At 40.3% G+C, this 144,179-nt stretch overlaps 2 protein-coding genes across 5 annotated transcripts; one reads left to right on the forward strand and one right to left on the reverse strand.

Moving 5' to 3' along the window:
• Positions 1-33,779: 33,779 nt before the first annotated feature.
• On the reverse strand, positions 33,780-38,254 carry LOC129736497 (uncharacterized). Of its 3 annotated transcripts, XM_055716378.1 has the most exons (3): positions 38,059-38,254; positions 36,746-37,008; positions 33,780-36,613 (listed from the first exon to the last, which is right to left on the reverse strand). In XM_055716378.1, the coding sequence occupies exons 1-3, from the start codon at positions 38,220-38,222 to the stop codon at positions 36,300-36,302; spliced, it is 741 nt and encodes a 246-aa protein (XP_055572353.1). In that variant the 5' UTR covers positions 38,223-38,254; the 3' UTR covers positions 33,780-36,299. The 3 variants fall into 3 exon arrangements, 1 of the variants encoding a protein (XP_055572353.1); XR_008733194.1 differs by lacking the exon at positions 36,746-37,008; XR_008733193.1 differs by having other exon boundaries at positions 33,780-37,177.
• FLRT2 (fibronectin leucine rich transmembrane protein 2) lies at positions 36,612-102,036 on the forward strand. Of its 2 annotated transcripts, XM_055716376.1 has the most exons (3): positions 36,612-36,759; positions 39,384-39,718; positions 91,728-102,036. In XM_055716376.1, exon 3 carries the CDS (start codon positions 92,160-92,162, stop codon positions 94,146-94,148), a length of 1,989 nt encoding a protein of 662 aa, XP_055572351.1. In that variant the 5' UTR covers positions 36,612-36,759; positions 39,384-39,718; positions 91,728-92,159; the 3' UTR covers positions 94,149-102,036. The 2 variants fall into 2 exon arrangements, with proteins under 2 accessions (XP_055572351.1, XP_005438801.1); XM_005438744.3 differs by lacking the exon at positions 39,384-39,718.
• The last annotated feature ends 42,143 nt before the right edge of the window (positions 102,037-144,179 follow it).

A 144,179-nucleotide genomic window follows, 5' to 3' on the forward strand; every position in this document is an offset into this window, starting at 1 on the left:
ATTCCAAGACTTGTCTTAAAGATGCTTTTCCCCTCCCAGGAAAGCTGAAATTCATGAGAATTTGTATGAGTCCAGAAGCTCAGCTTTTAGGACAAACAGCAAATGTCAGGGAGTTGTGTCATAAAATCCTGAGCATGTGTGACAGTGGAATTGAACCGACAGTTAGGAATTCATCTTGCTGGGAAGATCCTCTTCAGAGCTTTCCTAATTTTGTTTTACACGCTGTATACATACCACTTCTCTGACAATCACAGGAAGTGATAAACTTGTTTTATTGCTCTGCAGAGGTACTATTGTGTCCAATTAACTTGGTGCTACAGTTTTTTCTAATTAGCCAGGAAATACACATCATAGTTAATTATACTGTACACCATTCAGGAGGCTGGAAATAATTAAACATGTTTTCATTATTCAACCGGCCTGGAAAAAGTAAATACATTTCAAGCACTAGTTCTGAAATACTCTCTCTGATGCTGGCGGCCAGTTGCATCAAAACTTCAACCAAGCCTGAATATATTGTCAGAAATACACAACAACAGTCAAAACAGCGAGCTGTGTGCCTCCGTGAAATATATATTTGTTCCTTAAAGGAAGAAAGTATATACCTCTGTGGAAAACAAAACAAAACCAAAAACCAAAGTGACTATGTGAGCTATATAAATGTAGTAACAACGAAGAACATGCAATGTAAACTACAGTATATGAGCAGTGAAACTAACTGAAACTACAAATACACGCAATTTTGAAAATGGAGGCAGCAAAATATATTTTTTTCCTTAAGATTTGCCATGTAATTAAAATTCAGCAAATAATACCACTGAAAAATAGTGCACTGTGATATCTAGACAGGAGATGATCTTTGTTCAACAACTTCGTTTTCAATAACCCTGCCCTAAATGGCCTCAGCTGCAGCTGCAGCTTGATTTTTACAAAAGGCCAGAACCTACAAAGAACTGAGGTCTGACTAAAAAGAAAAAAATCTGGCACAGAAGCATCGGCGCTGAGCAGGCGGGCTCCCTGCAGATTGCATTGGGAAAGCCAGAGCCCTCAGGGCAGCACACCAGGGTGGCCGTGGGGGCTGGAGCTGCTGGCTGTCCCCCACCTCAGCAATCACTAGGTAAGGGCTACGAACAGGGACATGCGGTGGTCAGGAGCACATCAGAAATGTCACCCACTCCTCCTCAGGTTGGGGTCCCAGTGGAACAGGGGCACTTGGCTGCCCTTGATCTCCAGCCCTGAGCATCCTCCTGGACAGAGAACATCTCTTTGTTCCTTTCCTGACACAGAAGCAGGCAGACTTCATGTTCTCCATTAAAAACAACGCAGAGGCCCAGGCCATCACTGTGGAAGTGGCCTGAGCCGTGTGGCAGTGATGTCCTCCATTGATCTGCTCACCGCTACCTCAGGCGCACCGAGCACCGGGGCTTGGCAAGTGGGTCCGTGCGCAGTTATCGCCCTTTGACACCAAATCTGCACAGGACGGCAGAAAGGTTTTAGGAAACTTGTTTACACAGGAGGCAGCTCTCAGACCCATGCAGGAGCTAGAAGTTCTGTTTTGTTGAAGAATTTCCAACATGTAACAACCCACCCAGGCTCCAAAGCACCCGGGAAGGGAAGTTTTAGCAAGGGTGACACAGGGGAGGGAAAATTACTGTGGCTGATTGAAACTTAAAGTGGTGTGATTTACGGAGTGGGGTAAAACACAACAGAAAGTCAAATGCATGTGGTAAAATAAATAATAATAAAAAGATAAAAATAATTTAAACACCCTTATTATTAAAATGGTCAAATTAGATTTTTTTAACGTTGTGATGATTTTTCCCCCCATAAAATTAAACTTTGCAAATCATACATCATAAGAAATGCAGTTTTGACAAAATCATGCATTTTCACAGAATATGATCCCCTCAAGATTTCTTTGTCCTGAACTATTTCTTAACTTTTTCGAGAGATCCATTCTGAATATACACAAAATTTACACTGAAGCCTGCTCGTTGTCAAAGCATTTAGAAAGGTTATGGGATGAAACAGACAACTAGAAGAAAAACTCTTCCTTCATCGGGTATTTCAAATTAGCTTTTAGAACCTAATATCTGATGGTTTGTGAAATGTGAGGGTCTGTTTACTGAGAACATAAGCAGGAAATTGCTTGCTCCAGCCTGCCTTTACAAACGAAGCAAATCAGATACAAAACTGGTTGCTAGTGACTTCGCAAATTTGAAATAACCCATTCTTCTTTGAAGGTAAGACAAAAGAAATTTCACTGCCCTACAAAATATTTTTATGTTTAAAACTGCCATTTGTATGATCTGACCTTTTTTCATGACTTGACAGTTACATTAACACAAAAAGAAATTTAAACCTGAAACAAATATGCCTCCATGGTTGTAATTTGAACTTCAACCAGTCACAAAATCAAATGTCAAAATGTGTTCAACCTAAATCAATATCAAGATTAGAAGAGGCATTTTCCTCTGTTCATTCTGTTAATTTGAACTTCTAAACATGATTATCTCAAGTTATTGATTTATACAAATGAGACATATTTTTACTTAATTGAAACCATTCATGAACCACCAAACTCATTTGTAAAATTATGCAAGGAGGCTAAAAAAGCTTTAAATACATTTTATTTTTATCTTACTGCAATGAGAGTAAAGCAGTGTGAAAGCTTCCTGAACAAAACTGAGCAAGTTTTAGTTGGTAAGTGAAAGCAAAATAGTTATGCCTTAAGGATGATTTATTTTGCTGTAAAAACTTTTGCCTACTATTACAGTTGAAATATACGTCCCCGGTGACATAGGTACCTATCCCCAAACTCTAACTGAAAAGCCCATTGAAATCACAGACATTATTTTCATTGAGCTCAAAGGATCAAAGCAGTCTTACAGCTTCCCTGCTGATGTGCAACGGTGTTTGCTTTCATGTGCAAAGTCCACTGTCCATTTCCAGCTATAAGAACATGCAACAGGATGTACACAAGCAGCTTTATTTTTAAATGAAATGTAAAAACTCATCTATATCTTTTCTACATATATTGGTTAGTATTTCTCCATCCATTCATATATTGCAGAGACATTCTAGAATTAATTGAAAATATAGAGGACCATAATTTTTGTAGGGTTTTCTGTCTTACTAATGGTGTTGTAATTTACCATACTGAACCATAAATGTATTTGGTGGTTTCCTCTGAAAAATGTGACGTCACCTGACAGCATGATGCTAAATGAGCTTGATGTAATAAAACTCAGCCTGTCATATCTGTTGTTGTCATATTATATTTAAAACAAGCCTGCAAGTGACAAGAACAAATAAAATATTGTCAAGTTCTAATTGCTTCTGCAGGGAAAGCACCTCACCAAACTTCAGGCTGCCTAAGCTAGGCCAGTAACGCCAGTAATGCACAGCAGACTGGCAAATTTACTGAATGTCTATGTTTCCCTTAATGGAAGGAAAACCAAGGCAAACTGAACATCCCATTAATGCACTCTAGTTCGACAGCTGTCCACAAAGCCGAAAACTACAGGGAGAGGAACGTCAGACCTGGACCTCGGTGAGGGTTTGCGACACACTTGGGAGTCCCCAGAGCGCCCATGAAGCAAAAGGACTTTCTCATCCAAAGCCCTAGGTAACCGGAAACTACAGCAATTCCGCTTTAAAGGAGTATTTCTCAGCCCTAATTTTAGTCTTACAGGTAAGTAATGATCATGTGAGCTTCCATATCCTTCAGCCCTGTGTGGGGTCCAAGCTGACAGTTGCTGTGGGGGGGCTGAAGGCAGCGCTATTGATTGCAAGTAGCTTGGAGGATGAGGGGCTGCCGGACTGAGACCTCCACAACAGCAAAAAGCAGTGCCGGGGTGGTGACAAATAATACAGTAGCAGCAATTTAATGCAGCAGTTCTTCTGGTACATTAGTTAAAAATTAATGTAGAACCCAGGAGCCTGATCCTGATTTCAAGAAAATCAATGTTTAAACACCCACTGAATTGTACAAAAGAGAGATAAACTTCTAAATTATTGACCACCGCTGCTTATGTCATCTGTTTGCAGGCCAGGTGTCTGGTTTCTTAAGGGATTTTAGAAAGATTCAAAGTCTTTCCTTATCTCAAACACTGAGCAAACTCAGACAGACTCAGACATAATCTGTACCACAGGAGGAACAATCTGATGAACGGAGGTGATGCATCACTCCCATGGCAGCCTGGGTTTTTCTAACACGCAGAATTACACTAAAGAGCACATGCTTCACCTTTGCTCTCCCAGCTGTTCAGAGCAAGCAGATCCAGCCCTGGCCCTGCGAGATCATCACTGTCTGTCCTACCGGTAACAGAAGGATAGCTATCCCTAAACAAACTACGAGACTCCAACCTCTTCTTAGTCACCTTTCAGTCTGCTGGTCCTTCAGGATCTCTTTATCTCCACAGCATTGTCACAGACATGCTTGCCTAAGGCTAGGAGAAATTCAGATTTTGTAGGAAGAGGAAAAATTTGTCATCGAAATGAATGATAGCTGAAAAAAGTAGTCTGTTTTCTGAGACAGGAAAGGAAAAGGCTTCTTTTTCAGGGCAAAAGAACAATTTCTCTCTGAAAGCTTGTCTGCCTTTTCCAGCTAGTTTAGCTTCAGTTAGTTTAACAAAAATTCTTCCTATGCAACGTCAGGATTCTTTGAATTAAAAGTAGTAATAGCAGTATCAATCTGATAAATAGTAGCTAAGACTTTTAAGATATAATGATGTGAAACCAAATTTGCACAATTAGAACATACTGTTTAGGGGCAATAAAGTTAGTTTGGTTCCTCACATTTTGAAGATCTGTTCTTTTTCATTTTGTTTTCTTATTCAATTTCTTTTGGTACATGCCATTAGGATTAGGTGTGCCCTATTTTTATGAATCAGGGTAGTTCAGTATCAATCACCAGGAAAGGCAGATTTATGCTTACTGAGAATTTGGAGGAGGTTGTATAATTAGCTGCAAAGCAAGAGCAGAAGAGATCATTTCATTGCAGAGCAGAGCATAATAAAAATTCACTTATTTTGTTTTGTTAAAATATACATCTTCTAAATTGCCCTTTTCTGTGACTAGATTGTGAAAGTTAGGCCAACTGACTGAGGCAAGCAGGATAACAAAATAATCCCAAGGTAAAACACAAAAACAATAAGAAGGGAGTCTTTAATCTTTTCAATGGAGCTGGTCCAAAAATAATAACAAAATTTCATTTTAAGCATAGCCCAATATAAAATAAGCCTCACTTTTGTATTATCTGATTCTGCCTGTTTTGCTACTTTGCTAGCTGTATCTTTAATGTAATTATATGTTTAAGTTTCCTTACCAGCTATATCTTCTTACCTGTAATGACTGCAAGTAGATATGAATAGGTGTAGGAGGACAAAAAGATTTTCTGTCTTGTAAATAGACAGTTTGCCTTTTTACTATTTTCTTTTAACCGTAAGTCACAGCAATCTGGCAAACATTTTTCTGACAATTTAAATATTTAGTTCTCCTAAATTTTGGATGTTTGTTCAGATTTTTTTGTTCTCCGGAGAAAGAGTAACTTAGCTTGGTAGAACAAAATGTACACATAGTCCTGTTTCTTGTCTTTAGTGCTGACCAAGGAAGGTGCATGAAGAGCCAAGTCATCTACAGAACAGTATAGAAACATGGCAACTTTTATTAAAGAGGTGTTTTCTTAGTATAATCAAACAGCTTCCTCTGATCTGAAGTTCAAGGTCTTCCTGAGTAACAGGTTGTATCTTATGTTTATTAGCCTTTGATAGATTAATCTTCTCTGAGTCTGCTTAAAGAGTTTTTAAATTTATGTAAATTTTTGACATTGGCAACACACTGTAGCAACAAGTTGCACAGATTAATAACTTTTTGTGTAGGAAAAAAAGACCCACAAAACATTTTGTTCGGTTTGAACTTACTATATGAAAATTTAATTTGATTACCATTGCTTCCCGTATTCAGAGAAGCAGTGAATAGTCATTGCATATAAACATACCTTCCCCAGGCAAATAGTGTTGCTTTAGATCTCTGTAATTTCCTCCTTATTTGTGTCTTTTCTGTCTTGTGTAATCCTAATCTAGTAGTATGTCCTTAATATAGAAGACATTTGTTTCTTTAATCAGCCTTCTCTCCTTTCAAGACACCTTCTCTGGTTTTACTGTATCCCATTTTACAATAAGCAGATCAGGAATTAATTCAATGTTGAATCTCTGGGCACTCCACCAACATATATAGTAACACAATGACGTTTTCCATTTCATACTCAGTCCCTTGATTGCTTTTTTTTTTTTTTTTTTTTTTTTTTTGTTAATATCAGGACTTGACAAGATTAAATATAACATTTGTAAAGGCCTCCTTTGTTTTCTAGGGAGGAGTGAAGGAGGAATAGAGTTTGACATGAGATATTTCACATTTAAATCTGTAAGATCTTAACCTACAAAAAAAAAATAATTGTCAAATTGGAATCTTGCTATAGACAGAGTGATCTAAATGAATATGAACAACAAATGATGTAGGTAATATATTTAGTTACATTATTGAAAATTGCTGAAGAACAGCTGCGTAAAATGCCCTGTGCAGAATCCGTCCATCACACTGGCACTTTCAGTCTGGCATTTCCTATCAACTTTGTACTTGGATATATTTTTCAGCATCTGTGCTGTCTTTGATTTTGTGCCCAAACATAGAAAAGCCTTCAATTCTCAGAAGTTACTGTAAATAATAAATGGTAAAAAAGCCCCAACCCTCTCCTGTCACATGCTGAATGCCTTCTGTGCTCTTCAATCTCCCATTTTGGAGATTGGAGCTGGATGAATTATTAGCTTGTGCCAGCATTCCCATGTCCTTGCTGGGAACAAACTATCTGCTTTGCTATCTTGCTCTCTGAAGTGCTTGCTTGGCTCCTGCTCTGCCTTTCCCCACCGTGGAATCTGCACCATGAGCCCGTGCGCGGAGGAGCATCCCCCAGGCTGCCCAAGCTGGGTGCATCGCCCCCCTGCCTGGCCATCTGCCCCTCCAAACCCGAAAGCAAATAAGGAAGCACTGGCCTTGTGACTAATTGCAAATGTAATTAATATTTTTGAAATAGCTGATGCTTTTATTGGGATTTTTTCCTTCAGAGTCACATCCTGAACACTCAGACTTTGTGAAGCCTACTTGCATGAACAATATTTGAAAATAACCAGAAGTGACCTTTCCAATTTTATTTGAACCATGCATTTAGATGAAAAGAATAAAAAGATTTCTCGATTAAAAAGAAAAGGAAATCGGTTAGGTGACACTTAAAAGTTTTATCAGGTCTTCGATGATCTGTGGAAAGTTAAATATTTGTTTTGCAAAGCAAATTCCACAGCACATCCATCACCATTGTTGGGGTCTGTGAGATACCATTAGCAGGAGGAGCAGGAGGAGCAGGAGGAGCAGGAGGCATGGCTCCGGCACTCCAGGATTGCGCTCCATTAAAGATGCTGATTCTGACCTAGAAAATGTCACTTAACTTGGAGTCTTTCACCTACCAGATTTAAATAGGCTACAATTATTTTTGCCTGTATCAAAAGGAGCTGGTGAAAGTCATGTTTTACCTGGCTGTTCAGAGGGTGTGCGACAGGAGTGGAGCTGCGCTATCTTTTTCTCTCAGCCTCAGGATGTTTAGTCACGTTTGGTGACGTGATATAATGGGGATGACAAACACGGTAAATGCTCGCTCCACTCCACGCTGCTCATCTGCCAATGGTGATTATGATTATTACCTTTGCAGCTGGGAAAGCAGAGCACATTTTAATGCAAACTGAAATGGGACAGATTGTATTTTTGTTTTAACATATTAGCATAAATGAAATTGTTGGCAGATTCCTGCTGCTGAGGTGCTGACCTTGAGATGATAGCTGCTTCCTCCTGCCTGCCGCCACGCTACCGCCAGCAGCCACCCACCTTTTCTTCCAACGAATGGGCCAGATACACCTGCTTTACTAGCATCTCCTTGGAGTGGGTCTTTGTCAATGCCACCTAAGGGTACAGCAAGGAGGTAGGTGTACACACACACACACACACACACACACACACACGCACACACGGCTGCTGAAGAGAGGGGTGCTCGAGTCCTGGGGAGGCTGCTGTAGATATTTCCCTTGCACAGGCCGGGCTCCCTTGTAAAGCTGTTTTGCCTCCATGATCTCGTTTTGAAGGGTGGGAATGACTAAATTGGGCCAATGAAGGTCTTAATGGCACAAGCTGGCTTTTAATTCATATTTACACTGAAGCCTCAGCACACTGCTCCAGCAGCATAAAAGACTATAAAATTCAAATAAATTATATTTACAGCCACTGTAAGGCCTCTTTACAGTGTGAAAGTGACAGAAATGAGAAGCAGGCGTGTTTGCAAAGTGCTGTGAAGACAGCCCTGTTTTATAAATTGGAAAGCATTATAATCTTTCAACTTGCTATCTCGTGAAAGGTTTCTTCAGCCTTCCCTCCTTTTGTTGTGAGGGAAGGCTTGGCTGCAATCACTTTACACTTTTGGCTGACAAGAGTAGATGGCACTGCCATCCACGACGCTCCCTCTCCTAACCTGCCGAGCATGCCGGGGAGGCTTGCTCCCGCCAGAGCTTTCACCACCCCAGAGGCTGTCAAACCTGTTGTCACTCACATATGTTGGAGCGTGGTAGCTCCAGCATGGGGTGGGGGGTGGGGGGAAGCTGAAAAGGTGCGAGAAATGGGAATAAATCACAAAAAGAAGGGAGAAAAAAACCCACAATCCCACACATAAGGAGGTCTTTCCTAATGGGACCGTGCAATAAACCACAGAACAATAATCCACAGAGTGCTAAAACTCACTGGTAAAGGAATTGGAAATGCTGGTATAATGTTATGCTTCAAGCATATTTTCAACTTCCTTAGGCCAGATCTAAAATAATTTATTCAGTCGTTAGGGCAGGTCTTGAAAGCAATACGATTGAGTTTTTTCTTTACTCCAGATAAAGAATTGTAAATTTGGCCTTTTGTGTTTGCATGATTCATTCCCGCAGTGTTAAACTGAAGTCTTTAATGTTTGGATTTGATAACATACTGTATACAAGCAATTTATCAGAAGTGTTATTGAGTTAAAGGCTAGCTGATTACAACAGATTTTTCTATTTGATTTACCAAAAGTGACACGGTAACCAAACACACATACTCTGCTGTCTGCGATTCATCTATATGACACTCTTATCTCAAAAAACGGAACAAAAAAGTGATAAATAGGTCAGACACCGTGAGGTCTACTTTCCCATCAAAAAGTTAAACCACAGCCTTGCATATGGGATGAAGAGTCGTTCATGCAAATCTCCAGCACGACAGACCTGAATCTCTTCTCACCAAAATCACTTCAAATTAAAAGGTAGCACAGCAAAGCCAGCACCCCGGTATCAAAGAGCACAGAGGGAAGCCACCCCCAGAGTCCTAGTTATGTAAAAAACAATGTGATGCTCTTTAGAAACCTCACCCTGAAAGGAAATCTGAGGTGAATAATTTCATTTTTCTTAGGAAGAAAATACTTCTGTCAAGGAAGGCTGTAAATCTGGGTGTTGGAAAGGGGAAGCTGGGGTGGCTGGAGCACCAGGGTGTCGTGGTTCACGCTTTCTGTTTCACTGAACTTATTTCACATTGCTGCATGATGTGCAGCACCCAGAAGATTACATGCCCACAAATTGTTAGAAAGGCTATGCAAAAAAGAACTACAAAAAGGAAGCTGAGGTGCCTTAATTTACCAAGCTACTAACAGCCTAAAACTGTACTTACAGCTTTGATATTCAGGCTAAAAATCAGTCACGAATTCTCATTAGTCACCAGCAGAACTTCTTTCTGTTCCACGGGCCCAGGGTACTGAAGCCTCAGGCTGCCTGTGCCAGGGGCACACCTACAGAACACTGCAAGGGCTCTGCTCCCCCAGCCTTCATTTAAAAGGTCCTGATACATTATTTTTTTTTTTAAGCCTTGCAACAAAATTCAAGGATAAAAGAGCAAACCCAAGTTGAGATGAGTGAACAGACATTTCCTAAAAGTTCTGTTAAGATTATATGACCTAAGATAATTTTCCTTCAGAAGGTTTGAAAGCTCTGATCTTGCCCTTGCTGTCATCAAAGTCAACAATCCACTAGAATATAATAATGCTGCAGAGTGCCTGGAACCTTATCCTGCTGTCCCACCACTTTTCTGCTACAGTTTATTTCAGGCAAGTTAATCCTTTCTTCTCACCAAATTTAGCTGAGATCTCTGGCCACTGGTGTTGAAACTGAAGAGGTTCTGTCCACTAGTCCATTAATGATTTATCCCAAGGGAGAGAACTTTAAGGCAAATTAAAGGGAAGACAGACAACTGCACACAACCAGCTGCCTGGTAAAACAACTGACCTGAATTGTAAGTGGGTCAAAATTTCTTGGCTTAGAGAAGGGAGGATATTTGCAGCATGAGATTACATGATCCTCTCTCTGAGCAACAGGGATTTTCCTAGGAAGCCCATGTCCCTGTAGAGATTGAACACCAGTGAAAAAGCAGATAGCTTCCAGAAGTCATACTGTTAAATAACTGTAAAAACTCTCTCTGCTGTACTTTTTGTGAGCCATAATGCACTGCATCTTTGCAATCACAATTATTAAATTACAGTGTTATTGGTTGCTAAATATCTAAGCTAATGCTGAATGCATGCTAGCACAGTTCACGAGAATGATCCCTAGAAGACCCTTTCTGATAGATCAGAGTGACCAGAGCTATTTAACAGACAGAGAAACACAAGCAAGGTAGTGAAATTATTTATATGAATGTGTTGTATATAAGCATCTCTTTCTGCTGAAGTCCCTGATAAGTGGTATTTCCTACCTCACTTTATCTATGTCATTGTGCCAAAAGCAGCAACATTAGTGTCTAATAGCGGTATCCTCAAAGGCACTTAAGCAATTTTGTTCCCTTCAGGCCTTCAGGCCATAGCCAGAGATACGCAGATAAGAAGAGTGACTGATGCCTAAACTTTGTTTAAAAGTAATATTCAGACCCTGCCTGTTTACTCATGAGTATAAAATAAAAAGTTTTCTCTTGAGAAGAAGGCAGTGCAGGCATGAACCTCTTGATATTAGAGTTTAGGAGTTCAGCAGTACTAAGAGCATTATCTCTATGGGATCAGAAGTTCAGAGCAAAGATTGAGATACAGCTTTTGCTACGCTGAAATTCTGAGCTGATTTCATCCTTTCAGTACTTACTCATCATCACAAGAACTTGACGTGAGAGCAGAGCATTGTCTGTGAAGGGAACAGAGACTGGAATCACTATTTCCATCTGTCTGTCGTTGAGATATCTTGCAACTGATCCCCTTTTTATTTGTCCTTAAACTCAGAAACTGATGTTGCTCTGCTCGTAATTACCACATGGAGTGATGTTAAGCATTGCCCAAAGATTCACCAGCAACATAAAAATTTGGATTCATAGTCACAGTTTATTTAACCAGATTATAAAGCTAATGTGCTCAGAAGGGAGAAATAACATCAGAAATGTACTGGGCACAGAGATTAACCTTTCAGGAGTTTTACAAATCTGTCAAGTCTTCAACATTCACTTACAAGTTCTTTGTAGAATAATTCTAGTGAATGCATTTATAAATGAGGGACATGGACCTGTTGGAGTGAGTCCAGAGGAGGCCACAAAGATGCTTAGAGGGCTGAAGCACCTCTCCTGTGCAGCCAGGCTGGGAGAGCTGGGGTGGTTCTGCCTGGAGAAGAGAAGGCTCCGGGGAGACCTTATAGCAACCTACAGGGGGCTGATAAGAAAGCTGTAAAGAGACTTTTGAGTAGGGCCTGAAATGATAAGACAAGGGGTAACCATCTTAAAGTCAAAAAGGATAGATTTAGTTTAGATATTAGGAAGAAATTCTCTACTGTGAGGGTGGTGAGGCACTGGACCTAGATGATCTTTAAGGTCCCTTCCAACCCAAACCATTCTATGATTCTATGAAATGCATTTCTAACTTCTTCCTGGAACTCATACTTTATTTCTCCATTTTTCCCAGATGCAAACACTGATGAAATGACTAATGCAGTTTGGTCTTTAAAATAGAACTGGAAAAATCATTGCTGCAACCGTGTAATATCTCTTTAGGTTTTTTTTCTTCCCTCTCTGGGTTATGTCTTATTAGCTCCATCCCAAACAGAGACAGCATATGCCTTGTGCTAGCTGTCTTCTGCTTGTGTCCCTGGTAGGCGAGCTTTATGCTTATCCTGCCATCTTTCCGAGGCAGCTTATGACATACCAAGAGGTGATAATCAGAGTTCAGATCCAAGTCAAGCTACACTCTGCACTAATGATTATCCAAAGCAGACAAACAAGGAAAGATGTCACCACTGTCATTCACTCCACCCCATTTAGGTCTATCTGACCAGTCGAGGAGGGAATGAAAGAAGTCACCTGTCACTAGGATGTCCAGGATACACACTGAAAACAGTAAGAATATAGAACTCATGATTTCTGTGCAGTGGTGTCAGGGCAGAGCCTGCCTTCTGGGGTCCAGGCTACAGCAGCAGGCAGGCTGCACTCCGATTCCTGAGGCTATGAACAGTGCCTTGAGATCTGGTTTACTCAGCTAGCCCACTAACTGTCTTTAATAATTGTCTTTAAGCCAAATTCCAAGAATAAGGAGGTGAGTTTTAGTGGTGAAATATAATGTACCTTTTTTATGTTTTGAAGATTGGTGTCACCTACTCTTTTTACTGACTGACTCAGTTGTTCCTGAGGATGCAAGTTACTGTGTTAGCTTAAGGAAGTTCTTCTTTCTTTCCCACCCACCGCCCCCCTCCGCCCCGCCCCCCCCCCCCCCTCCCCGTAGTAAGAATTTTTCCTCTGTAGAAAGAGGTTAAAACTTCAGTCTTAAGCCCCACAACCTGGACCAAAGAAAACCAAAACACCATCTTGGAACTGTGCAGTAATGGGGGTATAAAGGACATCCAGAGGCCATTAGTCCAATACCCACTCAAAGCAGGGCAAGTATCTAAGTTAGAGTAAGCTCTCAAAGACTGAGCTGCTCAGGATCCTACCCAGCTTCATCCAGCAGAGGGTCCAGCCAAAGACCAGCTACTCCTCACTAGGAAAAGGTCCAACCGGTACTACCTTCTGCTTGTTGTGGAACCAGTGCCCCCACAAGGATCAGATGACTGACCTAAGTGGAGGGGTTTGCCTGTGGTTCCGTACACGCATGGATCTTTTGTGAAAAGTGCTTTGATGGAGCTCGATTGCTTCTTTTAGTTCTGTTTATTTGCAGATGGAGCACTCCAAACAAGGAGAAATTCCTCTTCTGCGTGCCCAAGTGAAAAATGCTTCATTGAGTTTTTAAGCTGTTTGCTAATGCATATAGAAAATGGATCTTTCCCGAGAACCATGTCACATCTTTCAAGCAGATATTACAGGCAAAAGGAACAAGAGCTGGAGAGCAGCCTGGGACTTTGGCTAGGAACTGTGCTTTTCTTAATAGTGCATGGTTTTCCTTTGTTGTTTGAGGTATCAGGTACAAAAATGAAGTTTCAGCAAGATCATAAGTGGTATAAGCCCAAGCCAGAAATATAACCATCAAAATCTTAACAAAGAGAAAAGACGGAGAGGAGGAAGCTCAGGATGTGATGGACCAAATGACTGTTTCACTTCATTTAAAACACGGGCTCTTCCTGCTTTCCATTACAGATCCTAATGAGTATTTCTACCCTACAAAATGTTCCCGAGCTCTCCCTCAGTGTGGGACAGTTGATCACTCCCAATCAACTAGATAAGACGTTAGAAAGACTTATCTTCCTTTCTTGCTGTGATGTTTCCTAATGATACCAATAGCTAACTTTGCAGCTGAAGCTGAAATACAGGTGGTGAGGTGTAACATTAATACTACTGCCATGGGTTGCTTTTTCTCATTCTATAACATTAAACGCAAATTTGTTTGAGGAACACAGTAGCAAAAACCTGACCCAACAGGGCCCTGTCAGTGATCAGGGAATGTGCTGTTTTCAATGCAGGTAGCATCATAAAATCAGGACTAACAGTGCTTAATATAAAGATTGGGAAGACATAAACTATTCATGAATCAATGAAAGAGGTCATAGCCCAAGTTCTTCACTGATTCATATGCCATTTGTATCTGATTTTGCTCTGCATAAGATACCTTTATCTGCTATTTTTAATTCTTCTTGGTTGAGAAAACTGCTCACTCAAATATCATATGCTTCCAAAGCCAAATATAGATATGAATTTCTTTGGATTTTAGACATATGTATGGTGTTAAAATTCACAGTGATGCATGTTAGGGAAAGATCCTGTTCTCATTTCACACTTCTGACAATCTGGAGCACCTCTTTCTACTTCACTGAGGATACAATCATTCAGTCACAGCAGAATGTGGGTCCTTGACTTTAGCGTGGCTTTGTGAACTATTGAAACTACGTTTTTCTTCATCCCCAAAATATGCATCTCATGAATAAAAATTTTGCACACCAGGCTGCCCTTCAAAACAGAAGGGCACAGGTGAAAGTTTGGTATTATGTCAATGTATAAGCCCTGTGGATCAGATTTTGTGAAATATTTCAACTCCTAAATGTGCAGGACTACCCTGGAGAGGTTTGAAAACCCCACCAGCACACTACCGGTGTCTTAAGGCAATACAGCTTTTAAAAACTGTTCCCAGGTCAGTCAGGATCACAGTCAACAAGCAGCTACACAATAAACAGCTACAAATAGCGATGTATTCCCTTTGTAAAAAAGAATCCTGGCTTGAACAAGCAGACAAATTTGGCTAATGTTGCATGTTTTACACCTATATGCAACTGCTTGGATATGAGCAGGAACTGCTTAGATATAAAGGTAATGTTTGAAGAAAATGCCTCATTTACTCGCGCAAAGGCTATTAAGGCTTCTACAAAGCAGAAAATTAATTAATACACTCAAAACCTTGTTGTCTTTAAATTAGGTAGCACTGGTAGCTGCTCAAAGGCAGTTATGCAGGTTTACATTTCTTCCCATGCCTGATATAAATGGTGACGAGTTTGGTGGAAAAAAAGTTGATGATGTTTAGTGAAAGTGTAGGGGGGTGGAGGTGATGGCAAATAACTTTTAATTTTGTATGATGAATTCTGGTATCCTCAAATTTAACTGCTCAAAGTCTGCCAAAGAGAAAAGAGAAAAAAAATCCCTATAATTCAGACGTAATTTCAGCCCAGAATTTCCCAAGAAAATTGATTAAATGAAACGGGAGAAAGAAAAAGAAGACTGACTGAATTTAGCTGCTAAATTATTTATGAAGTATCTTTTGGGCTTCATCTTACGAGAGTTCACAGTCTGAATCCACTTTCTGAACTCCTATCTCAGTCTGTGCCAAGGTGAATTTATATCTCCAATGACTGTATTCAAAAACTCCATCATCCTGATTTATTTGCTGTCTTTTGCCATGTTAATCATGCATCTTAGGGGCACAATGTGGTGTCCCTAAGTATCCTATAAAAAGCAAAAATGCAGAAAGACAAGGAAATATAAAAGCTTCTCCTTGTACACTCAGCAGAACCACGGCAAACAAAGTATCTCCTTGGGCCAGTGCCATTTTTCTAGCGTTACAGCTGACACCAAAATAGTACAGTAACTGGAGACACATAAATATCATAGATAATTATATTCCCTTTAGTTAATTCCAAAACATCTGTGCATGAGACCGCAGCCATAGTCAGACTTTTCAAATGTCAGGGCGATGCTGGTAAATCAACACTTCCACGCATGTGACTGTGCTATAAGGAGCTCCCAGGTCAGCCAGGGCTACCCGGCGGTGTCCCCGGTGTCCCCTGTCCCCAGCGCTCCTGCTGCTCACAGCAGGGCAAAGAGGTCCTGTGGGCACCATGTGCTGCTTCCTAAGCGGCATTTAGACGTGCAAACTCGTCCTAATGATGCCTTGTTGGTTCACAGAAAATTGTCTCACTGACATTTGCTGCAACTTTTTGCTTTGCTGAGTCAATTTCCCTTGAAATAAAGATTTGCTCACATGAACATCAGGTTCCTCCAAGTGGCCTCATGTCTGTTATCCTCTTTAGGGATATTCTGTGTAAGCTAGCAGGCAAATTTTCTCTTCCTTCTAAATTTAGCTCCTCATACTTTCATCTTTCTTTTTTAACAGAGAGCAACATGATAAATACCTATTCTCAGTGAATTTACAAGATCTCCCAAACTCTCTATTTTTCATCTCAGAAATAGCGCTGTATTTTGTCTGGATTTTAGGTTTGCTTTGAAAACAGTTGTTTTAAAATACAACGTTTACTATTTTGAAGTACAAACAGGTAGCATGAAGTATTAATTTTCCTGAGTTACAGCTTAACAATGAGCTGAAAACAGATGGTGTGACCACCAATTAGGCAAAAATCTTTGATGGTTTCATGTCTTTGTTATTGAAAGAAGGACTTCATAGGTGAGGTGGGTGACATTAATATACATAATTTTAGAATCAAAATTATGATCTGGGAGAAACGTATGCCTAAATTCAAGGGTGATTAAGAGTTCAGTCAGAGAAGTAGTAAAAAAATAGAAAGGTGAACATGTTTTATTTTATTTGCTTAGAAGAACTAAACAGCACCCTCAAAAACTCTAATCAGGACAAAGCTAGTGGTATAGAAAGTGGGTTGAATTGATATTGGGACGTAGGATCACTCTGATACATAAGAAAAAGTGACTCGCCTGGTTTTGACTGCAGTTCCAGAAAGCATTAGGTGGATTCAGTCCTAAACAGAAAAAGCTTTTGGCTGCACTGGAAAATCTTCTCAGTAGAAATCAAGATTTGAGTGGAAACTGAAATACCAATTTAATTCCAGAGTAGGGTTTGGTTGTTGTGATTTAGCTACCTGGTTACGGTTTACTGTGGGAAAAATTTAAAAAATAAAAATAAAAAAAAACTGCCCAGGAAAATTAGAGATCATATGAAGGCTTAACTCTTCCTGTACATAGGTTAACTGTACCTGTATATCCAATAATACACTTAGCAGAAAAATGATATATAAACCATACCTATATGAATGCCTTTGTCATCTTGCATACTAAAACAGATAACTAGATCACTGCAATGAGCTGGTAAAAGCTTTCTATAAAAATGTATCATTAAAAAAAAAAAAAAAAGAGCAAGAAAAGAAATAAAGAGAAGCCAGTGTTAGTTCTTTAGCAAAATGAACTCCACTTGCTGAAACATTTTTTGGCCAGAACAATTGTGCCTGGTTTTGCCAGCAGAGCAGAAGCTGGATAGATTTTCCTGTTTTGTTTTTCACACTTTATCTGACATATGCTGCAAAACTTTCTGGAGAAGTCCAGGCCAAAGTCTTCCCAGAGTCTTAACTAGGATAGTTGAGATAGTCTTCCTTCTCTTTTCTCCTCACATATGTTCATTATGTTTCAGCATCACTCTAAACTTGTGGTGCTCGTGTATAACCATGATGTTAGGGTAAGCGTTTGGGTCAGGATAATTTTTTTTTTTACCTGTTAAATTGGTGTATTATTAGCAGAGTTTTTTAAGGCAGTAGAAGTTGGGATTAATAGATTTATGGCCTTTTATCCTGCAGGAATTGCCTCTGTACTGGTAGTGCTTCAACAGACACGCTTCAAGTGGTGCAGTTCCGGGAGCTGACAAGGCTTTACATAGCTCACTTGGCAAATGAGCAACGTACCGCAGGGTAAGAGTGTGAAATTACAGCAATGTGGTAGCTGCCAGGTGCATGTTCTTATTCCACAGAAAACATGACGGAGCCTACCTCTTACCTGCCAGCTTGTCAAGCCAGGCACCAGGGCACAACATGCAGCATGCACTGGATGTAAAAATCTTCCTGATAGGAGGCAGAGCAAGCGCCTTGGAGGAGAAAAATCTTCAGTCATTGCAAGCAGCTACAAAACTGCTGGGTTTGCAGCTAAATGTGCAAAAAACCCACGCATAAAGTGCAATGTGAACCAGAGCCTTTACTTGGTTATGAACCTCATGCTCACTGCTGGGCGCACAACTTCTATCACCCTTTTTACATATCATCAGTGACTTTGGCCCAGAAAGTCGAAAGTCTCACTGAATGCACAGGAGCCGAAGCAGGCAAATGCAAACGTGTTTACTCAGGGGTGCAGAGGTGTAGCAAGAAAACCAGCCAAGTATTAGAAAGTGCTCATAAAGAGTCTGTTCCCTCCTATAGGTAATACCTTCTCCCTCTTCCAGGTCCTCCACATGTAAATCACATCAATTTACACTCCATTTCACTGACTTACACTCTAGTAAGTGAGTGTAAGTAGGTCTTAAGGTGTCTAACTGAGCATAAAGGACTCTAAATTACACATTTTATGCACCACCTCTGAACCCAGCTCATAGGTTTTAAACAAAAGAGGAGTAATAAATCGATAGTTTGGAAGAGGGAGGACATTAAATGTATGTCCATTTTGGTTTCTCGAGGTTATCACTGTATTTCATCAGAAGTAAGTAAAAGCTCCTGCCTCTATAGTTGAAACATTATTCAACTCAAATTGAGGTATGTACAAAATTCTTTAGACAATTATTTCAGCAGGTCAAAAAAATAGGAAAACATGAAGATAATAAATCAGGGTTTGGGTTGTTTTTCTGGGTGGGTTTTTTAATCTCAGTTTTGATCTGTCCCTGGGGGGAAAAAAAATGTTTCAGAGAAATAGATGTTATTTTCTGTTTTGGATCATGGGCTGAAATCTCTGATGTTAAACTTCATTCTGATTCACTGTCATTTTTACAATGGAATATGCATTTCAGTAAATTGCTGATGAGGTTTGTGGCAAAGCTACCACACTATGAACAGTGTCTCAGAGTCAGTAAAAAAACTATTTAGAAACAGTGGAATCTATTTATTACCAGATTACTTACTCCTGAGGTCAATTATTGCTACAAACATTTAATTAAATGGTGATGTAAATTTGATGAGCCTACTTAGTAAAAGCAAAGCCTGTTCTACACTTTGAAAAGGTGAATAACAGAAATGTCCCTCCATCATTCCAGTTAAAATTAATTGGTCTCTTGGAAGTCTAGTTACAGAAAATATGCAAACTCTTGGTTCATCTTCCCCATTAACTTAAAAATGTACCAAGAACAAGATTTCCCAAAGCAGAATAAAACAATCTGATTTACTTTAACAATTGAAAAAATCCTGAGGGTTACATTGTATTAAGGAGGGTTTTGGGGGGTTTTGTGTTTTGGTGGGGTTTTTTTTCTGAGCTTGGGGGAGGGTTTCTTTAAGGTATGATGTGGAGCTGGAAGGGAAATAGTATTTAAGCTGAGAAACCTGTTATTATTAGTGCTCTGCCTCCACAGTTTTAAAAACAGATTCTGGTACTTATGAGAACGGGGAATTGTATCACTCCGTGACTTCCTCCGTGATAACAAATTAATTAGATGCCAAGTGCTAAATGCTGGATTCGATGCATTCAAAGGGACACTTATGAAAACAAAAGAATTTGGCATCTGAATAGCCCATGTTTGTTTCTGGAAACATTTATTTATTTTAAGGCTTCAAAATAATGACAATCCATAGAATGCAGCACTCACATTTTAAAGCCCATATTTCCTCACAAAGACCTTTTTTTTCCCAATTTTAATAGAATCTGTTCTTAGAAATTATAATTATACACCAACTCACTCTGCCAGCACCACACTGTACAGCTATGAAAATCAAAAGACTTGCTTTTATGCATTTGCTGAACCAGAGATTTTCTTGAAATCCCTTTGTTGAAAGCCTGCCCAATATTATGAACCACACAATCTCTCAGTCTTCATTCAGACAACATTTTGAGTGAAATAAAGACTTTCTCTGGTGTTATAATACAATTTACCCTTAGCTCAAATCTCTTCAGCTGGTCAGTTGAGAACAGTTAGGAGGGAGACTTTGTGAGTCTCAGAAGCAGAAAGACCTGATGAACTACTTGAATTTCTGGAAACACAAACATTGCATACATATCCGTCCTGTTTAGCATCTCTAACAATAACCTGAAGGAGGTGATGAGGCGCTCTTTCTTCAAGTTTGCAGGTGACACCAAGAAGGAGGGGGAACAGTCAATACAGTTGAGGGTGGAGGGACACAGACCTGCTGAAAGAATGGGGCCAACAGGAGCCTTAAGGAACGCAGCGAAGACAAACGTGAAGTCCTGCCGGTGGGAAGCAGAGCTTGGTGCAGCGTCACTGGCTGGGAGCGGGTGGGCTGGGTGCAGCCCTGCTGTAAAGGTCCTGGGGATCTTAGTGGGCACCAAGCTGAGGGTGAGCCACCAGCGTCACCTGCCACAGCAAGGGCCAGCTGCATCCTGAGCTGCAGGGGCAGGAGGGAAGCGCCGCTGGGAAATCAGGAGAGGTGTTTATTCTCATTTACACACCACTCATCAGTCCACTACAAGACTGTCCAGTTTTGTCCCACTCTGTCTAGTAAAGGCATTGGTAAAGAGGAGTGAGTTCTGCAGGGCGCACCAACAGGACTGGGGGGTGGATGCCTTGCCCTGAAGAGAGGTTGAGGAACCAGGGCTTGTTCAGCCTGGAGGCAAAGGTAGCCTCAGGGTAACCTAGCACCTACATGGAGGGTGTTGAGATGACACAGCCAGCCTCTTCACAGTGATGTGTGGTGGGAGGATGAGGGACAAGAAGCATAAACCAAAGGAAGAGCGTTTCACATAGTGAAACATTCTCCCCATGAAAGCAGTAAAGATGAACTAGGTTGCCCAGATAGGTTGTACAGTCTCCATCCTTGGAAGTTTTCAAGATCTGATAAGATAAAGCCCTGAGCAACTTCAACTGGCAGTGAGTTGACCCTACTGTCAGCAATGTGCTAAAGCAGTGCTGTAGGAACAGCAGGAAGGAAGCCCCTGGAAGAGATGTCCTGGTTGTCAAGTTGTCTCGCAAAGATTTTGTCCTGAATGCCCATATACCTCTCTAGCACTTGTACAAGGTACTACTGGAGTTATTACACATCATTCTGTATAAATTCTGCATTTCCTCTTCAGGTTCATGCCAATTTCCCACCAAGGAAAACAAAGTATTCGAGTCACAGCACATTTTGGAATGACTATATCAAAGGCATTTGTGCCAGCCGAGCTGCACGTACTGGTCATGTACTTCTTCCTACCTCTGTCCATCAGAAACATATTTCACCAATCTTTGTGATCTCTGGTCTCAGATCCCTGGCCCTGGCTCACTGAATTTCCATTAAATGTACCTCTTTAGGTTTGTTGCAATTTGCTTTTTAAAGTGTGAACTATCTTGAAATTTTGTTTAGCTTTAGTTAAACAAGCAAATTAAATTAAAGCCTTGCTTATGGCTTTCCAGCCTATTTCTTTTCCATTAGAATTAAAGGGGACATTATTTAGGAGATTAGACAAAAATTGCTGAAAACTCCTATCAAGCAGCAGGAGTCTCCCAGGTAAATATACACGGGAAACTCATTTAAATGGCCTTAGTAGTAATTAGCCAATTTTCCCCATAATACTATGAACATACTATTGGAATTCTGTAAGAAATGCATCTTATTCACCCAACAGGCTAGAAAACTTTCTCTGGAACAATGCATTATTCTACACTGTGTAAAGACATATCCAGTCACATAATGATATTCTTCTCTTTGCCCGTATTATATATTTTACAGTTTTGCAAATTCTATTTACTCTTCAGCTGCAAGTCAAGCATACCTATGAAAAACAATACCAAACCTATATATTGCTACAAACCTCCAGAAATGTGCACAAACTTCCGTAGGAACACAATTAATTACTGGATCTGCTGAGATTCCAGCGGTAACTTGTTCATAATTCAAGGTTTCTCTTACCTGTGCCAAAAATATTGGCATGCTGCCGTCACCCGCATGAGATGGCTTTTTATGAGATCTAAAGACTAATACAGTTTCTATCAATGTAAGCTGTTTTCTGAGAGGTGGAGGATGCAGAACACCTGTCATCGACTTTGTAACAGGTATACCTCAAACTGGGGATTAAAACAGTGAGAGCAACTCCTTCCTCCTTTACAGAAACCCAGAACGGGGGGCAACAGCACAGGCTTGGCCATCCCTGAGAGAATATCGAACCTTTGCGACATCATTTATGAGGTTTTCCAGCTTTTAAGAGATGATATCGTCAACTGCTGTGAAAATAACTACTGCTCTTAAGTTAGGAACAAAACACAGAGGAAAAGCAATCAGGCAATCAGGCTGACGTCATTTTTATGACTCAAAAGTTTAAAGCCCGCAAGAAAATGCAAATTTTTTGAGATTTCAACATAGCAAGGCATTTACTGCTAGCCGTGGTGACTTGTATGGGTTCTTTTGGAAGACTGGAGTCCAGGAGGGTTTACCTTTGGCTAATCATTGCCTCCTGAGAAGATAGGAGAGGGGGATTTTCCATCCCAGCAATGCCAAGACTCCTTCCCCACCCAGCATTCAGCGATTCACCACTAAGCAAGGCATCCAGAGTGGATGCTCTGTGATTCGCACCGGCTCCAAAAGGGCGTTGCTCTTCCATCGCTCTTCGGCTGGAGTCAGGACTGGTAACGGGCTGACATGGAACCAGACAGTTCCCACTGACTGGAGCAGGAGACAGTCCCATGGGGAGGGGATGGCTTCACAGAGCTCAAACACCAGGTAAGCAATGGGAAAGGGCATGCCGCCGCATCCAGCTGAAGTAGGACACACGCTAGGAAGTGATCTCTCCTCTTCTTAGGGCTCCAAAAGCATCTCCCACGTGAACAGGCTGCGCAGGGCGGAAAGGGAGAGGGTCTGGTCTTTTATTAGTGTGCTGGTTTTGCTTGGTTGCCAGCTGGGGTTCAATCATGACAATTAGAAAGCTGAGGCTTACTTCATCTAAACACGCCGGGGAAATATGGAGAGACAAGTTGTATAAATGTTGAATTTAGCTTAAAGATTATTCCAGTATAGGCAGATCCCTGGCTATACAAATATATTTCTTTGTGTATATATGCATTTGTACACTATACATTCGTATGGATGAAGATCACTGCCTATGCTAGAAAGAACAAAAAAATAATTTTCAGAAAATATTGTGTTAATTTGCATTTAACTCTGAAAAGCGACTGGTTTGTCCTGTTGTTTCATGGTTTGAGAAGTACAACCCCCTCCCCACACCCAAAAACCACCCCAAACAAAAGGCAGGCTGCTGATAATGATACACCAAATCTACATGATATGAAACAGCTTTCAGATATTCATTGCCTCCAAACTTTCCTCCACCCCACCTCATGCTTTTTATCTTTCATATCTTTGATTTTCCCTTCAGCCTTCCTCTCACACTTCCATTGAAGGTTGCACAAACAGTGTAAGTTATAGATTGTTCCCTGCATCTTTTTCTTTAGGGGATTCATTTTGCTAACAGCTTTCAAATCAAGCGTGGTGCCACCAGCCACCTTGCCACTCTTTCACCCCAGAGGGAGGAACTGATGAGGAGACAGGTCACAGATGTGCAGAAAATTCAATATAAATTGGATGAACTATTTGGACCAAGACAGCAAGGGCTGTCTCATTGCAGAAGCCACACACACACACACACCCCTTAATCCTCCCTCAACATATGGCCACTGAGTTCCCAAAATGCAAAACGGGTCACATCCTTCCTTTTCCTAAAATGCTTTCATGCCCTGGCGGGTGGCCAGAAGGTATCTATTCAGTTTCAGTCACACCACAGAGCTTTTGTTATTGGAAGGTGGGGAAGGACTTGGGATATGTGGCCTAAAACATGTTCCAGTCAGAAATTCTCTCTCTTCAGTTTGGTTCAGGAAGAAAACTAGGTGGCAACTCCACAGGGCAGGAGACTCTCGATCAGAAATTGTGCCACAAGGTCCCGAATATAGCCAGATTCTGCCTCTCACTCAATATCTCTTTACTTTACAGTGGTCTCAGGCTGGTTCCTTCCATAAACTCCCCTGGCAGTAGTGCGGCAGGTGTAGGAGAGCCAAAATACACTGAATTTGAGCACTTGTTGTTAGGTGGAGAGGCTGTAGCAATAACCAGCTGAGCAGACAGTAGCTCTAAATGATGTTGTCAGCTGTACCCGCTGGCACAGAGGTTTTGCTTTCAGCCGCCATTGCTAAGGAGAACTGCAGATGAAGGCTATGGTGGTCTCCGGTGTGCCCTGTACTGTGTTTTGATACCAGAAAGCACTGGTGGTAAAACAGGGGGAGAAAATTTTAGGAGAAGATATAGTTTGTTGGGAGGAAAAAGAAAAAAGAAAAAGTAATTTCCAGAAGAGATGCATGTCTATGGGCTGTGGCCATTTCATCTTCCACTTCATATTGCCTTTGACTGAGGGCAAGCTGGGGCAAAGTTGGAAGTTGCGAGCATTTGGTGGTACCTGTCCTGCGGGGGCAAAAATGGCTGTATAAAATACAGCAGCAGAGATTAACTGTGGCATTTTCCCTGACTCTTTTTCATTTTCTTTTGTAAGTTATAACAGCACAGTCACTCGTGCTTATTACGTTATGCATAGTGATTTAGGGCTTGAGATTCTGTGGTAAGAAAAAGGGAAGATAAGAAATGAAAGGGAGGGGGGAGAAGGAGTACAAGAAGAGAAAAGCAGCAGGAGAAGTTATGTCATTTGCAGCAATAAATGAGTCAAAGTTAAGAACTAATAGTAAGAAACAGTTAATCCACAGCATACCTCAGCACAGATGAATGAAATAGCAACCTCAATTAGCAAGTGGCAGCAGTGGAGGAGCTAATCCATTGGCAGAAAGGAGGTGAAAGCTAGCAAAGGTGATTAAATGGCAGCAGAGTCGGTCGAAAGGCTTGAATGTGCTATAGTACTTAGCAAGGCAAATTAAACGGCAGGAACAAGCAAGCTGTGAAATGGCTGGACAAAAAACTGACAGGTTTTGCAACAGGGCAGCAGAGAAGCAGAGGGCATGGGAAGTCAAACATGGCCCTGCCTGTGCCCTGAGGGCCAGAATGGAGATCCTTCTGGCTGCTGCAGCTGGAAATGTGTTTTCCACCGGCTGCCTAGGCAATACCACAGACCTGTTCCATCCCCATTGTGTGACCAGCTGTTCCCAGCGGAGGTTCAGAAGTTTCTGCAGAGCCATGTCATGCTTTATGCTGATGAAGATCAGGAAATAGGCTAGAAACAGAATTCCTCCATCTTTCAAACATGGAGAGCTGCCAGGAGTCTTGGACAAGTACCTAGTTCTTGATTGTTTCTTGTGGGTGAATGGCAGTATTGGTAACAGGTGATGCGTTCGGATGTTTTGGACAGAAAATGAGACAAAAGTCAGCTGGGAGGTGTGGGTGGGGGATGCTGCAGATGACAAGGAACTGGTAACCAACCAGTAAGACCCAGCAAAACAGCGAAAAGAAAAAAAGAAATATTTCATCACTTAAGAGGGTTAAGGAGAAAAATCCATTTTCCTTTCAAAGAGAAGGTTCCTGTGTCATTTGATCATTTTTAATTAGTTGCATGAAGAAAATGATGCATAATCTGTAGCAGCAACCAATGGCTGAAAATTCAAGGCAGACAAACTCAAATGTGTAATTAGCATTGAAGATAATTAACCATCATGACAGATTATCGAGAGCTTGGTTATCTTTGTAAGCAGTATGTTCTTTCTCAGTTGAAACCTACTAGCTTAATACAAACATTTTTAGGTAAAATTAGGCACACTTTAGCAATGCTTCATAGACCCCTTAGATGATTACATTGCTACTTTAAAAATTTGACACCTCTTAAAGACTTTTTTGCTTAATTTCATTACAGAATATATAAAAGATATAAAGTATTTCTGGTGTTTACAAAATTAATTGAAATTAAACCAGTATATGAAAAGTTCAGAAGGCTGGTGATGTACTTTTCACTTTTGTGATGACTTCTGCTCTTTTTAACACTCTGTAACACTTTGCACAGGCTGTCAGAAATTTTTGTTTCGGTGAAAGTATTTGAAAAATTGATTAGAGAGAGATATGAAAGTAAACTGAGCCTCGGCAGATTTCTTGTGGCCTGTTACTATTTCTAGTCTAAAGAATTACTAAGCACTATATACACTTTGGTCACCTGAATTCAAATAAAGTCCCTAGGCCTTTGAAACCAGCATGCATGATGTAACGATACTACAGCTAGAGCTGCCTGAATCTCTGTTGAAAGCAAAAACAAAGAAACAAACCCATGCACATTCACGTTTTCCTTCTATACAAACCACCTTAGTTTCATTGGATCCACTGAAGTTATAACAATGCACAGCAGCTAAGGATCTGAGCTGTAGCATATCCACCATTTTATCCTGCTACAGGAATCTTCTACCCGATAACCTTCACCTACTTATGAGAAGGATTTCCCTGTGAAGGAAACAAAGCTCATTTATCCATTTTACAGGTCAGGAATAAAATACCTGTACAGCCCATAATTTATGGTTTTGAAATTTATTTCTTTAAAAGCAGGCCTTTGGGTTCTTCATCCAAGTTGTAAATCACCTTTTGGGACTTTGCGAGGTATTGCATGCAAGTGAAAAGGCAGATTTGCTGATAGCATGTGCTCTTTTAAAATAAGATGTCATGAAGGATGAAACAGGTACACAGGAGGAAAAAGATCTCAAAGGCAAGCATAGGCAGTTACGTGAGAAGAAAAAATGAAGGCAGTATTTTAATTAAATAAAAAGAAAACATGATGCATTATAAAAGGAAGAAGGAATACAAGCCATCAGTAAGAGTCCTTACCCCCTGCTGGCCACCAATCTAGTCATTACCAGCAGGCAATTTTACATCACAAAAGAAATTACTTACAACAAAGAATCCGGAGTGCTTATGAGTTTTAGGCTATGTCAAGGACGGTGTCCAGAGCATAAAAGATAGGCTAGGAAAAAGTGTGTAGACAGCTGTGGGGTATAACAGATCCCCAGTCCCAAGATTTATCCTGCCTTGCTCTGGCACGTTGGTCTTGTAGATAAACATTAGGTTTAAGAGTATAAACACTTGCTAAATGTGGAAAAAAGCATTACCAATATTTCTGGGTTGAAACTGCTAGAAGGTTGCAAACACAGCTGGTAATTAAAGAAATTAAATGCAGAAAGCAGAAAGCAGTTAGCAATCAGTAATGGATGGTCGAGGAGGAGTAAATAATGAGGAAGAATGCAGACAAGTGCAGAAAGACATATAGAGCATTCAAAATGCTAACAGGTGACAGACAGTTCAATGCAGATGAATGAAATGTAATTACAACTTTGATGAGCCTTCATGGCACAAGACTACTCTTTGTTCAAGATAAAATATGAGGAATATAGATGAAAACAGATGAAAAAAATGGAGACAAGTCATTGTACATCATTAATGACTGATAAGAAACAGAAAGAAGAAAGACAAATCAATGCATTTAATGAGTCTTAATAGTCCAGTCCTGTACGCCCGTGAATTAGTATGTGCAAGCTTCATAAAATATGAGCATTTAGAAAAATAGCGAGAAACAAAAGGCAGCTTCTTCATGTGCTGTTAAAAATACAAGGTGTCTGTGTGAGCACTCAGCTAGAAAAAAATAATCAGTTTCTCTGACTTCTGCTTCTTCATCCATAACTTTTATAATCAAGACATGTAACTTGAACAATCGGCCAGGTGGTTTATGGAAATTTTTTGCACATTTCTCCGAAGTGTCAAACACAGGCATGGCCAGAAGTAGCAGGGCGTTGGCGTGGCTGTACCAATTATTTGATTCAGGGCATCTGATGTTGCGCAGTCAGTGTGATCTGAGCCGGCCGACTCAATAGAGTTTGCCCTGCAAAAGCAGGAGACGCCTTTTGTCCGTTTATCTCTCAGAATTATAGAACTTCAGATCTGTAATAGTAACCAAGTCCATAGGAAGTGATTCCATGCCCTCTCTTTCAGTACAACTACAGGAAGGGTATTCCCAAAGGACCTACTCCTATGTCTCCAAAGACAGGTTTGCTAGGAGATAGTAAGTTTTGTAATATTATCCCCTACCAATCTGGAATAAACCCAGCTAAGTCAAATCAGTTCTATGAGAGCATAAGGTAAGTGACAGTGGACCAGGTCCTGAGGACACGGGCAATGAAGAGTGCGCAGGGACTGCAACGCGCTCCTTAGCTCAGCTATCACACGGCATGAGCATCACTCAGCTCTCTGGCCAGTTTAGAATATGGAAGGGAAAAAAAAAAAAGAAAACCAAACAAAACCAACAACAACATAAAGGCAAAACAAACAACCCAAAACAAGTAAATGCAACCTTAGCAGTAACAAGAAGGGAGAGAAAACCAGCACTGCTCACTCAAATCCTTTCTCAGTCACATAATTGAAAATCCTGAGATTCAAAACCTGTGTTTCCAGTGCCAGTCACGATGGCAAGCTACAACATGACGTGGAAGTCTAAATCAGTATTGATGAAGATTTTCTTTTTTTCCAGTAATTACCTTATTCACTTACTTTGTGTTGGTTGGCTGATGGGTTTGTTAGCTTTTTGACTTTTTTCCAGTTTGAGGACTTGCATTCTTGAAAGTTAGAGACTTCTCCCCACCCCCACCCCTACCCTCCCTTTAAATTAGAGTTTGCAGTGGGGCAAGGCTGGTTACAGTTGTTACCTCCCCCAGCTGTCCACCCAGCTCTTTCCTCATTTTCCCTCCACAGGAAGAGCTTCTTTAGGTTGGCAGCAACTCCTGATAGCTACCACTTTACAGCTTAGCATAAAAAAAGAAGCGGAAAATCGACACGGGTCAGCACTAGTACATCTTTTGCTGTCAACTGCAGAGGTTCAAGAATACACCTCAGTAATAACTGATGTGCCAGAGTACCTGCTGGAGCTCAGCAAAGAGCTCTGAGCAGTAACTGCTTAAAGCACCTTAGTTTAGGTGACTGCAAAAGCCTGAGTGTCTCAAGCAATCGCCCAACTCTAGAAGTTAGCTCTGTCAAATGATCATCAATTATAAGGAAAATCATAACACAATTATTGAAAATTGTAATAGTGCCTCTGCTCGGTGAGCCTGTCCAGTCTCACGTACAGCAACAAGACTAAGAAAAGCGAAGCACTGACACTATTATCAATGAGCTTAAAAGCTTTCTCACAACTAGATGAAATATCACATCTTTCAAATATTTAATGTAATAGACTATCTACTATGGATTGGTAAAATCATCTATTCTCTGAGAAAAGAGCTGAAGTTGATTTCTAAGCTTATGAAAAGGCCCTTCAGAGAGTTGATGTTACGTATTGATGAACTATTATGTGGTTTCAGTAAGTCATGTATGCAGTTGCTGGTGGTGAAGATCATAAAAGTCAGAGCCCTGGGGGCACCCCCAGGCCATGACGGGGTACACCCCCAGCTGGGATGCTCCACACACCCTCTGCTGCGGTGCAGGGGCTCCGTGGCAGCGTGGGGCTGGCAGCCAGTGCTGCTCTGGTGGCTGCTGCAGGCGTGCAGTCCTCTGGTCCTGCCTTCTGTGTGGATCCTGGGCATACATGTCAGCCTTCTTTCCAGTCCTGTCTCTGGTCCTGGGTGAACCCTGAGCCTGACTCTCCACCCTGCTGTGTGTGGGATTATTAAGGCACCCTGCCCCCATCACCCTGCTCTGCCCACCCACCTCCCTGCTACAGGGCTGGCTGGGGGCACTGCCTCTGCCTGGGGCCACCCTCCGCTTCCAGCCCGTCCTCCCTTGGGCAGCAGCCTTGCTCATGCAATAAACAGTATAAATTGTATTTTTTAAATTATTTTTACTGATTAAATTTAATATAATTTAATATTTTAATATTTAAATATTTTTTTTCAAGACAAACTCCAGTAATAAACCAGTAATCATGAGAATGTCAAGACTGGCCATAACAATATTTAATAGCCAGCAACGAGTCAGAAACCAGAGAAACCCAAGGATGGTGACAATGGAAGTATCAAATTAGCCTATTTTTTTTAGTGGTGGTTGAAACAAATTGTGTTCAGCAAATACATGAAACAAGCTCCAGAGATGTTCCCATAGCAAAAACCCAGCTTGTCTCTGAGCTTGCAGAAATCTGTCCCTCTGCTCAACGCATGCTGACAGCCATGCACAGGCTTCAAAAATACAATGAATAAGTCAAATGCTGAAAACTCTCCTCTCCCCTAACTCATTTTATTTGCACTCACTAAAAGTCACCAATAAACCAATACACACCCAAGCTGCTTCATTCTCTTCAGGGAGGATTTCACCGCCTTCTCGAACCCTACGAAAAGAACAGCTTAACTTCTTCCCGTTCTTTTTGCCTGAGGCACTGAAAGGAAGATCATTTTATGATGCAAGTAAAAAGTTCAATCTGTCCTGGGGGTATATTCCTGACTCTTCTTTGTAACTGCTCCACCTAGGCCATTGTATGTGTGGTGTGTTTAGCGAAATAAGCCCATGGTTTGTCTCAAGTGAAATTTATCACCACCAAGTAAGCAGAATTAATCAACGAGAAAACTCGGTGTGAATTGAGGCAGGGTCTGTTTGAGTCAAAAGCAAAGGAGAAGCACACCACAATTACTTAATTATTAATTCTTCAAGATAATTAAATTATATATATATATATATGATCCAGAAAAACTTCCCATGTACTATTACTTTTACATACAGCTCTTTTCTTTATAAAAAATGGTCAGCTCTCTCTCCCAGGCTGAATATCGTACGTGCAAAGCCGATGTAGGTCATTCCCCAGGGACTGTTTGAGATCTTGAGAACTGCGAAGACTGCAAAGGGGAAAACGAAGAGGAATGGAATTTCCTAACAAGGACCCTTTAGCTGAATTAAACTCACCCTATATTTGCAATCCTGGTGCAATTCCGTAGATGGGTTTTCTCACCTGCAGGTTCCTTCAGTATCCCTTTGGGGAAAGAAATTCAGGGTCTTTCCCAGTTCTGTTGTAGCGTGGAAATGAACTTAAGAAAAAAATCTGCTGGTACTAGCGACTAAATATTCTTCATAGCATCGGTGTAGTAAGTAGCCTCATACCTTTTGAGCAGCCCATCTCTGCTTCCACATAGCACACACCCCTCATTAAAGCACATCCCTTCTGTCCCCCTGCCAGCAGGCCATGGTTACCTGGATGGGTGCTGAACTTTTCCCTGCTTCAGTGGTTCTCATTAGAGATCCTTGTTCCTTCTAACAACATCTTCCCTACGTCTAAAAGGCAATGCCTTCCTGTTCATAAAGAGGTTACTGAAAAGAGCTCCCTGTTACTAGATATTAAGAAAAAGTTTAGCGCTGCAAAGAATTAAGCTGGTGCCCTGCGTTCCGAAACTGATGAAGAGTTGTTGACTGCTGTGACAACCTTCTTATCCCCCTCAGTCCACAAATCTGTGACGTGGGTGCTTTACACTGCTGAAAACCAAGACAAATGGTTTCACAAGATATTTTCACTGCCTCAGAATCCTCTCAAAGACCTGAAAGCTTACTGCCAATTTATCAGGATTCAAAACAGATACCATCTGCCGAGTCATTCTGCCTGGGCCTTTTTTTTCCCCCCCTTTCCTTTCAGGTAATCAGTCTGTACCACGGTGACATGCTTTTCTGCCCTCTAGTAATAGCCCCTGGATAGGAACCTTCTGGCACAGCAGCATGCAAAGACTATTGCTCATTTATTTCTGAGTTTGGAGGTGCAATCACGTAGCCTCTAATTCTTGACCTTGATGGTCAGTGTAATGGCTTTATACCTCCTCCTTTAGGTAATTGAAACCAATTTTCCTTTTCACCTATCCATTTTACGACAATATTTTCTAAAATATATAAGCAGGAAGGATTAGGAAAGGCTTTGCAAAATGTCATTACCTCTTTATCATAATCAAGGGATTAATCCAGAAAAAGAAAAAATCAATAAATTTCAATAGAAAATCTACATTCTCCTTTGTATCTTATTACACGTAATTAGTTTATACCGGAATTGAAAAAGAGTTAACAACGATTGTCAGCCAGAGCTCAGGGTTCTTTAAAACATTGTAGAATGAAGTTTGCTAGCCTTGCCTAAAGTGCTGCATGAAAATCAGGCAGCTATAAAGCCATAAGACCCGTGCTGTGAGCCCTGGGGGCTACATGGTAAGCTGTAGCAATTTTTTTTAGGCTCTCTTTCTTTACATAATATTAAGACACTTTGACCAGGCTAATTGTTTTAAAACAGTTTTCTCCTGTACAACTTTTATAAAGCTCAAAACTCTAAAATCTGTCCATTCCTGTTTATTGAGCTGAAAGAAAACTGGTTCTGCTTAGAACATCCAGAGGTGCTCTTCCGTAATTGCAACAATCCCCTTGAAAATACAAGAAGTTACAGAAAGGGACTCGACAGAGACAAAAGTGGAAGAATGATTTTAGCTTGCTGAACCTGTGGATAAGAAAGTACAAATGAATCTGGTTTTTTTAATCAGTAGAAAATTAGAATGAGTGAGCTCTTGAAGTCCCTTGGGAGATAGGGCAGATGGCCTTGTGATCAGAAAGTGATGCTTTTTCTAGAGTAGATTGATAGTCTGCCTTCTAGCCTTCTCCACTTGGAATAAAAGAAGAGCGATGAATGCAAAAGGGGCAACTTAATGAATGCTGCACAGCTTGCACTGGGCTGGTGTTTTGGTTCTACATGGTGCAGCTAGAGTATGTCTGGTAGAAGCATGTGGAGTTGTTTTCCAGAAACATAAATTTCCAGTAACAGAACCAGAGATGGAAAACTTTCCTTTATTTTAAAAGCTGCCTATGGCAATGAAAAAGACCTTAATGATTTTGCTTAGAACATGTTAAAGAGAAAACTCACGTGGGCCATTTGTATGCTATTCACAAGGTTTTCCTTATGCCTTCTACTCACACCTTGGTAAGTAGTTAGGTCAATCATAAATGAACTTTTTTTACCCCCCCCGTGTGTGTTGATTTCAGCCAGTTGCTTTTCTGGTTATTCTATTTTTCCCTTGCATTTTGCATACATTAAAAAAACAAAGAACCAATGTATAACCATGTTTAATGATCCTGGTTGCTTATGTCCATGATGATTTAGCCATTTCAATTACCTAAATTTCATCAGATGCAAATAATTAGCTGGATTAATCTATATTTGTGCAGCTGTTTTCAGTGTGAAAATTAAGGTGAGCAACCAGCAATTTATACATAGAATTTTGTCCTCCCTATAGACTTTTTGCTTAAAATAAGATGGCGTGATATGTGATGCAATTTGTCATAGTTTACTTTGGTCACAAAATGTGGTCAGAAAAATAGACTACTTATTGTTTCAGATATAATAAAATGTTACAGTCCAGTCCTCCTGTCTTACCTATTTATCTGTTTCCAACATGTCTATCGGATGGCGTCTGGGTAGATCTATTTTGATTTATACAAAATTTGACAGGAGTCTCTCCGGTTTTCAGAAGGGAAGGGAGGAAAAAAAAATTTCAACAGATTTCGACCAGCTTATTTCCTGATTTTATTGGAAATCAACTTGACAAACAGGCTGCAAACAGAAAAACTTGGAACATCCTCCTCAGTCTTAAAGACAAAAAAACCAACCCAAAATTCTATAAGGCTCCGGGATTCCTGTGTCTCCTGGGATAAGGCGGTGAAGGATGGCCAAAGGCAATCCATAGAAGCAGTTTATCATGACACTGTCAAAAGATAAATGCAGAAATCCTTGCAGTAAGGAGGGGAGAGCCTCGGCCAGGTCAAGGCTATGAAGTGCAGCAGCCCAAGGCACTGTGGTACTGTCACAGGCTGACACCCAACACAGACAGGTCAAAGCCCAGCAGGCAACAGTGGGTGAAGGGAAAGGGGGAGACAAGAAAGCACCGATGAGAAACACCACAAATAAGAACAGTCTAATGGCATACTTAAGTTTTATTATTAATTCTATTTGAAAATCAAATCCAATCCCTACTTTCCAAAATAGTAGAAATTTACCATTTGAGTCATATCACAAACTCTGCCAAAGGCTGTTTCAGAACCAGTATGGTAATTTGCTTTTCAGCTTGCCACAGAAGTGAGAGCCCAGAGAAGAGAGACATGGGGTGTTGGTGTTCCCTGGTCTAATGTAGTTCTAGCTCAAGTGCTTCACTTGTTTGATTGCAGTGAAGAGAAACACATTCATAACTTCATCTTGTCTAGAATTCAGTACAATATAACAATATCTTCATAACTCATTTGTCTGCTATTCTAAATGCCCCTTTCCCTTCCTTTTTTCCTTCCCTCCCCTTCCTCAAAGCCTTTTTTTTAAAGCAGCTGATTTTCCCAAATTTGATGAAGAATTCACCTTGTCATTGCCGCCCCCCCCCCCCCCCCCCTTCCATCAGCTGCACGAATTTAAGGCCTGACCCCCAATTTGACATGATTGACAAGACCTGGGCATCACTCAGTACGTTTCAGACCAACCAGCCCCCCCCCCCCCCCCCATTACAGAATCACTTCCAGTGCCTTTTCCCGGCTCCCCTGCAGCTGCAGAAATCACTTTAACGATACAGCTGGGGGTAAAAAAAAAAAAAAAAAAAAAATTATGGAAAAGACTCTGATTTTTATAATCTTCCTTAATGTTACCCCATTTCACATTCTGTTTCAAATAAGTGAGGTGGCGTTGCGGCTCGGAGGACCACCACCGCGGGCTGGCCACCCTGCGTGCCCCCAGCCCGTGCGGGAGCGCCCTCGCTGTACCGCCTTTTCGGCTGCCTTTCCCCACGCCGGGCGGTTTGCTAACACACACACACACTTATATCGGGGGTGGGGGGGAAGCTGTTGTGTGCAGCCCGAGCCATCGGGGGTGGGGTGGGGGGGGGGGGTGTCCCGGTCGCCCAGCGCTGGGCTCTGCTGCCCCCTGCGCCGCGCCGCCGGCGCTGCAGCCCGCCCCGCTCCGCGCCCGCGGAGCCCCGCTGCGCGCCCGCCTGCCCGCCGGCCTCAGCCCGGCGGCTGCGCCCACCTCCCCGCTTCTGCCCCCCAACGTTACAAACGGGATGAGGCTATATGCAATATCTAAAGGGGTTCTTTTTGTTTGGCTTTTTTTCCTTTTTTTTGGGGGGGGGGGAGGGGGGTATTCTTTCAAATAGGTCTATTTGCCTCTTCTTAAATTCCAAACCTAAAAATGTGGGTGGGAGGAGGTTTGGTTTGGGTTTTTTTGTTTGTTTTTTTTTTTTTTTTCCCTGCTCGTTGGCTTATTGTAGGGTTCTTCTCCTTCCTCGGCCAGCCTTACCTTACCCAGCTCAGGAGGCCAGAGTCCCCTTGGCCCGCAGGGGCCATTGCCTCCGTGTCCTCCCCGCGGGGTGACCCCCGGGGCGCTGGAAGGAGGTCCCGGCAGCCCAGCCCACCTCCAGGCTCTCAGTGTTCAGCTGCACTTAGAGGTGGTCGTACGTGTTTGTCCCCCTTATTTTGTTTTTATTCGGGGTGTGTGTGGGGGGTGTGCAGGGAAGGGTGGCAAACATCATAATTTCCTGAAAATATATAAAAAAGAATATTAAAAAAAAAAAAAACCAACCACAAAAAACAATGGAGTTTGCTAGTTTCCTTCTTTCCCCTTCCACATCTTTGTGTTGCAGCGCTCCAGCGTTGTCTTGACATCAGGCTCCAGGCTGGTGGTGCTGAGTTTGGAAAGCTTTCATGCACTTCATTTCATCTTTGAATTGCACATGCTTTTTCTCTCATTTTTAAGCTCTCTTCTGCTTCGAAGGAAACATGTTCTGACATGCTGGAGTTTGCTGGTGGTAAATATTTCCTTTGACTACAAAGTGCATGTGTGAAAAAGGCTTTCTGGTTGGTTTGTTGTTGGTTTTTTTTTTTTTCTATTTTTTTTTTCCATGGAAATATGTTTCTTTCTCGCTTGCTCCTTTCTCTGCTGTTATTAATAACCTGTAAACGTGCTGAATCCGGAGGTCTGAGTGAAATAGCTCATGCGGAGCTGTACTTTCAGCCACACCACGCTGAGGAAGGTGTAGAAGCTCTGTGTATGTGTGTGCGAGGGATCCGTGCCATGAGTGTGACAGTTTCCATACCAGACTCGGTGACAAAGTAGGGACCACAGGTGAGTCCCCAAGAAAGCTGCTTTGCCGAGAGGACTTTTTTTTTTTCTTCTTTTTTTTTTTTTTTTTTCCTCCGGCCCCTAACCAGAGAGCAGTGTTCAGCTCTCCAACTGCTCCCCAGTTGGCGGTTGTGATTTATTTCAACTGAAAAATAAAATAATAATGAAATGAAATCAAGACTAGCGAATGGCACGTAACTGAAAGCCGCCGGGCGAGCAGCCGGCTGCGCTGCCCCTCGCACCAGCGCATCCCCAGGCCTGCGGGCTCGGCGGCCGGGCGAGAGCAAGGGCTGCAAAGGGTTAAGCCGCTGACTCGCTCGCTAGGCAAAGTTTAAGGAAGACTATGCCCGAGGCTGGGCGCGCCGCAGCCCCGCGGCTGGGACCGGTCCCCCTCGCTGCGCAGCGGAGCCGCTCGGGCGGCCGGCGGGGAGCGGGGCCGGCGCGGCCGTGAGGGCGCTCCGCCGCGCTGCGCCCCAGCCGCCGCTGGGAGAGGAAGGCAAGGGAATTCCGAGGCGTTTAACCGCTTTCCCGGGGTGTTCCTCCGTGTCATCGGTGGGGGACGGGGTCAAGTGACCGGCTGGACGAGCAGCTTGGCAAGACAATTTCCTTCCTCCTTTCCTTGAGAGAAACCTTGCGTGATGGTGTCCGTTGGCAGCTATGGAAAGCAGAGACCTTGGCAGTGATCCCTAAAATCATACCATGCCGGAGCCCAGCGCTTCGGTCACTTTAGTCCCTTTCAACCTGCCGGACCCGGTGGGCTTTGGGTGACCAAGCGAGGAGGACCCACCTCCGCAGGAGCAGGTAACGGCTGGTCGAGTCATCTCCTTGGCTTGACACCCTCTTGATTTGACCGAAGTGTGTCTCGAGTGTCTCTGATGTGAAGCGTGGGCTGGGTGAGGGGCCAAGGGCAGGAGGGGGCCGGGCGTGAGCCCCCCTAGCCCCTCTGGGGCAAGGCAGCAGGAGTTTGTAGTATCCCCCGTGATTTGGGGGCACAGGGAGCAGAAATGCCTGGCTGGGATCGACAAAGCTCTGTGTGTCGGCGACAGGTTGCTAATATCGGGGAACGTGGAGAAAGAAGGGACGGATGGACAGAGGACGAGAAAGATTTATAAGGGGGGCTGTTTTTTTTTTTCCACGAAAAAATGCACCGCTCGTCTATCAGCTTCGGGAAAGGGATATAAATCATCCTCAAATAAGAGCTTTGAAAAGTATGCAGAGCCTTAAAAAAAAAATAAATAAAGACAGGTCCTAAAAAGTCAAAAAAGACCCAGAACAGCCTTTGATCAACGTCGTTCATTTGCCTCTAGACCCTGCGGGGCTCCTGATGCTTTCATCCCTGGGAGCAGCGAGCAGCCCTCCCTCCAAGCCGGGGGTACAGGCTCTCCCCGCGGGCTGACCCGTGCCAGACCCGCTCCTTCCCGGCCGGCTGAGCCCCGCCGGGGGGTTAGGACCCCCCCACCTCCATCCCGGGGGCGTACCCCGGACCCCGAGGCAGAGGTGTCGGGAGGGGAGCGGGCTCGTCCTCAACTCCTTCCCCCTCGCCGAGTCCCCTGAGAAATGCCGGGGTACCTGCGCTCCCCGTTCCGCGCATCCCCAGCACTCAGCGCACCCGCGTAGGTGAGGGCGCAGCCTCTTCTCCGGGCAGGGCGGCTCGGGGCTGGCTGTTAAGGAGCGGGGTGAGGTGGGGGGGTCATAAGCCCCCTTGGACGGCAGGGTGCGGGGGGGGCCAGGAGCCGGGCTGGGCTGACCCTCGCCGGGCTGGTCGGTACGGCTTGTTAAACCTTTGAAGTCGTGAATAATTTAGCCCCCCACCCCACCCCCCAGCGAAGGAGGTGCGGAGACAATGGCGAGTGATTCAGCTTTTGAGCTGAAAATGCAAGCTAGCGAGCAGCCGGGGGTGAGGGAGAAGCAACCCCCGAGGCATTTCGGTTGCTTTTTCTGTTTCCTCGACACATGGCATTGATCAGCTCTTCTCTCCTCTCCCCACCCCTCCCCAGCCCCTCTCTTAAAGTAACTCGCAGCAAACGCCGCATTGTGCGTTTTCTGTACTAATGGAGGAGTTTCGAGGCAAATTCTCCTCGCGCACAACCCCCGTCCTACCTTGGAGGGCTGTATCCTATCGCCCGGGTGCTTCTCGGTGTTAAAATAGTCCTGCCTTTGCGTGGGCTTGGCAGGGCAGGGCAGCGGCTTAGCGGGGAACGGGGCGGCAGAGGAAGGGTTACCCCGAAAAAAGCGCAGGCAGCCCGGGATGCGCGCACACACATGAACGCGCACACATGAACGCGCACACGCACTGGCTGAGCACCGGAGGGGGGGCGGGGGGTGTGGGGGGGTGGGTGTTAGCGCTTTAGGGCAAGAGGCGGTTTCTCCAGCGGTTTATAAAGTCTTTCTGCCTGATGATGGAAATCAGACGGAATACTAAAGGAGGTCCGTCTCTTCCCTGAGGGTTGGACTTTCTTTTATTCTGTGTTATATGTATTGAGTACTGCTATTGCCTACCTAAAAGTTCGCGGAGGGCGGGGGGAGGGGGTGAGGCGGGCTTGGCGGCGGCTGCACATGAAATATCGCCATGTTGGTGGAGAACACGGCTGTAATTACTGCCGGCGAGGGCATCTCCCTGCTAGGACCGCAGCTCGGGGAGTTTTCCAGCTCCCTCCTCGGATCCTCCCCGCCAGAGCCCGGGAGCGCGCCGGGCAGCCGCGGGGAGGCGGGGGGGGGGGGGGTCCGCGGGCTGCGTAACCCCCGCGCAGCACCGCCCGCTTGCTTCCCCTCGCTGCGAGGAGGAGAAGGAGGGGAGGGCGAGTCCAAAGGGAGGGAGGGAGGGAGGGAGCTAAGCTGCCTTCAGCAAGCAACGGGTTAAAAGCGGGAAAGAAAAAAAAAAAAAAAAAGGAAAGAGAAAAAGAGAAAACCTAGCCTGACTTTGCCTCTTGGAAAGCTTTAGGTTGCAGCCCTGCCTTCCAAGCATTCTTTAAACTAGAAATGTGGGAGGGACTCCAGGAGAGAGAGAGAGATGGCTATCAACTGAATTCATTACTGTAAACATCTCCCTGGGGTGTCAGGCAGGGAGGAAAAAAAGGCACGACTTACATTAGCAGGGAATAGTCAGATCTGAGGCATCATTACTGCTAAGACCAGCCTGCAATCCCGGCTGGAGGCAGGCTCAGGACTTGGAGAGAGCCAGACACAGACTCACACGCATACTCACAGATACGTGTCCGATGCCTTCTCCGACTTCCAGGGGTCCTGGGTCTTCGCGCCTGCTCCTCATGTGATCCTTTCATCATTTCCAGAGGACAGAAAGAGAGAAAAAAAGAAAGCAAGAACCCCCAAGACCAGGCGTACCCGCGGTCCCTTCCCGTTTTTGTTTTGTTTTGGTTTTTTTTTTTAACTTTTTTTTTTTTTTTTTTTTTTTTTTAATACGGGAGAAGGAGGACCGGCGGGGGGAAGAGCGAGCGAACCGAGGAGAGAAAGTGCGTTGGGGATGCCAGAGCCGCGGGCTGCGCGCCGGCGGCGGCGGTGGCGGAGCCGGGGGGAGGACGATGCCGCTGCCTCCTAAGGGCGGAGGAAGGCGCGGGAGGCGCGGGGGTCGCTCCGCAGCGGCGGCCGGCGGGGAGCGGGGCCGGCCGGGAGCGGCGCTGCGCGGCGCGGAGGGCGGCGGCCACCCCCGAGGAGCGGCGGCGGAAAAGTTTTGGTGCGGGGGGCCAGAGGCGCGGAGGGGGATTATGATCGGTGCCGGCGAGGGATTCCCAGACACCGCCAGGTACAGTTGGGATTTCATTTTTCTATTTTTTTAAATTATTTTTTATTATTATTTTACTTTCCTCCTTCCTGCTAATTCCAGCCCCGGGCGATTTAAAGCCGCGGAGCTCTTTGCCTGCCCCGGGAAGGCGAAGTTAAGGAGCCGTGGGTCAGGTGGGGTGTCAGGAATCTCGCCGCCGCATCGTTAGAGCCCCGTGGCTGCGAGTGCGCGGCGCCGGGCACGGGCACACGCACACACACACAGACCCGCACACACACGCACACACACACACACATTTATGAATGGCCGGCAGCAAGCGCTCGCAGGGTCCCCGGGTGCGGGGGTCAGCAGCGGGACCCCCGGCTGGCAGCGTGGTCCCGGATCCCTTGTCACATCCCGGGAAGGTGCCGAGCCCGGCCCCCAGCCCTCCCCCCCCCCCGCCGCCGAAGCGCTCCGGCAGCTGCCCCTGCTGCAGGGACCGGCAGGGAGCCGGTGTCAGCACCGCTCGGCCCCGGGCGGGAGGTGGGTTGGAGAAATGGGACCTGGAAAGGTGAGACTCGCTGGGGGAGAGGCAGCCGCCTTAGCTGGGAGCTCAGGGATCCACCCGGAGAGCGGGGAGCTGCGCCCGGCGGCAGGATCCATCAAATCCCCAGCGGCAGCCACCGGAGCGGGGCTGGGGCGGGGGGGGGGGGGGCGGCCGAGGTTAAGGGAGCTGAATCAGGGCTTCGGCTAAGGAGACCCTTAGAGACCTGGTGAATTGGTCGGTGTGGGCTGGCAGGATGATAACAGATCCTGCGGGGTGCTGGGGGTGGTGGTGGTGCAGTGGTGGTGGTGGTGACGACAAAAAAATACCAGATAGCGAAAAGAAGTCAAACAGCTGAAAAGCCCTCTGTGGAGCATGTGGTGGAACCCCAAAACATACACAGAAATCTGCTGCAAAGTGAGAGAGTAAGGCTCTCCACCTTCTTTTTGGAGTGGGAATCAGTCAGCAGGAGCTTTTAATTAATTTTAATGGAGGAAATCTGTTGTAAGGATTACAATAAGCTAATAAATCCAAGGCACAAATCCGTGTAAATTCCCGTTCTGTGTGTGGAAGGTACTGATTAGGTTTGTTCAGATGCTGCCTCTTGTGATGCAGAGCTCGGCTAGATAGAAAGGGAGAGGTTCCTTGTATGAGGAGCAGGAAAAGATACTAGAGCAAGTCAGAGCTCTCTCTCTCGCGCACACACACACACACACACACACACACACAGAGAAAGGCAGGGGGTGGGTTAAAGAGAGGTGTATTTAATGCATCTAACTTTATGGTGCTTGCAAGGAAATTAAACCAGTTTAGAGACTGAGACCGGTTGCTGCTCGGGTTTAAAAACCCCAACCAACCAGAGAAAAAAAAACAACCCACAAACCACCACCAAAAAAACCTAACCACAAACTTCCATGGGCTTAATTCCTTGCTTCGTTCACCAGCGTGGCCTTTCTCCAAGAGCACCTTTATATATTTGTAGTTTTAGAGGAAGTTAATGAATTGGTTTTAGCTATATGTATTTTTGGAAGGAGAAAAATCCATCCTGGCATTTTTTCAGAACACTTGATAGCCACCGTACCTATACCTCTATCCACCTTTCTTTCCTTTCTTCATTTCAGGAGTCAATGTATGCAGTGTTATCACTGAGACAGGATCTTTGCATAATGAAAAAGATACAACAGATATTATTTGAAAGTCACCACTCCTAAGTGACAAAAGTGATATTAAAATGTTAGTGTCGATCTTCCTGAAAATTGCATGACAGGAGAGATTGCAAGCAGCATTACTGCTTGTCGGAGGTTTGCTATTTGCATGGTTGTTTTCTACCCTGATACGGTAGTGAGGCAGTTAAAAGTAAGAGAGTGCAGGCCTGGAGTACTGTAGGTGAAGCAAGTCGGAGCACTGTGTAAATACAGTGTCTGTAAAACTACCTGTGACCGGACCAGTGCTTTCCAAAGTCCAAGGCTGCAGCAAGAAGCGGTGCTGGAAGACACCCAGCAGTCTTAAAAGAGTCGCTCCTCGCATACACATACACCCGGTATTTTGTATAAGGTGATGTTATCTGTGCTTGGCTTTGAGAGTCTGGATCTAATTTGAGCCACTGTCACAAGTCACATTTATATCCTGGCCTGCTGGATAGTTTGATTTAGGATGTAGACGTATCTCCTTTGCGCAACCCTACACCCTCCCAGTTGGAATCTGCATTACATAGGCTATGGTTTCCTTCGAGAATCAAGAATGTACTTGCCTTTCACAGCTTAAAATAGCAGTATCTAAAATGTAGGATGTTATTAGGGCTGACTTCCCTACCCTTCCCGCAGAACAGAAGGAGACACAGTTTTACCAAGTCAGGAAAGCAAAAAGGAGTTCAAACAAGCATCACTATCAGGCTTTACCTGTACTGCACTTTCTATTTAAAGGACTAGAAAGGCGGCACACTTAAGATAATATTGTTTCCAGGAAGGTGAGAGCTTTATTTCTTAGTCATTTCTGCTACCTCTTTAATCTCAAAATGAGTTCATTTTTCACTAGATTACTTTCAATGTAACTTCCAGCCTTTTAGCAGGCAGATTCAAATCCAGTCCATTAGTGACCTCTATCTGTGAGAAGTGTATAGTCAATGGTGGGCGCTTTTTTTCTCCTTTTTCTTCACCGTAGTCGATTGGAAACACAGGCTTTAAATTGTTTTGGTCTTTTATACCTGTGAATCACCTAGCTTGTCAGGTTATCAACGTCACATCCATTACGGGCAATGAGATTTCCTAGTGTTTTAAACAGGAAAACAAGAAAACCAAACTCCAGTTCCAAACACGAATCCAGAACCTGAAAAGAACTCTAAATCCATCCCAGCCAGTCCAGTGACAATGCGATGAACATTTGCAAAAATCCGAAAATTAACAAGTGTCCAGTGGTATTAGACACCAGTAATAAAGGAATCACATTTATGTTCGTCTGGTGGTTTAATACTCACTCTGAAGCAGGCTGACCCGATGTGAAATTTTATTGCCCCTGAGTGCTTACATAATAACTGAAACTTGAGACAAACACTCAGACCAGATATACCATAAGTAGACTTTATAGTAGCAGGGTGTTTAAAAAAATGTAAAAAAAACCCCCAACCCAACCCCAAATCCAGCTGTGTCTATATTAGGAATACATGTCAGAGATCAAGGAAAAGGGGGGTCTTTATAGACAGATGGTCTCTTTTAGGGGATTATTAAACCCAGCTTCCCAATACTAATTTGTCTCCTGTTTATATCCACAGCTATATTCCGTGTTTTAGTTAGTGATTGTAAATGGCAGCTGAGGTCTTGATCAGCAATATCTTTGGGTAGGTGACTAGCATTGTTTGACATTTCCCAGATTGTAGTTGATTACCTCAGCGCCTGGTAATATGATGGTTTTAGGTGTTTCCTTCCTTCCCCCTTGGGCAGTCTTTTTAGGAGACTTTCTGCCAACGCTTTTTATTTATTTCCTCAAGAAACCAAAAGTGCTGGAACTTGCCCCAGAGGTATAAAAATTGCTTTTTCTTTTCTTTTGGTAAAACAAATATTTGTATATTTTTTGTTTTATATGTATAAAAAAGAATAATACATAGTTATTATTGTAAAGAAGGCTAATTTAACATACACTGAAGATAGGAGCTTTAGTTCCCCTACAGCTATGTGTAACCTACACCTTTCAAATAATTGACTACTTTTAAAGACAAACAACCACAGAAAATCATAATTAAAATATGTTTCTTGAGAGGCATGTTTTATTCATTTAAAACAAACCTAAACCTTAATCCATAGGTAATACTCAGGAAAGAAACGTCTAAAATAAAAAACTCTTCTCTGTTTAACAGATTATATTCTAGTCACATCAAACAATATGTCCCAGGAATAGTGCAATTTAATCTGGTATTTTCAGCCACTGGTGAAAGGTGTTGGGACCTTCTTACGCCTTCCTTTTTTTTTTTTTTGTTTTTTGTTTTGTTATTTTTATTGGTGATTTACCCAGCTAACACGCTTTTTTCACCTCTTCCATTCCTTCTTCTGACATGGCCCTTTGAACTGAATCAAAATTAAATACTGGCAACAACCTAGAACAAATCCATCATGCCCTATTCAGCATTCCTGAAAACTTAATGATGCATAAAAAGGCCTGTAAAATATCCTTTCTAAAAAGAACTCTTGTGCTAGCTATCAGGTCTACCTAGAAGCCATCTCCTGTATATTTTACTTCAATCTGTAATGGCTTTATTTATTAATTTGTTATAAAAGAAACCTTTTCTAGCCTAATGCGGGGATGTATTTAGAAAAGCATATGGCACGGTGAAGTGTTGCTCGGTCAGAGGTGCACTGTCATTGAAACCCGTCCTTCAGTCCCTGCAGGCAACGCTGGGGAAGCTGCTGGTGTGCGGGATGCGCTCCTGGCTGGGCATGGACCTGCCAAGGGATGGTTTTGCTCCGGCCCCAGGTGAGGGGTGACTTGCTTCCACCAGGCCAGTATTTTGTAGGATCTGCCCCTCGCAAAGCGGAATATTAAAGGTCACGGATAATATTCTGCCTTGGCCTTCAAGTCAATAGGCCACTTTCATAACACTTAATCACCAGCTACCTATTCACAGAGTAAATTATCAGTGTAATTTCCTGCAACAGTTACGGATTAAAGGCTGCAGTCAAATAATTCTGAAGAAAAAGAATCATTTTGAAAGGTAGTTTGGGAAATAATCTGCAGATTACTGTAATGGTCTGCAGTCTGGTTTGACAAATCCCAGCCCTGGCAGGGATGTACCTCGACACACCGAATACAGAGAAGTTATTTAGTTCTTCTTATCATCATTTGTTGGTGAATATATCCCAGTGAAGATGCTAGGAGGAAGGGGCACAAGTTCTGCTCTTTGGTCAGAGTTCTTTATCATGGCCAAGTTGTCATGACTAATCTAATTATCTTAAAAATACAAATTCCTATATACATCAAACCAGTTCCTTTGTGAAAACATGCTAGCTATGAGTGAATTAATCCAAAACTACTCCACAATCTTTATTCAGACAAAATTGTCAACATTTGCCTAATATCAGGCATCTTGAGGGAGAATTGCAGGCAAAATATTTTGGCATTCCATCCCTCTGATTCCTTGGCTGTTCACTGTCATGCATTTCTGTCTTCAGCAAGGTTTGGCCAGCTGATGCTGGGCACTTGTCTCCTAGTAGGTACTGTAAACTGTGCCAAAGTACTACCTGAGCCACTGAGAGCAGAAAAGGTCAGAACTCTGAATGAAAAGCCTCATCAGCACCTTCTAAGAACTGAGATCAGTGTGTGGCAGTGTCAGTCCCAGTTCATGCTGGCAGCTTTTGTCATTCCTTCATCAAACCCAACAGGGAAAATTATCTGAAGAGCAGAGTACTTCCCAGTCCTGCACCACGTAGCTGCACGGGTGGCTCACACCTTGCTGAGCTATTCCATACAGGGTAGCCAAGAGGCATCCTGTGGGGAAGGGTTAGGAGCCAGTGCTCCCACAGTGTGCCCTGGCACTGCTGGGAGCCCTCGGTGATGCTCAGGCACAGTCCTCGAGCTTCACACGGGTTGTAGAGGAGCAAACCACGGTCAAACTGCAGCCACGGCATCAGCGACCACAGGCTTGTAGGTTCAGAGTCACAAATATTCCTTTCTCTTGAGATTTCCTGCATTCTTTTCCTGCAGAGAAAAAAATTGCAGTATTAGGACTGCTTTAAAATGGGTATGACATTCGCAATATCACTGGAAATGCATGTAACAAAAAAGACGTATTATTTTATGTCAGTATCTTACTGACAAAACAAGATATAATATACAGCTCTGAAGAAGAAATGCAGGTTTTATATGCATACATATATATAATTTGTGTATGTGTTACATGTATAAGTGACCGTGACTTCATCTAAAATCATAGAGGTCCCCCTCAGACCCTTCAAAGCATACATCGTTAATTGTCATTCAAAATTAGTGTTGGTGAACAGCAAATGAAATTAAACAAGGAGAAAAACTTCTATTTCTTCCTGCAGTGTGTTGGAAGTTTCTATACTGGGTAAGAACCACGACGTGCTCCCAAGAGGTATTTTTCCCAAGGCTGCTGGAAGGAGTCTGAAGCAAACTTAACCTGTGCTTATGAAATAGAACTTCATAGCCGAAAACCTGCTTTTTAAATGAGTGCATTTGATTCCAGACTCGATCCTTCTCTCTTGCACTGGCAAATTAATTTCACAGACACTCTTCTTGTGATTAGAGATTACTCATCTGAGTAATAATTTGAGTACCCCAAAGTGATGTCATTTAGCTGTAATTGAAGATGATACAACCCCAGCAGTGTGTCCCTGGTTATCCTAATGTATATGTGCTTTCATTAGTAGTTCCTTCATGTGTGTATGGGCAAACAAGCTATGTAGGTATGAGCCATTTAAATTGCTAGAATTGCACCTATATTAGGATTGTAGTAGTCGATGTGTTTGTCACAGACACAGCCTACGTAGGTATATGTCTATAAACTCTGTGGACTAGGCATTGGGTGCGCAGATCATGTGATGGATTATGATGTTGGTAAGTGGGGTGGTTGTGGGAGCCTGTTGCGTGCCTGAAATGCTAGCTGAAACCGTGTGAGGTGTCTCCACATGAAGGGATATTTGTTAGCAGTACCTTATAATTTCATGTGTGATCTAGGAAGTTTTTCCTAGGTGGTGCTTCTTGTGTCGTTGAGAGATTTGCATCCAGCTAAAAGGTACCCCATTTCGCAACCTTGCTGGGCTGGTTTCACAGGCCACTTCCTTGGTGGATCTAGGTTTAACCTTACTCTTATCTTTAACCACTTAGCTTTGGAGTTTGTTGCAAATGCTCCTAGATGAAACATTAATCCTTGAGCTGTATCAGTTGAAAACTTGCTGTTTATGTCATCATTTGTTATAAATATGTATAAAAAAGAAATCACTTTGATACCTGCATTGGTATGAACCTGGATCAGGTGGTTGGAGGACTCCAGTTTGGTATGTTAATGCTCTATATACATATTGCATCATGTTGTACTGATCCATTATGGGAAGCCTCCATATTATTCATTGGACAAAAGAATCTGGAGGTGTAAAATACATAAGGCCAACCAAGAGCTCACAGTTAACTCTCTAGTACGCTCATAAAATTTTCGTTCGTGATTTAAATGTTTTCAAAGATTTTGTCCGAGACATTTTAGCCTTTGAGCTGTCTGCAGAAAATTATTTTCCAGCACAAAATAAGTAAACTAAAAAGTGTTATTGTCCAGGCTGTTAAATTTCTCCTTTAAAACAAATTCAGCGCTCTAACAACAAATTTCCTCAAACTGAAGATGAGTGTACAGTTTGAGACTGCTGAAGTTTAGCAGGACACAAACACAAACACAGGGACACACAGAGTCATTCCCCACCGTATTGCTAAATCCCATGTAGCAAATTGGTATATGCCCAACGGTGATTTTTGAAATAGCTCATCCTGGCCCTGTGCCATGCTGCTCAGGGAAGAGCTGCTTCTTGCAGCCGTTCAGCAGTAAATTGTAAAATGCATTTTGCCAGTAGAAATCTCTTTTTTCTTTTTAAATTTGAGAAATTACTTTCGCTCTTTGACAAAATTAATTTCAGCACGTTATTCTTTAGCAGTTGTGCAACAGAATAACAGTCTTTACTCGGAGAGAGAAGTGCCTATCGTTATAGCTTTGGAAATACTTAGGCAAGAAAGAAGCATAATGGACACCTCTCGTTTTTTTAAAATGTGTGCTTTGAACGCCACAGATAGAGCCAAGTCCCCTGTGATTGCCCAGAGGTGCCTAAGCCTCTGTGGCAGAGCATCTGACAGTAAGGTTACTCTAATTGCTTTATCCATGTTGTGTCCTATCAAAATCTTTTTTTATTCATGTGGTAGTGTGTCTTTGTAATGATAAGCATCCCCATACATGCCTTAGTTTTTAGTTATGTGTAATTCTGGTGAAATGCAGTGATTTATAATTAAATAAAGGGGGCCGGGGTGGGGGGAGCCAACAAACCAAATGAAAACAAACCCCAAAGCAAAACGGAGGGAAACCCAAACCCACAGCCCAGGAACTGTGATAATCTCAATGCTAACAAGGTGGTTGTTTTCTGTCCCACACTGGATAATCTTACCAGTATCTATTTAACTTAATATTTGGTACCAAATACAGGTTTCAGCTAGATAGTCTATTATCACAGAAGTCAAACACTCAGATCTGTCATCAGATCAGCACAGTGGATCTTTATAAATCTGGAACAAATGAGTTGCTGCCAGCAGCTCTGGCAACAGAACTGTTGATCTGCCCAGATTCTCTTTCCTGCAAAAATTTCTTATCAGCAGATCCACACATCCTACATGGTGTGACTGTGGATTTACAGATAAGAGGACAGAATGACTGAAAGTGGATGGATGGCATGAGCATAAATAGGTCATGAGTTACCAACCGTGGAGCTTGATCCTGAGCACCGGGAGAGGCGATTATAAATTTCAGAACCCCTCTAAGGCTAAGGAGCTCTCTGGGTAGAAGGGTTTGGCTTTAATTCTTTGCCCTTCATTTGTCCAAAGTTGAAAGTGCATAAATCTGTCTGTATGAGCAGAGATGACTTGGAAATCCATAACCACTCATCTCTGTGACATTGATGGAAGCTCTATTGGATCAAATGCATAGGTATTCTAATTATGAACCTCTGATATTCAGAACTTCCCTTAGGCCATCAATATCTCCTAGGCAATCATATTTTACAGGCTGCCGACTGATTGTCTGGTTATGCATGTGCTGACCGAGAGAAGACATCACACACTTTAGCCGACCAGCTGCAGAAAGATGAGCCTCTTTAAGCGCTCCAAGAATAAACACCTTTACATTTCAGATAACACTGGTATCAGTCCACAATCTACTTAGGTCTTGTGAAGAAATATTTGGTGATCTTGGGAAAGGCTGTTTCAGTATAGCCCAGATATTGTCTTGTGTTGAATGATAACCCTGTTTGACAGAAAGGCATCCTTTTTAACTCCTTCAGCGCTATGCTAAAAGAATATCTCCTTATCACGAGTGGAAATACTGCAAAGACCTGTAGCCTTGCCATGAAATCTGCGCTCCCTTCCACCATCTGGGGGTACTTTTACTGACATGTATTTATATTTTGGTAGCAGCATACTTCTCTCCTGCTTCTCTCTCTCTCTTTTTTTAAAATACGTGCATCAGCACAGACTGAATCAGAATTTTTAGTTAGCTCGTTTGCTAAGAAAGATCCCTTTTTGAGCTGGAGTTCATTCTGTTAGGTCTGTCAGGTGCATTGAGGACACAGAGTATCCTAAAGATGCTATCAAAACTGAGATAAGCAATAATGCTGATGGAAGCTTTTATTTTCATTTCAATATTTCCCATGTTATTTTTGCAGGTCAAGTATTGCAGTATTGTGCAGAGGGAAGATAAAAGCAGGAAAGGGAAAGTGACTAGGAAATAACTGGGGGGGGGGGGGGGGGGGGGCGGGAAACAGGACGAAAGTGAGTAATCCAAATTGTCCAGACTAAATGAAGTGCAGAGATAAACAACTTTCTGTGCAGCAGGAAATCAGAGTTTCCTAACGATCAGGGTTTTAACCACCTAAGCTGTTATTCATCTGAGACTGCCGGCTGCCCTGAGCAGGAGAGGGGGGGCAACGCGTAATCTAGGAGGAGCTGGGAGGGGAGGGAAGGACCCGTCAGGTTTCCCCGGTTCTTTCTGTGGTGGGCATAGCACAGGGGAACTGTCGGACAGAGTTCATGCTGTCTGAGTGTGTTAGCTCTGGAACAGAACCCTGACTGGTTTGGTGAGTCCGGTTCGGTGTATTCCCTCTTGATGTTATTCCATGTCCTCATTTTTGGTGCCTTAGAAACTGCATGTTAACGGTAAGAAAAAACGGATACAGAGTAAAGATGGGATGGATAAAGCAATTAGTGAGTAACGAGTCTTAAATTTTCCTCTCAGGCACGGGTATATGCACAGAAAGTCTGCTTTACATAGATAAATCAAAGGGGAATCATGAATGTTATTTGTTATTTAAAATACATAAAATAGATCCTGGCAGCTTTTATGTCATTTAGTTTTCTCTTGCCTTTATACCTCTTATCTGAAAGAGATTAGAGATGCATTATGTGACAAAAAAAGACTGAATTAGGGGAAGACTTGGGGGCAAGTGGCACTGAAGTGGGTCTTTATTGTTCTTGCTTATGAGAAACACACTGAAGGAAATGATCGTCGTGCACTGCAACATACAGAATTGTGATGTTGCTTCTGCGTCATCAGCACATTCATGCTGTCCAGTTGATTAAATCACTGCTTAGGTCAAACATCGATCAAGCTCTGCATTGTGGTCTGGGCTTGCAGCATGCTCTTTCCCCTAGCAGTTGAAGCCAAGGCAGAATTCAACACTGGATCCTAAAAACAGCCAGGGGACAGAGCTGGTGCACGCTGGGGGCTGAACCGGCAGCAGCTGCAGAAAATCCCTGGGGTGTGTATGTGTGGGGGGGCTGGCATCACTCCCCCAGGCAAACCAAATGCCCACAGTCATTGGTGGTTCATAACTAATAACATAGTAACATAATTACACCCCAGGTCTGGGTGCTTATTATGAAAGAAGGAGATAGTTTATGGAGAAGGTTATACTATACTATGTGCAGTTTTGGGGGGATTTCAAGAATCTTCACAAGTGTTCTGGTAGTAGTAATATTTGAGACAACGTGTAACTACTTACTTGTAATCTTGCAGAAAATCTAGTAAAGGATTGGACTAGAATTCGGTTACTGTAACTGTAAAAGAGAAGAAAAACCTCAGCGGAAAGATGGCACTGTACGAGTTAACATGTTGGCCCCTCATTCTTTCAGATCAAGCTTCCTGTGAGTAATAAAACACAAGTCAGATGAATTTGGCTGGTCTCAGTCAAGTCTCTCATGGATAGTTGCCCACACGGGAATAACTACTGCATAGATTAGCTCTGTGAATGGTTCCAGGACAGGTGTGGAACTGAACTGCATTGGCAGAACTGCTCGGGGGAACTCGCGTGCGATGCTTCGCTCAGTGGTATCTGTCTTCCCTTTCCACGAGCACTAAAATGCAGCCAAACATGTTTTTTAAGTATGTGTTTTTAGGGAGATGGAGAAAACTCGTGTTTTGTCAGATTTGCAAGTCTTTTATTAGACTTTTCAAAGAAACGAAGCACAAGTGAAAAATAAAATACCCTGCATTATTTCTCACTAGCCAGCATTTCTTTCTTGAGAGCAGGAACAATGTTACAGCTTCTGACCCATCTGTCCTAACAGTCTAAGACAAATAATAAAATAGTGCAACAGTTTTAAATAATAAAATAGTGCGACATTTTTAAAGCTTGAGAGAGGACAGAATGACAGAAGGTTTCTCCTGCTGACTGCAAAATCTTTCTGTTTCTATTTGAAATCCAGACACAGGCTATAGTGATCTACATAAAATGAAAGGTGGAGTCTGGTAAACCCACCACTATTAAGAGCGCCTCATTTTTCCAGTCCCTGTCAGGAGTGAAAAGATTTCTTAGGTAAGGAGGATGAACCTTTCTTTCACCTCCACATGCTCTTCTTCCACTGCTCTCACAAAGCAGAACTGAGCCTAAGTCACTGTAAAAAGCACATTATCAGAAACATACTCTGCACTATTTTTGCTAACATAAAAAGAGGCAATGCAAACAAAAGACAGAAGGAAGAGTTAACAGCAGGGTATGATCAAAGGAGCGCTGATGCAGAAGCAGATTCAGAAAGCTGCTTGGTATTAGATGTGTAGCGCTCGCGTAAATCAGGGCTGGACCAGTTTACAGCAGCTGAATATCCACAATGTAAAACAGAAAACTTCTCTGTTGAGCTCCTTGTCAGAGCCCTGACTGTAGGCCAGCCTTCCTTCCCCGGCAATAAGGGGAAGGGATTGTGGTCCGGGAGCTGACACTCTGCTGTTTGTGCCCTAGCTGCCTCTGCATCAATAGGGGACCCAGCTCTTCAAATCTCTTACCCAAAGTAAATATTCTTTATTTTTTCCTTGATTTAACTGGTTTTTTAAGGAAATGCCTGGGCATATGACTTTCTAAGGTCAGGTTTACAGTGCTGCTCTACTTACTTGCCTCAGAGTTTGGAGTTTCAGATTCATATGTTGACATGCTTATGTAATTTACTGAGGCATCTATTTATACTGCGGTTGTGGTTCTTATATCCATCTCACTGCAAATGCTACACCCCTTGCGACTGACATATTTTCCATGACATTTTTCATGCATTCCACCAGTGCTATATCTAAAGAAGCTTGATTTTCACATACATGTGACCGTCGTGGGCACATAGTATGGCTCTAAAAAACTGACCCGCCTGATCTTCACCTCCTTTTGCTGGAGGACTACAGACGTAATTGTTTTGTCAATGCAACTGTAGACTTTTGGCACTTGCATTACATTTCAAACTGATTGGTTTTGGTGAATTAAAGAATTTCTCTTGCTACGGGCACTCTCTGCTCAGGAATGAGGGGAGTAGTGACAGGCGGCTTTTTATCAATTTGCTGGTTTTTTTATTTCAGTTAAGTCTATAGTTGGGCATATTCTGTTGTTGGATGCCTAGGGAAGATAAGAACAGTATGAAGAAAATACTTCAACGTTACTGGAAGTGATCAAGTACTGCTGCTTTGTGGGTGAATACCTCCAGAATCTACTCTGAGACTCTACACTGTTGTGTCTAAACAGAAATGGGCAGCAAAGCATGTGGAGCTTTGCTAGCTGGTAGTTGGTGATGCCTTTTAACACATGGTTTAGCGACCTTATTCTAGTACAAATTTCAGTAGCACCCCAGAGGCAGTTAATGTCTAAGAATAAATGTATCCATTTTGTTAGGTGTTGTTTCCTTTATAGAAACTACTATAGTGTTTTGCTACTAGATATAAAACAATCTGAATAATAATGAGCCACATTCTAGTCTGTTCTATTTTATCTATATTCTGCTCATGGCTGAAGTAGCCTAACACCAATCTGTAAAACTTTAGTGAAGGTTGTAGTTACAAAAAAATGCTGCGGTGTTTGATAAAGCCAAATGACTTTATTTCATGCAAAGAATTATTAATATGTGACATGAGACCTGGTCAATCAGAATTGCAAAGCTTTAAATTCCCTTCTGAACACGAAATTCAGCCAGTGGTTTGTACCCACAATTATTGATGAGTGCACTGATCATATTTATAACTCCACTGACTTGATACATATAAACGATCTAGATCAGCAATTAGCAAAACGGCATCAATTGTGCTGCATGTTCCAGCTGCAAATAACAGTTGCAAAAGTGACTCCCAAAGGATTGTTCTTTTAGAAATGTAATATACAGCATCTCTCTCCCACCCTTGCTCTCTCTCTCTGACTACTGTCTTAACCTCCAGTGCTTAATACCCTAGATATATTGAAACCTAGGTCTTCCCGCCAAGATTAAAGGGTTGTACTTTCATGGTCCTATGATTCTATCTACTTTAACATCTCTTATCTGAGAGAGCTACTTTGGGAATGAGTCTACAGGCTCACTAATAGATATAGGTACAAAGCTCTCATTTTAGACTGTGTGGAAATGAGACTAGAACTGATCTGACAAGAAAATCTCCCCTTCCTTCACTCTAGTTCCTTTCTCCCAGGTAATTATAGATGTTGAATTCATCAGGCCAGTGTATTGCTTGCTTTTCAGACAATTTCCAGTAGGAAGATTCTCCTCATTATAAATATGTACATGTGCTCTATAATTGCTGACAGTCACACGGGGATCCTTATTTCTTTCCTTTATATGCATTGCAATGCTTTAGATAAAATCATAACTTCACATCTCGTATTATTGGCCTGAAATAGAGGACGATCTTTCTGACAATTTTTCATGATTTAAATCTCATGACACACCACTACCAATAAGGGAAAAGGAATTATAAGACCTGAAATGGCAAGAACTAGCGTGTGGCTGGTCACACTTTCGCCACAGATTTTCTCCAGTGTAAATCCAGGTTTATTTTTCTGAAATCTGGAATTATATTACATGTACATAACTGCAAATGAATAGACTTACTCCTTGTTTCAAATCTTCATCCATAGGATAAAGCAGAAAGAAGATGAGCATCCTTACATCAGCCCAGCTGACAGTCTCACTGCCACACATATTACAGGGCTGCAAATAATCAGAAATGTCGTGCATGTGCAGAATTGTGTGAAATGCTAAAGTAAAGTAGAGGGTGCTGATGGCTTGTGAATCAATGCATAGATACCAGTGCACTGACAAATCCAATGGGTAACTACAAAGAGCTGGCTATTTGTACACCACCCATAGCCATAGCAGGGTTTAAAAAGGAAGTGCAAAAATCCGCAACGCTTTTGAAAACAGAATCTAAAGGGGAACATGTAGTCCAAAGGGAATGTCTAAGAATTCCTGTTTTTAAAGTGTGTTAGTTTTTCATTAAAAATACAAAGTAATAAGGAAATGAAAAATAATCCGTGGCTTTTTAATATAAACTGTGAAAAAAATTGCCATTCCATAAACAGCAAAATTATGACACTGTTTGAGCCAAGGTTCGTGATTTATTTTGATGATTAGCATGCCATCCTGTAGAGGAAACTCATACATGTGCCTAGTATGTGGCCATTCTGCCTTTTGAGCATGTGGGGCCTGGGAGAGTAATAAAAATAAATCCAGAAAAACAATTGTCTACTTCCAGCTCAAGTGCTGGCATTAAAAATGTTACTATACTCAGATAATTCCTAATGAAGCTGTAACTTCAATATATCTGATTTTTTCATATGCAAACTGAACTTGGAGTAAACAGGGGAAGGACACTATAAGGTTGTCCAGAAAATACAGAAAAAATCAGAAGAATACTTTAACAAAATGACTATTACTGCTACAGCTTATGTATATCTCACTTTTTATAGTGAGCTATAGACAGCCATAGTTGGTTTCTAAGGGTTTTGCTCTCCGTTGTAGCAATGTACGTCAGGAATATTTTCTCATGAGTATTTCAATGCATGTAGAGTATTGTTCTTAAGAACTGACTCCACATTACTCAAATTTAACAATATATGACTGGTCCCCCCACCCCACCCCAGCCCCAGCTTAAGACTGATGCAGTTGTACTCATTTTGCAGTCTTTCCATGTAAAAACAAAAGAAGTTTCTTTGATTTCTCCCCTGCCTTCCCCCCCAGCCCCAAATGCGACTAAGGTATTATTCCTGTGAAATGCAGGTCTCTATTTCATGCTAAATATGCCATTGGCTCCTTCTGTTTCTAGCTTGATCAGAAAAAAAAAAAAATATTTGGGAAGAAGTCCTCTTTCCACAGCTGAGGCCAAGTTCTGCAAAATTATGCACACTTTTAATTCCAGTTAAAATCAATAGGTTTTGAATGCATTAACCATTTTGCAGGGTATCTGCATATATGTAAATGCACAGAAATGGCTTGCAGCTACCTCCATTTGATATCAAGAAGCGTCACCCATTATATTTTTAGGTTTTTGAGTAAGGAAGATTTAATTTTAAGATACAGTATGACCTAAAATATAAATCTGAGACAGTTGGAAATAAAAGCCCTTTCTGCAGATGAGATTTTCTCATGATGAGGTTTTTTGTTTAATTGTAGCAGTACCCCCTGCAAAGTCCACAAAACAACAGCAATAAGTCATAAGAACAGGTAGCAAGTTGGCTGGCATACAACGAGATTTAAAGCAAAGACCAATCTCCCTTGGTAAATGTTGATATGAATTATTAAATGAAATAGTGGCAAAATATAGTCTGTCAAAAGCAGTTTCCTTCTAGAGACATGGGAGGAATTAAAATTTATTTCAAAGGAAATCTTTTGTGCATGTTTCCAACATCTTGGTTTGCCTGTGTTGCACCACTTCTCTGTTTGCTAAAATTTCCTGAAATAGTTTCCGAAATAAATAATGTTTATTGGAATAATTTTCACAATATGATGCTTATCCTAGAATTTTCTCATATACATCTGAAGTTTTCCTTCTCAAGTGTTGCCTGGAGAGAAAATACTCTAGTATTGTAGTGGGTGTGATTTCAGTGGGCTGGAAGTATGGCATCCAGTTACTGATTTGATATTTAGTGTATCTGACAATGCTAGAATATATACTCTGTAATCTGAACATACAGGTCTGCCCCTCAATTCGTCTGTACTGATGTGATTTTTTTGGCTTAAATTATCTCATCATTAGATGAGTTATGCTAGTTTAGGATTTGAACCAAGGAGCAAACTGTCAGCTAGAGGATTTGATCTCTAGATTAGCTTTCCAGAGTAGCAAAGAATTAAGGAGAATGTCAGATGTTAATGATGAAACTATTCCTCTTAAATTTAACATGAAGTTATGAATTTTTTCTTTGATATGCTTAGAATTGGCTGAAAATTTTAGAAATATTTAAATAGATTTCACATAAAACATTTTGATTTGGTGAAACAGGCTATCTAAAGTGATGTAGGTTTACTTATTCATGGCTCTAAATACTATTTTGATCTGCGTAAACCCCTGACAATTAATACCAGCCCCTTGTTGTATGGAATTGATTCATTTGGATATAGTCCATTTTTAGGTATTTGTGGGGCTAATAGCACCGAAATAGCTGAAAGTCTGTGTTTGATGTAAGTGACTGAAGTTCCTGGAGTCAAAGACCTAGATGGTGTTTTGGTCTTCAGCAAAATCAATAGAAATAACTTGTACAGACATCAAAGGAGTGGGGTAACTTCTGACCACCCTTTCCGTGTCCCATATGGCTAATGAGGGCTTCATTCAAGCACATCATTGGGTAGTTGCTAAAACTTTTAATTCATCCAACGAAAGGCCACATCTAAATGATTAACCTGTGATCTGATCGATAGTTTTAACTCTGCTGTAAAGTCCTACAAGCCTCCAGGAAAGGGATAGATTACTTTTCTTCCTGTTCAGTGCACCGATGGAATAGGCGTACTGAGACAACCATGCACCCCAAAGCCAGGCAAAAATTTATTGTACAGACACCTGGAATCTAAGCTAATACAGACAAGTTCTGGGTATAATTCAGACCAGAGTACTGCACGTTAGTGTCTTTCAGCAAAGCCATGTAAAAATAACTTTGAACTTAAATGATCTAAAGGAAGTTTGTAAAACCAGGTGCCAATACTTGTATGTGTATTTTGCCGTATAGACCTGTAACGTTCAGGCTTGAATTCTTCACAGACCCTAATAAATCGCCTTTCTTAAACGTATCTCCAGATAATCAGCTAAAACCCAGTGAGAGACACTGAGTATTCCTTGAGAAACTGAAAATCATGATACTTGTCTCACTAGCTGGAACGCCTTCTTTAGCCTCTTTGCCTTTGTCTCAAATAAGCAGCTCATCAGGTCATTTTTCTAAGAGCAAAAAATATTACACAGTCTCCAAGAAGTTATGGAAGCCTCATTTCTAGGTACAAATAAAATTAGCTTTGACAAGCACTGATGTATTGGTGTTGAAAAGATGCCTGCGAGGTGATGGGACTGGTACAGCTGGCATAAGGAAACTTTCTCGTCGCTTAAGATAAATTAATTGAAGGAGTTTGGTCATTTGGAACAGCAGAAGGGAATGACCAGGGTTGAAGTTGAATTTTACCGTAGGAGTCATATCTTTTCCTTTGACAAAGAATGAACTGACTACGACACTGTTGCCTTCAATCAAAAAAAAAAAAAAAAAAAAAAAAAAAAAGAGCTGTGGGTGAGTTACTGAGAAGATACTGGGAACACATGGCGCCGAGATAACAGCAAGTCTCTTGAACACTGGCTGAGTTTTTGTCCAGACGCCTATTCATGAGATCTGTAATGTATATATTCCAGATCTTCTATCCATAGGCCCAATTTGCTAAACCCTTACAAATGTCTGAATTCAAGTTCATTTCAGGAAAGCACATTCACATAAGGGAAGTACATGTTGCAGCCAACAGCTGAAATCATGTAGAAACCTCTGGAAAGATACTATGATCATTTATGTTATTGAACTCTGCATGCATCCGGTTCTCCTTCCTTTTCCCGGACCTCTCTTACTCCCGTTGTGCATCTCCTCAAGCTCCTTTTCCTTCCTGATGGATTTCAGTGCAATAAATCATTTTAAAAGAAAACTTATGGCAACAGAAGTAATGCCTTGCTGACATAAACTGCTATGTTGCACACAAGATAGGAGGTATATTTCTTACTTGGATACTTTAGGTGGCATTAATAACATCAATATTTATATTGCCATGAGCTTAGTTTGCACTAGAGTGTCGTTTATGTAGTGTTACGTTTCCTGCAAGTATTCTTCCCGTCACATTCATTTCTGTCTTTTTGAAGGTAAACACACAGCAGAACAAAGCCATGTGCATGGAGTTTCCAGTATTTTTAATGTTATAGCTATAAAAATAATGACCTTTATGCAGCCATCTGCAACTATGTGCAATGCCTTCAAACTCAGAGGTTCTTTGGGATTATTAATAGCAATAACATTATCTCAGTAATGTGAGAACTGTAGCTGTCCAGATTGAATGTCACTGGTAAAACTGCACTGGAAAATATGGCCATCTGTATCGGTTAAAAATATAAGTATTAATTCGAAGAATCATTTCTTCCATTTCAAATACTTCTCAAGCATTTTCAGCAAAATTCTGGAGAGTTGTGGTCATCAGAAAATTATTAGGATTATTAAGGAAGTATTGAAGATATCTGAGCTAAGCTTCCACTAATTTTTAATGCAAAGCCATTAAAAGCAATTTGGTTCTTGCAAATTTTTGTGACGAGCTTATCAAGTAGAGTAATAATAAACAAGAAAGAAAGAAAAATTGTTATTTTAACCAAAGACTTGACCATCTTTGTTGCTATCAAAAGAAGGAAGATTTAAATCTGCTGGACTATTTGAGTTTCTCCAGACTGATCAAAAGTACAATAGCTTTATTTAATTTACTTTGTTTCAGAGTTTCCAAAGATTTAGGGCAGAATCAGTTATCACTGTTTATTAGTACGAGTTGCATACAAATAAACAAAAATTGTTAAAGCTTTTCTAGATCAAGTACACAAATGTTGTACATTATCATCATGTTCTTTGGTGCAAATAGCCTGAAATGAGATCTGCCTTTCTACAGAAATTTTATTTATAGTTTACTTGATTCAATTTTGGTATTACACTGTCATTTTCATTCCCTATAATAAGTTAATGCTATGCTGGAACTATTTAAAGGGATTATAGTGTCAGTAAATTTTAAATCATGCTACTTGCCTAAGCTTATATTACTGAAATAATGCATGATGAGCACTTTTGTGAAATCATGTGAAATCAAGTACATGAGTGGGCAAAAACTATCACCAGCACCACCGACAAAATGGCCTTTGAAAGTTTAGGAACTGAAGAGCCACTTAGTGCAATTGTGTTTTAATGATTGGAGGAGGGAGAAGCATACTACAGAAACTGAAGTGAAATCCTGGCTCTGCAGAAAATGTTGGGAAATCTATGCTGCCTTCAAAAAGATGAAATTTCACTCCTGGGTCTTATTCCTTCTGGCTCTGCTACTGCCTCACTGACCTTCCTTAGTCAAGTCATTTAACCTTTGGTCCTATCTGGTTAAAAATTCTGACTGATCTCAGAAAGTTTGGTCACAGCTGTATTGGTGAATCATCTACTGTCTGTAAAAACCTTAAAGATGATGCAGGGAAAGATGATCTTGGTATGAAATGGCACACAAAAGTCTAGACATCTCGATATCTTCAAAATTGAAGTCAACAGCAAGAGAAAGTTTCCTGTGTTTGGTGTGGGGTTTTTTTGTTTTTTGTTTTTTGTTTTTTTTTTCCAAAGGAAACATGCATTTTTTCACAGCAAAATTTGTTAATATTGTGAGGAGATGCTACACAAAATGTAAGTGTTTAGCTCAGAAGGGAGATGCCCAAAAGGAGCTGGTATTGTAATACAAAAGCTATTAGGTAGACAGGGAGAAATACAATATTCCAAATTGTCTATCATTACATCAGATCAAGGGTCTGTATAAAGAATACTATAAAGATAGACAAATGCTTGCTAAAGTGATTATATTCTCTATATTTAGGAGCTGTCCTGCTGAACTCAGTGCCACAGGGTATCCATAAAGTCCAAAAGTTATGGTCAGGACAACTGTCAGCTAGTTATATGGATAATGAGACATTCTTAGTTACAAAAAAAGAGTATTTTATGGATGTGAGGATATGTGCCCTTGCAAGGGAGTGAACAAGACAGCTGTTAATCACTTAGGAGCTAGGTAGAAGCTTAGGAATTTGCTAACAAATATATGAACAATTAGAATTTAGGATGTCTTTAGTGTTTTAGTCTTCAGGACTTTCTGAAGCATCTGGTAATGGCCACTGCTTTTGACTGGTCTGGCTTGCCCTTCTTCTCTCTTTTGTGATGTATAGCATATATTTTCCAGACGAAACAATTCTTTTTTCTAGTCAGGATCTTGCCATTTACCACATTGTTTTAAGAGTTATTCTGTCTTCTTTTTCATATATTTTTAGCACTAATCCTCTCATTCTGACTAATACTGTGTAGCCTTTTCGGCATCTACTTACCAGGTTTAGTAACGATTAAAGTGCATTTATCTAAGCTACTAGTCTACATTACTGAGCTATATTTTATAAAGATTTTTTGTGCATATATTTATACACTCACCTGCACATAAATATTATCTACACTGCATACATGACTTACTAGAATTTTCAGCTTATGTAGCATTTTCTGTTCTGCTTTCACAAATGATGAAGCTATTGTAATAAAACTAGTAGCAATTTTTGCCACTGTAGGATTAGTCTATAACAATAGTAACAGTATAATAACTTACTATCATAGCACAACAGCAAAAAGATAGGCTATGATTTAATCCAGGTGCACTCCTAGAAAACCTAATGAGAGTTGCTCCAGCAGAACTTGTGAGAGACCCAAGGCGGTCAGCGTTCGGACACAGGGTTTTGACTGGGGATACGATGATGCCATAAATAGTGCTTTTTGTTTCTAAAGCAGCACATAAATATAAGAAAATTGAACCTCTTAATCCTGCTTTGAGTGACACATATTTTTTTATCCTTATGTAGGGAAAGAGAGGAAGAGAGTTTTTATAACTCCTTCCAAGGAAGTTCAAGTAGTCTCAGTATCAGGGTTAGAACTCTCACTGAGTTTTCAGTGAAGGTGACACTGAGAAATGCAAAGGCAGAAAGGCTAATAGAAACTTGTACTTGAAAACTGATGTTGCTTCACCTGAGGATGCAACAAGAGTTAAGGACACATAAATTTCATCCTGGAAATCTGGAGGATTTGAAAAGTAACTCCTGAAGCATCATTATTGGAGAACATATGGAAAGAAAGGAGAGGAAAAGAAGTGATCGTCTTTTGTTGGTGTGGCCAGTGGTTCTTTGCCTTTGTCATAATCAAAGATTTAAAACACATTTTGAGACAAATATTTGAGAGCATAAATATCTGTTAAAAATGCAATGGAATGCAACTTGCATTAGCCAAAGATAGAGGGAGGAGTCATCCTAGGCTAGTCTGACGGCTGCGTTTAACAAGATAGCTGGTTTTCTAGAAGAAAATTATAGTGCACCTTTTCTATCAGGACTTCAAGAGAACATCTGATACGGTGAAATTACTTAGCCTGAGGAAGACACTTGAAGACTTACAAGACTTAGAAACAATTAGTTTTCTAAGTGTAAAACAACTAAAGGGAGGAGGGCTAAAAAAAGTAGCAATTTGTCTCCAGAGATATCATTATCAGAATTCCTCTAGCCTTATCTTTGGAGCTGAAAATTATTAGCATTTCCATTTAGGAATTCAGTTTATTAGGAATAAAATCAACCGATGACAGAAATTTGAGATAAATTCACATTAAACTACTGCAATAATATATGAAAAATCTGAAAAAACCACACAGAAACAGACACAGAAAAAACCCAAAGAAATAACAGATTTATGGGGAAATTAAGCAAACCATACAAAAATATTAGGTATTAATACATTTATATTGCAATTAACAAAAAGTCTAACTTGCATGCTAAGAAAAGATGGGGAGACTTGGAGGTATGAGTCAATCACAAAACATTTATGTGACTTGGCCATGACAGAGAGAGAAAGGAAAGAAGAGGAAGAAGGGCAGAGAGAACGAGAAAAGGAAAACATCTCAGTATGTATGAAGTATTTCTAGTGGGTAATGAAAACTTGATGGTTAATAGTAGGAACAGGTAAAACTATTTGGAATGTTATGGAGAGTACTAAAAAAAAGATGTTTGAACTGGAGCAGGTACACAGACCAGCTGCTTCAATAATTAGAGGAACGAAGAAGCTATTTTACATGAGGGGACTGAAAGAGCTGGATGTAGTCTAGCAAAATAATAGCTGAGAAAAAGTATGATTGCTTTCTATAAATAAACGGGGGCAGGAGGAGGATGAGCTATTTTTGCTAAAGGACAAGGTTACACAAGAACAAATGAATATAAACTAGCTATGAATGCATTTATTCTGCAAATTCATAAAAAGGGTTTTAAGATGGAGCTCAAATGAGATGAATGGGATTATATGACATGATTACTTATGATAGCAGGGAATTGGATTCACTGACCCAGGATGCCTCCTCTAGTTCTACAGCATGTGCTCATACAGATTGCAGTTCTGCACTTAGACCAGTAGATCACCTGTTTCTGTGATTAGTTGCTTCCTCTGCTGAGATCTTGTTCAACATGTCTAAAGTCTCTCCAATTTTCATTTCCAGCAGTGATGCAGTCAGGGACACAGTTTTGGATTTGTTTCTTTTTCTCCCCACCCCCCCTTCTCTTTGTGTCTTTTATGTATAAGGGAAATAATGCTACCCTTCTGCATTTTCCAGTGAATTTTCAGATTTTGCTTCATGTATTTTTGGTAGAAAAATAGATCAGGGTGAGTGAAGGCAACAAAGTACATGAAAGGTAGGTGGTAAACTTTCTGAGCAGGAATTATGTATGAGTAGGTATGAACAACAACCAGTTTTACCGCTATTGTAGCACTAATTCAAATATGAACAGTAATGCATACACACACGTTACATTTTAATTTTGGTATAAAAGGCATGAACAGCTACTTTGATTTAACATTAAAGAAGTATTTTATTTTTACAGACATGGAGGAAATTCAAATACAGAGATGTAAATATTTCTCTGTAGATGTTTTTTGTATAAGTTCCGCTGATCCCACAGAATTTTCTGCCTCTCCCAGATCACTGAGCTGATTCTCCGAGCAACCTGGTGCCTGGAAGTGCCATGTTGGCTCAGGTGACCTAACTGGCTCTGGTGACTGGGATGATCAAGGTGCATCTGCTCATCTTGATGACGCAGATTTCTTTCATGATGAATGGGGTAGACAGAATTATCTTTTCAAGAACAGGCATTGTTGATGATTTGCCTAGAAGGACACGTGTGTATGCTGTGGATAACTGTACAGCTGTCCATCGGTCCCTGAAGAATTAGCTCTACGGTCCCTTAGCCATGATGTTACAAGAACTTCTTAGCCAAAAGAAAACCACGTCATATGCCAAACATCAAAAAAATCTCTTTACTAGACAGAACGTTTCTCATTGCCTTTTATTCAGCCTTGAAAAAGAAGGAAATCTTTGAAATACAGGTGAGTGATTTGGGAAGGTGATAGCAGAAAGAAAGGAAATTCTGGGAAAGAGTTAAACAAGTGCTAAACTTTTTATTCATCTACTGTAGGTTATGAGGGCTATTAGTCAGGCAGAATGGTAAATCAGTCATGATGTTCAGAATTTCATCTCTGCCTTCCTGCTGCTGAGCATGTGCTGGATCTGGATCTGGTATTGTCAGGCATATTAGAAAAATATCAAAGGAGTATGAGAGCAGCAATGCAGAAAAATTCAGACTTGTGTGTTGCATTATGCCCTGTCAGTCACAGTGAATGTGGCCTGACACAGCATGGTATTTGTACCTGGCTGGTCTCAAGGGCTTAACATTCTAAAAGGAGAGTTTCTCCTGAGCTTAGTTATTAGGAGTTTCATCTGAATAAGGAATGAAGGATGTGGCCCTTTAGAAACAATGGTATCCCAAGAGATTCCTATGTCTTTGTCAATTTAAAATGATGGCAAGTAGTAGCAGCATAGTCATTGTATAGCAGTAACTATATTAATAGCCACCACATAACAGCTGAAAAACATTCCTTTTCTCTCTGGGCATGTCGCCTTAGTACATTAGCAAAGGTTCAAGAACAGAAGATGACAGGCTTTCATAGAGAATCATGCTGTTAAAATAACATTCTCTCCTGTGCCATAGCTTCTGGCACTAGCACCCACCATCCTGTCATAAATTGCTGACATCAGTGTAGTACAGCATTAATATTATGTCTTTAACCCCTTGGATACCATTTCTCTGGGTAAACCTGTATCAGATTTAGAAGGAAGGGAAAAAACTTCATGGGAACATATACACATATACGTACATGCACTGTATTTTTTGCAGACAAATTTCAGAACACAGACTTGAGATTTTCTTTAGAACTCGCATCACTTTTTCAAAATGATTGCATTAATGCTGATAGTTTTTTACTTTTCATTTTTAAATGAAAGAAGAATTAGATCCTACATATTTAAAATGTCATCCTTCAGAAATTCCTGATAAAGTCTGTCTACGCCTATGTATTAATTTCAGTAATAGCAGAGTTTAATGAGGAAGAGGGAGAAGCACTCTCAGGCGGTTCCAGTGGAGTTTTCTTTTGTTTTGGTGACAAGATCAATCCTAAATCACAGCTCTATTTAATTCTATGCAACTTTTAGGCTACATCTATTACTGTGAAACATGGTCTTTTGTCATTTTTCATAGCCATTTATACTCTGCTGATTCTTGGTTCATAAAGAAATACACCTCACTATAGATATGACTGAATGCAAAGTAAGAAGACGACTAGAATCGATGCTGAATAAGCCAAGGCTGCTTAGTCTGCAAGAGGGCAAAACTGTTTGCAGTGTCAATTTACAAATTATGGATGCATTTCTGAACTTCACTACGGCTGAAAGTGTAGTGAAAACCATGCTGTGGTCACTGCCTCGAATGACTTTAGAAAGGTCTTGCACATTTGTTGGAATCAGGCAACATGGATAATCTACCACACAAATACTGACCAAATCTGAGTTTCTTAACCTAGAATCACAACGCTAATCACACCTCAGAGAATGGTCTCTTGCACGTTAGGTTAATACTTGAATTTGATTCGTCCTGTTCAACTCCTTGAGAAGCTGGCCTATTTCTAGAGCACACAGTGAATGAAATCTTTCATTCATTTTGTCTTTGCCCTGCGTATCTGTTCTGCAGCTCAGCTCTTCGTGGTGTAAAAAGTACTTTCTCACACCACTGGGCAGAGTGCTTTAAATTCACCTTCTTTTCTGCCTTTCAAATAGCTGTTCCGCTTAAAAGCTATATTTTTGCAGCCCCCCCGTAGCATGGAAATGATACATTCTGACATTTTTTTTTTGGCTCTAGTTAAATTCAAAGGCGATAACATGGTAAAAAAAGTTCATTAGATTTTTTGCTCCTGTCACCCAAGTCCCTAGTAGAAATTCTGTTATGCAGAGTTTGGCCCAAAAGGATTCTTGGCATAATTGCATTAAATCCTGCTTTCTGTTTACAACAAATTCTACTTTCGTGTAGGGGGTCTGATTTGGTATGGGATTTAACTTTCAAGATGTGGGATAAGAGAACAGAAGTTGTTACAGGATACAATGACTTAGATCGCCAAGACTGACATACTTGCCCCTGAATGTGTCTCATTTTCTTTCAGTGCACGTACAGTGTGAAGAGACAGGGGAAAAGTGAAAGAATGAACTTTTGCGCTGCAAAATTGTATTTAATATAGAGCCAGCGATAACAAGAGCTCATCTGGCTTGAAATATTATTGTGACTTTTGTTTGCTTGGCAAAGCACAGAGTTGTTCATATATATCTTCTTCCATGTTCCCTTTGCTGAAACAAGGACAGATAAATTTCTTTCCAAGAAGCCAATTACCCACTAACAAAACACAGTATGCAGGTGGAAAGTATCACTGGAAAATAATACCGTATCTTCCATTCTGCACCATCATGGAGGCATATGCCACTATTTCTGGAGGTGATGATAGGCTACCGAGCTTCCTAAGCTGCTTGGACTTCTGTCACTCCTTTTCACACCAGCTCTATTTTTACATTTTCAGAACCCTGTTGGAATCAAAGAACCCCATTCCTTTGCAAACTATTGCAAACTACAAACTTCTGCAGTGTTTTTGCTGTCCCTATTGCAATTCCAGTTACTGTTTGGTTTCTGCTGATTTTTTTTTTTTTTTCATGTTTGTTAGGTCTTACTCCATCATCTTTCCAGTTCTTCCCTAAATTATACAGAGTAGGTATGTGCTGCAGGGCTCGGGGATTTAGCCTACTAAAGGCTCCCTTTAGTGTTAATAGAGATCATATGTAAATCTGTGCACAGCCCAGAGAAATCTTTTCCTTCATTTTTTTGGTGAAGGGTGATATAAGTGCAATTAATTTTTATTTGATACCCTATTAAGAAGGATAACCAAGTCATTTAAATGGCTTCTCTTTAATACAGATTAGAAAATATACTAAGATGCCTATACATCGTTCTGTATTTACCCGTCTTGTCATTTTAGGGAGTAGAAAAGATTTATTTTCACCATTTTCAATGATTAATTATTGTAGTGCTGGTTATCGGACTGAAAGCCTTGAACAATAAAAGTCTCTAACTATTCATAGAAGAAATACTGCACGGGCACTACAGAAGCAAAAATTATGCTTTTACCCTCCTTTCACAAACACATATTGTCTCACTCTGTCCCTCAACGTAACCCATGGGAACCTTTTAATGATTAAGTGAATAATTTCATCTCCATGGTTATTCACTTTTTTTTTTGCCTTTGCAAGGGGCCAGTTATTGCCAGTGGCGACTGTGGCTTTTGCTGCGCACACCTGCCCAGTGATAACTGTGCTGGCATCTGCTTACAGAATGGCAATCGGCTGGCAACAACTGTTGGGTCCAGCTGAGATTGATTTGCCAACATTTGGGGGAATCCTGTATTCTACTTTCAAGTTTTTCAACCAAATAATTCATCATAATTCTATTAATCGAATACCATGTCTACAATCTGTGTTCTTTTCAGGACAGTATTTCCAATCTAAACTTCTATAGGTTGACCCTAGGAGCAGGTCATGCAGAAACTCTTATAGATCTGTATGACTTTGATGTGGAAGCTAGGGCTAATTGCATTTGACCCCTACTGCTTTGGGGCAAAACTGCACCATCCTAGCTCTAAATCCTGATTATTTTCTATTTCTCCCTCCAAAAAATCTGTGAAAATGAGCACTACGTTGAATTTTATAGTTTTAAAATAAGTTTTCTTCCTTAATAGTAATGACAAATAGACTCTTGAGATTTTCCAAGGCGTGTCACTGCAGCCTTAATAAAATATTTGGGTTTTTTTCCAGAGTTGTTAGTTAAAGTTAGTTTGTCTGTCATTGGTAACTCTGAGACCTGGACTTGGCTCTGTGAACATGGCTATGGCACCTTGTTGCCAGAATATATGCCCAGAAGGAAGACTGAATCCATGTCTGTGTACATCCAGATCCAGCTTTTCTCCCTTCCTGCCTCCAGAGAGCCAGGGTAGGCAGTGGGAGCCTGGCCAAGAGGAGGTGCGGTAGCCAATCATGTGTTCCCTGTGAGGAAAAGTGTGAGACTGGTTGGAATCAGCCCTCAGAGTCATCTGGTCCCAGGTCAGCAGCAGGAAGATACTGGTTTGTATGAACAATGAAAATATCAGCCATGGCTGAATAGTCTCAAAATTCAGTTTACAATTAACAATCTAATGATAAGCAATACAGTAAAAAGCTTTTCAATGTCGTTGATTAGGAATTTTCCACCAGAAAGTATGCACTACTTTAAATTAAGTACTAGTCTAGTACTAAGCATCTAAAATCCCATTAGAAATCTCACTACCTGTGGTTGCGCAGAATCTCCAAAATACAGTTCCTCGGTTTTCTGCTTCAGCTCATTTGTCTACAGTATTTATCTAGCCTACAGAAAATTTTGGTGACCTGCTCGTGTTTGCAACATGCATTTAAATGTAAAAAGGCAGGCAAATCAAGTGTTGCTGTGATGCATGGACTGCTAACAGTACTTCATTGGAAAATGTTCCTGATCTCGCTCAAAGCCTGACTGCCATACCTCTAAGTGTCATTAGTTTCTGACAGTCCTTCCTGAGATTTAAATCTTATTTCCTTTGTATTATCACAGTCTCTAAACAGTAGGAATAATAATTTGGCACTTAAAAAACACTAGATGTTAACATTGTTATGGTTATATGATTGAAAACGGGGAACTGTATTAAAATATTCAAACAGGTGCTTATGGAACATAGTCCTACTATTAGTTGCCCCTAACTTTTTGTTAAATGGAATTAGAGAATTTTATTTTTCATGTCTGTTATTCCCATCTGGGTTTTACTCAGTAATTATGGTGGGAGCTAATTGCAAATTCTATATTTAGGCTGGTTAACGATTCCTTTACAAAGGATTACTGTGAGCTCTTCTTTCAGAAACTTTCACAGCTGTCTTATTTACAGCAGACATTAGTCAAGAGAGAACCCCATGGCTTTGTCCCAAGCAATTCAATTTCTGATTTGCTTGTAATGCAAGGAGTTAAACGACATTTCTGTTCTCTTGCTTGTAAGTCTGTAATCAGTATTCTCAAAGTACAGACTACACCTCTTCCAGTCTATCAGAAGCTGCTGGGAATGTTCTAAGGACACCCTTCCTTTTTGACAGCAGCCACAGTAGTTGGGGTGGGGATGAAGGCCAGAGTCTTCACATCCATCCATCCTTTCCTCCCCATTTGTCCAAGAAGAGGCAGGTGTGCTGAACACTGCATCACTGGGATTGGAAACATATGTGAGCCCTCCCCATAAACCCTCCCCATGAGACATACGGCCTCATCCTTTTTTGCTGGCGCTGTCAGTGAAACAAATAAGATAGGAGCTCTTGCACGGCTCTAACAACAGAACGGCTAAAGAATCCTAGTGACCAAGAGGTGAGAGTAAGTGTCACTTAGCAAGATTCATGGGCTAAGAAGAAGCTGCCGGTAGTCCTTTGTCCCTCCTAGGCAACTCACATGAACCAGAGCCCAGGTACTCCCATCTCTAGTCCTATCACCTCTTCTTGTGGGGACAAAAAGTGGGGGAAAAGAAAGCTCCCTCCTCATTGTCTGCGGGGAAACAGTCTGCATGGTCATCAAGATTAATTTCTAGACACCTATATAGCATCCTTTGAGCAGTTCTTCATATGCAAAACACAAAATACTTCAATATTTTTTGATGCATATATTGCTTAGCCTGTAGAGAAATGGCCAGGACTTGTCTTGCAATCCAGCTTTGCTCTGGCAGAACAAAGCAGAAGAATAAGCAGTACTGCTTATTCCCAGCTGACAATTCCATCACTAGCCTGGCCACAAAAATTAGGTTACCCTGAGGGTCAGATGGGCCAGAGCCAACCGTTTACCAGAGGCAACCGCTTGGCATCTGCTTCCAATTGCTCTCAGATGGCAAATGGCTGTGCAGAGGCTGCTACCAGCCAGAAGGGTTTAGGGCAATACGAAGCGCCTCTGCATTTTGCAACTACCAGAGCTACCTTAAAGCAACAGAGCAGGCATTATCACAGAGCAGAGATCATCTGCGCATAGATCGTCTGAGAACCAGGGATTTGCAAACCCTTTGCAGCATCATTGTATGCCTGGTACGTTCAGTAGAGATGTGAGGAGAATACTGTTTCTGCACCAGTATCCTTAGTATTGGTTGAACAATATTGAAAGGAGCCTTGCAATCATTTTGCTTTGTCTACTGTCATATGCTAAAGGCCAGAAAATACATTATAAAGCCTAGTTTAAGATGAAAAGTCAAAACAAGTTTGGCAGCAGGAATAGCATAGGATTCACAAGTAAGAGCAACCTCTTAACAACGAATTTATTAAAAGAGCCCATTTGAGCAGAGGAAATGGAACACTACCCACACTAGGTAGGAAAACAAATTGGGAAGTGAGAGAACATCTTGCTTTTAAACCCAAACCTATCAATTGATTTAAATCAAAACATGTTTTTTCATCCATACCAACTGTGCGCTTGGGAGACTGTGCTGCTGCTAGGAACACAGGAGAACAGTGCCAGGGAGAGAGGGCAAGGTGCATCCACTCCTGCTCTCCTTTGCAAGTGTTGCCCAGCAGCTAATAGAGCAAAATGTCCCAAACTCTTAAATTATTCATCAAGGCAGGTGGACAGATATCTCTACAGGAGACCATCAAAGCCCCGAAATGAATATCGTGCAAGTCAAGAAAATTATTTAATCTCTTTGAACCCGGGAGGCAGTAACATACTAGGCAATGCAAGACTCTTATCACAAGTTCACGTTGTTTATATCCAGAATTTTTCTATTCTGGCTAGAGGCCTTATTGATGTACAATTAATTTTCTCTGGTTTACATGTTTTTGCATTGGTCCCAATTATTGTTGAGTGGTCAACCTATAGATATTTTATATTTAACTATAGGAGATGTTTCATTATATACTCTTTCTGTACTTTTTCAGTCAGTCCTTGACCTTTTTTCATTCCTGATTCCTGAACTTCCCTTCTGCAATCTTTTCACAATAAATTATCACTTAACAAAATTTAATAGTAATTTTAATAATTTCTTTGTTCATCTTAGTATAAGCAAACATATTCAGTTATGCAGTGCCTACTTTCCGGGTATCCAGCACTCCTCCTTAGGTACCTAGCATCCCCAAACCCAGACATTTAATTAAAAGGAAGCATTTGAAACTAAGTGTTTTATTAAAATCAGTAGGTCAAGAGATTCTTTGCACATTCAGCTCTCGGCAGGGGGGTGTCTGCTGGTTATTATTATAGTTACAGCTGAAATCAAGTTAGACTGAACTTAATGAACTGGCCTAGCTGCATGTCTGGGTTTTTATAGGTTCTTTAATGTTCATTGTTTTCTTAATTATCCATTTGCTGTTTTTATATTGGACTGGAGCTTCATTACTTAATGTTTCTACTATACTTGAGAAATGAAAAGTCATTTAGCAGAAAAGTACATTTGCTGTAAGCGTTAAATGTTCTTATTATCTCCTATGGGCAGAGCCTGGACATCCTTAAATCCATTCATTTAGCACAGAAGGCCTCTTGCAAGAAAAATGGATTTATTTTCTATGCTCTTTTCATTGATCCCATTTTAGAAAAATATCACCACACTAAAGGAAACAAAAAGTGCAGTTTGCAGATCTAAGGGGAACTTCATTGGAGCTGCTGGATACTCAATTAATTTGATATTAAAGAGGGAGAAAAAAACCCCTTAGAAATCCTGTTTTGAACAATTGAGAATCAAAGTATTCAGTTTCCAACCAAATTCAGTCCTTTCAAAAATCCAGATACCATTTAATTCATGTAAATCATGAGAGGGAGAGACCAGCAGTCAGAAGCCAGTCCACCCTTGCTGAAATCTAGAGAAACCTCGGGGAGCGGATTGTGCTCCACCTCGGGGATGGGGAGACAGGGAGAGAATGTGGAACAAATGACCCAGAGAGAGAAAGGGAAAGAAATGGTGGAAATACAGGTGTGAGGGTGTGGGGGTGTGTGTGTGTGAACATAGTTTGTTTTTACAGAATAGAGGAAGGAATATCCAGTACGTGGTTCTGGCTGGGCTCTTTCTCAGCCTTTCACTGGTACCAATGATATCTTTGTTAAGACAGGGCAGGAGAGAGTAGCAGGGAAGATGAAGAAAAAACACTTTAGAAAATTTAACTGACAACAAATAAAATAGTGTTGATTTTGTAGAAAGATGGGAGGATAAGAGTAAAAAAGAGCAATGCCTGGAATAAGTTAAAGTTTTGGCTGGTGATCTTTAGCAAAGCTGCTGTAACACGCAGTGGTGTTTTTATCTTTACTTCAAATCAAATCAAACCATGGCTGGTAGATTTTACGCGGTGCACAACGGTGCATTGCATCACCAGATGAAACTTTGGGATAAATTTTCATTTTGAAAAGTGAATTAGATGCTTAAATATCTTATGAAACTGATGGAGCCCATTATCTTGTTTGTTATTCACATCTTTAAAAAATCCCTTGGTGCAGCAATAATTGCGTGCCTGAATCAACTGACTTTATGTAAAACAAAGTTTCAGATACTTTCTTCAAAATATTGCTCTCCAGCCTATTACACTTAATGTCATTCAGAACAGTCCCAGGAAACTTGGAGAAAATTGCCTTTTTGCTTTTTCTCCTAATGTACTGAAAGTACTCTCACAGTTTTATGTCCTTGTCATTCCACAAAGTATTAACTGTGTTTTTCTAGTGAGCTGCCATTGTTAGCAATATAACTATTGCATAAGCTGCAGAGCTCTATATCTTGAATTATAAAGTGGGATGGAGAAATCAAGTCCTGTGATTGGCATTCCATGCAGTTAACAGAATGTAGCACTATAAGTGGTGATGATGGGTCCAGCCCTCCAGGCTCATTGACTTCAGTAACTCTGCCTATTCATGTGCATAAAAATTCTTTCAAGATCACACCCAAGGTTAAATCATGGGAACTTGGAAATGGCAAACTTTAAAAAGTACTTCTGAAAATAAAACAATGGGCCAACTGAAACTAATGGGAAATTTTCCATTGACTTCAAAGGCAGTAGGATGGAATCAGAGCCATGAAGCTTCATGCATGGGAAAGGAATCCATGACTGTGATTTTGTACTAGTTTCTCAAAATTGTGCTTTTATTATTGACCACTTCTTTTACCAATTTTAATAATTTCTGGCTTCTCTTCAAATAAAGCACATAGTCTTGCAGCCTAGTGCAAATAAACCTATCTCCCCTTCAAAAATATGAAAGAAATGAGAAGTATTATCCAACTTGAATATTTAAAATTAAGCAATAAAATAACTATCACTCACAGCAAAGTCTGTTTTATTCTCTACTAACTTATCTACTTTATTCTCTGCTACTTTTGTTGAGAAAGCATACAGGACTAGATGTCATTCTAACGTATTAGCATACAGCATTGGAAAGAAGGTCAGAATTATGTTCTATTTGGTTGGTTGGTTGGTATTTTTAAGAAAGGAAGAGCATTCACAGCGTCAAATTGCATTACCAAATTGTGACATCAGTTTTTAAAGATAAATATTTTTCCAAAAATCTTAGATACATTTAGAAGCAAACCTGCAAAAAAACTTTTGTAAGGTGCTAAGAATTATGCAGCTCCTTTTTACTCATTTCTTAAAATGTTTGTGTAATCTTTTAGTCAGACTCTGGTTCAAAATATCAAAATATTGTGCAGTATGTTCTCTGCTGGACCATCATGATAAAATGGCTTGTTTTCATCAATGGAGAATTTGGCCCTGGAAGTAGAAATTCCTGAAAACTGGAGGGATGCATTTGCATACCTTTTTTCTTGATGTTTGGGCACATTTACATGAGTTTTGAGAAGACTTTGAAAAGTGAATTCTAGGCTGTTGTGTTGAGCTCATCTCACATATCTCTCTATGAACATTTCCAGCAGAAAATCAATCACGGGAATTACGAGCATTGAACATGAAACCAGAAGCTCTCTGTATGACTAATGTGACCAACTGCAAATAATGAAACTTTCAATAATAGGCCACCTCATTGCTGTAATTTGCAGAATATTTTATTGTATAATTCCAAAATTACTGATATATTTTAGAAAATCATATTTGAGTCAAGAGCACTCTAGGAACAGAATAAGAGGTGATATTTTCAGTTAGCTATGGCAATTTTTTGTCTCAATTTGAAGACTAAGATGGTTCATTCAATCCTATGTCAATAGAAGTGCAAGAAGTGGTGAAAAACCCACAAAGATTATTTAATTTTGGCATGTAGTTGTCCATGTAATATTGTTGAATCAAAAGATTGGGGTAATCTGCCTACCTGGAGCATTACCAACACGAGGTATATTTTTTTGCTCATGAAGTAAAATAACTGCCGTGAGTTCTACCATGTCTCATTCAGGCTCTGTTAACACCTGGGTACCATAAAATTTAGGCACTGCAATTCAAGTGGGTCTCCCTTTTCCAGTTTTATATTTGCTTTCTGCTGTGCATGGTTGACACAGTATGTGCAACTATTCTTTTCAGCTTGGGCTCCGCAGTGCCATTCAAAACCCACAAAGACAAATTCCCTCTGTAATTCAGAAAAAGCAGACTTGCAACTTTTCAGCATTTAAAAGGACTTTTGTCACCCACTGTCAGAGAGAACAAGGTAAAACCAGCATGGTCACTTTAATAGTTGGTACTTAAAACAAAAATGGATTTGAATAGTTGCTGTGGCTTTCAGCATTGTATGTTTGTGCTGTTCTGTCACACAGCACAATAGTTTCCAAGCTGTCCTAACCACAGGATCAGGGGAAGCTGTGTACTTGTTTCCTTGTAACCTTGTAAATCATACTGTCCATTTACATGCTTTCAATAAACAAAAGAATTTCTGCAAGTGCTTTCATTAAATCGAGTTCCCCACTGTTACACCAGTCTTCTTCCCTGTACTTGCATTGAATGGCTCTGTCTGAGGTCGGTAGTAAAGGCTGAAGGGGAAAAACAAACCAAAATAACAAAGCTGGAACAGTCAAACCTCAGGCCATTAAAGGCCACGTCTTCAAAGCTGGATGTCTAAGCAGAGAGAACATGTGGTTTCATTGATTGAATGCAGACTAGGAGACAGGAACTTGTAACTTTTAATTTCACTTGTGCTCCCGTCTCACTTTGTAACCCTTAAGCAACTTTATTTAACTCCGAGGAAGACCTGGCATTGCCTTGTTTAGCGTCGCAACACCAATCCCAAAGGCCAAGGGAGGCTTAAGACACGCTGGGTTGTCCTTGTTCTGGGCTGCTCCAAGGGTGCAAGAAGGCCTCGTGAGGAAAGCTCAGGATAACCTCCCAACTGAGTACACTTGTGTAAGATCCTAAAGCCCTCAGCCTCACTCCCTTATCGCCCATATACTGGGTCTTCTCCTCCATGTCTTGGAAAAGCCTGAGCTGCATTCGGTGCTGGCTGTGCCGGGGCGGTTTCCCCTGAGGAGACCGAAGGGTTCCCGCAGTTCCCGTGTTTACCGTGGCCCCGTGCCCATCCACAGCCGAACCCAGCATACACAGCCGCTGTCCTTCAGTTTCTCAATCCAGCCCAAAAACTAAAAAAGCTTTGAATTCCAGGAGAAGGCTAATAATGCTTGTCATGCCTCGATTTTGCAAGCGATGGTTAGCTAACCCTGGGAACAAAAGCAGCTGAAGCGCGAGGCCTTATCTCCCAGGAAAAAACAGGAAGGGCCACGAAAGGATTCTCAGCAGGAAGAGCAAACCCTGCATCAGCTCCTGGCTAACGTGTTACCTTCCAGTGGCAGGGATGCCTGCCATAGCGGGGGTCTGGACTCCATGACCCAGGAGGTCAGTCCCAGGCCCACGAACCCGGGAATTAGCCTGTCTCCTGCTGGCAGCCATCTGCTCACAAGCAGGGGCAGAGCTGCGTTCCAGGGCAGAGCTCTCAAACCCCAGGCTGACACGGGTAAGTGAGCGCTGGGGTAAATATAATTAACTGTATATTATATAACCAAAAAAAATACCTTCACAAAGCCAGTGTGTGAACATACGAGGCCTGGCCTTTTGACTCTTTATTTTGAGGATGGAAATCCAAAACCTGACAAGTTAAAAAAAATAAAAAAAAGTATCAGAAAAGGAAAATTTCCTTCATTCCTAGCATGGCACTGGCTCAGGGAAGCCACTGAAGCCGGTGATACTGCCACAAACCCTGTGTCTTTGCCTGGTGAACACAGGCCTGCGGAGGACACTTCATCTTGTTCGTTTTCATCATCTTTGTAATGAGATACCTGGGACAGGCTACCCATGCAGCTTGATGGAGGATGCTGTTTTTAGGTGCTTGGCTTCATTTTACCTTCTGTTATGCTCGGGAGAGATAGACTTGTCATAAATATTCAAGTGGGAAGCCAGGTGGGATAATTGGATTAATCAGTCATATTTACTTAATGCTCACACTGAGTTTAAGAAACACATCCACTGGTGTTATGCCTGATTATAGGTTCTGACATGCAACCTTGCCACTTCTGATTTTGTTGTGAATCTTAAGACAGTTGGCATTTCTTTTATGGCTCCTTCTCCTGGAACCTGTGGGTCCAAAAGAACTTGAGCTTTTCTTCCCTGAGATGCAAACCTCTGTGATTTATAGGGATGTGAATAGTGCTTGCAGATCTGAATGTTAACCACTGTCCAGGCCACTACAGCATTTCTTAGGAAAAAATATTATTTCAGCACTTAGACAACTCCATGTAGAGCTTCTCTGGGTGCAGGGGTATGCTATTTGCTATGCATTAGGAGGATGGTCTCATTTTCAGTCCTGTCTTCACTGACTGCTTCCAACTGTAAGGTAGTTTTCACCCAAAGATCTTGTCAGAGAAAAAGGAATGTCTACAAAGAAGAGATCCTGAAGACTTATTTTCTATCAGTGGAATGACACTGACTTCTCCAAATACCCCCTTTAGAAGTCTGCCTGACTGCTCCTTGCTCAGTAATTAATCAAAGGTTAGGAGTCAGGAAAGAGAAATAGGACTATCATGCATGCAACTGCCTCGTCTTCACACTGTTTCAGACTCTACTTCTCCTAAGGAATAGCCTCAAGCTACCAGCTCATTTTTTGCCATACTCATCACCCATTCTAATGACCGATGGCTGGACACTACCGACCTAGTCTGGATTAGAAAGGACAATCAGAAGGTGAATAATAATGTATGCAGTGACAAGTATGACTGTGCCCAACAGATCGCAGGATATAATTATCCTGTAGCAGTAAAGCAATGTTTGATCCTTCGTGGCTGTGTTAACACTGTCAGATCGTGTTTGTTATGTCTTGCTGCAGCTGCTGCAAAAGCTGAGCTGACCCTCTCAGAGAGAGACTGCAAATACAGCATGGAAAGGAAATTCTCATTTCTTATCACAAATTTGTAACTGCATGTTTTAGAGAAGGAATAAATAAGCAAGCCTTGCTTGCTCTTACCAAGCATTTACTATCAGGACCATAGCTGTCAAAACACCATCTCTGGAATTTATTTTATTTACTTTATTACTTTCAAACAGCAGAAAAATATTTATTTCTTAGAAAATAAACTTTTAAAAATGTGATTGTTATTACTTATGTTAACAATGGCAGAGAAGAGTAGAAGTTTTTGAATCGTTCATCTACAAAAAGCGGAGAGGGATCTATCTGCATGGGTGCTGAGGTATTACTGGTGTTGATGGGATGAAATTGAGTGAAGGATCAGAAGAAGTAAAAGCGTGGATATCCTCTGCTTTTGGTGTTTGTTTTTTGTTTGTTTTTTTTTTTTTTTAAAAATCACTATATTTATTCTGAAGTATTGTTTGTGAAAAGTATCAAGTTTAGGAGGAGCTAAGATTTTTGCTAAGTTCTCTTTACATTGAAGCACAACCAAAATTATGGAATCTATAGGTTAGTGGAAGATGAGGATCTGTCAGAGTATCTTATCACAAAGGAGGTGAAGTGAGCTAGTGAGCAAGACCTTCTTACAAAGGACTTTGTTTGACAATCTTCCCAGCAGTCAAAAAGGAAAAAATATAACCTAGCAAGTTCACAGACTTTATATAGCAGCTGGTCTAATGACCTTTTTCAACAAAGTTTGGGCAGGAGACTGAGAAGAAAGATCCTATCTATATAATATAAAGAATACAAATGGAATTGAAAAAAGTATTTAATGATGTTTCTGCAAAGCTTAGAGAAATAAAAATTACAGATGTGTTCAAACCAAAACCCTAGTCTCAAAACAGTCTGAGTTTCAAGGCAGTGCAATTCTATACACAGACATTGTGGCTTGGGTTTTTCTCTACAGGCAAGGTTCAGAGGTCATTGAAGAGAAGAGTCCAAAACATGATGATATGTTTCAGTTCCTTATGTGGTCACTGCTTCACTCTATAAAGTTTCCAGTCCTCTAAAGCTAAAGCAGGACATTGCTATTTAGGGAACTAGAACTTACTGCAGCCCTGGAAGAAAATTTCTGCATTATCATTTTACCATTTTATTTTTGCATTTGCTTTAAAGACTCATGGCCTCAAAAGCAGAATAGAACAGTGAAGTCTCCCTTTTTCTTTCTGCCACATCTGGAATGCTCAGGAGCAAATAACAATGAGATGACATTAAATGGTTGGTTTAGGTTTAATATTATATTTGTGGTCATTAGCAACCATCCAGAGTTTCAAAATGCAGAACTTGAGCTGTCAAGGACTTTTAGGCTATCAGATAGATTACAGGATGGCACTGTATTTAATTTCTGATTCAAATACTCTGCAAGTGTAATGGACAGGTCCATGCATGCTACATTTCCACTGCGGTGCTCAGTCCCTAGTTCTGACCATAAAATGTGACTCACTAAAACATAAGAAATTCCCAACTCAGGCAGACCGACATTCCGTCTAGCTCAGTGTTTTGTCCCCAACAAAGACAAGAAATTGTTGCAGTTGCTTTTTGCTGTTTCCCCCCTGCGCACCCCAGCAGTGCCCCAAATGGTGGAACTAGCCATATTAGCATGAACATCCCTTCCTCTTTTCTTTAAGGGAACCTGTTTAGAAACCATGAAATTGTGGAATCCTTTTTCGAACCTGGTAAAACTGTCTGTTCTACAGACACCTGTGGCAGCAAATTCCACTTTGCTATCTGCTGTGTAAAAGAGTACTTTGTATCATCTGTTTTAAAAAGATATCTTTCTAACTTAATGAATCTCAGTGGCTTTTAGTATTAAAAATATGATTTTCATACAGGAATATTCCTGATACCATGCTTGTTGTCAGGTGGTGGTAGTCAGGAGCTTCCCAGGTGAAGACTGGTGCCTGTGAATTTAATTAATTTGCTACAGGTACCTATGCAAATCACCCTATATTTTCTTTCATTATAGTGCAGCTCAATGATTTGTAGGAAGTGAACTCAGAGAGTGACCAGAACAGCCACAGTGAATGTATTTAAACATTCAGTGCTAAGTCAGTCCTTATCTGTACTTCAGAAGTGGTTGGTTATTAGTAATAATAATGAACACTTCCTTTGGCAAGTCTTCCTCCTTCATATAAGCCCTACACAGAAGATTTGAGTAATTTTTATTTTTTTTTTTGGAGGAGGTTTAATGCTTAAAATACTTGCAGTCAATGTGGAAACAGATTTCTTCTCTCTCTGTCTTGCATGCGAGATGGTTTTCTGCTTCACTGCAACAGAGGAGGGCAATATTTCCCAAGAGGCTCAAAAGCCTTGAAGATAATTGCTGCCAGGGTGGGTTAGTTTAAGCCTGTGTTTGGATAGAGCATGTGGCAGTATCTCTCAGGATGTATGGTATTAGGAAATGCAGTTCATTTTGATTGAACTAGCAAGGAAAGGATTTCTAAAATAATATTATACAGTAAACAAACTCCACTGCTGTGGGCTGAGCTCATTCAAGCTCTTAGGAGATTTGAATAGTCTGTTGTCCTCTGGCATAACTGCAACTGTTTAATTTTTTGTCCTTTATTATTTCACACCACTTTTTGAATGAAGGTCAGCTGTTGACTATAAAGGGTCAGAGATGTCTAGGTATATCTGGAGTCAAATGTCTTAACAAATTCCTGCCAAATCCAAACTGAAGGGGGGGTGTGTGTGTGTGCACACGCGCATGTGAGCGTGCGTGTGTGTGTGTGAAGGCTCAGGTGACTTCCCCCCCTTCGTATTTATTCCAATCTCAGTGCCACTTCTGTTGTCTAGGCTGTATGTGCTGCAGAAGACAACGCAGACACAGTACCGCAAAGACAGAGGTGCTGTAAAGAGGGCTTTGTTCTATAAGAACATTTCCTTTGTGTAACCAAAGCAACATCTGCAGCTTCTCCCATTCTCAGAATCCTTTTCCCAGGCTGCTTCCTGCTCTGCTGCCATTCTTCTAACCATAAAGCAGAAGATTTTGAGGTTTTTTTCCTCATTTGCTCCATAGGTATTCTGCCACATCTGCAAGCATGTATGCAATATGAATGAAACAGGAAGGTGCAAGCCTATGCCTGCTGTTACGCATGTATGCAATAGAAATATTTCCCTGGCTATAAAAGCTGATTTGCTTTTTAGTTCCCTAATTTTATATTCCCCAATACAAAAGGATCATGTAGAGGTCACAGCAGACTAGCAGAGGTAAAATTGCTGAAAATACCACAGATTGGATGTAAAGGTAACACTAACTTTATACTCTACATCAGTGGGTTAAAACAAATATATGACTTATTAGTAAAAGTATAAGTAAAGAACCTGTGCCTCTAGTATCTAAAATTTTGGTGTAGACATAGGTCAGGATCCCAGATTTCCCATGCTTACAAAGATACTCGTATTAGGGACCTAGCTCAGTTTTTAGTTCAAGCAAAAAACCCATCAGCAAGCCCCCAGATCCCTCAGCAGATCTTCCTATGAGGTCCATTTAAAGTACCCAGAGGTCTACACAGTAAACATAAAAGAGTGTCTTCTCATTTGATTCCTGCAGTGACCTGAATAGATAGAGTGCTCTGCAAACAGAAGAAAACAATAATTGCATTTTTGAGCAGGCGTATTCTGCTGCCTGTAGAATAGCTGAAAACTCTATCTCACTTTTTTTTATATTTCTCCCTCTGGCCCTCTCTCAGGTTTTATTGTGCACTGCCTCTCTGCCTTCCTGAACTCATTCAAGATGTCTAGTTTTGTATAAGCACAAAATGCTGATAAGAATACTGCTGTGATGCCTTGCAATAACAACTGTGCTGAAAAGTAGCACAAGGACACATATTGATAAGGAATCCGTTGCCTGAAATGCTTTGGCACACGTCAGATGGAATTTGCTTTTGGGCTGAAGGCCAACTCCAGGCTTCTGCACCTCTTAGGACCCACTTAAAAGCTATTAGGAGAGTTTAAGTGGTGTGCAAGTCTTGTTGGCTGTCTGCACAGAGCTAAAGAACACCCACTGTGAAGTGTTAATGGTAGAGGACTATGGTTTCTGCCCTACTGCTGGTAGGTATCGTCCGTGGGCCTGCTGGCAATTTTGATCTCACTGATGCAACCACACACAGACCTCAAAGGCAAAGGGGGGAAGCAGAAAAACAAAGCTGAATTACTTTCTGTGCTCTCTTCTGTCTCTGTCAGGATTCATTCAGTGTGAAGGCTTTGAACTTCCTAATTGAAATAAGCTCTTTTTTAAAAAAAAAAAAGTTTTAGAGCAGTTATTGAGAAAATACAATGATAGAAACTTTGCGACATAATACTAGGGGTTTATTCTGCTTCATAAACAGACATAGGTGGCAGGTTCTTTCCCTGTGCATTGTGGAGAAAATTAGACTTATTACCATTCCTGTATCCCTCTTTCCTCTGTTCATGGTCGGAAGACTTGCAGTGCTGTATGGCACGTGAAACCATTCACACAGAATATTCTTTCCTGCAGCCATCAGCATGGGGCAGAAGAAAAACTGGCTGGAACTGCACATTTCCAGCTTCTGGAAATATGATGTCCACTTGGCTCTGCTTTGTCTTTGTGCACCCCCTGTGTTGGCAGCATCACTGCTCCTTCAAGGAAAGACTAGAGCAGGAGGAAGACCGAGAAGTGACTTTAATCATAGCTGCAGTTGTAAACACGGTTTCTTCTTCTGCTAGGTCTTTTCTTCCCCAGGGAACTGAGCTGCTGCCAGAAATTAAAGGCAGCTAGTAGTTACTTGGTTGATGTAAACTGTTGCAGTCAGTGTTTAAACATGTAATCTGTGCTCCTTCATCCTGCAGGAGCAGTGCTCTTGCTGGCTGACACTGCCTTTGTTTATTACTCTGTGATCCCTTAAGACCTCTCATGATCTTGCGGTTTTAATTCCAGGGTTGAGAATCATTGCGTTAGAAATGTCTATTTACTATTTCTAACTTATTCTTATTTCTGCTTGTACCTAAAACTGAAGCTGTCCTGTGTTTATTTATGTGCAGTCCCATGCAGCCTCCCCTTCTCAAAGAACTTTGAAGTTAAACAAGAAATCTGAATGACTGCTGGGGAAATGTAGTATTGTACCTTTTCACCAAAGGAGAACCAAACCAGAGCGAAGTGCCAAAGAAGTGTGCTGTCACGATCAGGACTGGGCGATTCACATCCCCATTGAACCAAGCACCTTCTTTAATCCCACCACCTGTCAAATTTTCCTCAATACTTTTATTCTTCAGATGTGTACATTCTTAGGATGTGTGCTTGGGCATCAATGTTGAAAAGGGACGACAGGACTGTCTCACTGAAAACAGTTATTATCGTAGAGAGTTACCAGAATCCTGAATGCAAACAAGCAAAAAATAAATGGAAAAAACAAGCAAAAGTAACTGAGGAAAAAATAATCCATAAATGGTCCATATCCTTGGCAAAATGTGCTCACCCACAGCCTCTGGTGCTTCTTTTCTCTCTTTAAGGGAAATCACTGCTTTTACTGGTGTCTGGGTAAACAGTGGATCTTGAGAGAATGCTACCACATGCTGGATGTTTTTGTACTGTTATAAAATAGGTACTGCTATCTCTTTAGTGTTTTATATTACTGTAGAATAAGTATTTTTTTGTATTCTGATGATGTGTGGGAACACAAGGTGTTTCCTGTATGAGGTGCTCTAGTGTCATTCCTGGAGTAGTGAGAATATTGCACTTTCTCCACCTGTGCATACAGGAAAGTGTAATTGGATCACTGGGAAAAGATAAAAAATCCAGATCCCTAGACCCTTGTCAGGCGCTATTGATGCTGAGATATTGTACAGTGAATAAATAATTAAACTATTTAGCAGAATAGGGGTTTCACAGGCTTAACTGTATGTTCTTCATCCATCATTTTAATATCTTTCCCCTTTTCTGGCAACTGGCTATCTGAATGGCAGTGGTTTTTAAAAACAACTGATTGATAACCTTGTTTGCCTGTTACAGGGGCTGTGTCATATATGCAAGATTTGTTCTCTAGCTGCAGAACATCTTTTGTTCAGTGGCCCCATAAGTGACTACACCATACAGGACAGATTCTCTGAAGCAGTTAGAGTGCAAACAACTTTATTAATCTTTCTTGATAGCTCCTTAGCAGTGTTTATGGAGTAGTTCTTAGTACTGTGAAGGAGCAGCATGCTAAGTAATATTAAAAGGGGAAGGAGAGATCTCCATCTGGCTTTGTTGGAAAGATGAACGTATGATGACACTTTCAGCTTTACTTGTATCAAGGTGCCTGAGAGGTTGAGGGGCAGCTAGTGCCATATTTTCTCCCTGGACCATATGCTACAAATAGGGAAGATAAGAACATGGCAGCCCACACTCATTTGCCTAAGACCCCAAATGAATGATACCCCACAAGGTAATGTGACACCATGCAGAATCTCATCAATGATGTAGCGCCATGCAACACATTTAAAATGTGTCAAGATGTTGTCTCCACAGAAGCAATGTTTAGTCACTTAGGTCACTAAAAGCAGCTTTTTCAAATTATCCACAGACGTTTTGCCAGGCTGCCCACATATCTCTAGATAAAAGCAAACTGTTTGCTTCGCAGTGTAGAATAATTTATAGGTAGGGACCAATTTGCTTGCAAAGAAACAGCAGGTTGCCTTCATTTTTTCTTAGTACAAAATGCATTATGCTAAACAAAGTACAGAACATTTGTGTTCCAAAAGGGGAATTATTTTAAATTTGTTTAGTGTTATTAGTTTTTTCTCAAACAGACGTGTCCAGTTTTTGTCACAGAAAGCTGTAAGCCCTCTGGGAGAGGGTCAAGAAAGCAAACAAAGAATATATCTTTTTTTTTCCATTTTACTATGTTAAGTGCAGCTGTCCAGAGGCAGATAATTCCACAACAGCTTTCATGGTTTTGAAATGTGGAATGTAAACACTATTTTATGAATGCTGTCATGACATGAAATTGTGTCAAAACTTACCTTTTTGGGTAAAAAGGTCAATTTCTCACTCTTCTTTTATCCTTTTTTCTCTCTCTGCCTCTGGTCATAAACGATGAGAAAGCGTTGGACCTCAGGCACATGTCCTATTGAAAACATAATCAAAACTGACAAATCTCCATGAAAGGTTTTGGCTTCAGTTAAATCGTATATTTTAATGAAAATGCATTTTGTTGAAACGTTCCAGATAGCTCCTCATGTAAAATTCTTTTCATCTGCCATTTCCAACTTTCTCAATCCAGCTTTACATCATCACATAGTACATTGCTGAGTTTATTGAGCCCTAGATGAGATCCATCAAAACTATTTCACCTAAGAGATGAGATCAGTTCTTTGGGGATGAAAGACTAGGTAATTAATTCACTACCATACTAAATAGATCGTTCTCACTTTTTGACAGATTTGTTAAGTTTTGAACAGCGCAGCATTAGACTGGTGAGGAATTAGACTAGGCCTTGGGGGAAGGTTAATAAAGACACCAATAGCCCTTTGCTAGTAGGTGCAATACTCCATTTAATATGAGTCCTGGAGGTGATCATCTGTTCCTCTTTGCCCGCTGGAGTGAAACTATCATGATGGTCACCATCTGGAGTAAATTTTCAACAATCAGCGATTTTGTAATGAAAGCAGGGATATTTCTTTATAAACAGATGCTTGGGCTATCAATGACTTTGGGCTGCCTTGAAGTCCTATACAACTCAGAAGCTCATGTTGGTGAAAAACCTGGAATTCTGCATGTTTCCTTCTCCCTTGTGTTCTGTGAGGGTGTCCTACCTGCTTGTGCAGAGGCAATTAAAGATTCTGTTTTTTAAATGTGTGTCCTCATTACCTTTTACTCTGGCAGCTACCATTAGCTGAAATAGCACGTTTTGATGATTCCTACATTAGAATTCAGGACTCCACAGGCAGAAAGTCCTTAGAGGCAGTTTTCCATTTCTAGAACTCTCCTTCCGGGTCTGCCAGAAGCTGAAATGATCAATAACAAAGGTCTATGCAAGAATAATCCATGCAGACAGGGGTTCAGATTGGGCTGGGTGGTATAACAACCAAAAAGATAAATTTGGATGAATGGCACAACAGTGAGCACTAGTGCAGCCTGCAGTAGGATATGCGCTATTTCTTTGATGTTTTCCATTAGATGTTCTATAGCCTTTCATTTCTGTTTTTTATTACTAAAACCAGTCATATTTCCTGACATATATCGACTATGACAAAAATTGTATTGACCTATAGGGCAGCTGTGTGCATGAACAGGCATGAGGTTTTTTGTCATGGACTGGAAACACAGATGTTTCTAGGTTTAGAGGTTTATTACTTATCACAGGTGATATGGTCTTGATGAAGTTATGCAACATCAAATTTTGAGAATAACTTCCTTGTGTCATAAATAAGTAACTGTTGAGCAAAGGCAGGAATGAAGATACCTTAGTCCAGACAGGCTGTACTCTCCGCAGCTGAACCTTGGCATTTCAGTGCCCACTTAGGGACAAGGCTGAGAAGCTGAGCAGGATGCTTGGCACAGGACAGTGCCCAGAGGGATGAAAGCAGCCTTGAATTCATGGTTCCACCCGAGGCATTAATGCTGTTGCTCTTGCAGCTATTTCAGCCCTGCTTCCCAGAGGGAAGTGGTCACCCCAGTGATTGTCTTGCAGTTTGTTCTCTCTTTTGACCCGTCACTGGTTCCTAGTAATCGGTAAAAGGAGACAAATCTGTTGTACCTGAGCTGTATCCCTCACAAACCTTTTTTCCCTTTGCTAACTCCCTTTCCTCCTCCTCTCTTGCATGCCTCCTCATACCTATGCAATAATTGCACTCTGTAGTAACTCACAAATAAAAAGTGTCTTGAACCATGAAGTACATAAATTCAATGCTCATTATTACCATGTAGAAATATTACTTTTCCCAGAAACAAAGTGCTGCACTGCTCAAACGGGTTGTCAGGCGTGTAACAGAGATGCTGTCAAACAAGCCAGCAGTCACTGGTGACCCCAGACATCTGTGAGGAAAGAGAAGTGTGTGCATGTTGTGTGGGCATGGACAAAGTGGGAAGAAAACGAGTCCCAGATTTATTCGTTTATTTGTTTATTCAAGATTTCCTGCGGTCCTGGCTCCCCCTCCTGGCGCTCAGGAATTGGGCTGCCCAGATTCCTGGTGGCTGACAAGAGCCTGCACACCACCCAGATTTCCAGAGACAAAGCTTTTGTTCATTATAATATCGTGCCTTTTAGAAAGGGATTTCCTGAAGCTTGCAACCTTCAGGGAAATGTGTCTGCTTCTTAATTTGCAGGAATGTAGCTGGAAAAAGATAAAAGGCTTGGAGGAGCAGAAGGTTAAGGAAGAGCAAGGGGGGAAGGATGGCAAATGACATCTTTAGACCCGTTGCTGCAAGATGTACCACTCTCTAAACTTTCTTCTGCCTCCACCAAGGCAGATCCAAACCCATTTCACTTGCCTTCAGCAGGCTGCTTGATCTGAGCTGTTGAGAATAATTATAAGTGCAAACCGAGAGGCAAAACCAGGTGTCCTCATCAGAGCAGAAAAGAACATGAGGGAAGAACCCATTTGTGTACATTTGCTGAATCATTTTGCTAACAGTATTGCAAAGGCAATAAGGTCTGTCTCTGCCAAAAGCTGTCCATATAGACTTCATAGTGTCTGTAACAGTGTACAGAGACACTTTATGGTTTCCTTCCAGGACTAGCTACCGATCATTCTCCTGACATCGATATTCACTTTAGAAGGCGGCAACAAGGATGGTTTCTTCTTTTCCACCTCACCTCATTTTCTTCCTTTTACCTCTTCTTCTTACATAATACACACCCGTAACTATGGAGCAGCCACAGCAGCAAGCACACAGAAGGGCTTCCTCTAAAAGCATTTTGGTTCCTCTGGGTCATTTTTTTTGTGCCTTTGATGCAGAGATTATAGCCTCATACTAAATTTTGAACACAAAGTTCAAACTCGCATAACTCACAGAGAACCGTAAGCAGTAAACCATCACCTAAGGCTCTAATCAGCTAAAAAAAAGCCAAAATATTCATTCATGTGTAGATGTCAGCTCTACTTATGTGAAAAAAAGGGATTTGTCAGGTATTAGTCCATAATTATTTTTTGTTACCGGATGATAGAAATACAGGGGCTTTTTTCTTTAAGCACTAGGAACTCTGTACTAGGTTTCAGAGGAATGGAATCAGATTTATTTTCTGGTTGTCATTCAATTCCAGATGTAATAGCCGTGTACTTAACTGTATATTATAATTATGTAGAGTAAGATTATGACTTGATTATGACCTTGATCTGCAGTAAAGCCAAGAAAATTTACACCAAATGGTTTTGTGCTAAATGAAAATCACTGACTGGTAGTTGCAAAAAAGAGTGGATATGACCATTTGGTTTTGGTTTTTCTTGCCTTTCAGTTTATGTTGCATGGCACCATGAGCAATGGATGAACTGCTAGGAAAAGTGGTGCTGGATGGTTAGAATATCAGAAAAAAACCCATCCAAAACCTTGGATTCCTAGGACCTATTTTTGATTATTTTCAGGATTCCTTGAAGGAAAGGATAGCCAAGCATTGTTAATTTGATTCCCTCTGAAAATTTAATAGCCTTAATACAAAACATGGGAAGACTAATGAAGACGGATAACCTGGCTTCAGGAGCACCACAAAACTCCTGTGCTTATAGGGCTGTAAGTATCCATACGCAGGCTGTGCTCTATATGCTGCCTCCTCCCTTTAATCTGTTATCTCTCCTGGACATCAATAGGTTCCCAGGCAGCCACAGGGACCTCGCCTGGCACTGCATGTCGGGAAGAGACACCATAGACACAGCCACGGAGGCAATGGTGGTCAGTGAGGGGGGAAAGGGTTCCATAAGCAGGCTGCTAGTGGGTTGTTGGTTGTTTTTTTTTCCCTAGATACCACAAATTTATGATTGAGTAGCATTTGCAGTAATATATGAATTATTGAAACATGTTTGTTTAATGAAGCGAAATTATTTCGTGGCTATGCACAGCAGGGTGACTGAAGCTTGAAGTTGTGTGGATGATTCTGACCAGTGAAAGGGACACTAATAAAACTTTCACCTTCCTGACTTGCAGCCAGGTGTTTCAGCCTTTAAATATCTTTAATCAAAATATCTTAAAGGAGCTGTTAAGTTTCAGTGTTGAACAAAAACAAATTTGAAATTTTTATCCAGTACACCACGCCAGAATTGTCCTTCTCCAGCTAGCATCAGTCATGCCAAAAGAGAATTTAAATAAGACAGGCTTGAAAAAAGACAGTGAGATGAATATGTTGATCAGAAACTCCTCTTAAGATATGAAAGGGAATATTTCCATTGATGTCAGGAACTCAGGCCACTGAGCCAAATTTTCAGACATGGCCACCTAAAACGTATGCATATGTTCTCATCTGTTTCAATGTACTTTTCTCTAACTTTATTATATCATTCCTTAAATCCTAATGGGATTTAATATCCTGGCTGCAGTAAGACAGGAAATATCCTAGACACTTGGAAGACATTGCTTGTGCTCCAAGGAGGATATAGTGAGAAATAATAGAAATCAAGTGTACAGGGCAAAAAAATAGAAACAGAAATTAACAAGGTGGTGATGGGAAGACGTGTTATTATTGACGCTTTTGCTTGTTAATTTCTTTAATTTTAAATTAGTTGTGGCAGGTTCCCTCACCCTTGTCCTTCTCTTCCTAGACTGGTATTTAGAACCGCCTGGAGTCACAACATGCAGAGGCACTGCCATCTGTAGTTTATGAGTCAATTCCCCAAGATTTACAATCATGGAGCTAAGGAATACCCTTAATTCCTCCACTTCCAAAACTCCACTTCTGCAAGTGATCAGTTCATTTGCAGAGAGACTCCGTTCAGTTCTTGTAAAAATATTGGAAACAGAGAGCTTGCTTTAAGGAAGCCAACATGGCAGGAATGGGGAGAAAGCTCAATTACTCTACCTGCCTTTCATTTTGGCAATTTGCTAAAGAACAAACTGTTTCAGCTTTTCCAGCCTTCTGGAACTCGCAGAGGAAGATTTTCCATCACAGAGTTTCTTTTTCAAATCAAGCAGGTTGTTCAGCTCTTCAATCCTTTTAAAGTCTTTGGGGTAGAGATTTCTAATACAGGGACACAACTCACTTTTGCATTAGTGATTTGCTGAAATTTGTGTTACGTGGCACTATGAGCAGTGGGTGAACTGCTAGGAAAAGCGGTGAGATTTGCTGAAAAATACTGCAACTATGACCACTACTATGAGGTATTAATAAACAGTTTTAAAAGACTACTGGGGTAAAGCTTTTCCCAAAAATATTATTTAAACATACTCAGTTGTATCTTTGCTTCCTCGTTCCTTCCTTAGATTACACTGCAGTCAATCCTGAAGTCATAAATATCTAATTTGATTTGTCCTTGTGCTCTTGCTTAATACAATCAACAGTAGTTACCAACGCTTATCTTCTGCACTGAGTTTTATAGCACTGGTTTATTAAGGACAGATAGCTGGAAATTAGGATACTGCCATTAATAAAAAGACTCCATTTCTCACCATTATAAAGGGAGAAAGCAGTAGGAAAGTTTTAATAGATTTCTAAGGGCAAAACCCATGTAAGAATAAAGAGAAAAACTCCAGCGTGCCAGTTTCCAAAGTGCTGATACGCTTAAGTGACTGTCCAGTCAAAGCTCTTTTACTGGTAATATCTAATGAGAAATGCTGCGTGTTTGACCCAATATGCTAGAATCATTACTGAAATCTTTTATTCATATGCCACATTTACTTAGGTGAGAGGTGCTCTGGGCAGAGTCCTAGAAGAAGGTGCGTGCATAAATCAGTTTTAATACGGCATTCCCTCCTTAGGAGATTCCCAGCAAACCAGGAGCTGCAGCTGCCTGTAGCTGCATGTCCTCAGCTGGGCTGTCTATCATACCCAGGAGCCAAATAAAACCTCGTCAGCAATCGGACTTACAATCAAAAGAGAGCTCAGTGCAAGATACTGACCCTGTGAGGAGGTACAGGCCGTCTGTCCCTGATGATGGAAAGGGAGTGGGAGAATCACTGTTATTACTCTGTGCGGTACCGAGCACCTCAGAGGAGGCTCTGCACATCCTTTCTTATTTTAAAAAGCCAGTGTCACGATGGATCAGAGCAGTACGATGCAGATGGGAGCCAGGCCATATTAAAGGCGGATAAACTGTCACAGTTAGGCTCATGTTAGAATGTAATCCTGTTAGACTTTCTCTACAGTATCACGTCATCTTACATAATTGAAAAGAACCCACTCTTGACTGAAATATGCCTGCGAGAGAGAAAACCTTAAACAGCAGGGTGGCTAATTGTACCGTTTCCAGAAAAGGACAACAGACATTATAGGCTACATTACAGTATACGTACATTTACCATTTGAATTTATAATGATAAGCTACAGGACGTTTCAGGCTCTCACATTTATCTCCAACCATTCTAGCCTTGAGGCTGATATTCGATGGTGCTCCAAATAAGTATAGTAATCTGCAAGTGCAAGGTTGCAGGGTTACAACAGTTTTGAGTCCTGAAGAGACTTCCTACACTGTCAGTCCATAGGCTTCCCAAAAGCAGCATTTGGGACGTGTCATGAACTGCACAGCTGTGGCAGAAGAACAAGCTTTCACGTATTCCTGAATTACATTTCTTTCTGAATTACCTGGATGGTTTTTAAACTGCTTAAATAAAGGGGAAAAGATTTTTAAACGTGATTTCTGTTCACTGAAATTGCATTTTGCTGAAATCCCAGCCAATGAGTTTTGATTTGGGCAAACAAAATCTGGAAAAATACTGTGCTTATGTAACTGCTATTCAAGACACAGATCTACACATGCTTGGTACTTGGCAGGGTTTATATCCTTCAGTAGGTTCAAGTACGAAAAATGCAGCGTTTGTTTTCAGTCAATGGAAACAACATACAACAAGACATCATCATACAGTACAGTATCTTTCACTGCATGCTTTAGAGAGTTGTTTGGTTATAGATCTGAATAATAAATAGTAGCTGGGAATGTAAAAGTTAAAAATTACACTTACAAGCCAAAAATACACCTTAAAGAGCTCGTCTATGCTAAAGCTAACAAACTTGTTTATGTAGCCATTCACAGACAACTGCGTAGCAGAATTAAAAGTATCTAACCTTTATGTTTCAAAGAAAGTGCTTTCCTGCAAAGCTACTGTAGTTTGAGCTGATATGCTAAAACACTAACTTAGCAGATGTGAGCCTGTTTCATTTAGTGGAAAGCTAATTCTGAAGTCTGTTGACAGCACAGTTCACATCAGAACCAGTATCAGGATGATAGTTTTAGCAAATACATGCCTTACAGCAGGTTATCTTGTGTTTGTGGATTACCATACTTATTTAAAAGACTCTCCTCATAAGTAGCTAATTCACTGTAGTAAAGTGCAATAATCTGGTAGTGTGCATTAAGTTGGAGAATATACATAATGGCATTACAGAAATAGAAGCAGAACATTCCAGAGTCTGGTAGGAAATGAAGAAAACATGGAGTGTGATTAAATAGTACAGCCCAGAGCCTACTCTGTCAGGCATCAGTGAATAGCATTCATTGAAGTCAGTGGTTCTGCAAAAGAAAAGAATACCTGAGCAAAAATTTCCAGTTAAATGGTTTAGTTTTAGGTTTGTAAAATGTTTTATTTTTAGGATTTGAAACACTGTGAGAGTACAAAGACTGGAAGTACAATATGCAAACACAAGTGATAGATCTAGCCTTCACTGAAGTCGCTGGAAGTCTTTCAATCACTGCAATGACTTTGCATCAAATCTATTTCAAGACTATTTTTTTTTTCCCAGAAAGCCACAAAGAGCACAGCCTTAGAATAGGCTTCCAATGGGCTTGATCTTCCCTATTAAACATTTCACGCTATTCATCTTTTTCTTTTCTCTTTTCTTTTACAGGCAAGACAGATCTGGCAGATAGCTGATATGAGGACTTGGGTGACTTCAGAAAGCCGAGTTTAACGCCAACAGACTTCAGTGAAAGGAAATATTAACCCTCCAAGCAACTCATACACAGACAACTTTTGGTAGCTTTAAATTAACCTGTTGCTCACCTGCAGAGACATGCCTATTGTTTCTTTCAGCACATATGGAGGAGGGCCACAAACTTTGTAACCCTGGCTAATAAGACTGTGGCTTTCTTATCACAAGTAGGAGGTAGGCCAATTGTAAAAGGATTATTTTATACATAGCCTCCAGGACTTTAGCTCTGGCATGAACACTGGACAAAAAAATAGAAGCTAATTTTAATGACCTGAGATTTTGCTACCTGTGCTTTATTATTGTTATCAGTTCGTTAACACTTTGGTACTTTATTTCTTTAAATTAGAAATGGGTTCTTGGACTAGAATGTGGCCCACAGATTGGGCTGTCCTCATGAAATCATGGCTTATCTTTTCCCTGGGGCTCTATGTGCAGGTCTCCAAAACCCTGGCCTGCCCAAAAGTGTGCCGCTGTGATCGAAACTTTGTCTACTGTAATGAGCGAAGCTTGACCTCAGTGCCTCTTGGGATACCGGAGGGTGTAACCGTCCTCTACCTCCATAATAACCAAATTAATAATGCTGGATTTCCTGCAGAGTTGCACAATGTCCAGTCTGTGCACACAGTCTACCTATACGGCAACCAATTGGATGAATTCCCCATGAACCTGCCCAAGAATGTCAGGGTTCTCCACCTGCAGGAAAACAACATTCAGACCATTTCTCGGGCTGCCCTCGCTCAGCTTCTGAAGCTGGAAGAGCTACACCTTGATGACAACTCCATTTCCACTGTTGGCGTTGAGGATGGGGCATTCCAGGAAGCCATCAGCCTCAAGCTTCTGTTCTTGTCCAAGAATCACTTAAGTAGCGTACCAGTAGGCCTTCCGGTGGACTTACAAGAACTTCGAGTAGATGAAAACCGAATTGCTGTCATTTCAGATCTGGCCTTCCAGAATCTTACAAGTCTGGAGCGTCTGATTGTGGATGGCAATCTCCTTACTAATAAAGGCATAGCTGAAGGTACCTTCAGCCACCTCTCCAAGCTCAAGGAATTCTCAATAGTACGGAATTCACTGACCTACCCTCCTCCTGATCTTCCAGGTACACATCTGCTAAGGCTCTACTTGCAGGACAACCAGATAACCCATATACCACTCACAGCCTTTTCAAACCTCCACAAGCTGGAACGTCTTGATATTTCTAACAATCAACTTCGGATGTTGGTAAAGGGGGTATTTGATAATCTCCACAACCTGAGGCAACTCACTGTAAGGAATAATCCCTGGTTGTGTGACTGTAGTATTAAGTGGGTCACTGAATGGCTCAAATTTATTCCCGCTTCCATCAATGTACGGGGTTTTATGTGCCAGGGACCAGAGCAGGTCCGAGGTATGGCAGTCAGGGAGCTCAATATGAATATGTTGTCATGCCCCACCACCACCCCTGGTCTGCCACTTGTCATCACCCCCGTCCCTGACGCAGCCATGCCAACTACATTAGTTCCCACCTCATCAGTTCCTCCCCCAAGTAGCAAATATAATCCTCTCACTCCCACCATAGCCACACTCCCCACTGTGCCTGACAGGGAGGACAGAGAAAGGGTGACACCTCCTGTATCCGAACGGATTCAACTCTCCATCCATTTTGTGAATGACACTTGCATCCAAGTTAACTGGATGTCTCTTTTTACCGTGATGGCGTATAAACTCACATGGGTTAAAATGGGCCATAGTCTGGTAGGAGGAATTGTGCAGGAACGAATAGTTAGTGGTGAGAAGCAACACTTAAGCTTGGTAAATCTGGAGCCCAAATCCACCTATCGGATTTGTTTGGTTCCACTGGATACTTATAACAATTACCGAACTGCAGAAGACACTGTCTGCTCAGAAGCTACAACCAAGGCTTCCTTTTTGAGCAACGGCAGCAACATCCCCTCCAGCCACGAGCAGACGACTTCTCAGAACCTGGGCTCCCCATTTCTGCTGGCAGGGTTGATTGGGGGTGCAGTGATATTTGTCCTCGTGGTCCTGCTCAGCATTTTTTGCTGGCACATGCACAAAAAAGGGCGTTACACCTCCCAGAAGTGGAAATACAACCGGGGCCGTCGGAAAGATGACTACTGTGAGGCAGGGACCAAGAAGGACAACTCCATCCTGGAGATGACGGAAACCAGCTTCCAGATTGTCTCCTTAAATAATGATCAGCTCCTTAAAGGAGATTTCAGACTGCAGCCCATTTATACCCCAAACGGGGGCATTAACTACACAGACTGCCACATCCCCAACAACATGCGATACTGCAACAGCAATGTCTCAGACCTGGAGCACTGTCATACGTGATAGTGAGAGGAGATGGGGGTGTCTAGGACAAAGAGGAAAAACTCTGGAAAAAGTAACCCCCCAAACAACAATGAAAAAATTACATTTGATAAATGTTACACAGATGCATTTATGCATTTGAATACTCTGTAATTTATACGGTGTACTATATAATGGGATTTAAAAAAAGTGCTATCTTTTCTATTTCAAGTTAATTGCAAATGGTTTTGTAACTCTTTGCTTTTTAAATCTTTAAAAAATATTGCTAAGTACTGTACAGGGTTGTACAATAAGAACCCAATGTCATGGCAAAGGAAAGAATGACTCATTCTTCAAGCATTAACCACTTTGCTGTCGAAGCTGTCTGAGGGATGTTAAGTTTCTAGGTGTCCTGTAGTACAGGAAAATAAGTGCATATTAAAACAGGGTCACTAGGAACGGACAAAAGCGACTCAGATAAAATAGGTACAACCCTTCTGACCTGAACCCGGCAGTTGCTGTTGAGCTTCAAACAATTGGAAATACTTCCATTCCCCTTTGTCAGTTCTGCGTTTCCTACCTCCAGCTGGAAGCTGGAGTCCTGAGTGCTACCAAAAAGGCTACTTTCTCCTTTGGTTAGTTTTCTCCCAATATACTTGGAATAGGAAAGGTAGACAGCTCAATGTCAATCTCAAAGTGACCTTGATTCCTATTTGCCAGTGCTACTCTGACAGCGTCCCCCAATACTATACACTTTTATGATAGAAACAGTTCCTGGTTTTCATTATGATTAAGAAGCTTTAGGCATTCTCTGACCCTTCTCAGTGGGAGATGAAGGTTATCAGTATGTAACAGATAGCTGTCATTAAGCTGCACCTCTCTTTAATAGAGCAGCATTTGTTGACACAGCATGTTCAGGTAAAGCTTGAATGAGGGGAATTCTGAGTGCTCCCAGCTCTGCAGTATTCATGTAGAATTTGGAATCGAAAAGTGTAAATTGCTGAAGATGTGTTGCAAAATATGATGCCAACAGAAAGGTTGCTGTTGGCTTTTATAGTTCAAGCCCTGTTTGATTTAGGGCTCTGAGTTATGTTTAGTATGGAGAGGTAGGGAAAAAAAGAAAACAAGCAGAGAAAATAAATAAGAAAGACCTTTAAAATATTTATTTATTCTTGGAAAGGCCTCCAGGCCTGTTATGAACTGAAATATGTTCAGCAGGGAAAATTACTTGTAAATCCTGGTTGCTTTTTTTGGGGGTTGTTCCCCGACACCACCTCACACCCACCCCCCTCCTTCAAGTATAAAGAGACAGACATTAATTAAGCATTTGATTAGCTGAGGAATTTTGAGAACACAGGTACACACTGTCCTTCTGAATTACCCTTCTTTTATCTTAAGCTTTCAAAAATTTTCTACAACTATCAGTGCTTTCTAAGCAGTAGGTGGGCTTAGAATTTGCTTTTTTATTCCCTCAAATTCCGTAGCTGGAATACTTTCTGAGTCCTTGAGATTTACGTGCACTATGCGAAACATCATGCTTGTATTAAAACCTTGATGCTGCTCTCAAAATCACGTAACATTCCAGCCACTCCATTGACTCTGTGACTGCCAAGCACTCCGGATTTCTTGCCAGCTCAGTGGTAGAATCTAGTCCTTCCTTTCTTTCAGTTTGTTTATTTTTTAACGCAAGCAAAAGTTCACAGCAAAGAGAAAAGAAGGAGAGAAAAAAGAGAGAGAGAACTCTTTCCTGAGGGAGTAGGGAACCAAAGAGAAAACTTTTTACAGTGACCAGCTAGGGACGAGAAGAAGTTGTTACAATGGATTGGAAGTAAAGGCTGAAGCACTTTCACTGTGGAATGCTTAGACTTTTCACTTTATGAGGCTGCTTATGTTGGGAGAGAGAGTTTTAATCCTTTCCTTTGCTCATTTCGCTCAACCCATTCTTGAATCCCAGCAGTCTATGAGTGTGCAGTTTCTGAAATTCAAATCGCATGATAGCACTCATTTTCTGCAGTGGCAAAATGAATCTAATTATGACTGAAGGCAAAGTACAATCATTGTATAAGGAACGGCATCCTCCCCCTAACACCTTTTATAATCACATTTTGAAATTCCACTCTATATTCTGTATGTTTGCTATTTTCTTCAGCTATAACAGGTATTTTAGGCAACCTGTGTGGCTACTGTAATAGTAAAGTCACTGAAATGTTGCTGAATAAAAGGCTGCCATATGATTTCAAATGGTGTAATTCTAGGTAGAAACGTCTATGCAAAGTGTTTTTTTCTGTGACCTATTTACTGAAGATTATGATGAGAAGGTTGATACTTTTGTTTTGTTTGTTTCATATGTTTTACGTGCCAAAGCCCACAAGACAAGCAGCAAATAGTTGTGCCTCTGCACGCTTCCATTGCATGCTGGAGTTTGTTTGAAATTAAGTAGAGCCAGAGATTCCCGTTGGGTGTGGATGTAGTATTTAATTTCACTGAAATAACTAGCTTTACGTTTGATTTCAAAAGGCATCCTTTGAAAGTACGCGCTTACTAGAATTTCATACATCAATGACTGATGCTGGAGGAATCTTTGTCCTCCTTGATGAACATCTTCTGTTCCAGGCCTCAGGATACCATAGTTTCAAGATGAGCTAGGCGCCTTATTTGTAGCAAAAGACGTATTCAGGGAGTTCAGCCGTACTGCAGGTGAATGATCCACAAACCCAAACCAATGACAAGTGTGGTTGCTGTCCTAATAGGGTGAAAACAGAAGGCATTCACAAAGCATTTTGATCTCAGATGATGAAATGTATATATATCTATCTGTGGACTATTACTCGCTTACCTAGATCAAAAATCAAAATGATATTAAAGATAGCATAGTTTAAGCTTCTTTTCAGTATGAAAAAGAATATATATATTGGTATGGGATACTGACAAAGTTTCTTGTCTATAAATCCACTTCTAAAAAAAAAGTACCAAGCCACTTATACCAAAATTTATGGACAGAGCTGGGAGTGTTAGCTAAAAAATATTCACAGTTGTAATCAACTGAAAAGTCTTATGTTTCATTTGAAGGGTGTTTCTCCCAATTCAGTTGGTTTTTTTTTTCTTTTAAAAATACAGTTAATGTATTTCAGCCTACAACAGAGTTTGGGACTTTTCAAAGTGCCAGTCACACAAACAGCTGAGACTTCATTTCAGCTCACATCTAGAGAAGCACATAATAGACAATTTTTGCTAAGTGAAGTATTTGGAAAGAGTCAGAGTTAGAATTGGGCAATGATCTTTTGGTGCTGTAAAGTTCAAGATTAGCAGCTTTTTCCTTGGGCTTTGTAAAATAGGGTCATCTTCACTTAGTACAAATATATGACCACATATACTCACTAAAGGCTACACAGCAGAAGTCCCAAATTTGTGCATATACAACTCATCCAAAATACTCACTCTGAGGTGCTGATTTGGACAGGTTCTTTGGACATGGGGACAAATGAGTGGTTTACAGATAAGATCTTACCCATCTTCCTTTGTATGCTGCTAGTAGCTGTATACAGTAGCAGAAAAGATTGGTGAGTGGAATAAAACCAGAGTTTAAGTGAAATTATGTTAAAGCAGTATCACAACACTGCTGTGCCCGATGCTTGGGTTCCTTCTGAAGACTTATGTATTTACAAATAGGTCCTCATTTTCACTGATTCTGTCACTGTAACAAGTGTTCCTTGCATGTAGCTTGCTGGCAGAAACATCTGACGAATGCATGGACTTTGTGTTAATGGGTTCTTATTGGAGATATTGTTATTGAATTTCTTCATAAGAATTTTTTAGGGATGGGGTTACTTGGGACTGAAAAGATATTAGCAGTTTTCCCTGTAAAACAATAAAGGACTACAATGAATGTCACATAAAACAGAAAAACAAAGTGGCATACGCTATTTGCTACTAGAGTAGTTCAACTATTTTTTTCTCTCAATCATTTTCTCTTTTCATGAGAGAAAATTTCTCCCTCTGAGAAATATATTGATTTTAATTTTGCAAGCAAAATAACTTTATGCATATTGTATTGTTGTTATGGTTTTAAGGGTCTACATAAGGCACTTTATTAATGACATTTAAGTGAAAGTTCAGCTTTTGACAGTGAAGTGGTTAATCCCCATTGAATTCTCCATTTATAGTACTTCTTCACCTTAAAATTAACATGGAGATATTAAAGGTTTTTCTTTAAAACATGAGAATAATGGTTTTACTCATGACTTACCTTTCCAGCTCAGTGGAAAAACAAAACAGAAATGAGTGCCAAAACCAAAAGTTACTGGCTCTGAGCCTCATCAGATCATGCCTGATGCTCTCGTCTAAACACAGAGATAATCCTAGGAAGCTGATGATCACTCCTTCCCTGAACTCTTCCGAACAGGGTGCTTTATATCCCAGATGATACTGCAGGCAATATTGAAGCATTTGACATTAAATGTTTGTACAGCTCTTTAAAAGGACACTGGCTAGTAGTCCATCTGGAAAACTAGCACAAAAGAGATTTGGCAAGCTTTTATTGTACTGGGGCTCTGTGGAAATGTGCCTCGTGAGAGCTGAATTCTGACCCTCTCAGAAACAGATAAGCTACCAAATTATTATCATCACTCGGTCCCAAACATCTGAAGATGATCTTTCACAAAATTGATTTTAACTGAGACATGCACACTTGATTCTGTTCTGTGTTTGGTATACTTTCTATCTTTAACATGGAAAAATAGATGGTTTGAAGTCTGCGTTATCTGTTTTCTGCAATCTGCCATGTTGCACGCATTGTTAACTTCAAAACCTCACTATACACTATATATTATCTTGTTGACATATTCAGTAAAGAGTTATTTAAAAAAATACAACAATCCTGCTGTATTTATATGAACAAGTTAATTAAAATAAGGATGTGAATATCTCAAAGGGAAAACAGAAAAGCAAAAATATCAATCTTCTGTACTTTCATTCCTGGAAATATTTTCAAATGTTCTACTTTATGTCCACCGTCTCTTCAGGTTCTAAAAGACAAATATTTTCATCTTCTGTCTCTCAAAGAGTTAAAGCATTTGTTACTTCAATTTCTCAGATTTAATCTTGTCTTTATAGGATTATCTCATTCTGATATGCGTGTAGGAAAGCACTGTAAAACAGGAACAGATTGTATTCCAGTGTTTGCAATTAATAGGTACATTTAAGCAGCTACACATGTCTGTAACAAATATATATGTGGAAGCTGTGACCCATTATGTGCATAGTCATTTGATAAATGCATTTGACATTCATCCTTGACAATCTTAAACCTGCCTTTTACCTATTACTATCTATTTAATCTGTTTCCTTGAAATGAAATGTGATTTTTTTCCACAATTCTCCTTTCAGAATTGTTCTTGAATTTTCAGAATGCACAACATTCAGACATAGGCCTTAATAAATTTTTGTATATCTTATACCTAATATATATGGTAATATATACAGTATATATAAAGATATGCTTTAGCTACTTAGAAATGAAAGTCACCCCTCTTCTAGTTACCTATATAAGAACTAATTTTTGGCTTTGCCATAACCTGAAGTACTGGATGTTACAAGCTGTGTCACTTCAAAACTTTGAAATGTGATATTGCTGAGTGTCACAATTCCTCTAGAAATTATTTTGTTCTCTGTCTTAACCCCAAATGTCAAGTAAAATTACCGAGAAACGCTGTGCAACACATCCACATCTAGCCCCCCCCACACACCTTAATGTGCCTCCCTGAACTTAATGTTTATTCTGAGTAACTGAACTTCTTGTCTCACTGCAGGAGGGTGGACAATAGAGGTAAAGTGAATGATAAACACTTGCAACCATTTATGTATTTCTGGCAAAAATAATGGCATCATCATTTTCAATTGACAATTTTGTTTTCTCTCAAAAAAAAGTTGACAAACGCTGACTACTTCATCAGATAATATTTTAGTAACCCCAAAATGATTTATCATAATAGAGATCAATCTTTATATTTACTTTTTGTAGGGGTAAGCTCAGTTATCTGGAGCTGTTCACACACGTATATGTGCATATAAATTCCTGGGGTTGTGTATGGAGGGTTTAGCTACAAGGAATTCCCAAAGCAAGTACACGGAGGGCTATATTTCTTTATTGCTCAGTCAATATTTTTCTTTATTTCACTTTAAAAGGAGCTCTTCTATCTAAAGAAGTGTTATGGTGCCGCATGGAGAAACTACATTTGGTCATTGAAGTACAAAACAAATGTTTTAATTCTACTTGAAGTGCCACTGAGAGTGAAGGCTCGAACTAGAGATCGCTAAAATACTTCTGTCACAGAGTAGAGACCTGGTGAATTGTTTAACAATAATTTGCATTCCTAAAACAAATTAGTACACTCTGATGGTAAAATCCTGGCCACACTGATTTCAAATATAAATCGGAGTATTTATAGGAATAATATATATTTCAGAAGGATTGTGAAAAACATTCAGTATGACACATATAATATGTCGCACTATATATCCCCAAATTAAATACATCAACTGACTAAGGCAGGAAGCCTATGGTATCTCTTTTGAAAAGCTAGGGGAGCAGTGAAACAGACTTCACAGAAAATGAGGTGAGAGAAATATGTACTGAGCAACATTGTCCAATGTAAAGCCACAAATGGGGGGCTGAGCACAGCAGGAACGTTCTTGTACACGTAAACACGCACGTCTTCTGCTTAGAACTCTGTATTATTGCTAACAGATGTGACTGCAAAAATGCATGCATGAATAGAAGGGTTTATAGTATAGTACACTTTGGTGGGGACATCTTGTATAGAATAAGAAGAATCTTGACTCTGTGCACTGGGTCTGTTATCTATCTTCCTCTGTATAGACAGGATTCATATACAGGAGGAAGTAACAAAAGAGGAACGAAAGTCATACTGATGACCCTATCCTGGTTTTCTGAATGTAGAAAGCCTTGAAGAATGATGACCTTGTGTAAACTATTACAGAAAATCCAACTCAAATGCATGTGTGTGTTTACACCTTTAACATGCTCTGTGCAAAAGTGAGAAGGCTCCGTGGTGAGGATCAGTCAGTGTGCCAAGCTGAGCACAACCATTCTTAAAAAGCACAATTGCCAGAAAGATTCTGTTAAAATGGTGTATTTCTGGAGTGAAATCAATATTTCTACTCCGATAGCTTTTGGGTAGGTGATCACATAGATAAAATTCTTTGTGATGAGGTCTGGAACAATGTGTCTAAAGATGGAATGCTGTAATTTTCATACTTTGAAACTGCTTGATGAAAAAAGGCAGATTTTGTTCCGTGAAGATGAAATGTAGGAATAATGATGGACAGAATGCAGAGATACTCCCCTTTACTGACATTTTATGGACATGAAAAAGGACACATACACATGCTTTATACATATACATTTGTGACATGATTTTAAATTTCCTTTACAATTTTCTGACTCCTCAGATGAGACACACTTCTAACACTTGTACAATATTCCAAAACATTTAAATCCTCAGAAATGACTGCAATTCCTTTCAATTAATAGAAACAAGAAAATGAGATTAAATGAGTATTTGCAGAAAGTGAACCCTACTTTCTCAGTGCTTTAGCACAAAAAAACCAAAAACCAAACAAACAAAATAAAAGAATGAAAGAAGACAACTGTTAAACTAGAATAGCCTTGCATTTCTGTTTAGGTAAGTCCTTCCAAATTTGTAGCACACTCAGTTGAATGTCGAACTTTGGTTTGACTTGAAAGTCAAATGATTTAAATGCCAGTGCTGTAAGCCTGACCTCCTATACCTTCTCAGGCTGGTTTGTGCATTCCCATTTCAGGAACCAATACGTAATTCATTGCTCTCTGACTCACAACCTGAATGTTAAGACATTTTCCCCATTAAAGAACCATGTTAAGAAAATCTGAGAGTTGGTGCGAAGTACTGCAGTATATCTTAGTGTGCGTAATTTCATTTATTCAAGCAGGGTGTTAGCATGGCTTTGTAAGCGAGGATTGCAGTGGCAAGGCATGCACATTAACTCTGTCATTTTCAAGAAAACCTTTCTCACCAGTATTAGACACTACTTCTAGGTGACAAAAAGCACATATGACTTATCAGGCTTATATGATTAGAAAAACAAACAAATGGGAATCGAGAAAGGAGAGACATTCCCAATTATTGTAGTTATACTAATAATACACAGTTGAGTACTTTAAGCAATTAAATAAGATCTTATAAAAGTATTGAAGCTTTTCATATTAAAGGTCCCTAGCGAGCATATATTCTATTTCCTATTCAGAAGCAATGAGTTTAGTCAACTTTTCACTTACATCTGCATTGCAGGTTAGTTTTGAAATCAGTATTTTCTTTTTATTTTTTTTCCCCCGATTAAAGGGAGCCGCATCACATTCATATTATTCTCCAATCTATTTGGTCATGATGTTTATTTGTAAGTCTGTCCATGCACTGATTTACTTTGTCATCTATGAAAAGTTTGAGGGATAGGTTACTTTAAGTATGATACTTACTTTCATGAAAAATTTGTAGTTAACTGTATTTCTATACATTTCCGCTTTGGTTTTGGCTTTCCTTTTTACAATTCAACATTATGTACAAGTGGAAAATTGAGCGAATTTAAAGTAGACTGCATTTAAGTTACTTTCTTCTACAATTATAGGAATGGCAAGACTATGTCTTTTTAGCAGAAGACAAAATTTAAGAATACTGAGTTAAGAAAGAAATTATCTTAAAAATTTTTGCTATCAATTTTAAGTTGAATTCAGTATTTTTTTTTTAACATTTTGTTACAGTAGTCATGCTAGGAAGTTGAGCTGTGAAGACTGGATAAACTCAGGTTTGTGGTCATAGGAACCTCATGTTTGGAGGTTCAGTTTTACAGATCATTACTAGTAGCTGCACAATGAAGAGGGGAAAAAGGTTTCTTCTTCCTTACTGAGGTACATCAGATTCCCTTCTGTAGTAATTCAAGGAGGAAGACAGTGATCTCCGTCAAAAAACAGGGTGTCCAGAACAGAAGGAAAATAACTGGAGTCATGGCATTTCTCTTTGCTGACTGCAGAAGCTGGCAGATGAAGATCTGGATCATTTTATGAGAGGTGCAGCAAATTACAGGTGCTCTGCAGCATTATATTGGACCTTTGGTTTGTGCAGGACCCTGCTAAGGTACCTTCGCTAAGGTGAATCCTCTTGGAGGTCTGCAACAAAATGCACAGTACATGCCTATAAAAGCAGGGAAGGACCTGAGTTTTATTTTATGTTGTAAGCCTTTAAGTTTCATTCACTGTAAGTTCTGGAGTTCCAGGTACATCACGATGTTCAAGGAGTGTATCACAAGGCAAGATTGGAAGGTCGCATTTTTGATGACCCTCCTTTTATCAGTGCAAATATTTGTAAGGAATGTAAGGTTACATTCCAAACCCCAGCAGATGTGATCATTGTGTTAGTGGTCAGACTGGACACTCCTACTTTCAGTTTAGATGTCTAATACTTTTCTCCTTTATCCCTTGTGCAATTAATTCTTTTCCAAACATTTGAAACTAAGTAATATTGCTTATTTATCACAATGCAAGGAAAAAGCTTCTACAAACTTGTTATACCTACAAACTGTGATGAAGATTACCCAGCAAAGCTAAGCTACAGAAATACTGGCAATACTGTGAACCATTTGTCATGAAGTAAAGATCTTCTGCTGTGACATGAATTCAGATTATACCCAGACTATGAAAAATCCAGAGGCACCAATCTCACAATTTCCTCTGCATTTGCATCGTTTCTTCTATGCCACATCAACCTTCTCTAGCATGAGTGGCTTGGAAGACAGATCTCTGCTTGCTGCCTCACATGATAATGTCCTTTATAACTGTTTACATTTAACATTAAAACAAGAAAAACAGCTGTTTTCTGACTGCCTGCATTTTTGGGCTGCCGTAGTAGTAATTTGCTCTGTACCTGTCTACCGCACTACTTGTTTCTCAACATTTTTACACACACATAGGACACACACACGAGCATGTGCACAAGCACACTGTATTTATACATTTTTTATGTATCTATATTTAGATAGTCAAACATACACATAAGCATATAGGTAGATATATATATAAGCATATAGATAGAGATATAGATAAGCTACGTATAGTGGTCTGTATAAGTATGGATTGGTCCAGGTTGAGTCCTATCCTGATTTTTTGCTCCAGATTTATGCATCATTTCAGTTTCACTTAAGCTTGTGAAAGACAGCAAAGGTGTGGTATAGCATGACCTTTTTATTTTAAGAACTGTATTACCAGTATTGGTGAGAGCATCTTTTCTATAGTGTATGTGCTTTGGCAAGCTGTGCACTAAAACTTGAATAATACAGAGAAGATTAGCATAGCTCCTGGAAGTGGATACTAGGCACCTTCTGAAATACACCTTTCAATGCACAAAGGACATATGAGGAGTCAGTTTATAGCAGGACTGTTCTGTGTGGTTATTAAATAAACTCCAGACAGGGCAGAATGTGGGAAAAAAAAGTATGTAACTAAAGCCTAGTATGAACAAGAAAGGAAAAATCCAGATGTTTCTATATCATTAGCATTACAGTTGACTTTTTCTAAGTCATTTTCTTCTCTGTGGCCTATTTTCCTTTCCCTGTGTTTGAGGTTTTTCATTCTTATGTGAACAGCCTTTTAACTCACTCTTCACCTTCTGCTTCATGAAGGACCCTTTGTTACATGGGATTTTTGTGGGATGCCCAAAATGAGGTCCCATCTCATACATGAGAGGATGCATTTCTGTGTAGCAGCCCAAACGGGCAGCGTTCATTGCCATCCACCCTCCTCAATTCATTTATCTAACTGTTCCAAAAAGATCTTGCTGAGATGAGCCACACAGCGACTGTGCTATACAGGAAGACTTAGAAATCTGCTATGAAATATTCTTCCAGGGTTTCATTTTAGAGGATCTCTGTTTGCAGCAGACATGCGAGGAGATTTGCACGCAGCAGAAGCCTTCCCAGCAGTGATGCAGCGGCACCTTGTCCTTTGTTGCCTGCCCCTTCCACTTGCATCTGGCTGATGACTTGAAATATGAAAAGCTCGCGGCTTGCTTCTGTTGTTCATACACAGCTTAGGTATCCTGACTCTGTAATTAAAAGGCATGAACAGTCACATGTCAAATTCAAGGACTAGGAGCAGGAGCTGCAGGGCTCGGACCATGACTGTGTGCCTGGACACGCGGTAGCCTAGAAGCCAAGTCCGTACATGGCTCCCATCACCTCTACTGCCCCTCTCTCAAACAACTTTGGTGTAAAAAGATTATTTCCTTTTAGATCAACAAACCTATCCATCCCTTCCTGAGGTCAGAAATTGTACTATATGTATTATTTCTCCTGAGGTGAGGAGGAAAGGGTGAGAGGCATGTCTCCACCCATTTCTCAAAAGAAAGTCAAGGCACCTGTGGAACGGTCTAAGAATGGGCTCCCTCACCGAGTATACACTGTTCCCTTGTGCTAACCAGGCTCCGAGCCATGTAGTACCCCCAGCTACTCTTCTTCAGCCAAATACATCAACTCTGTAGTTAAAATGACTCCTCTCCATGCTCGTATTGTGGTTCTGAACATTCAGAACCTCTATGTTTTATTGTAATTTTCAGTTGATAGTTTACATACTCTTTTTGATAGGACTCCTGGTTTACTCATTACTCAAGATGGAAGCAAAGCAGTATTTAATTGCAGAGCAGTGAACGTGGTATTTCCCTCTTTTAAATACCTGCCTTTGCAATTTATAATATATTTTACTATGGGGGTTTGGGTTTTGTTTTTAACCCATAATATTACATACATATTGCTGGATATACCTCTCATATTCAGAAATACAAAAGCATAGAGTGTGTATTATCCTAAAATTTGTTAGCAAACATCATTGTTTTCCAGTTAGAGATCATCCCTGCTAGTAAAACAAATTACACAAGTAAAGGAGTTCCTTCTAGTTTCTGAAGTTTCTGTAACACACTTCTCTGAACTTCAAAGCTAAAGCAATGTTTGGGGCAGGGGTGGAGAAAGAAATAGGAATTTGAAAGACAGAAATTGTGCCAGTGCAAAATGTCTTTTAAATAAACATGGGCCAAAACATAAAAATTCCATTCAGGTTTAGGGTATATCGATATAATATATGGTATATATGTGGTAAATATAAAGAAACAAATCTTCCTTACCTGAGCCATGTTTTCTATTTGTGGGATTTGATTAGGGTTACTGCTTATTTCAAGTGCCTGAATTAGTAGTGTTGATATTTTTCTTTCCTGGGTTGAGAAAAAATATTGGTTATATATATTTGGCAGCTATTCATTTTTTTAAATTTGAATAACTCCAATTACTTTATACATTTTATCCCCAAAGATACCGGTGTCTGCTAAGTTGCAGTGAATTTGGAAAGCTGCACACTTGTCATTTAAAGCATAACAATTTCACAGCAAACATTTCTCTACCTTGTTAGAAGAGATAAATTGTTTAGAGATAACTTTCTGCAAGCCCAAATAATCCAGCAAAAGAGTTTGATCAGGAGACAGGATTTATCTGTTTCAAAGGCTGATCTTCATTTGAAATTGTAGAGAAATGCACTGTCAGACGAACGCCTTCTCTGCATTGATTCTAGAAGGTGACAGGTACTCATATGGATATAGCTTTTGACAGCTGATGAAGAATGAGAGTGAAATAACCGTAGCAAATAATAGAAAATTCATGAGTAAAACACTAACAGCATTACTCTGTTGAGTACAGAGTATTACATGCCTGAAATAACATGAATTTCCTCATGTTAGAAATGTACTGCTTGCTGTCAAATACAGTTGTATTTTCTAATGAACATTATGGCCTTCAAAATTTTATTCACACGATATTTCTCATAACTATTTTAAAATTGTATTTCAGAAGCTATCCACTTCAGGAAGGTCTTTTAGCTATGCTAAACACCAGTTCCCTGGTGTATTAATTGACCCTGGCAGGTCTTTATGCTCTCTTGGATTTGCCCGCAGGTTTTTTCCTTCTGTTTTTCCTGCTTGACTACCCTGGCTGGAGCAGATCGTGGGGAGTATCTGCCATATTTTCCCATGTGCATTTTTTTTCTCAGGGCAGCCGGGCAAGAGGGAAGAGGCAAGATAGGACTGATCCTTTTAGCCCTCTGATGGCGACCCAAGAGCCGTTTGCCAGGCAGCTCCACGTGCACAGCTAATGCAGAGTCCTCCGCAGGGGCTGTGGAGGAGGGGGATTGCAACAGGGTGAGGGACCGTCACCACGTCTGTCACCTCTCCTCCGTGTCACGCTCCCTGCTGCATGTATCTCCAGCATTCAGTCTAATGCATGTATATCAGCAAGCAGATCCCTGCTGTGGATCCCACCTGCAGAGTGTTTATGAGCATAGAGGGGACTTAAACCTGGTTTCTGAGTTTAACTCCATGTTCTCTTGTTTCTGTTCACTAACTGCATGCACTACATTCTTGAAAAAATGTTAGGACCATAAAGTAAGCTGACAAAAGCCAAAGCTTTTAGAACTTATGGTGTATTCACAGTTGATGGTAAAGGCTCCAGCTTTTACCTATTATATAAAAATATATTTTTGTATTTTTAATAGGAGAGCCACATCCTCTAAGAGTACTTGAAGACATCTCTTTCTTTAAAAGACATTAAAAAATTGTGGACTGCATTAGAGTTTAAAAGGGCTGGAATGGTCTGTGGATCCCATTACAGACTTCTTCAGAGGGAATTATTCTAACAGCTTCAGCAAGTTCTGGACTGAATCCTGAAGCATGTCTTTAGCCAAAAAACATGCTAAATCCGCTGTCAGATTAGAATAAATTATGTGGAAGGCCATCTAGGTCAGTTATGGTTTCTTCCGTAGGTCCACATATAAATTTCTAATCTTCAGCGTCATCTAGTCCATAGAGAATAGAAATTCTGACATCAAAATGCTAATGATCCTGAGCCTGCATGCCTGCGGATTCTTGCTTATAATGGGACAAATGGTACATCCTTTAGTGACCTACTTGGGATAAGCACTATGTAAAAGATAGGCATTGTTATTATTTCACTGTATGCAGCTATATGACCTCTGCTGAAAAACAATAGATTCACCATGAGGCATCTTAGTGGGAGATAAGAATCTGTTTTACCATTTCAACAAAGAGTTTTCTCTAACCTAATATAAGGACTCCACACAATTTAAATAAAGATATACAAACAACAATGGATTTATATCATCACAATATCCACAGTTCTGCTTAAAATCATTATGGGTAAAAAGGAAACAATTTTATGTAAAGCCAGGAGATATTATTATTAGTGTAACTGAAATCTTAACAGTCTAATTAAAGAGTTAGCCAACATCTAACTCTAACTGAAAAAGAAGAAAATAAGGAACATAAAGAAAAGGCTATCACCATAACAAAATCTTGAAACAAACCAAGGCCAAAAAACCCCCTCATTAATAATCTGGTTAGAATTGATATCACACATTTCCTAGCTGGTAATCTTTTTTCTGGTGTTGAAAACTGACCCTCAGGATCCTTCCATCTGTTAGAGCAGCGTATGGTGAATCACTGGCAGCCCAGCTCCTTCACTGGGAAGACTATGATGTCAGCACTGGTTGTTTCTTCTTCACTTTAGGATCTGCTGGGGTAATTTTTACTTGCTTGCTAATTGTCTTTTACACTTTGCTTTTTCTTCATTGGTCTGCAAGTCCACATTACTCCCAAATTTACTAAATATGGTGCACTTTTGAGACCCCTGAAACCAGTTTTGTCTAGATCTGCATTTCTGTAACTAACCATTGATGAGTCATTCATAGCCACGGGCTTTCCAGTGCCAGCCTGTGACCATCTCTTGTCTCATGCCTGTGCTCTCTACTGCATCCTGCGACTTCCCAAAGCCTCCACTAACATACCAGGACTGCAGTTCTCTACGTTGCTTCTACATTAGAGTCACAAATATCTCCCTCTATACAGAACGACTACTTATTACAACTATACGTAAAACTATGGTTATGCCATAAGAAGATAAGCCATATTAAAACCAACCTTAATTGGTCTTAATATAGTCTTAAATGGCCAGCAGGTTATGAAAGAAAAATACTGTTACAGCTAATCCAGGTCAAAGTGAAGTTCCAGGCAGACTGAGACAAGGTCAGACGAAGTAGCCTTGACAAGCCACAGTCCTGAGGCCTCATAAACTCAGCGCAGATCCTGTGGTCTGTTGCTAGCAGAGGAAATACTGTATTGCTGAACTACAGGCCGGGACAGATAATACACGTGTTCAAAATGCTGTAATACAGTCCCTGTATATCCTCTCTAACCTAGTTTAGAGACTAGTATCTGGACTATTACAGGAAACAATCTATTTAAGAATAAAAAGCGTTATCTTAGTTGTAGAAGTACCTATAAAGTGGCCTAAAGTGTTTAAAGATATAATTAAAAATGTGGTTTGAAAAAAATGGGGTTTTAGTTTTCTGCTACTACGTCTCTACAATTTAAGGTTTATGATTTAGTCTAAATAAAGTCTTCTGAAAGAGAATGTACCGCAGAAACACGTGCCAAAGTCGGTAATAGTTCCTGCAGTGACTCAGCAACCTTAACTTAGATAGGGAAAATCGGTTTCTGAGAAATCTTTACAAGCTGTCAGTTCCACTTTAGAAGACACTATCCTTCCTGGTATGATGGTTGGCTTCTCTAATGAGATTACATTTCTCATAAGACTTTCCTAAAGTCTTATGCTCATGGTCTGGCTTTTTTTTTTTTTTTCCCCCTGAACAATTTCTGTATCTAACTTTACCAACATATAAAGTAATTGATTAATTAAGTCTTGTATTGAGATATTGCCCTCTAAGTGAAAAATCTAGTGAATCATTGCTTATTCTTAAGCAGGCAGTTATTCAAGATCACTCATGCTTCTTTAAGAAGCATAGTTTCATGTGGTCGCATTTTATATGCCACTTCACTCATGTAAAGGCACAAGGATCAGCAATCCAGCTGAAAGTCAGATGCAATATGAAACAGATATTACAGGAAGTTACATCATATTTAAATGAGATGCTTTAGTAGGTTTACCTTAAATGATACAGCCTGGTTCCCATTACTTAAATCAAGGACATCCTTAATGACAAGACTTCGTCTTTTCAAAAGGCAATCTTTCCCTTATCTTTTTCTTGTTTGGTGGACATCTAATTATATCTTGTCTCTGTTACAGAATCAAGTGTGCCGACTTGCTATATTTGTAAATTTATAGTGGGATAATAGACTTTGTTTTAATCTAATTAAGGGTTGTCAGGTGGTTAAAAGCAACTGTCCTCTTATAAAGGAGAAAAACACATAGTCTCAAAAGAAAGCATTTCCTATATTATTATTTCATTATTGGTACTTACAGACTTTCTGCTGTTAAATAAGACATCACTGAACAGATAGTGCTGAAATGAGTAAAACTTCATAATAACTATTTTCTGTTGAATTTTCAAACAGCTAACATAACTGAAGGCGTATTTCTAATTCAGCTCTAAAATTCCGTATGTTGAATTTTTGAAGCAAAAGTAAAACCCCACCAATATAATTTGATAGCAAAGCCTACCAGTGTTGTTTTCATTCCTCCAATGATCAAATGAAACAATATGAAGTTGTTCTCAAAACTGACTTTTAATATAGCAGAAAAACCCTCCTGAATATGCTGGTTTTCCTCTGATCATTGCTTAGCTGGATGTTCTCCATATGCTTTTTCTTTTTTATTCTTGAATGTGACTTGTTTTTTTCTGGCCCAGATATGATACAAGAATGTTTTTTTTTAAGCTTGGAGAATGCAGTTTTTAACTAGCAGAATATATTCTAGTCACACCGCTGTGCCCTTCCCATCCATCCAAATATGACTATAAACAGCATTAGATCATTTTATCAATTTATCTGGCAAGGATTTTTTACAATTTGTTTTCTAAAGCTTTGCTTAGTTTAGAGTATTTCTTAGCCATGCTACTGCATCTAAATGTTAGCTATTTTAACTGGTTTGCTTCTCTTAAAGAAAAAGTCTGTTTGTTAGCAACTTTTTCCTTTTGATACTTCTGTAATTTCCCTTCTGCTTAGTGTTCACACAGTTTATATGTGGAAGATGTGGTATTCCAAATATAGAGAAGTATTACATGTCTGTATTTGTTTCTCTTCATACTTCTATTCTTTCCTCTTCCTCCTTGTTCTTTGTGGCTTCTTTTAATTAATTCTAATTCTGTAGAATCTGTAAGTGAACATAACACAGAATTCTTCCCCAAAATGTACTGCAAGCTGCTGAAAAGTACAAGTTCCCAGCCAGGATCCTCCCTCCACAATAAAACTGTTGCATGAGCAAGTCATGAAGCTGACACACTATGAATTTATTTATATGTGCCAGATCCTTCTTCATTCTTCTCTCCCCTTATTTTTCACATCCATTTCCACCATTTTCACTGTGCCCCTTATTTCAGTTCAGGGCCCACCACTAGTACAATACTTCTGTTGTGCTTGCACGGCACTTTCAGCTCTTTCTGTATTGCCTACCACCGTTTAGAGATAGAACTAGCTGGGTAACAGGGCAAAGATGCTGTAGGTGACTGAGAGCAGTGATAAGCCAGCGCAGGGCTGTGTGTTGCCCAGCTGGCTGAGCTCTGTCTACCTTTCCCTGAGAACAGAGCCTTTGCAATCTACCCAGTCACCAATTTTCACACAGTTTTTAGCATCTGGCTGACTTTGAGACCTTTTATACAACCAACAAATAAAAAAAAAAATCCAAACAACCCAAACAACAAAATGACCCAAAAAGGTGTGATACTGACAATGTGACAGGCGGGTGCAGGACAAAAAATGTTTGTTTTCTGAATAAAGCAAACCAAACATGATGATGTAGCAAAAAAATCATCTAAGGAATTACACTAGACCAGCTGAATAGGGAACAGCAGGATATTGCTATGATAAGAAAGCAAGAAAATAATAAAAAAAAAAAATTCATTTAGAGTTAACAGCAGTGCCACATATTAGAAAAAACCTGAGGTGACTGCATAAGCCTCACTTAGGGATGAAGTCTGAAAATTTTTAAACCAGAAAGGATAAGAAGAATAAAAGGAGGATATTGCATCACAAGATGTAATTCACCCTGTGCATCACCCTGTTCTCCTGTTAAAACATGGAATGTATCTATGAAAACCTCTTTGCATTTTAAAAAATGTCTTTGCAAAGAAGCATCATAGCCTATACCTTGGCGTAAGTTAAGCAAAACAGATCTGTCCCAAATGGTAAGATTTAAATGTAGGTTTTAGTTAACCCGTTCTTTGAGGGGCCTCTCAGCAGAAGGTTTGATTTGAGGCTTTGCTGAAAGCCTCTTTATTATACTATATTGCATAATACTGCATTGAATGCAAGATCATTTTCTGTACTTCAGCTTATACTTACAGTTGTGGTTTTAAATTTATTTAAACTTCAAACTAACAACAGCACTTCTAAAGAAACACAGACAAATCATTATGTTAAATTTTTTAAATTTCACATATCTTCTAAGGAACAAAATTGCAGTTTATATCTGCTGCACTGCATCAGGAGTCTTGGAACATCTTGATGTGGAATGAAATGATTCAATGAAATGTTACCAAGTTTACGGATTACAAAATCTATGAATCAAGCCATCAAATATCCAAATTAACTATAAAAATAATGAAAATTTTAAAAACATACATTCTGCCTGATTCTTATTTTTATTTTGCTATGGAATATTTTGTAATCAGACAGATTTTCAAACCTTTTTGCACAGGTAATTTTAAATTTAGAAAAAAGGAATATTATGTTAGTTACACTTTGCTTGATTCTGATTTAAAAAATGGCAAAACACCAAAATAGTCTGTTGTGCCACTGGTGATAAAATCAAAAGACTTATAAAAACAATTATCTTCCAGAAGAGGATACAATATTGATCTCCTTGTTAATCAGAAATCATTCCACTGAAGAAAAGCCTAGACATGTGGAGAAAAAGTAAATTCTGGTCTCAAAGGACGTAGATAAATTTCAGTACTTTGATGCAACTTAAATGAAGATAGGGTGCTGAAACTTTTAATTTACACCAATCTGCAGAAATGTCAAAGAAAGTTGTTTTGTTTTTTTTAAAAAAGCAAACATAACAAATCAACCCACAACAACATATTTTGATTCTGACCTTAGGTCAGTATCCTATTTTCACAGGTTCATTGGTGCCTACAGTTATGTAAAGTGAAATCCACATTTATTTTTGCAAAAAATATCATTGTAATAAAGTCCTATAAAAAATGAGAAACAAGAATAGCTTCCTATGTGGTGCCTTCAAAATTCACACTCCTCACCATGGTTCTGCCATTTGAAAGAATTTTCTTAGTCACTGATTTTTGCCTTTCAATTATCCAGTTCACTGTGGCTTTCCCTTAGGGACTGGGAAGGCATTCTGCCTGAAGCTGATGGCCCAAGTGATTAACTGTGAATGTGTCAGGTGTTCTTCAAATAACCTGGATCTAGTTTTTCAAAGCCAGCTCCAACCTCTTCTGTGTATTCTTTGCAGCTGCTTCTGTAAATGGTTGCCACCAAGATAATCATGGGCAAAATAATGGAGTCCTTGCATCTTTTGTTTGGTTGGTTCCTGAAATGTAAATTCTGTGCTGGGCAGTCCAGGAGGCACTATCTTGTTCTCCCAAATTGTTTACAGTGAGTAAAGATTTGCACAGTTTGAGTGGAATTTAGTAATATAAACTGATCAAACCCAACGGAAGTTTGGTTGAGATGGCTGAATCCATTCAAAGTTTTCAGGAAATCATTCACTCTGAACAAAAGGAAATAAATGAAATTTTGTCATTGTGCTCAGCCTTTGTAAAGTTATACTGAAAATGCATTTTAAAAATGTTCTTACAGTGTCTCAAGGGGTACCTAATTTTTCCTCAGTCCTTAAATACAATGCTCAAACCTCTCTGACCCAATATTACTGGCTGTAGCTTTCTCTGATAGGTTCTTCATCAAAGCCTGCTATTTTATCAAAAACATTTTTCTATTGATTTTGCAAAATGTGGTTCTGCCTTTGTAGAAAGACCTAACTCCCAGAGCAGACTCATGTTCTTGAACCAGTTTCCTTTCATTGTTGGTGAGTATATCTCACAAAAGAAGGGGTTGGAATCCCTTCTCTTTCCTACAAACCATGTTTATAACCTCTTGACATCTGTAACAGTCTTTCAAAGTATTCATGTGTACAGTTTGTGGTACAGCCTGGCTGTGTCATTTCCTGACATTGTAAGTAGATTTGTTAACCTGTTCATTTCCTCAAAGGTTTCCCCTCCCAAGAATTTTGCATCTTAAAGTAGTTTTCAGGGATTAAAGGTAGCACTAAGTCCTCCACTTCAAAAGAATTCTTGCAACTCTTCTGGCTGTACCACTTCTTCCAGCTCCTTTGGCCTTTGATCATACTTTGTTGCATCAAATGTAATGTGGATTTTAAATTACCACATAACACTCTGAATATATGAAGCTCCTCCTTCAGTCTAGTGCTGCTTCACAAAAAAATACCGATTGAGATCTGAAGATTTATGTTTTTTCTTTCTGTGTGGGTGTATAAACTGATGAACCACATAGATTCGTGAAACACCTCGTAGTAGGCAGAGAGTGAGTTAATGCTGCCTTTGGAATCTTTTTGGTTGGGTATGTTTTCAGTTTAGCCTTAAGCACTTTGATGAAAACGTCGGTTAAACAATTTATTCCTGGGTAATAGGAGAAAAATATCATCATTTTGAAATTATTTAAAAGATCCTAAAAGTTGTCTTTTCAGTTGTTATCTGAAAGGACAAAGCACTTGCTTTAAGATATTAGATAGCAAAATTTCTTGTCATTATTAGAAGCAGAGTATTTTTCTCCATTTAGCCTGATCCATAAGTGCACTCATAATGATGATGAAGACCATTCAGAACGGCTGTTTGACCATCTGAGAAAGGAACTTAGTGGGACTTTCCTGGAGGCAAATATTTTTTTCAGCTTTTGAGGTCTGGTCACAGAAGCTGCAGCAGTCCGTACTTCAACCTGCCTGCTAGGATGAAGAAGAGTAATTTCTCGAGCACCTCAGGAATGTTCTTGATCTTAAATGAGAACTGTAACGTGCTAGCTGTGAAAGTACAGCACGTGTCTAGCAGTCTACAAGTTTACCTCAGACAAGGCCTCTCATCTTTAAAGTACCTCTCTGTATAGACACCATTTTCCATGAGGCATTTCTGTTTTATTTTATGCCTGCAATGGCACACGAAGACAAGGCTTTCTACCATAGAAAGAGTTTATGTTTTGATACATAAAATCTTGTGGTGCCAGTGGTCTCATTCAGCAGGGCTGATCCTCACCCCATAACTTCTCTGACTTCCCATTATTTGTGTCAGTGAGTGGATCCTGGTCCTCAGCTACCTCTGGCTTGCTGGAATGCTTATCACGGAAGAAGAGCCATAATTTCAGGCAGTGTACCTGCAAGAAGCTCCCACTAATTTCCTCTTCCCAAAGCTTGTTCACCTGTAATGATCTGGTAATAGTTTTGGCATTTTTCCTATTAGATTATAGACTAGGGGTTTTATTCTTTGGAAATGCAAAGTTCCCTGTTCTAGAATTGCCTATTAACATCTCTTGAACTCTTTTTAGTGGTAAGGTGCTCTCTTCCCCATTTGATTACTGAATGTGCACATTCCAATGTAAAATGCCTCTACATACAAAGCCTTAAATTTGATACCAACCTGTAAACTGAAAAACATACTTAATTCAAGGTTATAGATGGAAAAAATGCCTGCCATTCATTACCACTTCTTAACAGAGACTGGGCATGACATTAATCAGCACTTTGAAATTATAATGGCCTGGGATAAATCTTGCCTGAACTAGTCTTTGAGGAATACCGTAGCAATTCCCAGCAAGCATTGGATCAGTGCTTTCTGATGAGAAACAACATTTTTGTTGGAAATGCTATAATTAGAGGCATAACTTAAATATTGTACAACTATTGAGATTAGATGCTTAGATTAAAATTCCCAAAACAGAACTTGAAATGTGTGGATATGATTCTTGAATCATAGAAAATTAGTCTGGGAAGGATGTTCTAAGCCCTGTAATCCTTCCCTCTCTTCTACCTCATGGCATTCCATGTAGAGGTCCTTTCAGTGCTTTATATTTAGTGGTAAATACTATGTCCCAGGGAATTGCATCTGGAGTTCAGTTTCCCAACACCTTGTCTAAACCCTTGCTGAAACGTCAATCCATTATTACTTATACTACTAGCCCCGGACATGGAGAATGAAATAATGGTAATTTGTTTCTACCTGACTATTTTTATTTTAAGAACTGCTAGTTTTTCTAACCCCTGCCATATCTTTCTTGGCTAAGCAAGGTCAGATTCTTTATAATTCATCATTGTTCATGCTTCCAAAATATTTTCTTTCTCTTCTTTTCTTTCCTGATGAATCTGTCTGCCCAGTTTGCTTGTTGTTTCAAGTGCATCACAACAAAACTTGGGATGCTACCAGTGCTAAGGAAATCAGAATTACATCGCTTTTACAGCTGCTGCTCCAGTTTGGCATCTTCCTTTTCACAACACAGTATTACACTGTTGATTCCTGTTCAGCTTGGGATAACATCCTGCCCGCATGCTTTCTCCATGCGTTAAGTGGCCCTTGAAAGACCTCTGGTAACTCTGCGAGACCCAAAATTTCATTGTCAGAAATTAAACTGACTTTCCCCTGTATAATATATTCAATATCAGTTCTATTTATTTTAAACTTTGTATTCCAGCATGGAAGTCAGATTTGTATTCATTTCTGTGAAGCACCCTTTAAAATTATTAGGTTCTTACTACATTCCAGAAATTTAATTTCTGACTCCCTGTAGCACTCATAAATCAATATTGTATGGGTTGACTATTTATTATTATTCATTTTATCTCTTTATTCTAAAAACTCAGTTTGATGCTTAGTTCAAAAAAGTTCCATGGTTTCTAAGAAATTTCTGAACTCACATGTTCTGAATGCTCTAAACCATCTTCTTGTCTTCATGTCATAAATCTGAATATGAAACACCACTACATTCACCCAAGTTCCCGTTCTGCCGCTTCACTCCTCTTTGTGCTGTGAGTTGATAACTCTGAGCATGGAACCAGTTTGGCCGTTCCTGTACAGTGATTCTATTTTATTTCCCTAATTTGTTAATGAAAATGCCATGTGAGAGAAAAGCTTCAAAGAAAACAAACTACATGACTTCTACTGCTTCACCATCTGTATCGACTGGTACAATATCATAGACAGAAATTAGATTGCCTTGTTACTGTTTTTACTTGATGGTCAAAGTTGGCCAATATTCATCATCATATTTTCCTCAAGTGCTTACAAATCTGATTTGTTTGCTGACACTATTCAAATTAATTGAAATTAAACTGATTATTCTGCTAGCCTCAAATTCTCCTTTTCCACTTTGTACTTTCAAGATGTGTGGAATGCAGTGAGTTTAATAAGATTTACAGCTCCTACAACATACATCTAACAACAAGAGGAATTTTCATTAATTTTTTTTACATTAATGTCCTTGCACAGATACCTGACTGTCAAGACATTTTAAAAGATTGTAAGTAATGCGAGAATTTAGTTTTAGGTCTCATCTGAATATTGAGAACTTAGCCAGAACACTGCCTCTTGACATCTGAGGGAATTTGAACCTCATGAAATCAGATAATATCGCTAACTACACCTTTAGTAAAGCTTCATTGTCCTCTTCTGTAAGCTACCTATAGGAAATGTATACCACAGTGGTACTGTTGTCTGTGGAGACAAAGCCCAGATGGGACATGGGCACCCTGTGCATCTTCAGCTGTCTCTTTTTTAAATGAGTTAATGAAACATGGCTTCTTCATAACACTCGTTAGCAGTGAACATGGGAGATGACACTCTCTTGTTCAGTCTCTCCTTTCTGGAAGTAGGATCAAGGAAAATTTACAAGATTCTGAGTAAATACCTTTTTTCCTCCAGAACCCAACTCTGGCTTTTATTGCATTCAGTCACCTGGCATTTAGAAATAAAAGGGCAAAACCTGCCCCTTAGGCAACGTGTCAAAAGAGACCCTCTGTATCTAAGCAAGATCTTTCTGATTTTTCTACGGGCCTGGTAGATGGTGTTCTTATTCAAGCTCTACTGATCTGAAGGGGGAAAAGCACAGTTTGGGGGATGTGTTGTCTTATTTATGGCAAGAACTATAAATCATAGTCTGCATTCAGGCTTCAGTTTCTGGAGCACTTCCAAATAGGAGGTGTGAAAGCAGGTGGTTGGCTTATTTTGCACTGAAGAAAAGGGAAGATAATGTAAATTTTCTTTGGCAAACTCTGGCACTGTAAAAAGTTGGGGTGAAATCCCCATCCCTTGGAAGTCAACAAGAATTTGATACAAAGAAATTTTGTGTTAAGTCTTAATGGATTTCAGTGAAACTAAGATTTCATAATGAAAAAAAATCACTTATTTTTTATGGGCTGTTCTTCTAGATTGTATGAATTTATTTTGTCCATTTCAAAGGGAAGCTAGTTTAATCAGAATAATCTTGAAAATAGTTTAAGCTAACTCATTTTTATTTCATCCAAGATAGGATTCAAGTGGACACATCATCTGTTACCACCATTTTAACTTCCATTAGAGACGTAATTTATATCTCATATCCACATGGGCCATGACTGCAGCATCTTAAATTGTTGTGGTAGTTATGGATGCAGTAGCACATAAGAGCTATTACTGAGTTTTTGGTGGTCATGTTAGAACTAAAACTTAAATTAAATCCAACACAGAATTGATTTGCAAATGACAACCCATGTGCCAAAGTCCTTTGATACAGAAACTAAGGAAGAACTAAGTCTTTAAAGTACAGCCATCTCACAGGAGATTGTGATCTGACTTCCAAAAATACAGTGGTCAGACTCCTTCCTGAGAGAGTTTTGATATTCCAGGGCTAGAAACAGCTTGGTGAAGGTTTTGGAACCACAGTTTTGGATATTGGCAGGTTTGCAATGTGCACTTGCAGGCCAGAAAGCCAACCAGATCCTGGGCTGCATCAAAAAAACAGTGATCAGCAGCTTGAGGACGTGATCCTGCTCCTCTACTCAACTCTCATGAGACCCCCCTGGCAGTGCTGCCTCCAGCCCTGGGGCCCCCAACATAAGAAGGAAATGGACCCGTTGAAGTCCAAAGGAGGCCACAAAGATGCTCAGAGGGCTGGAGTGCCTCTCCTAAGAGAGGGGTCCAGGGAGACCTTACCGCAGCCTTCCAGTACCTAAAGGGGCCGACAGGAAAGGTGGAGAGGGGCTTCTTACAAGGTCATGTAGTGATAGGACAAGGGGGAATGGTTTTAATTTGAAAGAGGGCAGATTTAGATTAGACATTAGGAAGAAATTCTTCCCTGTGAGGGTGGCGAGGCACTGGCGCAGTTGCCCAGAGCAGCTGTGGGTGCCCCATCCCTGGCAGTGTCCCAGGCCAGGCTGGACGGGGCTGGGGGCAACCTGGGCTGGTAAGAGGTGTCCCTGCCTGTGGTGGGGGGTGGAAGTAGATGGTCTTGAAGGTCCCTTCCAACCCAAACCGTTCTATGTTTTTATGATGCTATGAAATCTCGCAGCCATTAGGCAGAAAGTAGACCCACTAAGCTATTTTGTAGCTTTCTTTGAACTATACTAATTTAACTTTACTCTTCTGTATCAAAGAATATATTTTTTTAAAAAAACAGCATGATCCAAAATGCATGCTTAATGCTAGTATAGCAACAAAAAATGTTCCTCCCCCAGATAAGTGAGTAAATTTCAGAAGCTGGTTTTAAACTGCATATTTTCATTAATAACACATTTCCATTAAATGCAGATGCTAAAGTTCCACAGTACAGATTATCACAATTATTGGTTAGAGCTGTGTTAGTTTTGTCTTTCTTAAGATTACATTGGGGGAAAGTTTAGCAGATGTCTGAATTATACTTTGTTAATAATAGGGGCAATGCAAAATATGAAGAGATGTCATTAAGATTCATTTTTGGATTAAACTCTAAACAAACAGAACACAGGACTTAGGCAAATCCTAAGAAATAAAAAAGGAAATAAATTGGATACAAGGGCCCATATGCTGCGTACAAATCAGGTCTATTATCTTTGCTTACCTTATGGCAGAGATATCATTTATAAACCATCTTTATTGCTGAGCAGAGATAAAAAGTGTATGTTAACAGTACATTATAGCTTATCTCTCACAAACAGGTGAGAAGTCAGCTTTTTCTTTAGGAAAAAAAACCCACCCATACCAGAAAACACAAAATCTAGGTATGTATATTTGTGTGTGTTTAATTGCAACACAGTGCAAACATCCCTAACAAGAAATATCAGCTGCTTCATCCCAGACACGATGTATCCCATCTGCTTAGCCTTAGTGATACCAGCTCAGCACCAGCCATCTCTTCCCAGACACCTGAATATTAGAATTCAATCACACTGCAAAATTATTAAAACAAAAAGCCAAAAGGGTCAAAACAAATATCCCCTGAGGTTGAGAAATGTCCAAGTTAGCTCAACAGCTGGTGGCTTGAAATATATTTTGATGATTAGGATAAATGTTGGGTGCTTTTTTCATGTCTTTGCTTGTTTTGGTATAACTTTTCTGTGATTGCAAAAGGTTTCCTACTTTCAGGTATGCTGTTGGGTGCAGGAAATGTCCTTCTCATACATATGGGAAAATCAAATTCACCCAAGCTTTTCTGATGGTGTTTTAATGTGATCTGACTCTCACCATCCTCCTCATTATTTAAAGTCAATCAAGGTTGGTGACACAGTGATATACACTGGGGGATTAAATCTTTCATTTTTTCATTAGTAGGGGCAGGCCCTGTGGTTAAAACAACATAAAAAATAATAAATAAATAAATACATATATATGCTGAAATATCATCCTGTTTCTCTTACATATTTCCTGTGTTGGTTTAGCTAAGTCACTCAAACTGTCACTGTAGTATAAAACCTAGGATTAGTGTGTATGAGAACGTTTTGATGTGATAATGTATAATGGTCTTTATTATTGTCTTTGGATTCTTTGTAAAATAGGCGTAAGACAGTGACATGCAGTGTAAAGAGCTACAAAGCTAGACCTATTAACATTTAATTTATAACATGAAATTATTCTAGGAGAAGCAGCGAAGGATATACACCTTCACTGCATCGTCTGTCTGTGTATGCTTTACTATACAAGTACTCCCACTATCACCTATTTGCAGCATAATGCAATACTAACCCTGTAAAAAAAAACAACCAACCCTGTTCTGAATTGGATTAATACATCTTTTTCACTGGGAGTTTTGGAAAAATTGCCCTCTTAATCTAAGCACACAAGCATACTGGAAAACTCACAATAATGTTTACCAACTATACCTAACAGTCAGAAACAGCAGTGATGGAAGGTATCGGTTTTATTTGTTCTTCTCTTTCAGTACATTATTTATATTACGTTCCATTAAAAAAACAGGACTGAACAGTAGGGAAGCAGTTCGCTTGTTTGACTTCTTGCTGCAAAATTCTGAATCCTTTTTGAAGGTGGGGGGTGAGTTTATGGCTTTTTAAGAGCAGAAGTGCCTGTGGAAATGAGGGATGCCACAGAGCAAGTGAGGGGTCAGCAGGGCAGGATCAAAAGGGCAAGCCGGGAGCATCCAGCAAGAGCAGAGAGGAGGAGGCAACTGAGAGCAGTAGGAAGCAAATACACAGCCAAGTCAAACAAACACAGTGAGGACTGTGTGGAGCGTGCTACAGCTCAGAGGCCCTGGAAATTGCTGGAGTAAGAGAAAAAATCCACCCTGCAAAAATATGTCTGTATGGAGTTTTAAAATCTTTTATTTTAATCTGTCTCTACTGTGTGTATCATATGTTCTTCACATTCTTTTTTTAAAAAACAATGCATTGAGGTCTTGTCAATGGAATCCAGTAAGAGAACAAGAAGCAATTGGCATAAACTGAAGTACAAAATATTCCATTTAAACATTAAAAAACAGAGTTGTTTTGGGTTTGTTTTTTTTCCTGAGGGTGACTGAAGAGTGGAACAGATTGCCCAGAAAGGCTGTGGAATCTCCATTCTTTGAGATGTTCCAAACCCAGCTGGACACCGACCTGAGCAGCCTGCCCTAGGTGACCCTGCTTTGAGCAAGGGGCTGGACTAGGCCAACCTCGATCATTCTGTGATTCTGTCTTGGGAGAGAATTTTTGGGGGGAAGGGAAAGTTGCTATGTTCATTTCGATTATTTTTTTTTATCCCCCCTGTGTTTACTTAAGGAAAAAGCATGGACATATCTGTCTCTAACCCCTGGCTGACTTGCACCTCCCCAGCAGAAACCTAGCAGTAGCTAGCATCCCTGTAAATATGCTGTTGCAGCAGTAGGTCCAGGTGACTTCCACAAATTGAAGGCACAGGGACACAGAAGGCAGTAAAGGCCACTAGAGGTCACACAAACTATTTAAAAGAACATGAACAAAGTAATTTATACTCCAGTTGGGAATCTTTTCCTTTTCCACCTGCTCCCCTTGCTTGGCAGTCTCAGGTCACCTCCCTTCCTGATACAAGGCTGTGGTCAGGTATGTTTAGCTTGTTTTCTTCCTGAACCTGATTTTCCTTTCTGGTTTAGTCATGTGGAGATGATATCAGTTTATGGAGAAAATTCCACTGTGATCACAGGCCATGGAAATGTCAAATGCTAGTAAAAAAAATACAATCTCATGCTAGTTGAGAAATGTTTTTCTTGCCTTCCAAATACAGACTCAGTGAGTGAGCAAGACAGAGTATTGGGAAAGCAAGAGTAAGCAGCAATAACAACAGTATTCATCTTCCCCAAACCAATTCAGCAATCAGCTTTACAATTTCCAGATTCCATTTCAGTGAGTTTTATAACAGGAGCTGAGATGAGAGAGAAACGAGAGTCTGTAATGGTAGAACTGCCCCACCCAGAGCCTGATCATTACTTTTGCTCTACTCGAATACCCGGTCTCCTGACTTACAAATTTTACAATACAGGTTTTCTTACTACTGTCCCTTCTTTACATTTACTTTATTGTCTACCCCATGCACATGCAGACAGCGAAATAAGTTTTCCAGTCTAAATACTCTTACATTTAGCTTATTTTTCTGTTTATTATAGTCTCCCTTCCTCCCTTCTCTTATTTGTCTATTTTGCCTAAAATGGTTATCTGTGGATTTTTATTTGATTCAGTATGTCAACCAGATTCCTTTAAACAGGGCAAAGGAATGTATGGGTGGAAGACAGAGCTCTTCAGACTTACCAAGAGCTGTAGTGTTCAGTCCCTGCATTCAGTGTACAAAATAGCTAAAAATTCTCTTTAGAAACAAATGAATAAATGGGATTATTTTCATTCTCTTTGTTTTAGCTGGATTATCATCTGCCAAGAGCATCCTTGATAATTAATTCTCCAAAAATTGATTCAAGATGGTTTTGATTCCTTCTTAAATACTTTCAGTCAACTTACACCAGCTAGCCCCATGTCTGGTATGCTAAATACAATATATCCCTACCTCTGTCAGAGGATAACAATGACTCAGTGTGATGGTACTGATGATGAGGGTCATATAGGTAGTGGTAGATGAGATATGGCATTACTGTTGTATAAAGATAACTGTTCTGGCATATTGCAAGCTATTCATTAGGACAAGCTATTTTTAGTTGCACTGTTGTCAAAGAACAGGGAGAAAGAGAGAGATCACCCACAAGAAACAGAGGGCAGTTACCATAGAATAACACCTGGTAACCAGAAGGGAACATAAGTCACTTTCATGGTCTGAATTAAGGATGGAACCCTAGCTTACTGCTGTCCTTAAGCAAGGCAAAAGCTCCAAATACCAGGCCCCTTAGATCAGTCCCTTTCTAGCTTCTCTGTTTAGGCTTCTCCACATTGGATTTTGTAGAGGCACAGAATAACTTGGATATAAGACCATCTGTGCCATATACCTTAATATATTTTGTTCACCAATGACCACAGCAAAATATTTCCTTTGCTGAAGCCTCCAGTAAGAAAGCTAATGACCCATTAAAACATCTCTGCTTTAATGCATGCTCTGTCTTGCACCACAGAAATTCCCGGAGGAGGGAGGAAAAAGCACAGGATTTAGTTTTATGTAGCAAGAAACAATGGGACATGGATTAATTTCCTTTCCCCCTATAACAAGGGTCTTTTGGATATTGTAACGACAATGAATTTGCAATGAAAATCTGAAGAATGAGCTGATTGCATATGGCAGGTTACCAGATGGTTTTTAGTTAAATAGTTAATTAAGGAAAAAGGAGCTACATGAGTTATGAGTTGCAGATTTGTAGTTTCCTTCATAACCAAAATAAACAATGTATGAGAATATATAGTTGGATGAAACGTCTTCTTTAACATAAATCACATAATACACAAGTTCACTGGGTACGTAGGATCCAGTTTCCCATACTTTACAAAATGCACTTTGCGTGCAGATGCAAGTTAGAAACTTCCTGTTGCCTCCTTTCCTTCCTCTTTTTCTCCTTTTTGCCCATCATTTTCCCTCCTTCCCTCCCTTTTTCCTTCCTTGCTTCCTTCTTTTCCTTTCTTCTGCAAAACCTCCTTTTATGCCAAATATAGAAATTATATTTTCTATCATTTTTCAGAAAAAAAAAATATAAGGAGGAGTTAAAAAGTCAGGAAATATTTTTGGAAACCTAGTCTGCTTAGGGTAGTTATTTTGCTGACCTGTTGCGGTTTGTTGAAGATTGTGTTTTAATAAGTTACCAGGAAAGATTAGTTTTGTGCAGGCACATGAGTTTTAGCGTAGGGAGGCTGGTGGAAGTGACCCTGCACAATCTGTAATATCAGACAGCATTGTGTGAAGCAGGCTAAATGTCATTTCTGTAGAGGGAGAGTGATGAGGGGATGAATGCTATTTGTGTGAGGGATGGCTGCAGTTCATCTCATTAATCTTTCATTTTATGGACACTGGTTTCAAAGGCAGACAAAAGTGACTCAGAATGTACAAATGGCATAAAGGCTAGTCTCTGGCCGCTCAGGGTACAAGCGAGCATGGTACGGAGTTTGCTTAAATGTCACATTGAGTTGTTGTCCCTAGCTCTGAAGAGCTTTGCAACTCTACTGGAGCCTGGAAATAAGGATCACATAAGTCCAAAGCAAGATGCTCACTTTTAAGTCCAGGCGAGAAATATTATTAGGATGCATTACTAGGATGGATTCCTGTGTTACAGGAGGATATACACAGATGCATTGCCACCTTGAGACACTTTGCAACCAGAAGTCCAGAAACAGCATGAGGTGAACCTTTATGCATCAATGGCAACATTCTACTGCTGATGCTCAATTATATCTGCATATTGGGACACAAAACCTCCAGAAATTGTCATATTATTCTCTTATACTCCTGCTCTTGTGCTGGTGAGAAGAGCTTTAATTTTACTTTTATTCAGACCCTCCGCCTTTTTGAAACTTGAAAATAAACTTGTGCTTGAACCTACCCATGCTATGCTCCCCCCATCCTGTACCATTAAGGAGCTACTAGCTCAAGACACTCTCTGGAGATAGAATAACCACTTGGAGAGGTCTGTTTTGCCACAAATGAAAGTTCACATCACTGAAACCTTGACTTTTATGAAAAGCAATGAAAGTTTCTCAAAGAATCCCATGTCCAATAAACAGTTCATTCTCTTAAGGATCTACTTTAAAGGGTCCCCAAGGTTTCTAGCAGGGTTTTATCTGACGTTTACCCAAACACCACCTCTGCAAAGCAGTACATCTTCTGGTTCTCCAGGGTAGGACTTAAGACAAGTTTCACTGTGTACCTGTGTAAACAGCCAAGGTCAGCATCACTACATACACTGCCAGGTGGACTATGTAAACCCACTGGGAGTCCATAATTTAAAATCCAAAAAAAAAAAAAAAAATCACATGCAGATGAAGAAGAGATTTTAAGGGAACAGGAGCTTTTCTTCTTACCTTAGTACTCTCCAAAGAGAGAGATTTGTCACAGCATGTCAGGCCAGACTTCTCTGTACTGTCCTGTTCTGGACACCTTGGGAGGCCCCTCTGAATGCTTGGCATGACACAGTCATTCTGTCTACAGATAAATATATCCAGAAAGAAAAATGTGTTTTCTCTATGTATTTTGGCATGTTTCAAAATTTCTTCTGAATTGGCACTGGGCACCTGAAAAATAAAAACATTCTTTAAGATTTAGTGTTCCAAATGTCTTAATCCCATCTTAACCTCTAGGACCAATTTACTGAATAATGATTTTTGTTACAATTTTTCTGGTTACATAGGACAAACATTTTAAATACTTGATTTCAAGTCACCAGAGGAGATCCAGCATATCACAGACTTCAGTACAAATTAGATTTTCTCTGTGTCACTACCACCTAAGCATTAAAAAACAGTACTATGTAATTATTTTCTTTATAACCAAACTTTACTTCAAGGAAAGATTCTTAGAGTCTTTTACTTTGCTCACAGTACCAGACAAAAAAGTATAAATTAGTTGGAAGTTTTTCACCCACAGCAGAAGCTCAGCTTCTGTTGCAGTTTGAGTCCAAATCAGTTCACCTCACACAGGGCACCAATTGTCACAGCACTACCAAACCAGCAAGCTGCAAAAAGGCTTTACCACTGGTCAGATTCTACTGTAAATAAAGTGTGTAAAATGACAGTGTTAAAGGAAGTGTTTAAAATAACAGTGGCTGTCGTTAGGAGTTGTGTCTCCCTGCTGATGCATATACCAAATCCTATAATACCAAATACATAAAACCTAACATATAGTGAAGTAAGAAGGGCTTCTTTCAACGCCTTATTGTTTAATTCTTAGAATCATTGAATTGTTTAGGTTGGAAAAGACCTTTAAGATCATCAAGTCCAACTGTTACCCCAGCACTGCCAAGCCCATCCCTAAACCATGTCACTAAGCATCGCGTCTACGTGTTTTTTAAACACTTCCAGGGATGGTAACTCCACTCCATCCCTGGGCAGCCTGTCCCAGTGCCTGACCACCCTTTCTGTGAATAAATCATTCCTAATATCCAACCTAAACCTCCGCTGGTACAACTTGATGCTGTTTTCTCTTGTCCTGTCACTTGTTACCTGGGAGCAAAGACCGACAATATAGGCAAGCTTTGGGTTTGGTTTTTTTTCAGTTTAGACACAACATGGTTGTGTTACAACGTGGATGTGCGTTCCCCCTTAGCAGACAGATATGTTTTTGTCTTTGGGCTTTGTTCCCCTTGGGACGGAGGGTGTGAGCGAGGCAGTGATATCGCACATGAGAGTAGGGATCAAGGGCCTCGGAAAGGAGAAACTGCTCGGCCTTCGCCCAGTCCTGCTCCTCTCTTTATGGCTTCAGTGGCTGTTTCCATTCTTTGGCACACTTTTTCCGTGTTTTTTTCCAGACAACAGCCTGAACTTCAGAGATAGTGACTCTACCACCTCCCTGGGCAGCCTGTGCTAGTGCCTGACCACCCTTCCCATGAAGAAATTTCCCCCCTACCCAATCTAAACCCGCCCTGGCGCACCTTGACGCCATTTCCCCTTGCCCTGTCACTTGTTCCCTGGGAGCAGAGGCCGACCCCCCCTGCCCACAGCCCCTGTCAGGCAGCTGCAGGGAGCGACCAGGCCCCCCCAGCCCCCTCCTCTCCAGGCTGAGCCCCCCCAGCCCCCGCCCGGCTCTGGACACGCTCCAGCCCCTCAGTGTCCCTCTGGCCGTGAGGGGCCCAGAGCTGATGCCGAGCGCAGGGGGACGGGCACTGCCCCGGCCCCGCTGGCCACGCCGTGTGGGACACCAGCCAGGGCGCTGCTGGCCTCCTGGGCCACCCGGGCATGCGGGGGGCTCATGCCCAGCTGCCCTGCTTGTAGATGGGTGTCATGTTTGCCAACCTCCAGCCAGCTGGGCCCTCCCCAGTTAGCCAGGGCTGCTGACAAATGATGGAGAGTGGCTTGGTGAGCTCCGCCGCCAGCTCCCTCAGTGCCCTCGGGTGGATCCATCTGGCCCCATAGACTTGTTTGTGCCTAAGTGGAGCAGCAGGTCACTAACCATTTCCTCACAGGCTGTGGGGACATAATTCTGCTCCCTATCCCTTTGTTCCAGCTCAGAGCACCAAGTACCCCTGGGGTAACGGCTTGCTGTTAAAGACTGAGGCAAAGAGGCATTAAGCACCTCAGCCTTTCCCTCATCCTTTATGGCAATGTTGCTCCACACATCCAATAAAGGATGGAGATTATCCTTGGACCTTCCTTTGTTTCTAGTATATTTGTAAAAATGTTTTTTATCTGTTACAGCAATTGCCAGCCTGGGTTCTAGCTGGGATTTTGCCTTTCAAATTTTCCACCTGTGTAACCTCATGACATCCTCCTGAGTCACCTGCCCCTTCTGCCAAAGGTGGTAAACTCTCCTTTTCCCCTGAGTTCCAGCCAAAGCTCTCTGCTCAGCTACGCCAGTCTTCCCCACTGGCTTGTCTTTCAGCTCGTAGGGACAGCCTGCTCCTGCGTCTTTAAACTTCCTTCTTGAAGGACATCCAGCCTTCCTGGAATGCCTTGGCCCTTCAGGACTGCTCCCAAGGGACTCTGTCAGCCAGGCTCCTAAACAGGTCAAAGTCAGCCCTTTGGAAGTCCAAGGCAGTGGTTCTGCTGATTCCCCCCTCCTTACTTCTCCAACAATCAAAAAGCTATCATCTCATGACTGCTATATCCAAGGCATTCTCTGACCACCACATTGCCTACCAGCCCTTCCCTGTCTGTGAGCAGCAGGTCCAGTGGGGCATCTCCCCTGGCTGTCTCCCTCACCCGCTGTGCCATGAAGGTCTCTTCCACGCACTCCAGGAACCTCCCAGGCTGTTTCTTCTCCCCTATGTTTTATTTCCAGCAGACATCTGGTAAGTTGAAGTCCCTCTATGAGAACAAAGGCTAGCAAGTCATGATTCCATGATTTACTCAAGCAAAAAATACATACAGCATATGAGTGGGTAATGTTAACATGACCAGCATTTTTTGTTTCAAAATAAATTAATTTATGCAAAGCATATTGACTGACTTTACCTTGGATGGAACTAAATGTCCTGTTACTAAAGCTTTGTTTATATTAAAGAAATGTGCATCAACAATACATTGTCAGTGTGAATATTCTAGTTCAAATTTGTTCTGTAGATGTTTTTTATCAAAACAGAGATGGGCACTTTTATGAGAACACATGGTTGAAAATGTGATAAAAACAGGATCATCAACTTGTTTTGTCCCTCTGAAGGGCATCAAACAGTAGAAGTTTGCAATGGGTAGCTAAGTTACACCATTACAGAATTCATTAGCAAAGACAGAGTTCTTGTAACTATATTATAAGCCTTCTTAACATGCATAGAAGGCACAGTTCTGTCTCCTGTGTACATCCATTGGCTTGAGTCACATTGTATATGCAGCTATTGTGGTTATTATCTGTACTTTTTTCATCTGGTTTCCTGTCAGGTGGGAAAAATTACCAAGAATACATAAACAGGACTCAGCTGCTTACCTGTATGTATATAGGAATCAGTCCCATCCCTCCTTCCCAAAGAAACATAGATAGCATTTTTTGTAAACTTAATAAAATAGACATCATGTACAATGGAAAAGTGGAGTATTATCATCCTTTAAGGTCACTCCAACCCTTAAGCATCAGTAGATAATACATCCTTTTTTCCCAGAGACACAGAAAATGGAACTTTATTTTAGCATATAACGTCAGTCAGGATCTAAGTCTTCCACTCTCATTGCAGGGTAGTTCCCTCACAGAGGTGCCATAGAAGGTCCATTAATATCAGCTGCTTTTGCAGCGTGATGCTTTTTGCACTGGGAGGAGGATTGTTGTCATCTACCTCTTTACTATCAGTATCAGCCCCAGTACTTGAGTGTTATCAAGACACAAAGCCTTTATAGGCTGAGTGCCCATGCAAACTTTTCAGGTAGCAGCAGCTACAGGTATATATGTAAATAGATAAAGAATTGTGCCTAGTACTTGTTCAGTGCCTTATGATTTTTGGACACTGATCATTATTTTCCTGCAAAGCTATAAACTGAAAAAGTGGTGAATTAAAAGTGATAGAGAAAAGAATCTGCAGATAATCAAACAAATTCACAGCAACTCTCTCTCCCCTTCTTCCCCCATCTTTTTGTCAATGCACACGCAGACACATAGTCTTTTTTCGGATTGCTTTCACTGAATTATAAAATATGCACCATATGCTCTGAAATAAAACTTTTTTTTTTCTTTCTGTCTTTGACTGTGGTAAAAAGGACCACTAACAAAATGGATTAAGAACTTTGCAGATATTTATAAAAAAATCTGCATGGCATTAATAATAGCTTAACATAGTACTCTACCTGTCAAAATGATGTCAGTGTGCTTTGTATGTTATATAGAGACATCGTATTTTTACTGAAAAGATGCTTTTTTGCAGTGTTACCGAATTTTACAGCCAAGTGAATGACCTGCAGAGAAGCTTGCATGCCCGATTAACCCCTTTTAACTCTATGCAATTACTGTTCACATCCATTACACTCTTGATGAAGAACAAGCATTAATAATCACACCATGAGTCAGTGCAAAATTAAAACTTTAGCAGCAGTAGTTCAACAGCTGCCAGGATATAAGAAAATAGAAAGAATAAGATATTGAGTCATCATACCACCCAGCACAGAATTTTTACAAAATGAAAGAGGTTATGCACCACTGAGCTGATTGTTTGAGCAAGTGAAGAGGGGATGCAAGGAAATTGAGTTTCAGTCTGTAGATCAGGCACAGGCTAGATTGCTTGTTCTCATAAATTCAGCTATATTAAATCTAATTGTTATCTTATATTCATGCACCATTTTAGGCAAGTAGTGCATTGTCTCTATCAGAATCCAGAACAGAAAATGCCCTTGGGACATGGGCTCTTGGTCACTTTCTCTGTGTAATGAGTTGAGCTGCTGAGAATAAAGTGAGTATATTGAGGAAAAGCATCCTAACAAATCCATATCTTGTTTATTCTTTCCTACATACTTCTCAGTTTATGAAGGGAATCCAACCAAAATCCAACATTTATCTAAAAGCAAGATGAACTTACTAAAGCTCTCATGTAAGGCAAAATTAGAAATATGTTCCTTATTTTGAAATCAGAGTGCAGCAAAACAGCAGCAGAAAAATGGAAGATTAGGTGTTTTCTGATTTCCAAGAGTAAAAAAAAAAAGAGGGAGATGTCATGAGAATGGAAGTCCAAAAGGTCTCTGCTTGGGGAATCCAGGTTAGCAGCTTTAGGGTCTTGGACTGAAATCTTGGGTGCTGCACACATGGATACTAAAGAGGAAGGCAGAAAGTGTGGCCAGCTGAAGGGCATCCCCACTGTGGCCAGTATGCTCAGTGTACATCATGCTGGCAGGTCAGGTCAAGGACAGCTGCAGTTGGCACTTTCACTGTGCTGTCAGGAAATGATGCTGCAGGAAATCTGCAGGAAGCCTGCAGGAAATCTCCTTGACACAAAAGGTATACAGATCATTATGAAATTTTAGAAAGACTTACAGGAATAAAAGCCATTGAGGGTTTGTCGCTCCACAGAAGTACCAGAATATTTTTCATACTTGTCTTTCTATCGAATCGACTCACTAAACCAACTTGCCCTGTAGCTGCATGATCGGGAGACCTGACAGAAAGATAAACTGCCGTAGTATATGCTTAGGACCATGGAGGAGAGTGTAAGGTTGTTTTTTTTTTTCTGCAACTCACTATTAGGTATTGTATCAAACTGAATAAAATTGACATCTTAAAATGCACAAAAAACCCCAGTGAGAGATCCTAGCATAGCAGTCTACAAATAATAACACTCTGCAAAACAGAAGGGGTTCAGCCATTCTACATCAAATAAAATGAGTAAGTCAAGGCCTAAAAGCAAAGACATCGACTTGGTGCAGTAAAGCTCCATCTGAATCCAGAAAATTGATACTAGCTAAATAGAATTATGTGTAAAATAAAAAAGATTTTTTTGCATGCCATTTTCTGGTTATTGGAAAAAGAACTAGTAGCTATGTAGAAACTGCAGTTACTGCTGATTGCACATTCCAGAGAGCATTCTTGGTAAACCGCAGCTTCTGCTCAGCTAGAGCAACAGCGTAGAGCCAGAAAGGCTTTAAGGAAGCCACACATGGAAGAGTAATATAAGCCTGGAAAATAAATACATACTTTACTTATCTCATACAAATTTGTAGAAAACAGCAATAACAGAGAAAAAACAAAAAAAGAGAAGGAAGCTTGGGGGAAAAGCTAGCAGAAAAAAAAAATGTTGCATTTTAGTTTTTAAAAAGGAGGACTAAAATGTAGGTGGCTTATTGGCTTGTTCAAACCCAGTTTCTGTTGACTTTGGCAGGTAGATTGCAAACTGCTGATTGAGACTGGCTTACAGTGAAGAATAAAAATGAAGGATCTCTGTGAAAGTGCATCCAGAGAATCAGGAGGTGTTTGACCAGAAATAGTTTATCACAGCTCTACTGAAGATGGACAATATTTAACTTGAAGTAGAGGTTACACTTCAAGCTTTTATATCAAGCTTTTCAGGTAGATTTGGAGCCTGACCTGAGATATAGATTATTGTAGCTGTAGGATAGGTACCCTTTAGGACAGTTTTTCTGTGTGCAGACTTGAGTATTTGAGAGCACTGTATGTTTGAAATTTGTTGTTGATAAAACCTATTCAATTCATATCCCAAATGGCCCACTTGCTGTGAGCAGTCAAACAGTTATAGGATTTTTTCAAGAAAAAGGAAAAAAAACAACCCATAGATAACTAGCAGAAGAAAAATTATTATTGTTAATTATAACCTTTCCTTATTTCCTTTTTTTTTTTTTTTAATGTTAGAGGTGCTATCATTCAGATAAATAAATGTTGTACTACACAGTTACTATAAAAATAAATTGGCCAAAATCTTACTGGTCAATGCATATAAGTAACCAGTTAGTACAAAGCTAAAATAAAATTTTAAAACCTGCGTATGCATTGTCAGGTAAGCTTTACTTGACCACCTCTTTCATAACTGTGTCTTAATTAGATTGCAAGAGCCTCAGGGATCATGGTAATTTTTTAATAAGTTTACAGAACCTGGCCCACATACTAAATAGACCTTCAGCATAGTGCTGTAATAAGAGTATTAGCAAGTGACATCAGTATTAACTACCATAATAAATGGAAGCTTTTCTCCAATTATATTTTAAAACCTCACAAGACTGAATGAAATCAGGCAGATCAAGGTAGAAGCAACGATGTGGGAATCTGCACATTTTTGCTCCCACTGAAATAACCCTACCTCTGCAAGGCAGGAGCCTGTGTCACTTAGAAGCTACCAGGATGTAACCACAGCCCAACAACACTCCGTTTTCCTTAGACATCTTTGTTTGACTGCTGTCACTTGACAAAGTAAAGGCTATTCTGACAGATGAGTATCACCGAAGTATTGTCAACTGTCAGCTAAGCTGATATTCAGGGTGCTTGTGGTTCACGAGGGCAGCACAGTTACCTCGATGGCCACCGGAATGAGACTTGCTCAAGTGTAAGAGAGATCACAGTAGAGCGAGGAGACTCTCCCCCTTCCTCAGTGACTTGGAGAACAAATAGGTTGTGGGGAGTAAAGTGCAAGTCCTTTGATGGCTTCATCATCTTGCAACTGCTCCACCAAGTGCAAGGGTGATGTGTGCTACATGTTACGGTCTTGGCTTCCTTGCAGCTGCAGTTCTGTTTCTGTACATAATTTGTACTTTGGCACTAGAAAAAGATTATAATAAATGAAGTGTTGCTTTCAAAGTTTCAGACACCAAGATCTTTTTTTTTCATCCTGTTTGGCAAAGGTGGCTTTAATTTGACTTTCACAAGTGCAAAAACCTGTCCCCTCAGAAGTTGGTCAAACTATTAATTTTATAGCAAGGACAACAGAGTACAGTAAAACCTTTTCACAAAGCCAGACAGCTTAACCTAATTAAATGGCTGTTTTGACAGGTGGTTTAAAGTGGAATGAACACTACTGAGAATGGCTACAGAGTCGTACATGATGAGTGTCTGTGTGTTTATGTGTGCAGGTGAAAATGTGACTGTGCGGGGGGTGACAATAGATCTGTGTCCATAAAACATTTTTTTTTCCCTAAAAGCTGCAGCTGTTCAAGATTTATAGATTTATTTCAATTAATTGTGTTAGATATATTGACTCAGGTGAACAACTACACCTGGACTATAGAAAAAGAAAGATGTTTATGAAGGTCTGTGATGTCATTCATCAAGGAAAATGAGATGTGCATTTTACAAGGGGAAATGAGCCTTGTAGGAAATATATAAACATTGTCATAAGGGATCTGATTTCTGGTTCTGCTCAATATCACAAAAGATCTTTGCCCCAGTAAAATGGTGCATTTGTAGTAGGAGGTAATGAGCAATCAGGTCTCCAAAAGCATGCTGAAAGGGCTACGAATCCATCAGAGTTTCAGCAGCTTGGTGCAGTGAACCAGGTTAGCAATCCTGATCCTGCACGCAGAAGTCCCTCTCCATCCCCCTCCTGCCTTGCCCGCATGAATTCCCAGGCCCTCCCTTCTGCAACTGCTACCTGTGTGTGCAGGACTGGCTTGCAGAGAGCTAGCCAGATATTGTTGCCAAAATAGTGAGGAACATAGGGTCTAAACTGCTATGTAGCCTCTCTGCTTCTGTTTAGTTCAGATAAGATCCTTATTATTTTACCTTGACTTGTAAAGTCTTGTGTTCTCAAGTATTTTATACTGTCTTTATTGTCCTCCAATGGCAAGGAAGAATTTTTGCCGTACTGTAACCTATGTGTGCTTTCAAGGAATATTAACTGTTGCCATAAAGTGATGACAATTCAGTTTTAGTATCAGAACAAACACACTGTGAACAAGGTAACCTGCCAGAACTGTGGGATGAATTCAGCCGAGTTCACCTATCGTGCTAAGAAAGCACGTTTCCTTCTGCAAAGGTAGAAGCTGTTACACCGATTACTTTGTGCCTCTGAAGCAGATTTTGTTTGGGTTTGGTGGGCTTTGTTTGCTTGGTTGCTTTATATAGTGCTCACAGTCCTGTAGTTATGCAGTAGATACAGTACAATGTATCTTTGTTTAAGCTCTATTTTTTAATATCTCTCTGGAAAATTACTGTTGATAAGTAATTCTGAAGAATAAGCAGGCTGCTTTAGGCTTGTACCTGGTCTTCAGTACTCTGATTCTCACTCTGCTGATATTTCCAGACTTCCATAGCTCGCTGTATTAACTGTGGCATCTATTACGTCAGTGAAACAGAAGCAATCCTTAATCACCTAAACGTTGCTCTGGTAGCTCTGCTGGTGATTTCTGGTTTCTTGTGTGAATGTCGGGGGGGAGTTCTGCAATGTGGCCTGATGGATTCAAAGCCAGGAGAGAATCTGCAGACGCAGGCATTGCTGGGTTGCAACCGTCCACCTGGGTGACCTGAGTACACCTGCAGTGTCGCCTCCTCACACTGCATTTAGGTGCTTTCATCTTTTCTTCATATTTAGAAAGTATTCTGTATAAAGATGCACAAAATGACTTCAGCGTGCTCCCACTTACAGCATACTTGAAACTATTTTGCACTATGATGCTTACACGAAACTTCAAAGCTCAGGCTGCCACTGTCAGTGAAAACCACACACCGTGTTAATCGATAGTCTCACTGTTTCTTCATGCTCCTTAGTCTGGCTGAATCTATTAGTTGTCTCTGTGGCTGTGTCTCTCACTTCTGCTCTGAGATGTGCTCAGCACTACAGTGTGCCAATGAGCAGGTTTCAGAAGCTCTCAAGGGACTGAGAGAGCAATGAATTATCTTATATGTGCCTTGGTTTTGCCCATGCACAAGTGAAAATAATACAGGATTATTGGGAAAGCATTCTGAAATGCACTGAAAAAAAAGAGTTAAGTGCCGGGATAATTTTTCATCTAATCAATAGTAAAAAGCCTATCTCCACCCATCAGTCAAAATTCTTATGTACACAGACCCTACTTATGTAATATTTAATAAGCTTGACATGTTTTGCTGAATCATTTCCAAAATAACAAAAGCATAGGGAAGTCTATCAGGACGTTTTTCTTCTAGAAAAAGGTATAGTAAGAGTAGCACTAGCTTATCTAAAACATGTCAGTGTTCCAGAAACTTTGCAAAAGATGTTAAAGCAGCATGGGAATCCAGGCTGCTCAGCCACTCGGTCCTAGGGCTTTATCTGTTCTGTCAGATAACGGGAGAATTGCAGTGGTGGATGTGACCTGTGAACTCTATCCAACATCTGAAAACTGTTCACTCATTTGTGACAGCTGTAACAGGCCAAACACTGTAAGTAGTGTGGGTTTGAAACAAGTTGGTGATTAAAATGGAATAAAGTTCAAGCAAATTAAAGAAATATTAGAAGTGAAGCAGACTAAAGAAATATTTTGTACAAATGATCAAAAGAAGACAGAGAAAAAAACCCCTCATATCAAGCAAAGCATAGGATAATCTCATATAATAAAGAAAGAGGATTCTATATTTTATGTATTTCTGATTTACATGTACATATAAAGCTACTTCTTTTTTATAACTGTGTCTGAATATTTTGCTCTTGGTCTGACTATTAATCATTTTCTTTGACCTCACACTGCCGTTTGGCTTTCCTCCAAGACATTTCAGCATTTTTTCTCTGTGAGTCTGTGTCTGTGGAGATAAAAATCATTTGTATTAAGAAGCAAAGTTTCCACATTCTTTTCCTGATAATCGGCAGCACCTATTTTTCACTCAGTGCTGTGAGACCTCTAATAATAATGTCAGAGGAAAACCCAAGTAGGATAGTTGGATTAAGAATCGTAAGATTTACTGCATCTTGGCTGGTCAAACAGATGAACACAAGCCACCAACACTTCAAAAAGCCTCAGTACTCACTTTCATTGTACCTGAATCCAGGAACCTGTGTTGTCCACTTCAGTGGCTGGAGACAACTCTCCCTTTTGCCCAAACTTGGCTGATGTTTATGGGCATGTTTATGTCTGAAAACAGTCCTTGCCAGAACAGTTTGTTAGCTCTGTAGTGCATCCACACAGTTTCAGGAGAAGCGGGAAAGCAAAAGTTAAGGCAGAAAGAGTAGATAAAAAAAAGGGAGAGAGGGCAGAGTCAGGATTTTGAGCTTTTTCCAACAGAGGTACAAATCAAGGTTACCAACAGGACCCACCGCTTTACTGCCAATGCTTGGGGAGTTGGCTGAAGTAATCCCAAAGTCTGAGCACACTGCCAAGGAGCACTGAAGACTCAGCTCCTACAGCATTCAAACAATAACGGAAATTTCAGGACAATACAGTGTCAGAGCCTACTGCATTTGGTGACAGATTAATTCAGGAAAAAAAGAAAAAAAAACACACCAAAAATCAATCCAAAACATTTCTCCTTAAAGATGTAGGCTGTCTTCTGTTTTTTATGGCTCCAGGTTCTACTGGAATGGAAACAAGAGGGTTTTACTGCAGAGAGAAAGGCTGGAATCCATTGGAATCTTGGCATAAAAGTAAGGAAAAACAAATTTTAAATGGGGCAAGGCCAAGATTAGAATTGTAGGTAAGAGGTCTAGATAAAAGACTCTCAGGGAAACAATACAAACCCTTGAACGTGGGCTATGTGTGGCTTACTCAAAAACCGGGCTGTAATCAGACAGAAATGTCATAATTTGTTTGCAATTAACTGTAAACACCAGGGGTACTAAGGTTTGAGAGCAACTAACTGGACAACCCTCTTCAACATAGTTTCAAGAGTGTCCTATTGGAGCAAAGCTAAAACAGTCCTTAAAAATTTGCCTCCATAACACGTTTTCTTCAAGAGAAATGAACACTCATCCTGCACGTGATACTTAACATGACTCATTCCATTTTTCATTTTTCATGGTGAAACACCTATAACTGCTCTGCAGTTAAGAATGGTCGCAGGTTTGGTTCTCTGCCAGCCGTCTTTCAGTCGATCCCTTTTGCAACCCGCTCCAAAACCAATCCTGCTGATATTTAGCATAGCCCATCACAGCTTCTCAGAATACTAAATGAAAAATTGAACAATGCGTTTTTAATTGATTGCATTTCATGAAATGCACCTATCTTTTATTATACTTTAGACAGAGTAATTCTAACTTTTCTTCCCTATTCTAACTCCAAAAATTATTTTCCTTTCAAACCCTAGATTTGTGTTGTTGGCATTGATTAATGTCTTTGGGCAGGATAGCGTAGGAGTTACAAAGATACAAAGAAATGCTTTTTGATATATACAGTGCAACAGTTGAAAGAAAAAAACCCCAACAAACTCAACAACAAGCCTCCGATGTAATGGACCTGATTTTCATTTACACAGTTCTGGCAGCACAAAAAGTCTTAGAGTGGGCATAAATTTTATTTAAATACTCTATAGGGTTCCTTTCTGCTGCCAGAATGTGTAAAGGGGCCTTTATGTAAATAAGAATCAGGGCCAATGTATTTTGGGATTATGTTTCTTTGGAAATCTTTGTTATACTTAAACTCCTCATATTTTGACTTCTGGGACTACTCACAGATTGAGTGTACAAGATTCTTACTCTGAATCAACAATAAATGAAATCACCCATATTCAGCCAACAGTTTATTTCCATTACAGAATAAAAGAAAGGGAGAAAGATTGGGTGCGTAGACCTAAAAATTTCAAGACAGTAGGAAAATGAGGAGATTAATTTTAACAAAGATATTGATTGGAAATAATTAGCAATTCTGACTTCCTTCTTAATAGACAAGTTAGGTACTAACGATGTTTCTGCCATTTCCCGTACTATTACCATATTAATGTCTTCTAGCTACACTTGCATGATGACAAGTGGAAAAAAAGAGAAATGGAAAGAACTGAAAAGTTTCCCAAAACTCATAATTCTTTCTGGGAATAAAAGAAGTTTCATAATAACCCTGGAAAAAATGGATTATTTTGATGAAACATTGAAGGATACATGGAGAGCAACTACAATGTCTAAAATTTATGAAGTAACTTTTCTTTATCACCTCATAATTCAAATTATGAGGTAGCCACATTAAGTCCTGAAGGTCTTTTCCTTGTCATGAGGAATAGGAATCTGCTGTACCTTTCAGATAAAATGCATTATTCTTGCAGTTTAGTGTATTTGATTTTAACAACACCTGGAAGTATCACCAATAATTTTCTCTATGAGCTTAATAATTTACATGCTGATTTTTATTAATGTTGACCTTTAAAGTGTGCAATTAATTACACTCTTGTAAACTGTTCGGTTTTTTTTTTCCAGGCACGTCTCAGTAATAAAATGAGTGATTATGTTTCCTATGCAATAGCAATACTAAACTACCCAGTCAGTTTTAGTATCACAATTGTTAAATGAATCATATATTAAAAGCTGGTATAAGAACATATTAACTTTTTGCAAGGAATAATTTTGTCAGAAATTTTGAATAATTATGATAAAAGAGAAATGTGCTTTTATATTAAAAAAAAAAAAAAAGGAAGAAGAAATATAGCTCAAAATAATACCCGACAGAGTTAAGGTCTTAATATATATATTAAAGAACTAGTTAGTAAGTGGGTACCTGGGAGTATATAATGAAACTGGGAGTATTTGACTTGAAAGCCACACTTCTGGATCTTGACTGTGGTTTTCAGTGTCAGGGATGCCAACAGTGGTTACGAGAAGGTAATTCAGGTGGCCTATCTGTAATGAATTGTACGGTCTCATCAAGGAGTGAATTCACAAGGCCCCCAGATTCCTGCATTCCTGTAACATATATAATGGTCATATAAGTATATATGTATATTAATTATATATATATTATATATATAAAAGTAAATAACATATAAAGACTCAGTCAAACATCCAAGTGCTAAACAGGATGCTGGATGCTGGACTTTGGATTCCCTCGTGGTGCATGGGGAGAGATATCTGTCACCGAGTCACAGCACAATCTGTCCTCTCCATTCACCCTCACCCAATGTACAAAGTGGGGAAAGCCTGAGACAGCCAACAGAAAGTGCTGTACCCTTATCTCTAGGGTTAGGGTTCAGTTAGAAGTAGGATTATGGTTGAAAGCAATAGGAAGCCTCAAGCTGGAGGAAAGCCTCCAGCTGGATCAAAGCTGGAAAGTGAATGCCAAAGCAGGGGGTCGGCTGCAAGGTGAAATGTTTGGAAGCCCCTTTCATGCCCCTCACTCCAGCTGGAGCTCTTGGCTTTCTCTCTCTTAACCCAAGCCCTAATCCTAAACCTAAAACTAACTGAAGGTGGAGCTGACATTTTCCCAGACAAAAAGAATAGGATTGGATTAGGAGGGGGAAATATCTGAGACCCACAGATAGAATGGGGCTGAGAAAAGGTTGCCAAAGCAAAGTGAGGGCTTCTACAGAAATACCCCAGAACCAGTCTTTGCAGCAGGAGCTACAGCCTGTCTTTCCTATGCCAGAACCTCTGCCTGGAGTCTCAGATCCATATTTTCCTCTTGGAAAAGTATTTTAATAGTTAGATTTACCTGTTTGGAGGCTTTTAAGCCATTGCAAAAAAGGCTTGATTCACATGTTGAAAGACTGTAAGCTACATGCCAGCTCTGTACCTTCTCAGGAGACCTTATTGGTGTAGGCTTAGCAACGTACTCATCGGCTTCTGGGCTGATGCTGGCTTATGCCAGTTGGTTTAATGCTCAGGGAGTTGACATAGGATGGCAATCTCTGATCCTTCTCTACCTTCCACAGTGCCTCATAAAACAGAGGTCAGCTCCAACATTTCATAAAAATATGAAAAACAATCTCACTTTATTGCAGAATTAATGCAAAGTAGCTTTTGTAATGGAGTATTTTACCTAGGGCAGGTCTGCTGTAATGGAAGTAGTTTTCACCCTGACTGAAGTTCCTAAGGAACATGATGGACTTGACAAATGAAATGGAAGACTGTAAAAAGGTGAAGATATACAGAACACAGAAATTTGCAGAATACCCTTCAAACAACTGTAAAACAGCGAAGAGTACTTTCTGCTGTCCAGGGCAATATAGTTACTGACACCAAACAGATTTATCTGCCGCGGCTGAAACTTGTACCATGCTCAGATCTCTCATGGAGTTTACCACCTTGTGGACTGAAAATGATATGTTTGTTTACCCCCTACAGTTTTCTACCTCCTATGGCTGAAGCAAAAAAAGTAGTCAGTCTACCCTAATGGGCCAGTCTTAAAGTATGGCCACTTGCTTGTTTGTACATATTAAAGCAGTATTAACATCAGTTAGAAGTGCAAGGAAGATAGTTTTGTAAAGCACAAATGCAAAACTCAATATGCCAACTCATACTCAGCCTTTCTTATTTGCTAATGCAAAGTTACCTCTCCTGATAGACTTTTTTGTATACTTCATATATATATGTGTATACACACATACATACATGTAGTGATCTTCTTTTTTTTTTTTTTTTTTTTTTTAATGTGAGCTAAAGAAGCACAGAGCTTCACCATGGTTAGCCGCCGCCTTTTTTCTGAAATCTTGTGTCTGTGAACTATTCGGGTGCAGAGTAATAGAAGAGATTTCAAAGTGGAATCAAGCTTATCTGTTTAAAGGACTACATTTTTTTAAATCCATAATAGCACATATCAAAGAAACACTAAACTTCATATTAATATTAATCCCTTCTGACCCCTCACTGTTGTGATTCAACCCCAGCTGGCAACTAAGTACATCCCATGGTGTGTACTTTCTACATCCTCTCTCTTGAGCAAAAAGACACTGTTCGTAGCTGAGATAGTGGTCCCTACAGATGGGGGGAATACATATCCTCTTTGAGTTGCTGGAACTCCTGGGACAGGTTTTCCCACCTTTCAGTTTTTCCACAGCCAAGACATAATACTGTAGGGAGGAAGAGAGATTTTCTCATATTGCTGGAGTTGGCAGCTGCTTCATCCACCACTGGTGTCTCTTTGTCTTCCAGTTCATTACTTCCAATGAGTTGGCATACGATGATGGTGGGCTCTGTACAAATTTCTGCCATGTGGGTCATGTGCCTTGGACTTTGTCGGAATCTGTGGGTAACTGCACATTGCTTGGGCAATAATAAATCGTCTCTAGCATGGCTATTTCCCTCAGGTACTAGATATTTCTATTGTGGTCCACTTATGTGGGTGACATATAACATCTTCCTTGAGGGGAAGCCTTATCCTTCACGTGTGACAGGAGTCATATCCAGAGGCACAGGTCTGTTTGGTAGGTAGCTATACTTACTTGACAATAAACAGGTACATATAGTGCATGCAGGATGCATGAAGGTACTGTTTAAATAAACATATGCACCTATCAATAGGAAGGCCGAGATGAAATTTCAGAAACAATTATTCCAAAAATAGTCAGTCTACTTTTAAAATAAGCATAGTTTCATGGTTGGTTTGATTTGGTTTTTTTGTGTATGTGTGTGTTGGTTTGGGTTTTTTTTTGTTTTTAATCACCTAATCTATACCTAATCTATAGCCTGCTCTAGGTTACTTTCCCAGACAAGAGGCTGAATCATCATATTTTTGTTATTTGCTGCCTTGTACAAAGAGGTCTGACTGATATTTTTGGTTCCATTTCAATCACAAAAAAAATCCCTCCTTCCATTCCCCCCATTTTTATTTCTTCCTCTCAAACTTTATGAATAGACAGATAACTGATGCCTGCCTGACAATAACTCTGGATCATCCAAAATTATAAATTAGGAGTTTTCACTTTATTTTCACACACAGACAAGATACCAAATGTAAACAACTGTTACATGTAGACTTTAAATGAATATGTGTACGATACCTGTAGCACACTGAAGTAAGTGAAAAATTATTTTAATCAAAGTACCTTACAGTACCTGCAGGGCACTGAGGATTGGGGTGCATTGGCCACTCCGATGACCTGTGTGTATTCATTTTTGCTATGATAAATGTTTTAATATGTTGAAGGTAGAAGATTGCTGCTACTTTTTTCCTCTCTCTTAGGCATTGCTGAATGCTGAAATAATTTCTGTCAGTCAAGGTAAGAATATGCACATCCTGAAAAAGACCCCTGGCTATTTTTCTTCATAAAGCCTCATTTCTGAACAGACAGTACAGGCAGCGGTGTGGATCTGTACTTCTTTCTGCTCAAGCTTAACAGGTTTAACAAATACATAATTAATGCTTGGCAAAATGCTGTGAGTGAAGCAATCATTATTACACTTACTTCAAACTGCAGCATGCAATGTTTAAATGTCTAGTCAAAGGTGACAATCGGTGACAGACCTGGGAGCAAAATCCATTGCCCTGAATGTGAGACCTTTGCTCCAACTGTAGAAAACATTTCTGCAATAATTTATGTCCAATCCACTCATTATTGACATTGAAGGAAATGAAGAGAAAAATATTTTCACTGAAAATAGGCCAAAAGGTGATTGTACATCTATTTCAGGAGACTGAATTTTGTCATATCTGTCCAGAACAGGGCCACGAGACTATGAAGCCTCCTAGTGTTGTACTTGAAGTGATAAAAGAAGCAATACAATTATCTTGTCAGAGATCAGAGAAACCCAAGGTTATTTCCCTTTGCTGATACAGAAGCAAAGGGAAAGAGAGAGAATGCTCTTTTCATCTTTTTAGTTCTTAAGTAAATACTCCATTCTGAGGAGCAAATGATATCCATTTTGTATTGAAAATGTAACCACTAGAGGGTATCTCTGTTCAAAGTCACTACACACAATTTCCAGGGCTTTGAGCAATGCTAAATGATACAGACAAATCTTGCATTCAGATACACTAGGTTAGATGAAGAAGGAGAATAATAAAGTGTCATTGCCTTGACTGGTTATCCTCTGTGCATATTCTTCTGCAGATTCTTGGCTGTCTTGCCAAAATGAAATTGTCGCTGTTAGAAGAAAAATAAATGATTTCACTGTAAAAATGCATTATAATATATTGATATGTATTGATTCTTGTCTGCTGTATTATTTAACATCA

This window comes from Falco cherrug, chromosome 7 (assembly GCF_023634085.1).
Source record: "Falco cherrug isolate bFalChe1 chromosome 7, bFalChe1.pri, whole genome shotgun sequence".
NCBI lineage: Eukaryota > Metazoa > Chordata > Aves > Falconiformes > Falconidae > Falco > Falco cherrug.

Excerpts from the sequence above, each read along its gene's own strand:
- LOC129736497 (XM_055716378.1), bottom strand. The coding sequence starts at position 38,222 with ATGTGTGTGCGCGCATCCCGGGCTGCCTGCGCTTTTTTCGGGGTAACC. Across the intron at positions 37,009-38,058 it reads ATAGGATACAGCCCTCCAAG|CAACCTGTCGCCGACACACA; the intron begins GTAGGACGGGGG and ends CCCCGATATTAG. Across the intron at positions 36,614-36,745 it reads CGTTACCTGCTCCTGCGGAG|CTGCCAACGGACACCATCAC; the intron begins GTGGGTCCTCCT and ends TGCTTTCCATAG.
- FLRT2 (XM_055716376.1), top strand. The coding sequence starts at position 92,160 with ATGGGTTCTTGGACTAGAATGTGGCCCACAGATTGGGCTGTCCTCATG.